At 35.8% G+C, this 144179-nt stretch overlaps 2 protein-coding genes across 8 annotated transcripts; one reads left to right on the top strand and one right to left on the bottom strand.

Moving 5' to 3' along the window:
- Positions 1-36110: 36110 nt before the first annotated feature.
- DNAJC19 (DnaJ heat shock protein family (Hsp40) member C19) lies at positions 36111-42070 on the top strand. Its single transcript, XM_047787198.1, has 6 exons — positions 36111-36268; positions 37094-37145; positions 37225-37298; positions 38686-38765; positions 39856-39926; positions 41469-42070. The coding sequence occupies exons 1-6, from the start codon at positions 36266-36268 to the stop codon at positions 41537-41539; spliced, it is 351 nt and encodes a 116-aa protein (XP_047643154.1). The 5' UTR covers positions 36111-36265; the 3' UTR covers positions 41540-42070.
- Positions 42071-50322: 8252 nt separating this feature from the next.
- Positions 50323-109274, bottom strand: FXR1 (FMR1 autosomal homolog 1). Of its 7 annotated transcripts, XM_047787160.1 has the most exons (18): positions 109055-109274; positions 91976-92028; positions 90020-90113; positions 78927-78998; positions 78365-78513; positions 78047-78140; positions 77298-77414; positions 75844-76014; positions 74368-74446; positions 70609-70718; positions 65323-65409; positions 63782-63839; positions 63632-63694; positions 58456-58659; positions 56094-56294; positions 55271-55351; positions 51499-51590; positions 50323-50747 (listed from the first exon to the last, which is right to left on the bottom strand). In XM_047787160.1, the coding sequence occupies exons 1-18, from the start codon at positions 109103-109105 to the stop codon at positions 50577-50579; spliced, it is 1947 nt and encodes a 648-aa protein (XP_047643116.1). In that variant the 5' UTR covers positions 109106-109274; the 3' UTR covers positions 50323-50576. The 7 variants fall into 7 exon arrangements, with proteins under 7 accessions (XP_047643116.1, XP_047643099.1, XP_047643125.1 ...); XM_047787143.1 differs by having other exon boundaries at positions 63632-63839; XM_047787169.1 differs by lacking the exon at positions 55271-55351.
- Positions 109275-144179: the final 34905 nt, after the last annotated feature.

Below are 144179 nucleotides of genomic sequence, written 5' to 3'. Positions count from 1 at the left end.
CCCCCAGACCCATAACCCCAGTCTAATCATGAAAAAACATCAGACAAATCAAAAGTGAAGGACAATCTACAAAATACCTGACCACTGATCTTCAAAACCATTAAGGTCATGAGAACAAGGAAAGACTGAGAAGCCATTACAGGTCAAAGGAAACTAAGGAAGTATATTAACTAAAAGAATTATGGTATCCTGATTGGATCCTAGAACAGGAAAAAAAAAATTAGTGGAAAACCTAGTTATAAGCAAATAAAGTCTCTAATTTAGTTAATAACAATGTTCCAAAGTAATTTCTCAGCTTTGACAATTATACTCATGTAAGATGCTAACATTAGGGGAAATTGGATAAGAAGTATATGGAAATTATCTTTATACTATATTTGCAATTTTTCTGTATACTTAAATTATTCCAAAATTAAAAGATAATTTACTAAAAAAACTGATGACACAAAGAATGCAAGAATGCAAGAGTGCATACTGATAGTAAACATAAATGAATGAAAGAGTTGAATAAAGGAATGAGAAAGAAGGAAAAAGCTCATTCTAACTGCAGAATATCAACTAATAAATGTAAAAGGAACAGTGTAGTTAGAAAATTCCATTGCAGAACCATGAAAGGAATAATCAATTCAAGCAACCATTAGAAAAAAATGCTATAATTACTGGGTGATACTTTAAGGAGAAAAGGACACTTACACAGTGTCAGAGAATCTTCCCATTTTACTTACTAATTTCCAAGGGGAAAATAATCGAACTGATATCATGTACCCTCTAACATGATGCATTGAAAAGGACACAGCTTTCCTATCAAGAATTCCTAACCTGCATTTACTCATAAGAAAACAGGCAAACATTCTGTAAAACAAAACTGGCAAGTGTTTTCCAAAATTTATTGATGGTATGAAAGAAAAAGAAATATTAAGGAACTCTTACAAGTTAAAGGAGACTACAGAAGCATAACAACTAAATGCATAATTGTGGATTGAATCTTGGGTTGGAAAGAAAAAATATTGTATTATCACTGGTTCATGCTAGTATTCAATATATATCCATTTGTAATTCAGGAAGTTCTGCCATACATGATGCATAAAACAGAACCAGAAAATAATGCCCAAGAAATAACATGACTTTTACCTCTAGAAATTAACACTAAAGAAATAAAGATACTCCAAAGAGTTAATAGTGTAAGCCTACTCATTGTAACATTATTTATATCAGCCAAAATTCTGAAAATAACCTAAACACCTGTATTTAGGGTTCTTTAGGTTGGAAGTAACCAAGAACTCAACAAGCATTTAAACAAAATGAAACTGTTTTGGCTCTTGTGACTGAAAAGCTTGTGACCGAGAATGTCATCAGAATCCATCCTTTGAGTCTGCTAATTCACAGGATCAATTCATCTTCTAATGGTCTGATTAAGGGTCATAATTTGAACACCACCAAATCCAGACCATGAAAATCTTCTTTCTCCCAGAAGGTCTGACAAATGATTTCTTGCTAACTCTAATTTGTTACACATCCACCTTGACCCTCATCATATGGCTTTGCTAGAGCAATCTCACCCAAAACAAATGGTTAGTAAGTGTTTACAAAAGAAATGTGGGATACAATTACCACTAATAGAGACAATTGACATTATGCAAAAGGCAAGGGTTTACTATTCATCGATGTCTAGCAATAAGTCATTGCTTAAATATATTACAATACATCCATTAAAAGTATGTTGAAGAATATTTTTCGTGAAAAATTGCCACAATATATTATTGAGATAGTGTACAAGCACTAACTAAAAGAGAAAATATTTATAACAAAATATTAATATTTGCTATCTCTGAGTAGTGAGATTTCTTAAATCCTCTGAATTCATAAGTAAAATTCTGTGTGTATAAGCTATTTCATATGGATAGGTTTGTTTTATAGGATTCATCTAATTCTCAAAGAGTTAGAGCTTCCCCCCTGAAAAAAAAAGTTTAGAATAAGTGATTAGGGCACCCTTGCAATTTTGAAGGTGAGGAAACTGGGGTTCAGAGAGGTTAAATGTCTTACTCAAGGTCATGACAGTTTGCTAAATGACATCATATGGCAAAAGTCCCAATCATCACATACCTGAACAGTTGTTCTTTACATTTTGCCATGATGCCTTAACTTAGCTCACTGGGCAATATGGCCCAGGTTGCAACTCCTTTCAAATTAAAATTCTACTAAAAGTTGTGAACCAGATAAACTATTATATTTTCAAGTGTACTGCAAAAGTTACAAAGTTCATAATACAAAAGAAAGAAACAAAAGAGCAAGCTTTCTCAACTTTGGATCCAAAGATCTCTTAGAAATGTGCCACAGACTTTTTCCCAAGGGTAAATAAGTTCTTTATAGGAATATTTTTATTTCCATTTTTATTTTATAATAATCTATTAATATTCTAAATCATCCTGATGACTCTTAGTAGAATATAAGCTCTGTAAGAGCAGAGCCTTTTTTCATTTTTATTCATTGCTGTATCCCCAATGCCTAGAACAGGGCCTGGCACATAGAAGTATCTGGGATATGAATTATTAAAGAACAAATAAATAACTAATTCACATAACTTCAGTGCTCAAATTTTTGTTAAATTTATACTGACACTAAGTTGCACTGCTTTAACTGTTAAAAGCTAAAGAGAAACAGGGAAGGTCGATTAAGTAAATGATATGTTTGCACTTAGTTCAGGCCAAATAACATCCCAGTTTGCTACACAAATAAATAAGAGAAATTGTTTAAACAGCTGAGTCATGATATGGCATTATTATTTAGGTATGTCAAATTCAAAGAAACCCATTCCAACACAGACAGGATCAATCACAACACTCAATAAATGATTTGGCTTCAACAAAACATCTTCCAGCTTATTAAACTAAATTAGATTTTTAGATGTTTTATGTTTAATTTATTGATTTCTTTTAATTTTGTAGGAGCTACAAGCATAAAAAATGTATGCCTAATTTTATGTTCTTAACTGTTTACATAATTTACAAAAAAAAAAATTTGTCACATCAGGAGCCTAAAATATTTGTCCTCAAAAAGTTGTCTTTGTATTATTCATGTTTTAAAACCAAGAGTTGTTAGCAATGAATCAAGAATTAGTAATTCAAATCAGTTTCATAATACTCACTGTATAACCTTGAGTTTTAATACCATTGTGGTTCCATTTTTATTCATAAAAGTCAGATTAACTTGAAAAGTATTCAGCAGAATAATTTTATTAATCATAAATTTAAGAATCTGAAGTATCCTGGAAAAAAATCCAGTCTAACACCTCGTTTTACAAATTTTTACAAATGAGGAAGCTCGGAGGCCTTAGGATGACTGGCCCAAGGTCACCTAATAAGTCACGGTAGGAGTGGGCTAAGACTCTAGATCTAATCATTGCATCCACTAAAAAATGCTAAGCATTGTAAAAATACCTCTTAATGATAATATGCTTTAACTCAACAGCCTATTGTTCTTAAATTGATTCCTGGGCACTGTTCTTGTTACATTCTTTAAGTACAAAGAAAAGCAGCGTACTGTTCTGGATTTATACAATCAGATTTGAGGGCTGACATTATTGTAATTGCCTAGTCCTTGAGTCAACTGGCAGTGCATCAACCATTAAAATCAAAAGCATGTAAGGAAGCAGGAAGATCTTGGCACTGCATAAATGCACTTAGAAAGAAAAGTCAAATTTGAACCTATCAACCTTGGCAGTTTTCCTTTAAGAGAACACAGGAAAGCCACAGTGGCCCTGGAAATTAAAACTGTGTTCTAAATGAATGAGAGATGCTGCAAAAATGAGGAGCTGAGGAAAGAATAATAAGCAGCTGAAGCCTCTATGTACCAATCAGGGTTTTTAAGATACATTTGGGATTCTATGTAATAGATGAAGCATTGGAGTGAATAATAAGACCAAACTATAAGAATAATTCTCTTCGTCTTATCTTAGACTCAGACCAATCAGTGCGATAGTGCACAATTTATATTTAAATGTAAATTCTAAAACTAATTATGATTTCCAAATAGCAGATGGTTATTCAGTTAGAAACACAATCAAAAGAAAGATTCATTTAGTTTGCTTAAAATGTTTTAGCAAACAGCATGAAAAACAAAGTTCATACTGGTCATCAGTTTCAAAAGCTACACTGGAAGTGTGGACTTCTATGAATATTCTAATTAATTCAATTTAATCAAGGTCCCAGTTGAACCAGAATCCTGTGGTTTCTCATTATTCTGAAGACTTACAAAATACCCAGTGTCAACCCACTGCCATAAGAGTTCCTCACCAGAAACAGTTCTACTAGCAGACAATACCCTGGCTTTCTTTGTCATATACCTTAGGGCTGTCCTTATAGCTACCATATATTACATCATATAACCTCGACTGCTGGAGTCTTCTCAATTTTTTACTTCATTGTCAGAATCATAAGTCCCAATACTTTAGCTAGAAAAATATGATTTCCAAAACACGGAAGAAAAAAGTGAACCAACAAGGCTTGCTGAGGAGGCTCCCGAATACTTGAAGCAGGCCTAGAATTTGCCATTAAAGATAAGTTCCTGGTTAGCATCACATGGAAGCTAGTTTCATGGAAAGAGGACCAATGGACAGTGAGGTAGCAAGCTATTATCAGTTTAGCAACCATGAACTGGTGAGTCAAGAATACGCTCCCATTCTAAAAACACTGTACTTGGCTAGCTTTACTCTAAAGCTACATATATCTGCTACAGCATGATACTTTTGACAACACTCTGAAATATCTGTGTTCAAAGAACATTCTCCAACTAAGGCATTACGTGCATCCAGAAAAACCATCTAAAAGGAAATTATGATATTTATAGAACAATTTCATTTCTCTCTGTAAAATAACTCCTAAGCATTCTGAATTCCTCATTGCTAACAGCACCTGTATTTATTCTACTGAGGGAGAGAGAAAAACAAAATCTATAAACTTTAACTTTTGATATCACTTCTTTGCTTTTAAAGGGAACTAATAATTAGTTGGAAAGATTCAGCTGATTGCTTCCATACGACAAGTTTTGTTTTCACTAGCAGAAAAACAAAACCAAGGAACGCTCTAGTATACAATTGTCACTCGGCCAACTAGAAGCTTCCAGTGACACTCACAATTCAGGTATTTTCTTTGGGAAACTAATTTTTAATTTCACATGCCTGCCTCTCCTTGATCTCAGTTATGTCATGAGACTAAAAAGATGCTGTTCTGGACTGATTTGTGTCCCCAAAATTCACAAATTCATATGTTGTAACCTTAACCCCTAAAGTGACTGCATTTGAAAATAGGACCTTTCAAGAGGTAATTTAGTATAAATGAGGTCATAAGGGTGGGGTCCTAATCCAATGTGACTAGTGTTCTTATAAGAATAGGGAGAAACTCTAGGGGTCTGCTGTGCATGAACAGAGAAAAGGCCATGTGGGGATATAGCAAGAATGTGTCCAACTACAATCCAAGGAGAGAGGCCTCAGGAGAAATTAAACATGCCAACATCCTGATCTTGGATTTCCGGCCTTTGGAACTGTGAGAAATAAATTTCTGTTGTTTAACCACCCATTCTGTGGTATTTTATTATTGCAAACATAAAAGACTAATACATATGCCAAATACTCAGTATAACTTCCCTGACTAGATGGTGCCTGAAGCCTCCCTTTAAGTACCCCTCTTAAATTATTTAGAAAGCAAAGAACTGAGCTCAAGTACATGACATTTGGGACATCAAAAACTAGATAGAAGCACACAGTCTTACTGGCTGGACATATTAAAGAAAGGTTCCAAGGTAACCACAACATCTAGAAAGAAAGGACATACCAGAAAGAAGAAAGCCAGAGAGGAATGTCCCAAATTCTGTGTATAAATTCTGCCCAAATCTCTGGCTAACTCTTGAACAATGTTTGCACAGGGCAAATTCCAGTTAGCCCAGATAAGGCTAGAAGAAATGAACTGAAGTTTCAGCTATTGCTCTCTACAGGAAAGACAAAATTTTAATCTGAGCTGAGCCAAACTGATAAAACAAAATAAATATATTCAAAAAATAAATCATAGGAGTGATTTTATCAAAAACGGCAGATCAGAAAGCTCCAAAACTCCATCCTGCTATTAAAGCAATGATTAAGTTTTTCAGAAAGTCATAATCAACTTTTTCAAAACTCTGGAAACTAATTAAAACCGTACAACATCCAACAGAGCACTTAATGAGGAAAGAAACTAGTGAATTTGGGTAAGAGGGTTGTTGCATTTTATCTTCCCTAAAATCTCCCACCCCCTAGCTCAGGTGGCAACAATGAAGATGGCAGCCAAGACTCTTGGTGTACTTTTATGGTGCCAGAGGGAGTGATATGGACACTGTTCTCAAAGAATCGTGGTAGTGTGTTTGACCTATCCAGTGGCTCTCTCGGGGATCAGCCCAAGGACTTGTTTACTTCCTGCCTACCCCTGCACATCTTGGAGCTTTCTCAGTGCTAAAAAGTGGTGGGAACACACAACCGTATAGATCCTCTGGAAAATGTTTTGAGAGTTGCTCAAAAAAAAGTTAAAGAATTAAGACACAACAAAACAATTCCACTCCTAGGCATATATCCCCTCAAAAATTGAAAACAGGCATTCACACCTATACTTCAATAAAACTTTAAAAAGAAAAAAGAAGACTGTAGTCAAACAAAAACCTGTACATGAATATTTCTAGCAGCATTATTCACAGTAGGCAAAATGTAGAAACACGCCAGGAGTTTCCTAGTGGCTCAGCAGTTAAGTACCTGGAATTGTAACTGCTGCAGCATGAGTTCAAACCTTGTCCTGGAACTTCTGCATGCCAGAGGCATAGCAAAAAAAAAAAGTAGAAACAACCCAAACATCCACCAACCGATGAAAAACAAAATATGGCATAACCATACAATGGAATATTATTCAGATATAAAGAGGAAAGACATATTCATAAAATCTATAACATGGATTAAAGTTAAAACCATAATACTAAGTGAAATAAGTTAGACACAAAAGGCCATATATTGTATTATTCATATATTTATATGAAATATTCAGAGTAGGCAAATCCAGGGAGAAAGAACACATTGGTGATTTCTAGGAGATGGGGTAGGGAGGGATAGGAAATGAGTGATTAACTAGTGCTGGTTTCCTTTTGGGTAATAAAAATGTTTTGAAACAAAATAGTGGTGATAGTTACACAATACTGTGAATGTACTAAATACTAATGAATTTTACACTTTAAAATGGTGAATTTTATGTTTTATGCATTTTATCATGATTTGTTTATGAGAACTAATAGTGTAGTTAAAAATCACATTTACAATTGTATTGAAAAGAATAAAATATCTAGAAATAGATTTAAGCAAGAATCTGAAAGACCTATATACTGAAAAATATTAGACATTAAGGGAAAAGACTGAGGAAGACACAAATTTTAAAATATTCCATTTATGTGGGTCAGAAGAACTAATATTGTTAAAATGTCCATACTCCCAAAGCAACCTACAGATTCAATGCAATCCTATCAAAATTCCAATGGCATTTTTCACAGAAATAGAACAATCTCAAAAATTGTATGAAATCACACACACAAAAAAACACAAATAGCCCAAAGCAATCTTGAGAAAAACAAAGCTCGAAGGATCACATTCTCTGACCTCAAGCTATATTATAAATCTATAATAATTAAAATAGGCATTAGAAATACACAAGATCAAGAGAACAGAATAGAGAGTCCAGAAAGAAACTCATACCTGTATGGTCAATTAATTTACAACAGAGGAGCCAAGAATGTCAATGAGGAAAGAACAGTCTATTCAATAAATAATGTTGGGAAATTTAGACAGCCACTTGCAAAGAATAAAATTGGACCACTGTATTACACTATGCCCATAAATTAGCTCAAAATGAATTAAGAACTTAAGAGCTGAAGCCATAAAAATTCTAGAAGAAAACATAGGCAGTAAACTCCTTGATATAAGTCTTGGAGATGATTTTTTTTTTAATTTGACACTGAAAATAAAAGCAACAAAAACAAAAATAAACAAAGAGGACAATAACACTAAAAAGCTTCACAGTAAAAGGAAACCATCAATGAATTGAAAAGACATCCTACCCAATAGAAAAAGATATTTATAAATGATATAGCCAATAAGGGATAATTATCTAAAATACATGAAGAACTCATTCAACACAATAGCAAAAAATCTGATTTTAAAATGGGTAGAAGATCTGAATAGATATTTTTCCAAAGAAGACATACAGAGGGCTAACAGGCACATGAAAAGATGCTCAACATCATAAATCATCAGGGAAATGCAAATCAAAACCACAATGAGATATCACCTCACATTTGTCATATGGCTATTGTCAAAAAGATAAGAAATTACAAGTAATGGCTAGGATGCCGAGAAAAAGGAACCCTCATGCACAGCTGTGGCTGGGAATATAAACTGGTACAGCCATTATGGAAAGCAGAATGGAGGGTCCATAAAAAATTAAAAATACGGTTACCATATGATTCAGCAATTCCACTTCTGGATATTTATGCAAAGGAAAAAAAAAAAACATTAATTCAAAAAGATATACACACCCCCTTGTCCACTGCAGCACTATTTACCATAGCCAAGATATGGAAATCACTTAAATGCCTAACAATGGATAAATGGATAAAGAAATTATGATATGGGAGTTCCAGCTGAGGCTCAGTGGTTAATGAACCTGACTAGGATCCATGAGGACATGTTTCAATCCCTGGCCTCACTCAATGGGTTAAGGATCAGCATCACCACAAACTGTGGTGTAGGTAGCAGACACGGCTGTGGTTAGGCTCGTGGCTACAGATCCAATTAGACCCCTAGCCTGGGAACTTCCATATGCCCTGGGATCAGCCCTAAAAAGACAAAAAAAAAAAAAAGAAAGAAAGAAATTATGGTATGTATATACAATGGAATATTATTCAGCCATAAAACAGAATGAAATCCTGCAATTTGTGACAACATGGATGGACCTCAAGAGCATTATGCTAAGTTAAATAAGTCAGAAAGAGAAAGGTAAATACTATACATGGACTCCCTCTTATACATGGAATCTATGAATAAGTAAATAAATAAATAAATAAATCCAAGCTCATAGATACAGAGTTGGTTGTCAGAGGTGAGGGTTTGGGAGTGGGAGAAATGAATGAAGGGAGTAAAATGTTAAAAAAATTAAAACATAATGGAATCCAGAATTTCGACAACACATTTTCACAACTGTCAGGGTAAAATCCAAAGTTACCTAAAATATGAAGAAACAGAAATCTGTTTTCTAAAGAAAAAAGACAATAAATGAAGTGTAACCTCAGGATGATCCAGATGTTAGAATTAGTAGACAATGATTTCAAAGCAGTTATAAAACGATGCTTAAGGATATAAAGGAAAATATATAATGAATGCAAATATAAATTTCAGTACAAAAATAAAACTATACGAAAGAAACAAATGGAAAATGTGGAGCTGAAAAAGAAAACACCTGGGAGTTCCCGTCATGGCGCAGTGGTTAATGAATCCGACTAGGAACCATGAGGTTGCGGGTTCGATCCCTGCCCTTGCTCAGTGGGTTAATGATCCAGTGTTATGTGAGCTGTGGTGTAGGTTGCAGATGCGGCTCGGATCCCGCATTGCTGTGGCTCTGGCGTAGGCCAGCAGCTACAGCTCCGATTAGACCCCTAGCCTGGGAAACTCCATATGCCGCGGGAGCGGCCCAAGAAATGGCAAAAAGACAAAAAAAAAAAAAAAAGAAAGAAAGAAAACATCCGGATAGATATTACAATTTTCAAGAATAGGAAAATTCAATATGACTAAGCTTTCAATTCTTCCAAATTTGATCTATAAATCTTATGCTATCGCAATCAAAATACCAGAAAATTATTTTGTGGATATTTACCAACTGAGTTGAAAGTTCATATGGAAACACAAAAGGCCAAGAATAGCTTTACACAATATAAGGTAGAAGAGTAAAGTCAAAGATCAGACACTATCTGATTTCAAGACTTACTAAGAAGTTACAGTATCTAAGACAGCATGATATTGATGAGAGAAAAGACAAGTAGATCAAAGAAGCTGATTAAAGAGCCAATAAACAGATCCACATTTATATAGTCAACTGATCTTTAACAAAGGAGCAAAGGCAATTCAATAGAGAAAGGCTAGTCATTTCAACAAATGGTGTTAGAATAACTATACATCCATATACAAACAAAAAATTAATCTAGACACAGACCTTACATCTTTCAAAAATAAATTCAAAATGGATCATAGACAAAAATGTAAAACACAAAGCTTATAAAGTTTACATATAAAATATAACATAGGAGAATATATTAATAGGAAAAGTGTAGGTGACCATGAGTTTGTATTTAAATACAAAACCAAAAGCACAACTTATGAATGAAAAAAAAAAATGATGCCATTAAAATTTAAAACTTCTGCTTTGTTTAGGACACTATTAAGAGTGTGAAAACAGGGAGTTCCCATTGTGGCTCAGTGGTTAATGAATCAAACTAGCATCCATGAGGACTCAGGTTCAATCCCTAGCCTCACTCAGTGGGTTAAGGATCCAGCTGTTGCCGTGATCTGTGGTGGAGGTTGCAGATGTGGCTCAGATCACTCATTGCTGTGGCTCTGGCTCTGGCATAGGCTGGTGACTTCAGCTATGATTGGGCCCTTAGCCTGGGAACCTCTATATGCCACAGATGTGCCCCCCCCCAAAAAAAAAGAAAAAAAAAAGAGTGTGAAAATATAAGCCCTAGGCTCAGAGAATATATTAACAAAACATATATCTGATATGAGACCTTTACCCAACATATATAACTCTTACAACTTAACAATAAGAAAAAAACAACCCAATTAAAAATGGGAAAAATATCTGAACAGATACCTTACCAAGGAAAATATACAAATGTCAAATAAGCATATAAAAAGATGTTCCACATCATAAAACATCAGAGAAATGCAAATTAAAACAATGAGATACCACTACACACTTATTAGAATGGCCAAAATCCAGAATACCAACAAGACCAAATATAGGCCAGGATGTGAAGCAACAGGAACTCATCTATTGATGCTGGAAATGTTAAGAGCCACTTTGGAAAACAGTTTGGAAGCTAGTTTGGCAGTTTCTAAAAAAATTAAACATACCCTTATCATACGATCCAACAATCATGATCCTTGGTATTTATCCAAATAAAAAAAAAAAAAAAACTTCTGTCTACACAAAAATCTCCACATACCTATACATAGCCACTATTTTTTATAACTGTCAAAACTTAGGAGCTCCTACTGTGGCTCAGCAGGTTAAGAATCCAACAGGGATTCCTGGCCTTGCTCAGTGGGTTAAAGATCTGGCACTGCTGCAAGCTGTGGTATAGGTTGCCAATGCAACTCAGATCTGGTGTTGCTATGGCTGTGGCATAGGCCTGAAGATGCAGCTCTGATTCAACACCTAGCCTGGAAACTTCTATATGCCAAAGGTACAGCCATAAAGAAGAACAATAACAACAAACATACTTGGGAGCAACCAAGATGTCCTTCAGTGAGTGAATGGATTAGTAAACAGCCAAACAAAGGAATGTCATTCAGTCCTAAAAAGAAATGGGCTATCAATACATGAAAAGACAGAGTTCCCATCGTGGTTCAGTGGTTAACGAATCCGACTAGGAACCATGAGGTTGAGGGTTCGATCCCTGGACTCACTCAGTGGTTTAAGTGCTGTGAACTATGGTGTAGGTCACAGACGTGGCTCAGATCTGGCGTTGCTGTGGCTGTGGCATAGGCCGGCAGCTACAGCTCTGAATGGACCCCTAGCCTTCGAACCTCCATATGCTGCAGGTACGGATCTGAAAAGACAAAAGACAAAAAAAAAAAAGACATGAAAAGACATGGAGGAACATTAAATGCATATTAGTTTGTAAAGGAATTTAATCTGAAAAGCTACACACTGTGAAATTCCAATTATTTGACATTCTGGAGAAGGAAAACTATAGAGAGAGTAAAAAGGTCAGTGGATGCCAGGAGTTGATGGGATTGAAAAGATGGGATAAAACATGAAGCACAGAGGATTTTCTTAGAGCAATAAAAATACTCTACAAGATTCCACAATGATGGACACATGTCACAAAATATTTGTCCAAACCCAAACTCACCAAGAATGAGCTGTTATATAAACAATGGACTTTGGGTAATTATGACATCTCATCTGTAGGTTCAGCAATTGTAACAAATGTACCACTGTGGTGGGAGATGTTGATAATAGCAGAGGCTATGCATGCGTGGAGACAGGGAGTATATGGAAAATCTCTTGGCTATTATAAATAATGCCACAATAAACATGGGAATTCAGATATATCTATTTGAAACCTTTGCAGGGAAAGACTTAAGAAAATAGCTTAAGCGTAGTACTCGCTATAATTATGTAAGCCTTGGTGGAATGCTACCTATAGTTTGGAGTAGAATAAGAGGCTTGATGGAATGCTGTCAAGCCTCTTGCAGAGAATGCTCTGCTTGATAGGATACAGATCCTTCCCTGCTTGTCTCGATGGCAAGATGCCCAAGTTGCCTCTCTTTAAGCTGTGACCAGCTCCACGCAGGACATGGAGAACAGCATTGCTGGGGACGTACCCTGACAGACCTTGATTTCATTTCCTCTAGATACATACTCAGAAGTGGGATTGATGGATCACATGACAGTTCAATTTTTATTTTTTGAGCAACTTCCATACTATTTTTCATAATGCTTGTACCAATTTACATTCCCACAAATATTGTACAGGAAGTCCCTTTTCTCCATATCCTCACCAACATTTATTACCTCTTTCTTTTTGATAATAGACCTCCTAAAAGGTGTGAGGTGATATTTTATTTTGATTTTGATTTGCATTTCCATGATGATTAATGATGTTATGCACTTCTTCATACACCTGTTGGCCACCTGTATGTCTTCTCTGGAAAAAAATGTCTTTTCAGGTCCTTTACACATTTATTTTTATTTATTTATTTATTTTGGTCTTTTTAGAGCCACACCTGCAGCATATGGAAGTTCCCAGGCTAGGGGACAAATCGGAACTGTAGGCGCCGGCCTATGCCACAGCTACACAATGCAGGATCCATGTGACCTATACCACAGCTCACAGCAATGCTGGATCCCCAACCCACTGAGCAAGGCCAGGGATCAAACCCGCAACCTCATGGTTACTAGCTGGGTTCGTTAACCACTGAGCCACAATGGGAATTCCTCTTTACACATTGTAAATCAGACTATTTATTTCTTGTTTTTGTTTTTGCTACTGAGTTGTATGAGCTCTTTATATATTTTATATATTAACCCCTTATCAGATGCATAGATTGCAAATATTTCCTTCTATAGGCTGCCTTTTCAACAACCAGTGGAAGGTGAATCTCAAATAAGCATATGAAAAAGCAAGGGTTTTGACTTGAGATCTTTCATTTTTCTTCATTTAAGTGTTCATCACTAAGAATTTCCCTCTTAGAACTGCTTTTGCTGCATCCCATAAGTTTTGGTATGTTATATTTCCATTTTAATTTGTCTCAAGATACTTTTTAATTTCCTTTTTGATACCTTCTTTGATTCATTAATTGTTTAGGAAAGTGTTGTTTAATTTTCACGTATTTGAGAACTTGCCAGTTTTTTCCCTATTATTAATTTCTAGTTTCATATCCTTATGGTTGGAAAGGACACTTGACATTATTTCAGTCTTCTTAAATTGGTTGAGGCTTGCCTTGTGATCCAAAATATGCTCTACTCTAGAGAATGTTCAGTATACATTTGAGTAAAATGTGTATTCTCACATTTTCTATTGTTGGATGGGATGTTCTATATATTATGTCTGCTAGGTCTATTTGATCTAAAGCATAGTTCAAGTCCAATCTTACCTTATTGATTTTCTATCTGGATGATTGATCCACTGTTGAAAGTGGGTTATTGAAGTCCCTTACTATTATTGCATTGCTGCCTATTTCTCCTTTCAGATCTGGTAATATTTGCTAAATATTTAGGTGTCTTGATGTTGGGTGCATATAAATTCACAATTGTTGGAGTTCCCATCGTGGCTCAGTGGTTAATGAATCCAACTAGGAACCATGAGGTTGCAGGTTCAATCCCTGGCCTTGTTCAGTGGGTTAAGGATCTGGTGTTGCCACGAGCTGTGGTGTAGGTTGCAGATGCAGCTCGGATCCTGCATTGCTGTGGCTCTGGAGTAGACTGGCAGCTACAGCTCCGATTAGACCCCTAGCCTGGGAACCTCCATATGCCACAGAAGTGGCCCTAGAAATGGCAAAAAGACAAAAATAAATAAATAAGTAAATTCACAATTGTTAAACCTTCTTGGCAAACTGAATCCCTTACCATTATACCATAATAAAATTCATCTTGAGAAAATACAAAAAGGAAGAGCAAAGAAAACACAAGTAGAAGGGAATAGATACTATAAATAAAAGCAGAAATTAATAAAACAGAAAAATAACAGTAAAGTAAAATCAATGAAAGTAAAGATGGTTTTTTGAAAATATTATGAAATTGATTTTAAAAGAGAGAGAAAATATGTATATTAATGACATTGGATACAAAAGAGTAGAGATCCCAAGATTTATCTCAGCTATTGAAACAATATTAAGGAGATACTATGAACAACATAGGCCAACAAGTTGACACTTAGTTGAAATGGATAAAACCTGCAACCAAGAACATTCTACCTAGTAAGACTAATTCATATTTGATGGAGAGATCAAATGCTTTATAGACAAGCAAAAGCTAAGAGTTCAGCACCACCAAACAGCACTTATAAGAAATGTTAAAGGGACATGTATAAGTGAAAAATAAAAAGCCACAACTAGAAACCTAAAAACTATGAAAAGAAAAAAAAGGCCACTGGTAAAGTCAAATATATAACAAAGTTTTAAATCAACTAAATACAAAGCTATTAATAAGGCTAAAAAATTAAAATAGTAAAATCACCAATAGCCACAATAAGTAATTAATGGATACACACAACAAAAAGATGTAATACATGCTGTCGAAAACAGCAACTAAAGAAAAGGGAAAGCAAAAATGCAGGGTTGTTAAAATGCATTTGAAATTAGGAGATTAGCAACTCAAAATAATCAGGTATATATAGATAGTTTGCTATGTATAAACCTCACGGTAACAACAAACTAGAAGAGAATGACATTTCGCTACCTGCAACTACATAGATGGACTTGGACAGCATTATGTTAAGTGAAACAAGTCACACAAAGAAAGACAAACATTTTATGGTATCACTTATATGTGGAATACAAAAAATAAAACAAACTAGTGAACCTAAGAAAACAGAAATAGATGCACAAATATACAGAACTAACTAGTCATTACTAGTGGAGGAGAGGGAAGGAAGGCACGGCAAGACAGGGGCAAGGGATAATCAAGTACAAACTACTATGTATAAAGTAAGTCAGCTGCAAGGATATCTTGTACAGCACAAGGAATACAGTCAATATTTTATAGTAATTTTAAATGGAGTATAATTATAAAAATTTTGAATTGCTATGTTATATACCTGAAACTAATACATTATAAACCAACTATACCTCAAAAAAAATCAGATTAAAAAAAAAGTTTACAGCAATTCAAGGAAATTTTAGTTAAGAAAAACTCCTGAATCTTGGTAAGAACAGTAGGTTTCATGGCATTTCATTTTACCCTAATCCCATCTCCTGCTTCCTAGCAGCCCAGAAAATACAACAATCCACATACTAGTACTGGAGGGGACAAAACAGAGTTGGAGCTCTTTCAGAAGTTCATTCCCAAAGAAGAGTCATTATTTGATCTCTTTCATTGTTCCCTGCCCCCCAAGAGTCTACTCAAAAGGTTTATTATAAGCAATGAAAAAGAAAGTGACTCATCACATATAAGTGATTCTTAATAAGATTAACAGCTAATTCCCTATCAGAAATCATGGAGGCTGGAAGGCAGTGACATATGTGACATATTCGAAGTGTTTAAAAAATTAAACTATCAATCAAGAATTTTATATTCAGGGAGTTCCCATCATGGCTCAGTGGAAATGAACCCAACAAGTATCCATGAGGACTTGGGTTCAATCCCTAGCTTCGCTCAATGGGTTAAGGATCCAGCATTGCTGTGGCTGTGATGTAGGCCCGCAGCTATAGCTCCGATTTGACCCCTAGCCCTCTAGCCTGGGAACTTCCATATGCCACAGGTGCGGCCCTAAAAGACAAAAAAAAAAAAAAAAAAAGAATTTTATATTCAGAAAAACTAATCCTCAAAAATGAAGGAGAAATTAAAACATTGCCAGAAACTAAAAAACTGGAAAAGTTTGTCTCCATCTAGATCTGCCCTATAATAAATACTTAAGAGAGTTTTTCAGACTGAAGTGAAAGGACATTAGATAGTAACATTTAAAAAGAAGAAATATCCCAAATCAATAACCTAAATTTCCACCTTAAGAAACTAGAAAAAAAGCCAATTAAACCCAAAGCAAACAGCAGAAGAAAATAATAAAAATTAGACTGTAGATAAATAAAATAGAGACAAGAAAAACAAAGAGAAAATCAATAAAACATAAAATAGGCTCTTTGAAAAGACCAAAAAAAAAATCGACAAACTTTTTTTTTTTTGGATTTTTAGGGTTAAATCCAAGGCATATGGAGGTTCCTTGGCTAGGGGTCGAATCTGAGCTGTAGCTGATAGCCTACACCAGTCATAGCAATACCAGATCCAAGCCACATCTGAAACCTACACCACAGCCCCAGCAATGCCAGACCCTTAACCTGCTGAGCAAGGCCAGGGATGGAACTTGCGTCCTCATGGATGCTAGTCAGATTCATTTCCACTCAGCTATGATGGGAACTCCAAAATTGACACACTTTTATCTAAACTGGCCAAAGAAAAAATAAGAGAGAATGCATAAAATTTTAAAAACATGAATGAAAAAGAGGACATTAATGCCAACTTTACAGAAATAAAAAAGGATAAGGCAATACTGTGAACAGTTATATGTAAAAATTTTAAATAACCTAGTAGAGAAGGACAAATTTCTAGAAAGAAATAAACTACTGAAACTGTCTGAACAGTGACCTAAGGAGAGAAAGAAAGTGAAGTCTGCAGAAATCACTCAACTCTAAATTTATTCCTATTTCATCCAATGAATACTTTCTGGTATTGAGACTGAGCCCATATGTCTAACTACTGCAGTTAATTTACTATAAACCACATTCCAGTTTATGAAGAATGAATGGTTCAGTTCTTAATTCTTTTTTTGATTGTTATTTCCCCAATACAACTTTTTTCCTACTGTACAGCATGATGACCCAGTTACACATACATGTATACATTCTTTTTTCTCCTAGTATCATGCTCCATCATAAGCAACTAGACATAGTTCTCGCACTACACAGCAGGATCTCATTGCTAAACCTTTCCAAAGGCAGCAGTCTGCATCCATTAACCCCAAGCTCCCAATCCATCCCATTTTTCTCCCTCTCCCCCCAGGCAACCACAAGTCTATTCTCCAAGTCCATGACTTCCTTTTCTGTGGAAAGATTCATTTGTGCTGTATATTAGGTACCAGATATAAGCGATATTACATGATATTTGTCTTTCTCTTTCCAACTTACTTCACTCAGTATGAGAGTCTCTAGTTCCATCAATGTTGCTGCAAATGGCATTATTTTGTTCTTTTTTATGGCTGACTAGTATTGCATTGTGTATATATACCACATCTTCCTAATCCATTCATCTGTTGATGGACATTTAGGTTGTTTCCATGTCTTGGCTATTGTGAATAGAGCTGCAATGAACATGTGGGTGCATGTGTCTTTTTTAAGGAAAGTTTTGTCCAGACATATGCCCAAGAGTGGGGTTACTGGGTCATATGGTAGTTCTATGTATAGTTTCCTAAGGTACCTCCATACTGTTCTCTATAGTGGTTGTACCAGCTTACACTCCAATCAACAGTATAGGAGGGTTCCCTTTTCTCCACACCCTTGCCAGCATCTGTTATTTGTGGACTTATTAATGATGGCCATTCTGACTGGTGTGAGGTGGTATCTCATGGTAGTTGTGATTTGCATTTCTCTAATAATCAGTGATGTTGAGCATTTTTTCATGTGCTTGTTGGCCATCTGTATATCTTCCTTGGAGAAATGTCTATTCAGGTCTTTTGCCCATTTTTCCATTGGGTTGTTGGTTTTTTTGCTGTTAGGTTGTATAAGTTGTTTGCATATTTTAGAGATTAAGCCCTTGTCAGTCACATCACTTGAAACTGTTTTCTCCCATTCTGTAAGTTGTCTGTTTTTTTTTGTTTTTTTATGGCTTTCCTTTGCTGTGCAAAAGCTTGTCAGTTTGATTAGATCCCATTGGCTTATTTTTGTTTTTCTTTCTGTTGTTTTGGGAAACTGACCTGAGAAAACATTTGTAAGGCTGATATCAGAGAACGTTTTGCCTATGTTCTCTTCCAGGAGTTTGATGGTGTCTTGTCTTATATTTAAGTCTTTCAGCCATTTTGAGTTTATTTTTGTGCATGGTGTGAGGGTGTGTTCTACTTTCAATTCTTGCTGAATGAACATAATCAAAGCTATTTATGACAAACCCACAGTAAATATAATACTCAATGGAGAAAAGCTGAGAGCCTTTACACTAAAATCTGGAACAAGACAGGGATGCCCACTCTCACCACTGTTATTTAACATAGTACTGGAAGTCCTAGCTACAGCAATGAGAAAAACAAAAGAAATAAAAGGCATTCAAATAGGAAGAGAAGAGGTAAAACTGTCACTGTATGCAGATGACACGATACTATATATAGAAAACCCTAAGGACTCAACCCAAAAACTACTTGAACTGATCAACAAATTCAGAAAAGTAGCAGGATATAACATTAATATTTAGAAATCAGTTACATTTCTGTATACTAACAATGAAATATTAGAAAAGGAATAAAAATACAATACCCTTTAAAATTGCTCCCCCAAAAATCAAATACCTGGGTTGAAACCTGACCAAAGAGGTGAAAGATCTGTATGCTGAGACCTATAAAACATTAATCAAGGAAATTAAAGAAGATCTAAAGAAATGGAAAGATATTCCATGTTCCTGGGTTGGAAAAATTAATATTGTAAAAATGGCCATACTACCCAAAGCAATCTATAGATTCCTCTATCAAATTACCCATGACATTTTTCACAGAACTAGAACAAACAATCCAAAAATTTATATGGAACCACAAAAGACCCAGAGTTGCCAAAGCAATTCTAAGGAACAAAAACGAAGGAGGCGGCGTAACTCTCCCAGACTTCAAAAAATATTACAAAGCCACAGTCATCAAGACTGTGTGTGTGGTACTGGTACCAAAACAGACATACAGACCAATGAAACAGAACAGAGAACCCAGAAATAAACCCAGACACCTACAATTAACCTTTGACAAAGGAGGCTAGTTCTTAATTCTTAATTCTGTTTTTCTTTTCATTTACTAACCCTCAGCAAACTCATCACGTGCAAGCTAATCCTACTCTGCTACCTGATAGATTCCTTTCAGTTTTACTATTCTTTATATTCCATCTACAAAACCTTTCAATTTTGAATGATCCAAGCTATCTCAGATGAGGGATATGGCCAAGAATTTTAAAAATGAAAGCATAAATTAATTATGTTTTTAAAATGATAGAACTTTCTATTTGTAGTTTATACAGAATCACTGTTTTTAACAGAATCTTTCTTTCTGAGGGCATTCATCTCACCCCCAGAATGATGACCACAAAATATGAATTTTCCATACTCAATTGTAACCATACCATAATTCTAGCTGCCTATTGTGCTCTCATTGTATGTCTCACTGTCACAGCACCAAATTAATGAAATAGCAGTTGATTCCCCCAGAGTTCCTAGTGGCAAACCCTTGTGCCCTTTCTACGTCTCAGTAATTGCTGGGAATTAAAACAGTTTTGCCAGTCTCTAATTTCAAAAAGCCCATCATTAAAGAAACTCCTTCAACTTCTGTCTGAAGTTTTTCTCTACACAGGACTCAACCAAAAATCCAAAGTATCAAATTCTCCTCCTACCTACAGTAACATCCAGTCACAACTTCCAAGTAATTAATCCCCATGACAGTTCATCCCACAGGTCTATATACAAGTCTGTTTAGCCGTGCAGTCAGTAAAATCACAACAAATTAGTTTTCTATTGTTCCCATTATCTCTCTCTCCTTCTCACTCTCCCCCACCCCCGCCTCTCTCTCTCCCTCTTTCTCCTTCCCCTTATCACTAAATTTTAAAAATGGAGTTCCCTGGTGGTCTACCAGGTTAAACATCAAGTCATATCATTGCTGTGGCTCAGGTCACTGTTGTCGGGTAGGTTAGATCCCTGGCCTGGAAAGTTATGCATGCCATGGGTGGAGTAAAAAAAAAAAAAAAAAAAAAAAAAAAAGCAAAAAGCAAAAAAGCCACATAAGCTTGTCCATCCATTTAAATTATATAAGGAATTTCCAAAGAAACTTATAACCACAAGGCCAGAGATCTCTACCATACAACTAATATTCTTCTCAACTAGAAGTAAGAATGGCTATTATTTGTGCTCTTAAGCAAAATATGTCCATTACCAGAATATGAGCAATATTTTTCTATGTCCATTACCAGAATATGAGCAATATTTTTGCTACAAAAGAAAAGAACAGGTATTTTCTGCACATTCTTTATTAAAAACCCTTCTTTCTTTGTAATCATATCTTGCTAGTTTTTTTAGATTTATTTTTATCACGGTAACATTAGCTTATGACATTATATGTTGCATGTGTACAATATTATATTTCTACTTCTGTACACCCACTTACTCACTTCAAGTAAATAAAATATGTCAGAAGTAAGTGTATGATTTCCAAGACTAGGTCACAGAAGACACTGCAGTCTCTTCTTTGCATTCTCTCTCTTTTCATTTAATCTGCGGAGAGCCAGATTAAATAAAAGTATCATGAAGATACTCAAGCAGCCTTTTTGAGTAATCCACATGAGAAAAGAAGCTTCCTTTCAACAGCTGTGCGAATGAACCATCTTGAAAGATTTCCCTTCAATCCCCTTCAAACCTTTAGATGTCTGGCTGACATCTAGTCTGCAACCTTATGAGAGAGCTTAAGGCATAACGATGGCTGCTCCTTAATTCCTGATCTAGAGAAACTAAGATAACTAATGTTTGCTTTATGCCATAAATTTTGAGGTAATTTGTTACTCAGTCACAGATAACTAATTCACAGAGCAAAAGAAAGCAGTTACAGTAAGAAGTTTTTACACGTATTTAATTTAAGTTTTAGAAAGAGAGAAAAAAAAAGATGTTGAAACAATACTTGAAGAAATATGACTGGGAATTTGTCAAAATGAAAAAACCATAGGTTTATGAAGAAAAATTGTCCCCAAGAAGTGAAAATTTAAAAAAATCCACATACAGGTATATTAAAATTGCTAAAAAAAAAAAAAAGATTTTAAAAACTTAAAAGCTCCCAAAGAAAAATGATAAAGATGAAAAATTAGACAGACTGAGATCTTACTTTTCACCAGAATACAATGGGAACCAGAGATAATGAAATGTTTTTATCTAAAGTGATGGAAAAAAATAGGTATTAATCTACAATTGTATACATAGTGAATATGCTTTTAATAAAGAAAACAAAATAAGATATTTCCAAGCAAAGAGTAACTGTAGGTCACTGACAGATGTGTAATAAAATAAATACTAAAGTATTTCTTTGGGTAGAGGGACTACGATCACACACGGAATCATGGAAATGAAGAAAAGGAAAACAAAAAGAATAAGTGACAATAAAAAGACAAATATCCCAGTAAATCTTAATGAATATTGCCTGCATAAAATAAAAATAAAGTTTCTGGTATTTAAAATACACGTAAATGTACTCTTATGTTCATAGCAGCACTATTTACAATAGCCAAGACATGTAAACAACCTAAATGTCCATCAATAGATGAATTGATTAAAAAGATGTGGTACATATACGCAATGGAATATTACTCAGCCATTAAAAAGAATGAAATAAAAAGAATGAAATATTGGCATTTGCAGCAACAAGGATGCAATGAGAGATTCTCATACTAAGTGAAGTAGGTCAGAAAGAGAAAGACAAATAATATATGATATCACTTATATGTGGAATCTAAAGTATGACACAGATGAACCTATCTACAAAACAGAAACAGATCCACAGACATAGAGAACAGACTTGTGGTTGTCAAGTGAGAGTGGGAGGGAGAGGGATAGACAGGGAGTTTGGGGTTAGCAAATACAAACCATTACATTTAGAAAGGATGAATAGGAGTTCCCGTCGTGGCGCAGTGGTTAACGAATCCGACTAGGAACCATGAGGTTGCGGGCTCGATCCCTGGCCTTGCTCAGTGGGTTAACGATCTGGCGTTGCCGTGAGCTGTGGTGTAGGTTGCAGACACAGCTCGGATCCTGCGTTGCTGTGGCTCTGGCGTAGGCCGGTAGCTACAGCTCCGATTCAACCCCTAGCCTGGGAACCTCCATATGCCGCGGGAGCGGCCCAAGAAATGGCAATAACAACAACAATAACAACAACAACAAAAAAGACAAAAAAAAAAAAGAAAGGATGAATAACAAGGTCCTACTATATATATATATCATATATATATAGCACAGGCAATTATATCTGGTCACCTGAGATAGACCATGATGAAAAAGAATATAAAAAAGGATGTATACATATAACTGAGTCACTTTTCTGTGCAGCAGAAATTGGCACAACATTCTATATCACCTACATGTTAATAAAAATATATATCTATACATTAAAAAGAAAAATGCAAATAAATATGCCAAATAAATCAAAAGCTATAAATTTAAAAAATAAAATACATACATAATTAAAATACATGACAACAATAACACAAAAGGCAGAAAAGGTAAAGTCTTTTAGGAAACAGCAAACTATTAACTTAGTTTTTTTTTTTTTTGTCTTTTTGCCATTCTAGGGCCGCTCCCACAGTAGATGGAGGTTCCCAGGCTAGGGGTCCAAAGAGAGCTGTAGCCACCAGCCTATGCCAGAGCCACAGCAACACGAGATCCGAGCTGTGTCTGCAACCTACACCACAGCTCACGGCAACACCAGATCCTTAACCCACTGAGCAAGGCCAGGGATCGAACCCACAACCTTACGGTTCCTAGTCGGATTCATTAACCACTGCACCATTACGGGAACTCCCAAATTAGATTTTAATAAATTAAAGATCCATGCTGTACTATCAGAGTAGCAACTAGAAGAATTGTAAGAGTGCATAACCAATTAGTAATAGAGGACCAAAAATGGAATTTTAAAACGAAACAAAACATTTGACTAACCCCGAAGAATACAAGAAGGGAAAACAAAGAGAACACAAAGTAGGAGGTTAAATAGAAAACAAATAATATACCATTAGTTATACTCAATATAAACAGATGAAATAGACAAATTAAAAGACTAAAATTATCAGATTGGAAATTTTTAAATCCTCAATCATATACTGCTTACAAAAATACACTAAATATAAAGAAATAGGGCTGAGGCTCCTCTCACCTTCTGAGAGGGTGGCATTCTGCCTATGGAGTATATATCTCTGCTACACCCTACTATGGCTTGCTCTAGAGTTCTTTCCTGCATGGAACTAAGGACCCTCATTTGGCAGTCTGTCCCAGGAACTCGCCTGAGACCTGGGACATGACCATCCTCTCATGCCCCATTTTCCTGCATCCCCTTTACAAAACATATTAATAAAACTACTTCTCACCTATCAAAACAAACAAACAAAAAAGAAGTAAGGATGAGAGAAACAGGTAAGTGATATTAAGAGGTACAAACAACCAGAGCCGAATTAATTAGTCACAGGTATGAAGTGTACAGTGTGGGGAATTTAGTCAATAATAATGTAGTATCTTTGTATGGTAACAGATGGTAAGTAGATCAATTGTGGTGATCATCTTGTAAAGTATAAAAACACCAAATCACTATGTCATGTACCAAGAACTAACTTAATATTAAAGATCAATTATATTTAAAAATCAAATTCATAGCAAAAGAGATTAGATTTGAGGTTCTAGAAGTGGAGCTAGAGAATGGGGGATTGGACGAATGCAGTTAAAAAGTACAAACTTCCAGTTACAAAATAACTACTAGGGATATATTATACAATATAACACAATTAACACTGCTGTATGATATACATGAAAGTCATTAAGAGAGTAATCCTAAAAGTTCTCATCACAATGAAAAAAAAATTTCCCTTTATTTTGCTTTTTATCCATATGAGAAGAATTGGATATTCACTAAACTTTTTGTGATAATCATTTCATGATGTATGTAAGTCAAATCACTACTCGGTATACCTTACATTTATACAATGCTATATGTCAATTACATCTCAATAAAACTGGAAGAAAATAAAAAGAAAAAAGAAACAGTTGAAAATGAAATTCTGTGAAAAAATACAGCTTACAAAGGATAACCAAAAGAAAATTGGTATTGATATACCAATATTAAAAAAAATAAAACTTTAAGGTAAGAAACATTACTGGATATAAAAATAACGTGAATATACAATAATTCTCAATTTCTGTGCATGTTAAATAGCCTCCAAACATGTAAAGCAAAAATCAAAAAAACTAAAAGTGGAAATGGAGAGATGCTTAATTATAGTAGAATATTTTAACATATCTCTTTCAGAATATGTTAGGACAAATAATCAACAAAATATAGAAGATTTAAACACTATTAGCAAACAAAATAAAAATACCTATTGAACGATGGCAGAATGCGTATCTCTTTCAAAGACACATGAAATATTTATTAGAAGTGCCCATATCCTGAGCCATAAAGCAAATCTCAGGAAATCTCAAACTAATCAAACAATGTAGAATATTTTCTGACCCACTGTAATTAAACAAGAAGTTATTTTTAAGAGTAACTTAAAGATCCCACAAGTTTGAAAATAAGTAAACTCACTTCTATATAACTAGTGAATCAAAGACAAAATCTCAATACAAATCAGGAAAATCTGGATTTGAATGATTATGAAAATACTGCATATCAAAATTTGTGGGAAATAGCAAAAGCAGTGCTTAGTGGGGAGTTCATAGTCTTAAAATACATGTATCAGAAAAGAGGAAAGGCTGAAAATTAATAAGTTAAGCAAACATCAGAAGTTAGAATATGAAGAGGAAAATAAACTCAAAATAAATAACAGAAAGAAAATAGTAAAAATATGGCCAGAAATTAATCAAGTCAAAACCAAATATATAATATTGAAGATAAAGTTAAATTTGGGCTCTCCAGAAAACCAGTTAAATTGATAAATATTTAATGAGACTGATGAAGAAATAAAACAGCATAGCTATCCCAAGAAGACATCATTATGGATAATACAGACACTACAAAGATATTAAGAGGATATTTTAAATTATTTTATGTCATTAAATTTAGAAATTTAGATTAAAGGGTAAATTCCTAAAAATATATAACTTACTACAGAGACAGAAAATATATAACTATAAAAGGAATTAAATCTATAATTAAAACCTACCCCCAAAATCCTCAGTTCAAAAGTGTTTACTCGTGACTTCTATCAAACATTTTATAAAGATATTATAATAACATTTTTGTCACTACATAGGGCCACACCTGTGGCATATGGAAGTTTCTAGGCTATGGGTCGAGTCAGGGCTGCAGCTGTTGGCCTATGCCACGGCTGTGGCAAGGCAGGATCCAAGCCGCATTTGCAACCTACACTGCAGCTCACAGCAACACTGGATCCCTAACCCACTGAACAAGGCCAGGGATCAAACTCACATCTGCCTGGACACTAGTCAGGTTATTAACCCGCTGAGCCACAATGGGAACTCCCAAAAAATTGTAACAATTTTTCACTTTCTCCAAAGAATTTAAAAATAATAATAATAAATAAGGAACACTATACATACATTAGTTGCCTGTGACTGCCGCCCGTGGCTGCTGTAACAAATTACTACACACTGGCCTAAAACAAGAGAGATTTATGTTCTCACAGTTCTGGAGGACAGAAGTTTAATATCAGTTTCACCGGGCCAAAGTCAAGGTGTCAACAGGGTCATACTCCCTCTGAAGCTTCAAGGAAAGAATTTGTTCTTTGCCTTTTCCAGCTTCTGGGGGCTGCCGACATTCCTTGGCTTGTCCAGTCTCTGCCTCCATCTTCGTTGTCTTCTTTTCTTCTTTGTATAATCTCTGTCTGCCTTACTCTTATAAGGACCCATACAATGGCATCTAGGGCCAACCTGGATAATCTTCCCACAAGAATCTTAACTTAATCTTATCTGCAAAGACTCTTTCCAAATAAGGTCACATTAATAGATTCTAGGGATTGGGTCATGCATGTCACTGGGGAGAGGGAGTATTTTTCTAGCCTACCACCCATCCCAATTCATTTTATGAGGTCAGCAGAACTTTGACATCAATACCTGAAATGACATTATGAGAAAGGAAAACTATAGGCCAATGTCTTAAGTAAACATAGGTACAGACCTTAAATGAAAGATTAGCAAATCAAATCCAGCAATACCTAAAAAGAATAAATATACCATGATCCAACTAAGGAATGCAAAACTGTCCTAACATTAAAAAATCAATGTAATTCTCTGCATGAACATTGACGGAAAAAAAAAGATGAAAAAATAGGGGGAAACGAGAATGAGGAGCTGTGTTAGATGTTACCAAAGTCTACTATTTCTTCCCTGAACAAATTTCACGCAAGAAACCATAATGCCTCTACCACTTCCACCAACACCTCTCTCCAACAAACCACTGGGTATGTGGATGCTTGCAGTTATCTTCTTTACCAAGTACCCATAATTACCAAGAGAGCCATAACAACTTTCCTAGAAGCCCATAACTGACTTGATGATTAAAGAATCCCATCTTTAGGGAGGAAGCAGAGGATAGGTTATATCTAGACAATGTTTAGCACTGGGTTTATCATGAAGAGGGGGCATATGAAAACTCTCACTGGCTTCTGACTCTGAAATCAAATAAAGTCAACGTGTGATTTAGGCCAGAGATGGGTAGCAGATCCAGTTTTAAAAATCTTTAAAATAATATTTTTTTCAGAGTTCCCATTGTGGTTCAGTGGGTTAAGAACACAACATAGTGTCCATGAGGATGCAGGTTCGATCCCTGGCCTCACTCAGTGTGTTAAGGATCTGGCATTGCTGCAAGCTGCAATGTAGGTCACAGATGCAACTGGGATCTGGCATTGCTATGGCCTATGGCATAGGTCAGCAGCTGCAGCTCCAATGCAACTCATAGCCAGGGAAACTCCATATGCTGCAGGTGCTGCTATTAAAAAAAAAAAAGGCATATATATATTGCAGTAGATCTCAGCCCAAAGCATATGCATATCCCACCTTCCAGGGGGTTTTGACAAACTACACAAACCTTAGACTCACCCGTGGAAATTTATAGGTAGAGGGAGCCACTATTGTGATAGAAAGATACCACATTCTTCTGGTGTGTTGTTTCACTATATCGTATTTATTTATTATATTGTGATCTATTGCATTTTGCTGGGGAAAACAGATTAGAACTAGAATAATGGTGTAAGAACATAAAAATATAAATGTATGAACCAAAGTATAAATACGCTTCTTTCCCTTTCCTCTGATATTTCTGGACCTTATCACAGATACCAATCTAATGTACATGTATCTATTTCATATTGCTGTCATAAATCACCACAAACATACTGGCTTACAATAACATTTATTACCTCACTAGGTCAGAAGTCTGGGCACACTGCAGCTAAGTTCTCTGCTCAGGATCTCACAAGGCTGAAATCAAGGTGCGAGCCAGGGTTGCAATCTCATCTGAGGCTTGGGGGTCTCATCTAAGCTCAATGAGGTTGTTGGCAGAATTCAGTTCCTGTAGTCACAGAACCAAAGCCCCACTTTCTTACTGCTATCAGCTCCTAGAGGTTGATGAGCTCCTAGAGGCCACCTTTAGGTACTAGCCACAAAGCCTTTTAAAACACAATAGCTTACTTATTCAAAGCAAGCAAGAGAATCTCACTCCAGTCTGCTACAATGGTGTCTTACATAAAGTAGTGTAACAACAGAAGTGACTATCTCATCACCTTTGCTGTAATCACACTTTGAAGTAATCAATCAAGAGGGCCATGTTCCCACCATGCTTACAGGTCCAGCTCATACCCAAGGGCAGAGAATCATACAGGGGGTTTACACCAGTGACTAGGAATCTCAAGGGCTATCTTAGAATCTGACCAGGAAAAATATGCATTGCAGAAAGGTAGAAAATATTTTAAAATGGGGAGTAAGTGGAAGCAGAAAATAAAATTGTTTGAGGAGTAGTGGCAAGAGGAGAAAGAGTTGAGCAAACAGCATTGGGGGAGAATTGGGAGAGTTAAGTTTTGTCTGGCAATGGACTTTATGTGAAGCAGACAGTAAGAAAGATAAAATAAGGAAAGAGGACCTCAAAGAAATTCTTGTGACTACTAACAACTTACTCCCTTTTCTGATATTTTCTTTAGATTTTCTTTTAGAAAATATCTTATGTTCTTTCAACTAATTGCACTTGTAGTTATTTTTCTTTTTTTTTTTTTTGCTTCACTGTCATTCATTTCAATGTAAATCCGTGCTCAGAATGAAACTTAACATGATCCAATGATATTTTGATTACATTGTAAAAATGAGGCTTAGGATTCAAACAGACCTTAAATCAAACCTCCACACCTTTACTTACTAAGTAAGCTATTTTAAAACCACCACCAATTATTAAGCATGATATGCCTATTCTAAATGAATATGTTTTATTTAGCTTGAGGATCAGGATGATCAGGATGTTGCCTCCAGTTGACTGGCTTATCTCCTGTTATCTGGTTAAGTGACAGCAGTGATCACATTTATTCACATTGACAACAAAATAAATAAATGAAGTTAATTGCTTCATTAAACTCCTTATGTGGTTGTAGATATTAAAAATGATATCTGGATGGCTCAGTGGAAACGAACCCGACTAGTATCCGTGAGGACATGGGTTTGATCCCTAACCCTGCTCAGTAGTTAAGGATCTGGCATTGCAGTGCGCTCTGGTGTAGACTGCAGATGCATCTCAGATCTGGCATTGCTGTGGCTGTGGCATACACCCACAGCTGCAGTTCCACTTAGACCCGTAGCCCAGGAACTTCTATATGCCGCAGGTGAGGACCTAAAAAGACAAAATAAATAGGAGTTCCCGTCGTGGCACAGCAGAAACGAATCTGACTAGGAACCATGAGGTTGTAGGTTTGATCCCTGGCCTTGCACAGTGTTGCCCTGAGCTGTGGTGTAGGTCACAGATGCGGCTCAGACATGGCGTGGCTGTGGCTGTGGCGTAGGCCGGTGGCTACAGCTCCAATTTGACCCCTATCCTGGGAACCTCCATATGCCATGGGTGTGGCGCTAAAAAGATGGAAAAGACAAAATAAGTAAATAAAATAAAAAGTATACCTATGACTATATAAGGTATACGATAAGTATCAACTTCTACTATTACAGTTTTATTATTATTTCTTGCACCCTGGCAAACCAAGTGGCAAATAATATTAAGTCAATGATCTGGAAAAATAGGAAAGTGAAGTTGATACATACCAGGAGGAGAGCTCATATTATGACCACTATTCCCAGCCTGGACTGCAAAACACCACAGGTGCTGAAGTTTCTATCTTGTCTATTGATGTTTTCTCAGAGATTTGCATATAATAAGTGCTCAATTAATTCAATATTTAATAAATGAAAATAATTTTCTATGTCTAATTACCAGCTGCATTTATGGTGCCCATGGCCTTATTAAGGGGTCCAGGGTCAGAGTAAAGATGAAAGATCTACCTATCAGAAAATTAAGGGCTTAGAGGAATTGGGAAATAAATTATGTTCTTACTGAAAGATAATTTATTCATTCATTTAAAAAATATCCTTTGAGGATTCTCTGTGTTCAGATACCATAATAGACATAGGGAGTAAATAAAGTATACAAGAAATGATTTCTACTCTCAAGGATCTTTGGTCCAATAGAAAAAAATGTTTGTATACCAATAATTTCTATACAAGGCTAGATGTGATAAGTGGCATGTATAACATGAACGAAATTATACAGGAGTTCAGAGAAAGAAGAGATTACTTTAGACCCTGGATTGGCTAACTACAGTCTATGAGCCTAATTTACCCTGTGTTCTGTTTTTGAATGGACTGCAAGCTAAGGATAGTCTAAATTTCAATAAAACAAAGAAGAATATAGGCCTATGGCAAAGCCTAAAATTGTACTATCTTTTACTTTACATAAAAAGTTTGTAGACATTTGTTCCAGACAAACGAACAAAGAAGGCTTCACAAAAGGCACATTTGATCTGGGCCTTTAACTGATAAACAGAGCTGGGACAGAATAAGGCACTTGGAATGGAGAGAATTACTTTTACTCAAGCCAAGGCACAGTGGACCAGGACACAACTGGAGAATAATGATGACAAATCCCTTTTGGCAGGACCATGAGGTTTATGAAAGCGGAAGCAGAGAGAACTGGAAGGGTTGTCTGTGGTGGGTGGGCTAAGGAAGTGGATGATAACATAACTGAGGCTTTACAGTTGCCAGAAAGAGTTTCATGAAGTTTTTGCAATGTCCTCTCTTGAAGATTTCTAATGCTGAAAATGACCATGAGTTTTCTTAGCAGAACACTATAGTAATGTAATTTTTATGATAATTATCCAGAGATGAATCCTATGCTTCACTCTGGCCACCAAAAGACTCATGAGAGCAGTGTATATTCTCTTAACTTCAGCCTAGGTCAGATTGAAACTCCCAAATGGATGCTTAAAGACACTTTGCTTTATTATTTCTCATACCTTCCACCAGCTAGCTCCCTGGAAATGCGATTTAAAATGGGATTTCAAACCCTCCAATGTAGCTTTGATTCACATGACACTATGTTATTAATGCATGACACTATATTATTAATAATATTCACCAACAAGTCTCAGACCCACTATTTCACCCTCATTTAGTGGCAATCTCCGGCAATCAAATAATTGCACTTGTCTGTCTGGCCCACGCACAAGATGCACTTACATAGACTGTTCTGTTGGTCAGTTTCATTTGCTGACAGCTCAGCAGGGAGGGCTTGATTTAGTCAACGCATAAAGCTGCTGTATACAGTGGAACTGTGGCTAGGCAAGGTGGAAAAGGACTGAGGAACTCAATGGAAAAAGACATGCAAAGATGGGATAAAATGGGGGTTGGTTAGGAAATCGTTTGGAAAAAGATGCCGAGGCTATTCCAATTTCCAAGTTTCCCCTGAAATACTGAGTGCCTCAATTTTCCTTCCTCAGAGTCTGAGAAGACAGCGGAGCCTTTTTCCAGAAATACATGCCTCCTGAGTACACTCACTCTGGTCAAACACATTGCAATTCTCTGACTGGCCCTCCATTCAAATGCTATGGACTAAATAAGGATGACAGTTCTTGTAATTAGAAAGGCAAGTAGGAAGTCAGACTAAAACAGATGCAGTAAGGGGAAAATAAAACAAGTTGAGGAAAGGGGAGATAAAATCATAAGAGAAATAATGATAAATTATTTAATAATAACCACAAGGTAGAGTGAGATCACCTTACTTGTATGCAGATGAGGCTAATAGGAAGAAAGGCTGGTTGGACTAATGCAGATGATGCAGATGAGGCTAACATGAAGAAAGCCTTCCCTTCTGGCTTTCCAGCATCCCCTCCACTTCCCCACTGCTCTAGGCCCTCATATTTCTACCCAAACTGTCTTCCATTCCTCTGGCTCTAAGTTTCTCCTTTCTTTCTTCCATTCTGCACCCCAATCAGAAGGTTTCTTCTACTAGTTAAAACATCAAAAGGATCCTTAAAACAGAAAGAGTCTGTTGATCATAGCTCGGTATGATCATTTATCAGGAATATTAATATCCAAACAGAAGATAACAGGATAGATTCTTAATGGTAGATTGTCAGGTCATGGTAGGATCAATGCAGATAAGAAAGAAAAGAAGAGAATAAAAGGGGTGAAATGAAGGAGAAGGGAAGTGAAATTAAATGTTTGTTTATTGAGTGCTATTTAGCCTTACATATTGCATTGTGTGAGGAGCTACCAACAAGAGATTCTGTGGGCTAAATGGCTGCTAGTCAGGAGCTTAAACTCCATTAATCAACATGTGAGCAAATTCCTAAAAAGTATGGTAAGGAAATACAGAGAAAAGTAATCTATGTCCCTCTCATGACTCTAACACAATATACAACTGGAAAGTGGACAGTAAAGGTAAACAATTATTGGACCCTGTCAGGACTTTAGAAAAGTCAGTATAACCACTTTAGGACTCAGTTTCCTCATATGAAAAAGCTGTTTGGGGGGCTGGGTGGAAACAATCTCTACATTTTCTTCTCATTCTTTTTTTCTTTTAACATTTATTTATTTATTTTCTTTTTAGGGCCACATCTGTGGCGTATGGAAGTTCCCAGGCTAGGGGTCGAATAGCAGCTATAGCTGCTGGCCTATGCCACAGCCATAGCAATGCAGGACCTAAGCTGCATCTGTGACCTACACCAAAGCTTGCAGCAATGCCGGATCCTTAACACACTGAGCAAGGCCAGTATCCTCATGGATACTATTCAGGTTCATTTTGGCTGAGTCACAATGGGAACTCCTTTCCATTCTTAAGTTATATAATTCAATGAATTTTCTCAAATGTTCCCCTCTATAAGATCATTCCTATAGCAGATAAACATGCTTTTATTTCTTCCACCTCAAAAACAAACAAACAAAAAACTCTCCTTACACTGCTTCTCCCTCTGGTTACTACCTTATTTGTCTAATTCTGTTTTCAGGAAAATTCCTTGAAAGAGGTATCTTATAAATCATATCTCCACCCTTTCTCTTCCCATCCACTCTTGAATGTACTTCAATCTGATTTTGTTCCCATTATTTTGCATAAACTCTTCTCATAAATATTACCGATGATCTCTAGTAGTCAATTCTCAGCTTTTCTTTCATTTGACTATTAGCAGCATTTTAAAGAGTACCTTTAAATGAACACTTTCTTCATTTGGCTTCTGGGACACTCACCTAGTTTCTGGTCACCCCCTTTCAGTCTAATCTTCCTCATCTCCCCAGATTCTAAATATGAAAGACACAATCCTTCTTCCTCTTCTTTACCTCTCCACTTATGCATTGGATGATTTCATCTGCTCCATGGCCTTGAAAACCATCTATGGGCTGATGATTCTCAGACCTCTCTCTTGACACCAGAATTATATATCCAAATGCCTATGTGAAACTTCTTAATATCCAGTTGATATTTCGAATTTAACACACAAAAACTCCCACCCCCAGCTCACTCTTCCTGAAGTCCTTCCAGTTCCATGAAGTGGCAACTCCAGCCTTCCAGCTACTAAAACCTACTGCTTGGGAGTCATTCATTAATCCTTTGTTTCTTTCACATACTACATCTCATCCATTAGCAAATTCTATCAGCTCTTCCTTCAGAGTATAAGCAGGAATCCAGCCACTTCTACCTCTATTGCTGTAACCAACTCCTACTTGATTGCAGTAGCCTCTCACAATAATTACCATTCATGCTGGAAACAAAGGGCATATCTGAATGGAGTAACTGAAGAAATTTTAACTGGGGACTGTTCACAAAGTTGTGGACAGGATTGAGGAAAATTAGCAAATGACGGTCAAGTATTCAGTGTCTAGCCCAGCTTCAAGGGGCAATGAACGCCTTACCACCCTTAGACATGAAATAACAAGGAGTGAGAGTAATTACCTGAACACACACACAACAGGAACTGTATTCTTCAGTGGAAAAACTCAGCTAGCCTTCAGCAACCACCAGAAATGAAAATGGAAAAATGAAGACCATGAACTCACTCTCCTCCTGTCTTCTTATCTATTTTGATCGCAGATGTAACTGAACCCCAAGCTGGAAGACAAGGAAGACCATTGATTCAGTCCATTAAGGTCAGCCTCCTAGCCTCCTGTGTTCCTCTGGACACAGAACAGAATGTAAAAGAGTAGAGAAGGGATCTGGAGGGGGAAAATAAATATATTTGGCAAAATATCATCATCTGCAAAACAGAAATAAGTATTACTGTCATGAAGTGACGTGAAATCATCAACATAAAGCATTTAGCACAATGTCTGACATACAGTTTTTAGGGGAAAAAACCTTTTATTTGCCTGGCATCTTATTTCCAAGGGTGGATTTTCCTGGAGTGATGCTTTCCAAACCCCAGATCATGACTAGTTAGTGAGCTGTGAACTTAATGGGTTTTGGGGTTTTGTTTTGTTTTTGTTTGTTTATTTTTTCAAGAAATAGAAAGACCAGCATGCATCTCTTGAAGCAAGTACAAGCACTGTCTCAAAAACATTAATTTCCATTAAATTCAATTTAAGTTCACATTAAATTCAATGTGAATTTGTGTGTGTTCAAGTATGTATTTATTTCCTAAGGTCACAAGGTAAAATACATTTCTTACTAGGAATCATGGTAAAAAAAAAAAAAAATGTTTGAAAGCTACAAAGTAAAAATACTTCTAGCTGTTCCTTCTCACCTCTCATTTATTCCTCCCTAAGAAGTGATTTACCTGCTTACAAAAATTTGGCAAGGTAACCATCATTACCCTTGTTTTTACAAATGAGAAAACTCAAGAGTCAGAAATAACTTGTCCAAAGTCAAACAATTAACAAGTCACAGAGACAGGCTAGCTTGATTTGCCTCCAAAAACAGAGCTATTTTTAACTTCAAGTGTTTGCTTGTGTTGTCCACCCCTAGTTTCCTAAGACTGGCCTCCTATACCATGAGCAGGCTGCATGTCATAGTTTGTACATGACAAAACTACACATAACAGAAAGTTTTGGAGGGAGCAGTCTAGCTTTTTGCTGATCAGTTTGCTCCCAAGGTCTTATGTCCCAGTTGACATAAGAAAAGTTACTTCTTTTGTAGTTGTTGGGTAAAAGCTAGATAAAAGAGAAGCAAAAGAGAAAGATGTAGACGTCAACACTAGGGTCTTAGTGCTGGATCATTTGTGGACAATAAATTACAGTATGAAAATCTTAGGGCTATTAAAGCTCTTGGAGCTCCAAACACAGAATCTTTTTATAGATGAGAAAAGCAAAGCCAACAAATTCACATATTTGTCTAATCAACAAGCTCTTCAAAGCAGAATTTCATTGCAATGTGAATAGATTTCCCAAATACTTTGTAAATTCTAAGTGGGAAGTAATTCCAAATTTATTTTGATCAAACATCATGTTGGAAAATTTCCACTATTGTCTCCATTATTTTTCCCTTCTCAAGCATGTATGTAGGGATATATGAAACTGATGCCCTGTAAGGGCAAAACCAAATCTTACTTTTTATTTTAAGGAGAGGGGGAGAAATTTTAAAAGGTATGGTGATTTTGAGATCTCATGATCAGAATGTTAATTGTCTTTGAAGTAGTAATTCTTTTCCACAAAATCGACCCCCAAACATTCACATAAGTTCCTGTCAAGTCACGTATTTAAATAAAACTTTTTTAAACAATGCAAAAAATAAAGATACCAAACAACACCTCGAACACACTGTGGTTTGCTCATTTGGTTTTCTCCTTGCTATATTGGGTTGATACGTATTTACCTGGCTTCAGGGTGGACTTGTTATGGCATATTTATGTATATTCATTACACCTAACAGTTTAAAAAAACAAAACAAATGAAAAATGGAAGTGCTAAACGGTAAGTAAAGAAAAATGTTCTGAGTGAAGTTACACAGTGAGTGCTCCTGCCCTCCTACAGCAGTATTCTTCCCCCGCAGGAATTTCCAACTACCCTAAGGCCGGGAGCAAAGGACAAAACACACAGGAGCCCCACCTTTTAACCCAGTAAGGAGGCGATCCGCCCACCCATCAACCAATCCAAAGTCGCGTTCTCCACCTGCCTACTTCTTGAGCGACCTTTTCCTTCTGTTAGCCGTCCCCTTTTACGACAGTTTTCCGGCCTAGTTTACGGCTGCCACTGCCGTATTTCCTGGGACGCCCGTGTCTGAGCGTTTTGTACTTGCTGGTGGTGGCTCGCCGCTTTGTGCTAGGGACTTGGGCTGTGATGAACCGCGATCCCGGTGGAGGTAGGGGAGCTGAACAGGAGCCATGGTGAGTGCGGCCATTTGGCCTCCTAAGCAATCTCCGGCCCAGGCCTCGACCTCAGCTCACGGTCTCGGAGAGGAACTTCAGTTGTCACCCTAATGCGACTTTGGGCTAGGGGTGTAGCTCCCTGGGGAGTCACCCTCTCTAGAACACAGAGCTGTTGGCTCACCCTTGTTTTCGGGCCTTTGTGCCCGCCGTACTTGGGGTTCGGAGATTGGTAGAAACGCAGTGGATTATGCCTGCCATTCCCCTAAAACATCCTCACAGTCCTTTGTGTAGTTTGCTCTCTCTTTCCCCTTGGCTCTTGCTGATACACCTCTTCTCCATTCCAGGACATATTTGGCGTTCTTTTTTGTTCTGTAATCGTGAGGCAGGTTGGTCCCGAAAGGGCTATCTATGAAAAGCCAGCCTAGTTAAGCCCATGTTTAACTTTGAAAATGCGTTATCAGAATTTTTTAGGAATCCTCTGTAAACATTTCTTCCTTCTCTAGTAGAAACTTTATTTCCATTGCTCTTGATTGAATTTTAATGTGACTTCACTTACCCAAAGGTGAAAGAGAGGTTTTCTCAAGGGGAGGGAAATGATCCGTTTCACTCTTGTAAAAGTAAATAAGCAAATCTATTTTCCTTTTTCTTCCGTAGTGAAAATCCCATTCCTTCACAGTGCATTGGATATAAAATTTTCAGGATCATTGGGCAGAATATTTTTCACCCTAAAAGTTGTTTCTCCCATTGAAATAAAACTTGTAATGAGTTGGAATGGAGAAATGGGTGTGATAGGGAAGGGTGAGAATCAGAGAAATAAATGCTTACTCTGTTTCCCCTTACCAGGCTAGTACAGTGGTAGCAGTTGGACTGACCATTGCTGCTGCAGGATTTGCAGGTTCGTTCATGGTTTGGGTGTGGAAGTGAAGTAGGGGAGGTTGGAGATTTCTTAATTATTTTATTGCTTTTGTTTTTAGGCCGTTACGCTTTACAAGCCATGAAGCATATGGAACCTCAAGTAAAACAAGTTTTTCAAAGTCTACCAAAATCTGTAAGACTAAACATTTTTGTTAATTCTTTGCTATCTGTGTATGAGGCCTAGAGCCACACTTGAAGAGGGTGAAATCTCCAGACATCCATGAAGTTCTGAGTGATAGCTTTGGACCCCTTTTCTTGCCTTCCACAAGGAAGGTTTAGAAGTTCTGAGCTTTGTAGTGGTGCTGCCCTAAAAAAATTAAATGTTATGTGTAATGGATTTGGGGAAGAAGTATTAACAGTTTTAGCATCATGAAAGTTAATATCACTTTATTGTTTACATATGGTTATCTTTATCATTTGTCCACATTTTTGCCATCCTTAAACTGCTCTACATCACAAACATAGGGATCAAAGAATCTGAAGTGATCCATCCTTACTGTGTGGTCTGGCACTCCCTGACGTGATACTTGAGTAACACTGCAGTTACCTAGGCTCTAAAGTATGACTGGATGTAATGATGATACCTTCTGTGGTCAAAATTCAGAATGAATTTGAATGTGACACAGATGGTAGGCTTTACTAATACGAGTTTTGACATACCAAGGTCAGTGAACGTAATAGCCTGATTTTCTCAATACATATCTTAAAATCTTATTTGAGTAGTTGCCTTGAACCTCAAAATATCTTAGACTTACTTGTCTCAAAGACATCTAAATTTTCTTCTTAAAGAACTTGTTCTAAAACAGTCATATTCTGACTCAGCAGGTTAAGGATCTGGCTGTCACCACAGCAGCTCAGGTGGCTGATGTGACTTGGGTTTGATCCCTGGCCCGGGAACTTTAACATGCTGCAGGTGCAGCCAACAAAAAAGTCATATTCTGAGATCAAATTTTTATCTATAATATGGCTAACTTGAAATAATCTTCCCGGAGTTCCTGTCGTGGCGCAGTGGTTAACGAATCTGACTAGGAACCATGAGGTTGCAGGTTTGATCCCTGGCCTTGCTCAGTGGGTTAAGGATCCGTCATTGCCATGAGCTGTGGTGTAGGTCACAGAGGTGTCTCAGATCCCGCATTGCTGTGGCTGTGGTGTAGGCCAGCGGCTACAGCTCTGATTCGACCCCTAGCCTGGGAACCTTGATATGCCACAGGAGCAGCCCAAGAAATGGCAAAAAAAAAAAAAGAAAAGAAATAATCCTCCCTTCACTCCCAGAAGAACTGGCTTTGAGGCACTGTTGTTTTGTATCTTTAAGACAGCTTAGGTTTTCGCAGGGAGGTGGGAGGTGGATCTATAATGATCATTAAAATATTTGTTTCTACTAATAAAGCTAAAATACCATGGTAATTGCACTTAAAGTTCTCTGAAATGTCTTCAGTTTTCTGCTGGTTCTATAAATATTTACACTTTAAAAATAATTTTCATCTTATTTTAATAATCTTAAAATGCATTTACTCTTTCAGGCCTTCAGTGGTGGCTATTACAGAGGTGGGTTTGAACCCAAAATGACAAAACGGGAAGCAGCATTGATACTAGGTGTAAGGTAAAATAATTTCTTATATTTTCAATATTTTCCTTCAACTTTAGAGCTATAAGCAAATGTAAGAAAAACCTTTCATTAGGAAGGAGTTATTGTATCATGTACATTTTTAAGATTTGAACATTTCCAGAGTTCCTGTCTTGGCGCAGTGGAAAGAATCTGACTAGGAACCATGAGGTTGCAGGTTTGATCCCTGGTCTTGCTTAGTGGGTTAAGGATCCGGTGTCTCTGTGACCTGTGGTGTAGCTCGAAGACTTGGCTCGAATCTGGTGTTGCTGTGGCTCTGGCTGGTCCAGTGGCTACAGCTCTGATTTGACCCCTAGCCTGGGAACCTCCATATGCCTCAGGTGTGGCCCAAAAAAAAAGGACAAAAGACAAAAGACAAAAAAAAAGAAAAGAAAATCTGAACATTTCCTACAATGTCCAACAAGAAGGTACATTGACACATAGTATTTTAACTCAGTGAAGGTAGATTTTTCAACAGATAGTCACAGTGTTCAGTATTATTCTCTGAGTAACACGTTTTTTGTGGTGAAATTCTGCCTTCATTTCCAAATACTTAAACATGCTTTCCTTTTCAATAAAAGGATAATGGTAGTGAATAGTTTCAGGTTCAACTGAGTATTTGAGATTTCCCTATTTATTTTTCTAAGGAGCTCTCTTTAGTTCTGTGATTCAGAATGTTCATCTTCCTTATGTTAGAAAAGAGTTTCCTAAATAGTTTTTTTTTCAGGGCCACGCCCACAGCATATGGAAGTTCCCAGGTTAGGGGTCCAATTGGAGCTGTAGCCCCCAGCCTACACCACAGCCCCAGCAAGGCCAGATCCGAGCTGCATCTGCAACCTATACAGCAGGTCACAGCAATACCTGATCCTTAACCCACTGAGCTAGGCCAGGGATTGAACCTGAGTCCTCATGGACCCTAGTCATTCATTTCCACTGAGCCATGATGGGAACTCTCTAAATGGCTTTTCATACTGTTATGTTCATTTACTCGTTTCACAGTATCTTCAGTTGACCTTTTAAAGTACCATTTTATAATGTGACCCAGAATTAGTCTGAAGTAAGCAATACTTTTTCTTTTTTAAATTAGCCCTACTGCCAATAAAGGAAAAATAAGAGATGCTCATCGACGAATTATGCTTTTAAATCACCCAGACAAGGGTAAGTAGTCATTAAACTATTGCTAATAGTGCCTATGGGAGTGACTAATTGTTATTGGTGGGATAATTTTATATCCAATTCTCGATTATTATAAGAGAAATGCCTACATCTCTTTGTGAGCACTATCTCCCAAGCTGTATCCATTTGTTTTGTTATCTCAAAAGAATTAATTTTGAGTGAAAAATTTATAGACTAATGAGCAATTTAATAACTCCTTTAATTTGGAAACAGTGATAAGCATAAACCATGTTTTGAGATATGCAGTTGTGATGTGACTTCCAATAGCAAGTCTTAAATACTGCTAATACTCCTGAGGGTTGGGGGGGCTACATTCGTAAAGAAAATGTTGAATTTCAGTTGCTCTAACTCAGAGTTTAAGTTTTTTTTTCTCTCCTTTGAGACCTTAACCAGAGGCTAACCTATTTGGAAACTTAAAGGAAATACTTGTTTCTAATAAACTAAGCAGCCTCGGCTGTGTTCAAAGACCAAATGGAGTACCAAAATATAGACCACAGTATCCATGTTCCAGTGTTCAAGTACTTTTACTTTCATAGGAGTAGGCCTGTCATTAAGAATTTTGAGTTCAAACAGGGTTTTAATTGCTTGGTATCTGACTACAGTAACCCCTTTTACAAAATTTAGCTTGTATTAATTGATTCAGGTCTAGAATGAAACCCATAAATTTGCATCTCTAGTAAGCTATCTTCTTACTGATTGCTGATACTTGCTGGTCTGGGGGCTACACTTTTTTGAGAATCACTGCTCCAGGAGTTTAGCAAAAAGTAGTTGTAGGTGACATTGTGAACGGACCACTAATAGCAGGAAAAGAGAATCTTTGAAGAACAGAAAAAGGATCTAAAGCAAACTGGGGTCTTTCCAAAAAAGCTCAGAACCCTCTGAAAGTTTCATGGTTTTAAAATAACTCAGCATAATACATTGGTGTTTATTTATGTCTTGTAATCTTCATGAAAAAGTTAACTATTTCAAAGCCACATAAGAACTTTTTTTGATCTATTAATTTAAGCTTTTTTCAAAAGGTGGCAGTTTTTTGTGGAACTCTCCTTTCATGTGAATTACCTCATTTTCCCATTGGTCAAATTTTTTTTTTTTTTTAAAGGGCTGTACCCGTGGCATCTGGAGGTTCCCTGGCTAGGGGTTGAATTAGAGCTACAGCTGCCAGCGTACACTACAGCCACAGCAGCACAGGATCCAAGTGGCATCTGCGACCTACAACACAGCTCTCGGCAACACCAGATCCTTAACCCACTGAGCAAGGCCAGGTATCGAACCGAATCCTCATGGATCCTAATTGGTTCGTTAACTGCTGAGCTGTGAAGGCAACTTCCCAATTGGTCAAATTTATTAACCATGTATTTTTTATCCAGTTCCAGTGTCATGGTTACTTTAAAAAATCAAAATGCCATTTCTGCTCATTTCACCTCTTAGATAAGCATAATGATCCTTGAAACGAGAGAATAGCTTTTCACCAAGCGGAAGTTGAGAATCCATATATAACTATTCCTTGTTTCTTTCTTCCTGTAGGAGGATCTCCTTATATAGCGGCCAAAATCAATGAAGCTAAAGATTTACTAGAAGGTCAAGCTAAAAAATGAAGTAAATGTATGATGAATTTTTAAGTTCTTGATTATATATGTGAGTACTAGCTTTTTATAATAAAATGCCTCAAAGCTACAAATTCTTTAAGTGATTTAGGACAAGCTAAATCAAAGCTTTGGTTTAAATTTGAGGATATTAAATTAATTATAGAATATTTGTGGGTTAATACATGATACAGATAAAACATACTATTCAAATACAATTTTTCGTTACTCATTTGGCAAGTAATCCAGTACCTATTTCAAGGCAAAGTGAACAAGAGTCCCTGCTCTCAAGGAGTCTCCAATCTGATGGGAGATTGATAAACTGATAAATAAAATACAGTGTGATAAATATTATGATGGAATTAGCAAAAGTTTTTAGAGTAGGAACTCATCTAACTAGGAAGGAAGGCTGTTCAAAGAACAGAGGATTCCCCTAGCCAATTCAAAGTGAAATTTAGCCACAACTTTAACCTAAAAAATTGATCTAGGTATGTATTTATCTCTGGTTTCATACATTAAAAACTGTAACAATATGATAAAAGATTTGTGTGTACCAGTCTTGTTTTTAAATCGAGAAAATACTACATTTAGCTAACTCCTTAAAGACTGACCATTGATAAAATTTTTAGTTATTTTATGTAATCATTTACATTTGTTAAAAACACAATTAGTGAAAGTGAAAACGGAGATGCCTTTAGTTATCAAAATAAAACTAAAGACTTGAGAATTCATACACTGATGTATTTAAGTGACATTTGAGGGTAAATGGCTTTTGACTTACATAAAATATCTGAGGTTAAGATAACTAATTTGTAGTTACCCAGAATACTTTCAGTTCTGAGGTAAATTATACTACCTGCCATTCCTAAACTTTCTTAAATCATTCCAAAGTTCTTAATGGAGAACACAAAGACTTTCAAGATCAAAATAAGAGGTCATTGGAATCTGTTTAACGACATTTCCGGGGGGGAGGGTGTATCTGCTCTTTTGGTTTTACTTTCCATCCTATTTCCTTGTCTAAAATCTGATCAAGTCCATTAGCTATGATTTAAGAGTATGACCTTCAGCAACTCACTATTTCCAGGGACAAGGGGGTGTGAAGGTATAGTTGGTTTTTGTTATATAAAATAGTGTTCTGTAGCCACTGAGAATACTAAATTAGTGAATACCAAACCCTGTTCTTAGAATAAGTACAGGTTTCCTGTGAGCCTCTGGTCACATTTTTGCTAACCAGTCAATATATAACCTTTTTTTCCCCTGCGTTTCTGTGTAAGGCACCGTATTTTATACTGTTGATTTATTAACATTTCAGTGCACAGCCAACAATGCTGTAACTCATGCTAACATAGCACAGCCTTCCTGCATTTAGGAACTCTAGGCAGCAGTAGTTCACCAAGCTTGGGGGCCATCAGGGACAAGGCAATCAATGGTAAAAAGTACAGAAATGTGAAAAGCATGGCACAAAATGGACCACAAAAAGGATGCTTATTTATAGAAGGAAAACTAAAATAAGCCCAGACATTACTTTGTGGCTATCAGGTGATTAAAATTTTTCACATTGCTTGTCCACCTATGACCAGGAAAGCACTTCCCTCAATTGTTGACTTTGGGAGTATGATTTTAGCAGATAGGTGAATTTGCAAGTAAGGAATCTGCTAATAATGAAGATCAACTGTTTACTAACCTTTTATTTCAGTCCTTTAGACTAATCAAATGTTTCTATGAAGAGTTTTAAGAGATAGCATAAACTAAAAAAGCAATTTTTTCAAATAGAAAATAATGCCCACAGGAAATCAAGCATTAGTTTTAAAAAGGAAAATTTCATGTAGTAGGACTTTTGAGTGTTTAATGCAAAAATAGCGTACTTGTTTTAAGATGAGTATTAAGACAATGGAAACCATTTTAAAAGAATACTAAGGAGCACAGCAGAGCACATTTTTCTTTCATGGTAGTCAGTTTTATTTTCTCTGCGCTTACCTTTCTCAAGTAGAAGAATCCATATTTCGAAGGGTACTAGAAAAACCCACCATTTTTCTTGGGGGAAAAAAGTTATCTATTTGGGGGCTCCAGATCATAATTGATGCAAGTATGATCACCTATACAAGAGCTTTCATCTTTGAATGGTATTTTCTTACAAAATACTTGTGTATTGTTAACATTTATTGATGACTTACAATGTGCTTAGCAAAGTGCTAAGTATCTATCTCCCCTATATCATAACACTGAAGTTCAGTGAGGTGAAGAAACTTGCCCAAAGCAACATTGCTGAATGAGAAGGCTGATCTTTCACAAACCCAAAGTGCTGCTAACCTCTACACTGTGATCCCTTCTGCAAATCTAATAACCCAGGGATGTTTTCCTTGGTGGTACTGAGATGCGAGGTTGGTACTTTTCATTAAACTTCTGCCTTGAGGCCCGTTTTATCAGTTGGTCGGTTCAGATAAAGACTTTTTTGAAAAAAGAGCAAGATATAGTTGATTACAGCACCAGGGATCAGAAGGTGCATGTTTCACATCGAACTTCTGCAATAATAGCCAGGCAACCTTGAGCAAAGCACACATGTGCTTAGGCTCTGCTTCCTCATGTAAGAATGGGAAAAAAAAATTATAGCCAACTTAAGATTATTAAGATTCCTCCACCTTTTATGGATAGCAAGATGAAAAACTAGAGCAAATGCTAATGTTAGACAGCTAGTGAAATTATAAGCCCTGAGTATCTTCAGTTTACTATGCTCACTTGTAATTTGTTTGTATTAGTCCTTAGTAGATGTTTGGGGGTGGGTGGGACATGCCTAGCCACAGCCTTAACATTTAGAACTGGCATACTACACATTGTTTCCTTACTTACCCTTTTCCCTCTTGCCTTCACTGGGCCCTGGATTAACATTAAGGAGTCCTACACTACTTTATAAAGCTGCTTTGCTGGTGATGAAAAGGGGCTGTAATGAGTTATCCTGAAGTTAAATCTTTTCCCACCCTTAGAATTTTAAGCAAATTACCTTGCCTTCAAATATTTTACAAATGATGTGAATATCTACAGAAGCATTTAAACAAGTCATGCCGGTCAGTATCCCAGCAGACGCACCAAACTAATTGAGAACTTGTGTGAAAGTAGATGGAACACAAGCCCATTATCTATACATAATGATTCTAGAAGCTTGGTTTTATAGTTTTCTCTGCTATCCTTAATTTCCTCTGCTCTAAATTAAAATAAGATGGGTAGAAGGCAGATGTAAAACCACTGAGAAGTGAAAAACTGGATAACCAGCATCTTAACACAAGGGTAAAAACCTAAACATGTGGGACAATACCATACTGAAAAGCTATATTGTATCCAGCATCCTGAAAATCTACACCCTACCTAAAGAAAACCTTCCATTAGAAGTAATTTTTTAAATTAACAGAGGCAGAGTGCTTCATTTAAGAGTTAACCTTAAGTTTAAACACTTTAGGCTAAAATACTGAATTGTTTGAGAATTTGTAAGACATTATTTCTGTTGATAATGACCTTTAAAACATTGCTTTGCACAAGTTTGTGATGGGGTCATATTTTATTCAGAAATGATCCCCTACACACATGAATTCCAGTAAAAATTTAGAAATTGTCTTCAAATCTTCAAAGAACAGGAAAGAAAAATCTGTAAATCTGAGGTAAAGTTAAAAAAAAAAAAACCCACTTAATGCTACAGTAGGTTTTTAGAGAGTAAATTTGAGTACCAGGAAACTTAAATGGTCTAAGCTCTGCTTTTTGTTGCTGGCACTGTTCAGTGCTGTGTATGTATCTGCTTAGAGCCAGCTGTTGCCTTAGCAACAGGATATAGGATGAGCTTCTATCCAGTGTTAACCTATTATTTGACAATATAGTATTAACATATAATCTGGAATATGTCAACACTTGCTGTGACCTTAGTGCCGCTTCAATTAATGGAGTTTCAAGTGAAATGTTTACAATTTTTTTTACAACCTGAAAACAGCCACTTGGAAAATCAAACTCAAAGAGGTTAAGGTATGAGCACTAGACTAGGCCAACAATTATGTATAAATTAGTTCATCTAGGAAAACTGAGAAATTTTTTGTAATGAAGTCTCTAGCCTAGAAAATGAGTAGCAATTGATCAAATAAAAAGGGTACAAAACATTAAGGAAATATGCCTATAATTCTGCCCTCCACCCCTTAAAAATACCACTCACTGAAACACAAATTTGAGAAATTACTAACTAGTATACTTAATCATGGGGCTTTGAGACTGAGAATGCTAGTGAAAAATAATTGTGCCTTTATCTTTAGATTGCATCCAACATAGTTGGAAATGTCTGGGATGAATACATGTATAAAACATCATTTTAATTCAGCATACTCCTTGAGTACATGTGATGGTGCATACAGCTAAGTGTCACACAGGGTCTAACATGATTAGACACAAGTTATTGGAAGAGCCCTTATGGGATCACCTAGTCTAGCCCTCTCTAGTTGGATGAAATGGAATATGGAATGTAAAAAGCTAGTAGAACTTAGGATAGTAACTCCCAATTTTGTACTTTTACCTACAACATCTTTTTGAATTATGAAAGGAAGAAACAGGCAAGAAAATAATGGAAATCCTCTTACAAAACTGCATTATAGTTTATCCAGGGTCATTTCTATGCACCTTATTTTGTACTTGTAATAATAGCAATACAGAAGATACAGAGGAATCAGTCTAAAGTGAACCACTGATAAGCCACTTTAAAAAAGCAAAATTAGGGAGTTCCTGTCCTGGCTCAGTGGTTAACGAATCCGACTAGGAACTATTGGGTTTCGGGTTCGATCCCTGGCCTTGCTCAGTGGGTTAAGGATCCGGCATTGCCATGAGCTGTGGTGTGGGTTGCAGACACGGCTCGGATCCTGCGTTGCTGTGGCTGTGGTGTAGGTCAGCGGCTACAGCTCGGATTGGACCCCTAGCCTGGGAATTTCTGCTGCGGGAGCGGACACACACACACACACACACCACACCCACACCCCCCCCCCGCCCCCCCACACACACACCACACCCACACACCACACACACCACACCCACACACACCAAAATTAGGAGTTCCCATCGTGGCTCAGTGGTTAATGATCCCAACTAGTATCCATGAGGACTCTGGTCCAACCTCTGGCCTTGCTCAGTGGGTTAAGGATCTGGTGTTGCCACAAGTTGTGGTGCAGGTCACAGAGGTGGCTCAGATCTGGCATTGCTGTGGTTTAGGCTGGCAGCTGCAGCTCCAATTCAACTCCTAGCCTGGGTACCTCCATATGCCACGGGTGCAGCCCTAAAAAGACCAAAAAAAAAAACCCCAAAAAACAAAATTAATGTTTTCCTTTCCTTATAGACTATGTACGTCCTTTATCCAGTAATAAGGAGTTTTCTGGATGATTAGACCCTTGCTTGGATTTCTAGAGTAAACGATTATACTTAAAAATGTATTATTAGGTTGAACCATAAGAACTGTCACTTTGGTGAGTCAAAACTGGTCAGGTTCCGGCCGTTTCCTATGGTTCAGCATAACCAACATTTTCAACTGTAGTTGAGTGCAGTTTCAAATTACCACCACTTGCCAAGTTTTAACTACAGCAGATTGCAAATTATTGCTTTACTGCAACAATTCCCTGAAATAAAACCCAAATTCTATCAAAGGTTAATCATAGGTTATAAGTGATATATCTATTCAAACATCCTAATAACTAACTAAAACTTTTTAAGTAAGGGGTCAGCACATTCACTGTTACCGGATTCCTTCTAAAGGGTACAGGGAATCCAAACCATAGAGCAAAGATAAAATTTTGTAACTAAGATCCTACTTCCTGCCTTTTGGAATTTTGCTAATAAATCCATAGATCCAATTCAAATCTAAGTTTCTTGAAGCTTCTAGAAAAGTATAAAGTTCTCCTTTACTCATTTCCAGTAACCACTAATCATCTAACATAGGACTTACTGCATTACAATCAGTTTCCATTCATCTGTCTTTAGCAGACAAGCTCATTATAGCCACTACCTGTGAGACTACTAACTAGTTGGTTTCAACCTCAGAGAAGTCAATCTGCCTGCAGAAGACACAGATCTAAAGGCAACATTCAGTTAACCAACTTTGCAGACCCTCCTCGCGCTGAACACTAGACTCAGCAAACAGCTACAAAAATACCTGACTTAGCATAAAGGTGAGGGATCCCAGCCCAAAAGAATGGCTAACATGAATGGAGATCCAGAAAAAAGGGTAAAACATTGCCTTGGTGTTTTCCTCTTCTTTGGTTATTTTGCTTGCCCATATATACCTGTATTTTCTTTTTAAAGAATACTAAGCAACTTCCCTCAGCCTGGTCCTAAGCAGTGTCTCAGGTAAGTTTTCTTGAACTCACTGGTTTGATATGCTTTCTCTTAACTCCACATTAAAGTACAGTGACTACTTAAAATTAAGACTTTCAAATATCCCTACTATAATTTTACCAATAGTGATGATCAAGAGACCCATACCATTTTGCACGGTTTTAGGCCCATGGAAGGCTTAAAAAAGGTGGCGACAAACCCAAGAATCCTAGGCCTCCCAAGGTTTCAGAAGATCATTTTTACCCCCATGTAATCTCAGCTCTTACTTCATTAGTTCAGATATCATATACAATATCACAAGTGTATGCTTAAATATTTTAAGCTGCACAAAACCTATTTTAGGTTTGTTGTTGTTGTTGTTTTTGCTCAGGTTCTCCCAAAGTAACATCTTATGCACTAGTAGCCAAAAAAGATGCACCCCTCTCAAAATAAGCATAGGCTACTCATGTCAAGAATGGTTATTATCTTTGGGGAGTGGGCTTTTAACTTCTGAATCTGAGCATGTGCTATTAAGAAAGGAGTGGGGGTCTATGATAATTCTGCAGTATAATATTTTTTAAAGGACACTGGGTTTAGTCATTTGTAAATGAAATCTTATTTCCTAGAATGTGGTTATTAGTTCTAAAGAACTCTTTGGGCTACACCCACTTTTTAAGATAGTTTTTAGTTTCTTCCTTTCCCATTGAAACAGTATTTACAGATTTTAGACCATCTATTCTACATGGAAGAAAATGAACAATCTTATTTTTTTATGCCACATTTACCAATTTAGGGATTAATGAAAATTCTTCTCACACCTTATAATCTGTAACTCTACTATTGAGAAGAATAAAAAGGCCAACAATTTTAACTTTGAAAGATAAGACATTCGTAATTTTTTAAATTAGGGTATAAAGTTACTTGATAATATTTGTCAAAGTTCAAGGATTGTACTATTCACAGTACATGTTAAAATTTTTCAGTTATCAGGGTCTTAGGAAAAAGCATTTAGTATCACGTCTTAACCTCAATAATAATAAATTCGAGGGCTAGGGTCATAAATTATGTGTGTGTGTGTGTATATACCAGAGTGTATATGTATACACACACACACAGATGTGGCAAATATGTTTAACTATACCCTGAATTGTCCTTTAGTCATAAATTAAAATCACTTAGCATTTTTATGCACATAACAAATTAACACAAAGTATGCACATAAAAAACACTTTACAGATGCCAAGTAAAAGAAGGGCCATCTTCTTGCTCAGTATTTATATAATATTGTGGAGCAAAACCCTCCCATAAATCCACAATTGTCATCATTTTGCAAAATACTTCATGTGAAAGTCTGTAGTCTTCCTAAAATTAAGCCACTGGCTAAAATATTTACAAAAAATCCAATTATTATAAGAACCTTTAACATTATTTCCTTGAGAACCAAAAATCAAATTACATTCCTTATTTAAAAACTGCTCAGTATACTTCTTTATAAAAATATCTTTAATAAAGAATCAAAGGCAAAAGTAAAATTCTAGATTTTACCCCATTGCCTTCCAAAAGTTGCCTATGATTAGAATTGTTACAAAGACTTTCCTAATATCAAATCTGTGATCAATGCCCTAAATCATTCTAACAAACTAAATTTTAAATACTAAGATTTCAGAGGATTTATTACAAAATGATTAACTGACCAACTATTATTTTAAAACTATGAGCAAGAATAAATGCATCTTAAAAAGCAATTACTATTCTAGGCCTTTAAGTAGATCCAACTACTTTTCAACAGTTGGTATAAAAAGTAGAAAGTTAAAAATCGGCAAATGGAAGATCAAAGTTTATTTACTACCTGCATACAAAAACATATTGCACATCAAACAACCAAAATCAAAAAAAAAAAAAAATAATAACAAAAAGAAAAAGAAAAAAGGAGGAAAAATAAGAAAAGGAAAAGATAACTACTGAAGACTAACATGTAGTTTATACAGAATAAACCTTCTGGAAATTGATCTTTTCAGTCAGTAGTTCAGGTTATGTCTGAATGGACATGACTAATTCAGCTTAGTGTTTTAACTAAAGCTATGTTTGATTTTTTAAATACTGTACACTTTAATAAATAAACCAAACAAAGCCTCAATGCAGAACAGTCACTGCCAATATCACCCAGTGTCCCTGCAGATGAGAATTTAACAAATGTATTCCAGTGGTCTGCAGATTTGCCTCTACATAACACAGCATTTTAAAAACATTAAAACAGACCAGTTTCCAGACTAAACTAATGAAGAAATTACAATTCAGTGCAAAATATCTTAGACTGCATTTCATTCTAGTTTTCCTCAGGTGAAGAAGTGGTTGCATATTAAAAATGTAACAAAAGCAGCTAATGCTTTCATAAAGAATATTACGTTAGGGATCCCACCCCACCCACCTCCCCCATCTCTGCCATATTTTGAAAACAAAATAACATTTCCTATAGCCAGCAACTTTTTTAATGTTACATATACTATTCTCAAGGCACATCTGATGATATATTTTTAACACAGTAGGTGTCAAAGTATGTTTAACATATGATTTCTTCAGGATCCCTCCCCTTTCTGAATTCCAAATGGAGGAACTGAAAGTGCGATGTAAAGACTGGCGATCCATATTCTATCTTTGGCAAGCTTGTACAAGCACTATTGTAAAATGTAATGTAAAAGAACTGTAAACTAGGAACTTCTTCAGTTTATGAAACACCATTCAGGACTGCTGCTTCTTGATTATTTTCTTCTTTTAAGGTATTAATCTTTTCTTCTCCTGGAGTACGCTGTAGCTTAGAAATTTCATCGCCAGAAGCACTAGTTGGGCCATTTATTGCCTTTTCTGAAGGACCATGCTCTTCAATCACATCTTTTGCCTGCCAAAGGGAGACAACTTTTTCAACTTCTTAATAAATAAAATCTATAGCTGAGGAGGAAAATAGCTACATAAACATTAATTAGCTAATAAATAATTTTAGTTTCATATACCACATTGGATCAAAGAATTAAGACGTTCATAAAACTCAAAACAAATACCAATGTACTGCACACTACCTCTCTGGGTCTTTCAACTCATTTATTTCTAGAACCTAGCGGTGCATAAACCACAGGAAGAATTTGTACCTGTTTACTGAAAAGTTGCACCTAATTTCTTTTTAACCTCTGAAATGCTTACCATGTAAAAGGTATAAACAGTTAATACCCTAAGTAAAGCAAAAAACCACCTACTTTTACTCACCTTTTTTTAACTCACACTTACATATCAAACCCCTTAAAATATCTAAAAGAAGTGAAACTTAAAAGATCTTTATCCATCACTGAGAAGAGGTATATACAGCCTATTGCTCCCCAAATTAAGGCAGCAGTCTCTATGCCCAATATTTTTGGGCAGACTGAATTTTACAAATGCTATTTAATAGAGTTCTAGCTAAAAAGTATTTCAGGCTCAAGCATGCATATCTTTAGTTACCTGAGGCCAAGAACAAAATCAAGAGTAGTCTTTTAAAATTTTACTTGGCTAGTTGGGGGAACAAGTGATCATACAGTAAGTTAAGTAAAAATAAAACTAAACCATACCAAAACCAAAAACAACAAAAAAACAAAACCTACAGGTTAAATTCTCCTTACCATTTCTTTCTTGTTTTTAGCCAAAGTTTCCCTTGGGAGGTTTCTTTGTCTGCTCTGAGACTCAGCTCTAGAAATATAATCTGCAACTGTGACTGTTGAAGATGAGAAAAAAATTACAGGTGTTGAAAAAATATTTCTAAAGTTTATTTATGGATAAAGAATAATCTTACTTTTAAAATAAACTAATGGTGGGTTACCCAATTTCAAAATTTTCTTAAGCTGGGTACCACCTCCAACCAAAAACAAAGCTTGAAAAATGTGCCTGTGATTTACTGCTGACTACAGAAAATTTTAAGCTGGAGATCGAGGAAGCCTAGATTAAAGTCCTCTTTCACAAGAATCCAGCCATTTGCTTCTGGTTAGTTTATAGTTGTGGAGGTAAGCTTGATACAGAAATCCACAACCAAGAAAAGGAAATGCAGCATTCTAAGCACAGATAGTGTTTGTACTTACTGATGGGGAAAAAAATGGGGCAAACTGAGTGCAAATCATGGTATAGCATGCTTCAATTTGCAATTTTCATCAAAGATGTAAAAGCTTTACTCAACATACATAGTAAGAAAATTTCCAAGTGTGGTATTTTATAGTTCCTTTTTAATATTTCTCATTAAACCATTCTGAGTGATCTAAAAAAAGCTGCAAGCAAACTAAACATGACAGGACACCAACCTAAAAATATTGAAATATGGACACTGATCATGGTGGGGAAAGTGCCACCAAGTATTCAGTAACCACTCCTTTTCCCCATTTGGCCAGTCTTTCAATGGACAGGATGAAAAAGCCTAACCCAAACTAACACCCTGCTGTCAACCCAACTGCAACAAACAACCTCTAGTCTGCAGGTACTCTGTACTGGCCTCATGTTATACCTTAATCCCTTCTCTTCAAGGATTTGCAACTAGGATTCACTGATTTGATTAAGTATCAAAATAATCAACCTCCTCCTTTCAACGAACTTATTTTCTCTAGAGATGAAAAATCCCCGATTATGTGAAATATAGTGTTGTTGGGTTTTGTTTTGATTTTGGCTGCAACCGCAGCATGTGGAAGTTCCCTGGCCAGGGACAGAACCCGTGTCACAACTGCAGCCTGCACAACAGCTGCATCCTTAACCTGCTGTGCCACACTAGAACCTCCAGTGTATTTTAAATTACGGAAACAAGTTAATTATGTAAGAATAAAAACTCAAGTAAATTTAAAATTATTTAAAGTCACTATGTATGGGGAGAAGTAGTCCATCAGGTTCAAATTATATGAAAATAAACTATTTTGATATAATAAAAAGCTGGACTGTATTTACAATTCATTGTTTCTTAATCATGAACATGCTAACACCTTTATAAGATCCAAGAATTCTTCCAGAACTATGAAATGAATCTTAAGGAAACAACTTAGAACTAATACACATCTTTAGAAACACCTCTAAATAAGGATGTTTTGTGTCTTCAAACTGCCTCTTCTCCACATTATAAGAAACTCAATGTACTCACTTAGGAGCTTTATAAACTGTCAAATTCACTGTAAATGAATTTATAAATACATTTAACAGTAGTTTCCAAAATTGGAGCGAGAGGGATACTATAAGATCAACTTCAATATTATATCTACACACCCAGAAGCAAAAGTATCCTAGGAAGTATTCTAGTTTGGAGAGCACCTTAATGAATTCATTCTGTTTCCATGGTTCAGCCCTCAGTGACACCTGGAAGGACTCAGCTACTTGGAAACCCTGCTCCATAAACACACATACTGCCAAATTTGAACACCTGACAATTCTTAGAACTCTTCATCCACTATGTACAGACACCAAATAATATACTTTATGGTTTATCAACTAATTAATAGGCACAGATGGACAGGTAAAAACTTACCAATGCCCCTCCCCCACCAAAGGGAGGTAAAACTAAAAATAAACTCAGTTGATCAAAGAAAAACCTTTTTATAGCCAATCTTCATAATACAACCCACTTCAAAGTTCAAAACAGATTAATAATAAATATTTACAGTATCTTCCAAAAACATGGCAAACTGTGTAGCATAATTTGGACTCTAGAATTTCCTCTAAGGGGTCCAAAGTTAATCAACTGCACACCAGTATACTGTCACATTCTAAGAAGAGTAAACCAATATTCACTGCTTAATTTATATTAAGGGCAACAAGAAATTTTGGGCAAATAAGAACAAAGTATGTAATTGTTTATTTCAGACAATGTTGATATTAACTTCAGATGGAAGCCTCCTTCCTAGAACTGCTGCCAGAGTCAAGGAGAAAATGTGTGTGTTCTACCTATTCTACCTTCGGTTTTGTGTGTATGTATGTACGTGTGTGGGGAGAGTGTGCGTGCGTGCGTGCGTGCGTGCGTGCGTGCGTGCGTGCGTGTGTGTGTGTGTGTGTGTTGTGGTTGGGGAGGAGCAGGCTGAGAGAGGCAAAGAATTCTGAAAGGGAAAAGCAGTACTTCCAAAGAACACAGTAAAATAGGAATAAATTTCAAGAGAGAACACAAATGGTCGTTATTAAAAATTCCAAATTACTCAAGTTTTAATACCATGTAGAAATCTCTCAACCCTTATTTCCTTTGTTAGTCCTTTCATACCCTTTGACTTCATAATGAACCACCATCCACCTAGTTAATTATGCTGTAATTTATCCAATGTCAAGACCATACTGACAGCTTAAATTTGAAAATATGGCGAGAAACCATTCACTGCTATGCCAGAGCTTCAAAATAAAAAATAAACACAATCTCTTTATCTAACAGATATTTCTAACACTAAAGAGAGAGAAAACAGTAAGAAACATTTCCTGGAAACCTATTTTGACAATATTTAATTCATTTTAAATTTACAACTACCTTTAAAACATGAACCTTTTTTTCAAGAATGATAACTACTAATATACCCTTAAACCAGTTTTCTCAAATGTCTCTACAACCACTAAACTTAAAATACTGAAGATACTGGAATTTACATTCTTTATTTGGGGAAAACACAAGAATTTGCTTTGGAAAGAATGCAAAATTGATTAGTTTAAAAGGGGTTTATTTCTGGTGCACACAATTTCTTCATTGTGAATATACATGTAATTCTCTGTACACAGGAAATGGAATTATGTTCAAAATAGTATATACACAGCAAACAAGTTTCTTTTAAGTTACTAATAATTTTATCTACTTAAATTAACATTCTAAAACTAAGTAAGTACTATTAATTTGAATAGTTAGTAGGTGTAAGGGAAAAGGCATTACACTACAATAAACGAAAACGTAACATGCATTCCTCTCATTAGAAAAAAGACACTTTCAAGTATTTTTCTCATTTATACTTTTTTAAACTGTGGGTATTAGAACTCCCATAAAAATGAGGTGCTGAATCCAGATATAATAAGCAGGCACCATGCAAAAGCTTTCCAGATTTGCCAATCAACCTCAATCACAATCTACAACAGAGTCCCTGGGATGGCAGGCCCCAACTCAATTGTGCAGAATCTGCCAAGTGGCCAAAATAATGGTCTTCTCAACAGTATTTCCATGTAAAAAATTGAGACACAACATTAGTTTAATTAGACAGGTTACTAAACATTTATGGTGTGAAGGAAGAATGCATTTTCTTAAGAATAGTAGTCTTATTAGTTGAGTAAACAATTTATGCAATGCACATCTTGAATGTATATGCACACATGTGTACATGTAAGTATAATATATTTAGAAAGCAGACACATGACATTTTTTTCATGCTTGTGACCTGGTGTTGTCAACAGGTCCACTCAAGTTACCTGGCTGTCTATCTTCTGCCTGACCCCTGAAACGACGCCTGCGGCTACGATTGCGTCGCTGGGGTTTTTTTTCACTATCATCTGTAATTGCAAAGTTCACCATGAACTATACTGACAAAAACATAGCAAGAAACAAAGCAAAAACAAAACAAAACAAAAAAACCCCCAAATTTTCTCTTCCTTCAAAGATTTAAGAAAGGGCAAGACAAACTTTTAATTAAAGAGGAAAGATAATACATATTACCCACTTAGAAAAATGCTTTTGTTTTAAACATTCCTACTAGATTAAAAATCAAATTATCAATCTAGAAATTAAGAGGGTTTTAATTCTTGATTAAATGATCTATAAGACGTAATATAAATTATCACCATTCAGGAATGAAATTTTCCTCTCTTAATAGTTTAGTTTTTACCAAAGCTAATAACATTTTAGCCTGAATTTTGCTGAATTAATGCCATTTCAGTACACACACCTCTTAGCAGTATCATTTATAATAATATTTAATGAGGCAAGCTGAAAGCCCAATTTTGGTTTAGGAACATTAAGAGTATTAAGTGCCTTGCAGCTGAAATATTTGTACTGTTTTAATGGCATCAAAAGGGCACTTTAATAAACCCTCCCAGTTTCAAATAATTTGGCTATACAAATCTGAGAACTAGACATGTAAAAAGAGACACAAAGCCATCTACCTCATTTGAAGTAAACACTAAGAAAAATTCAATTTGTGAATTGCATATGTCTGGGAATTTCTTTTTGAAAAAAGCATCATACATTTTCAATATTATACAATAATATATATCTTTTCCCTAAGTGCTTACATACCTAGCCCATTTTCATTAACAGAAGCTGTATCAGATTCAGTCATCCCATCCATCAGAACAGCATCTTCATCAGTCCTTCGTCTACGAGACCGCCTACGACGGTTAGTACTGTGATGAGATTCGCTGGCATCAGTGTCTGCAGTCTGATCTGATTCTGTATTATCAAGTAAGCTGTATGGATTGCTGTCTGGATCTTTGAGCACTATATGCATGTCAGAGGCAAGAAATATTTGTTTAAGAGAGCTGCAGTTATTCGGAATGTTTTGATCTACATTGAACTATGTTAATGATAAAGAAACTTCAATTTCCCCCCAATAAAAATACACTGTCTTCAGATAAAATGTTTTCTGTATTACTATTTTACCTGAAAAATAACAAATATGAAAAAACTTTAAATGGCTATGAAAAATTAAAGTAGAAGATGAGTGGACACCTTGGCTTTTCTACCACTTACTTTGACTTGTTTTGAAAACATATTAGGAAACAATATATTATTACATGCTATTTTACATTCACATTCCTAGCTAACCTTGTCCAGAGGCTAGAGAAATAAAAAGGAAAACAAAATTCAACTAACATGAATTAATTCCAAGAAAGAGCTTTTAGTCTCCATAACTGAATTCAAAGTGGCTGCTACTTCTCTGTGCCAATGTTAATGAATTATTTCCAAATAAGACTCAACACCCCTACTCCATGACATAATAGAAGTCTATTACTACAAACTAAAGCAAGCAAAACAAGTCTACACAAAAAGGCACACTAAAAAGTTTAAAATTCTAACTGGTTATAGGCAAACATGGAAATGAATGTTGACTAGGACTCCCATCTCCAGAAACAAAGAGTGAAAGTGGGGTGAGGTGGGGTGAGGGTAGGAAAGGAAAGGTTTTAAGATATAAGTCATAAGAAAAAAATACCCATCTTACCTATGTGCATTTATTGCCTCCACCAAATTATAGAAGAAATTCACCTAATCACGATTTTTTCTTTCTAAGTTTCCTTTGGTAACAGCTAGCAAGCTAGCATCTTTGCAAAAGACACTAAGTTTATCCATTAATCAGAAACACTAGGTAAAGTACATATATGTTGTAATTCAGCATACTATAATTTTATAAACCTTGATAATGGTGAGCAATGTACTTGGGAAAAAAAAAAAATTCCCTGAAACCCTGTAAACTGAGCTTAGGGCCAAAGCATACTACCAGATCTACTACAGAATATCTTTTTCAAAGTCCGTAAGCAGTATGATTTGATCCAGTTGCCTTTTTTTTTTTCTTTTTAGGACTTCACACACAGCACATGGAGGTTCCCAGGCTAGGGGTCAAGCCAGAGCTACAGCCGCCGGCCTACACCACAGACACAGCAATGCAGGATCTGAGCCACATGTGTGACCTACACCACAGCACACGGCAATGCCAGATCCCTGACCCAATGAGCAAGGCCAGGGATCAAACCTGCATCCTCATGGATACTAGTCAGATTCATTTCTGCTGAACCACAACAGGAACTCTATTTTCTTTTTATTTGTAAGCATGTCTGGTATGTATGTAATTATATGTACATGTGTGTTCTGTAATATTTAAAATACTATATAAATTGTCACAGGGCATGTAACATTAAGAATGGTTTTCTTAAAAATTCCATACAGCAATATGTTAAGGTTATATCCCTGATATACTCTAGGTCCGTGTCTCCCTGACGATTTTTCCCCAGCCCATTATGCTAAAGCAACAACATTCTGGCAACTAACTCCTACAACTCCACTAAGTTACAGCATATGAATTTTCAAAAAGACAGGAGTAAAAAGTTGCTTATACACCTCAAATCTCAGTCTTCTAAACACTCCTCTTTACAGGTCAATTCCTCAAACAATAAAAATTTTTTAAAGGTGTTGATTTCACAATTTTTCCCTATTCCCAAAGTGTTACATAGTGTAGCCAAGAATGCATTTCAGTTAATTTTCAATATTAAGTATATAAAGGCATTTAGATCTCTCTGCGCATTAGAATCCCTGGATTTGTCTGGCTAACAGAAATACGTAACCTGAAAAATTCTAGGGGGATTAAAAAAAAAATGTTCTAATTTACCTAAGCCCCGAAAAACTGAATGGATAAAACATCTGACCAATAAAACAGAGAAATGAGCCAACAAATTGCTCTGACCTGAATATTCTAGCTAAACCTTCACTGAGAAACACTTAATAGGGCTTTTCCTTATTTTGCTATGTATATAATTGTTCTACTATTTTCCTCAGTTTAAAAAGAGAAACTTGCAAAAATGGGTGGCCCTGAAAAATGAATATATAACTTGCATAAAATTACACTGTTTACAAAGAAAGGATGCTGACATAGTATATAAAAGACTACCAGAACTGATGGAAGATTTGCCACCACGTGGTCCACCACGACCTCGACCCCCTGAAACGCTTCTGCCTCTTCCTCCTGGGCGTCTCCTGCTGTCACGCTGATGCCGGCTCTCTCGATCATCTTCTCCTGCCAACGACCAATCACTCAGCTCATCTTTACGCTCAGATTCAGTTTCAGATGGGTTAGACAGCTCAGAGTTTGTACCTTGGGAAAGAAGAAAACACAAGCCAATTAGATTTCTATTAAAAAAGGAGTGAAATTTTTCAAAATTATTTTCTGCAAATCACTACTTAAATCACTCTGGCTGCTCCAAAGATAAGTAAAAATTGTCTGAAATTAACTAAGAAATAATCAAATGTTAATATGATATACTAATAATTTACTAGTCAGATTAAAAATTTAATTGTTTGGATATGCAGAAACATAGCCAATTAGAATATTACAGAAAACATTCAAAACGTCACACAAACATTTAACAGCAAAATGCATTTAGGAAAATAAAAAATTTTTGCCCTTTTTTATAAGTTTTTAATAAATTATTGGTGTAATAAAAATAACCACTATCCATGACATTTAACATCTCTGAAATCAGAGTATTTTTTTGTCTCATAAACTGGGGGTGTATTTTTAATGGCTGTACATAAAATAAGAGTATGTTTTACATGCAATAATGTCTTAAAGTTAGAAGAATACAGTATTTGAAATCAATGAATGCATTTTGGATTACTCTAAGAAAAGACAACTTCAACATGACAATCAATAGATCTGAAGCCATTATCAGTTAGACAAAAATTCTGCACGATTTTAAACGTTTACAGAGACTAACATCCCAATGACCTAACAGTAACCTTTGAAAACTGTAAACATTGCAAAGATTCTATAAAAGTCTAAAGTATCATTATATCACAACTAAAGTGTCAGATTCATATGACCCAATCAGTATCATACTCATTCCCACTGCTATTCTTTTGTTAGTTCTAGGATAACCCTTCTTTCACCATTCTGTTTTATGGTGGAGGTAGCCTGCACTTTTCAAATGTTCATTTTACACCATTTTGTTTTTACAAAAGACCTATACTAGTACCTGTTTTCACTATCCAAAAGAAATTCAAAAAGGATTTTCAAGTTTAAGAAAAAAAAAATTACAAAGAGAAAATAAAATAGCCTTCAGCATGTTTTACAGCAAGCCATTACGAGGCAGCAAGCACCCAAGCAGTGAGAACAGCGTGCCTTAGCAACACCTTCCTTAGGAAGTAACTCAGCATCAGATCACCAAAGCTTTGAACTGTGTCTGTAAGCATCTGTGCTTTATCTTAATTTACTTTGTGCATCTATTAGCAAGATGTGTCCTAAGGTAAATGCACCTTCACTTTATGCCATTTCAGCTTAGAAAAGGTTTCGTAGGAACACTCTACTTTCTGATAGCATGGGAAACTTACATATGCAAATATATCTATATACGCAAATACATCTCCTTCAGAACCCAATTCAATTTCTAAAGTTTCAGACCAATTTAAAACAGACCTCTCCCCTTATTTCCTTAAAAATAATGTTTATCATGAAGTACTGTCATGTGTTGTTTTCTATTTATTTGCCTTTGGATTTACTTCCCATTTGGTCTACAAGATATTTAAAAGGGTAGAGCTAAGTTATGCATATCAACTTTCTATTGATAAATTAATTTGAACAATTCTCAAGTTCCTATACTAAACTCCCAAATAAGAATGATTCTAAGATAATACCCTTTAATAACTCCACAGTCATTTGATAATGAAAACAAAACAGAAGAGCTCTTCAGATGCAAATTTTTAAACACTAAAGTATAGGGAATAAGGCCTAAGTTTAACAAAGATGCCTAAGTCCTTTCTCCTTTAAAAATAACTCTCTTGGAGTTCCTGTCGTGGCACAGTGGTTAACCAATCCGACTAGGAACCATGAGGTTGCGGGTTCGGTCCCTGCCCTTGCTCAGTGGGTTAACGATCCGGCGTTGCCGTGAGCTGTGGTGTAGGTTGCAAACACGGCTCGGATCCTGCGTTGCTGTGGCTCTGGTGTAGGCCGGCAGCTACAGCTCCGATTAGACCCCTAGCCTGGGAACCTCCATATGCCGCAGGAGCGGCCCAAGAAATAGCAAAAAAAGACAAAAAAAAACCTCTCAATCCAGCTTTTTTCTCCATATGCCAAAAAATATGGATATAGCTAGCCAATTACATAAGAATGGATTAAGTAATAATTAGAAGTACATTTTAGGAAAAATATAGCAAGCTTCTAGTATTCACATTTGAGTCTTTGTTAAGAAATTTTGTCTCATAATAGAGAATGTATCTCCCAAACAGTTCTTTTTCTAAATGACAAAAAAGAACTCTATAGACTGACAACATGGTTTGGTGGAATAAGGGCAATGTATCACTCCATGAGTAGTTAAAATATGTGTGTGTGTACACACACACACACACACATATATATACATCTCCATCCTTGGAATGTGTAAGAATTTTTGATTTACAAACCTATATACCTTGCCTAAAAAATTAGCAAAATCTGAAAGCAGATGTTTTTAAAAGGACAAAAGTTCCTATTGAATTCTCTTTAGAAATAGAGTAGTATTTATTTAACTCAGTATGATAAGGAAAGAAGTTTTCTTAAGTTTAACCAAATACAGTATTCAAGATACTTAAAGAGGGTGTCTAAACCAAAGACTTCACTAGATAAAGATGACTATAAAGATAAAGAAAAAAAGAGGTAACAAACTGGCTACTGCTCCACTTTCTTCATATTAAACAACCCTTAACCATTTCTGAGATGTCAAAAGGAATTTTGCAGATGTAATTAAGGTTAAAGATACTGAGGTGGGGAATTACCCTGGATTATCTAGGTGAAGCCAAACCAATTACACGGGTCTTTAAAAGTAGAGAACCATTCTCAGCCACAGAGAACCAAAGAGATGGCAGTATAAAGACTCACTGTTACTACTGGCTTTATAAGATGGAGGAAGGGGGGGGGGCATAAACCAAAGGAGTTAATCTTTAGAAGCAGGAAATGTTAAGGGAACAGATTTTTCCCTAGAGCCTCCAAAAAGGAATACAGATAAGCGGACACTAAGATTTTAACTCAGTGAGTCTTATGTCAGATTTCTGACCTACAGAACTGTAAGATAATAAATTTGTATTGTTCAAGCCTCTGAATTTATAATTTGTTACACAGTCAACAGAAAACTAATACCCATTAGTTTTCTAGTCATTGCAATCATTCCACTCTCAATTTTGTAAAATATAAGTTCGTAAATCCAAAAATTGGGGAGTCCCCCCTGGAGGGTGAGGAAAAAGTGTTAAAAATGATTCATGAGACTGATTCAATCTGTAATGGCTCCACAAATAAAAAGACATTTTAAACAGATTTTTTAAATCAGATTTCCCCCTAAACCTCTAAGATCAATTTATGAAGATGGTTCACATCCTTTCAATGAACACGTATGCTGAACTTAATAAAGTCCCACACTTTATGAAATTCAATATGGCATCCATTTTAAGTCATAAAATTTTGTGTGCCATTATAGAAAATGCAGCCAACTGATGTTGTAAGCCTATCCCTTGTAAGACAGATAACTCAGGAGATGTTAAACTGAGCAAATATTTCTTATACAGCTTATATATATTTACCAACTAAAAATTTTTCTCCTATTAAGTGAACAAGAACATCTATAACCAAACTCAATGATTATTGAGTCTATGGAGCCGGCTTGCTCAACAGCTTTTTCAAGAAATACAACTGTTACTAGTCTCCAAAGATTCAGAGGTAAGAGTGCCACCTACTGAACAATTTGCATAGCTTTCTTCAATCCAAATGATATTCCTCTACCATTCTCATTTAAATTGTATATACTGTCAACAAAAGCATTTGCCAAAGGGTAACTTCTCATCAGTAAGTGGACTTCCCAGAGGCTTATAAAATTCTTCATGAATTCATCAACCAAATATCCAAATCTGATTATTAATCAGAAACTAATAACTTGTATCTCTAAAATCATTCAGTATACTTAATTTCTATTTAATTACTAACTGCTATTTGTATTACATGAGTTTTCAAGATTCTAATATTAGTTTGCAATTCTTAATCCTTCACATACTAAATGTATTAACTGCAATTTCATTTTTAAGCTTCAATACAGGGTTAACTTCAAAACAATGAAAAAAGGGAAGGGGAAATTAATCATCCAACTATACATGAAAGATAGTACAAATTTAATATATTTGGCATCATTAGATGATCCTTCAGGTAAACATGAAATGTGGATGTGGAATCTGCACACTGTAAGCTTTCATGTATTTCTGTTTTCCTGTTCTGGAAAAGGCTTATGAAATAAGTATTTCCCAAAGCAGTTAGGATAGCATAGGGGAGTAGAGAAGAGAAAAGGGAAGAGAGAAAGGGAGGGGAAAAAAAATCAGGTCACTGTTAAGATCCAAGTCCAAATGTAGAGAAATGGAACAACTCCAAAGCTGAAGAAGAATAAGTGAGAAATTTAGGATTAGAGAATTGTTGACCATCACCATCCACTGGCCCCTTCCTACATGGATTAAGCCCCATCCTCACAGTGAAATATATTTTAGAAAAATGTCCACTTATAAAATGTTTCTAAGGTTCTAGCTTTTTAAAACCCTGTTAGTGAAATGTTGTACTTCACAAAGTAATTCCAGATGTGAGATATTAATATTCAAAACTGTCAAATAAACCAATACAGTATATTTTAAAAACTAGTAAAGATTTTCTGTACACAATCTTTGCACAGTGATTAGCTTGTTTTTTCATTTGTACTTCTCTGAGAGGGAGGGCAAAAATAAATCCTAGTAGCATCACCACCATCACTCGGTTTTATTGGAACAATATATATAACTGTACAAGGAAAATATGTGGTAAATAAATTACACATGTATTTAAATATTTACAACATGATCATGAGCTATAAACTTAAAAACATGTTTCATTTTATTACATAGCTGCTTATACTACACACCTTTTACTACCAGTGATATAAAAGTATGCTGTCATTATTATTAAGACATATACCTCAGAACTATCTCCTGCCCTCAGTCAAGATAAAGTGATAAACTAAATAATAAGCAAAATGTATAGGAGCACACCTAAACTATAACTACTACCAAAAAAAGTTTTTTTTTTTTACCATAACCGGAGGTGTAATTAGGGCCCCGACGACCTCTGCCTCTTCCACTATAAGACCTAGAACCTTGTACAGAAGAGACGGTACTTTCATCAGTGGTATATCCTTTCTCTTTTTCAGGCCCTCTGGTGGAAGAAGGTCTGAAACCCATACCAATCTGTCGTAGTTGTTCATCAATCTGTAGGCGTTCCATTCTTAGCTGTTCTACTTCCTATAATCAAAACAAAAAAGGGTACATCTTACATATATTTCTTTTGTCTTCTTAAAGCCTGGAGCTTGAGCTATACTCCCTATCAATGAAAGCTGTAATCCTGAGCAGTTATTTGGAAAAGTGTAACTGTATTCCTAGTGAAAACAATTTACAAGGTCATTTGCTGATTCAATTCACCAAGCCATTTACCAAATGCCTTGGCATGTGCCAACCATGCTAAATGTTACAGTTATACAATATAAAAAAAGACAAGGACTCTCCTCCTTCAAGGGAATGTTTACAAACAACCATTAGAATCATCTTGGGGATGTTTAACAGACAAGTATTGAAATAACCTGTTTATTAAATACCTAATAACTACAAAGAATTATCAGATCTAGTCCTCAGGGAATAGAAACTGTTAAAGTGAAGTACATACCAACTGTGACAGATACTATTAATAATCTACGTTCTTATCAAAATAGTGAAGCTTGAGTTGTGACCTAGATGAACTGATAGATTTGGTCATTCAGAGATTGAGGCCATTACAGGATGTGAAGGAAAAGTATCTAAAAAAGCTCTTGGCTAATAGCAGCAGAGTACTGGAAGATAAAACATGAATGCCAAAATGAATTGAGACTTGCATAAAGACGAGTTTTTTAAAAAAAGAATAACACTATCAGGGTGCTTTCAAAATATTACCATAGCAGCAATGATATGAGGGACCAGAATGAAAACATTTACTAAAGACAGAGAAGTTGAGGTACTATACTCTAAACAAGAAAAAGAAAGCAGGAGTAAGTAGAAAATGACAATTTCAACTTATAATATTTTATAGGGCATTTTTCTAAAACCTTTGCTCTTTATCAACTTAGATAAGACTATATTAAAAACAACGAGTTCCCATCGTGGAGCAGCAGAAATGAATCCAACTAGGAACCATGAGGTTGCGGGTTTGATCTCTGGCCTCGCTCAGTGGGTTAAGGATCTGGCACTGCCATGAGCTGTTGTGTAGGTCACAGATGCGGCTCATATCTGGTGTCGCTGTGGCTTTGGTGTAGGCTGGCAGCAACAGCTCCGATTAGACCCCTAGCCTGGGAATCTCCATATGCCACAGGTGCAGCCCTATAAAAAGACAAAATAAATAAATAAAAATTTTAAAAATGGTTAAGAATAATCAAATGATGTCTACAGGGGTAATGGATGTGATTCAGAGTACTGGTTACCAAGAAAGCCCACCTTCATTCCCGGTTTGCACTCTATCTGCATGAAATAAGAGTGACCATGTCTTAAACAGGAAGGAAAGAAATGTAATAGTTCAGAAGGAAAGAGAAACAATGTGCATGAGTCCAATCATTTTATATAACAGCAAAGGACCTTTTATTTTAAATTCTCACATAGGGAAAAAAAAAGCAAATATGAGGTTGAATTAACAAAAACATTTAAAATTTAGTACAAATAAAAGTTTAATGTGAAGCAACAATGATATGAACAGTATACAAACCTTTAGATAAGCAATGTGATACTCTAAAAGAACTTGCACATTTCCAATGCTTTCTTTAGTGCCAACAAATACAAATGGAACCATGCCCTGTAAGAAAACAAAGTATCCTCAGTTTTTATTTATTTTATTTTTTGTCTTTTTTGGGCCACACCTGCAGCATATGTAAGTTTACAGGCTGGGGGGTTGAATCAGAGCTGTAGCTGCTGGCCTACACCACAGCCAACACCAGATCCAAGCCGGTCTGCAACCTACACCACGGCTCAAGTCAACACAGGATCCTTAACACGCTGAGCAAGGCCAAGGATCGAACCTACGTCATCATGGATACCAGTCAGGTTCGTTACCACTGAGCCACAACAGAACTCTGCATCCTCAGGATTTAATATTTTTTAAAAGTTCTAGCATAAATTTAACATTTCAATATACTAATTCAGAAAGCTTTTCTAAAACACAGTAATTTACATCAAGATTCTGAAACACACTGCTTTTTAAAAAATAAAAATCAATATAATTTAAAATACTATTGATATTTTCAATAAATTGTCATATTTGCATTATAATTCAACATTTACACTAAAAAATTTAAGTATCAGTTTTCTGGTTTCTAATTCAATCTAATTTAATATATAAACTAACTTCTAAAGAAATTTTCCTTCAAACTGGCATGAATTTTTGGAATATAAACACTTTAGTAATGTTTCCCTTAAAAACATAATAAAACATATTAGCCAGATTATCCTTATAATATGTATTCAGATAGCTTAACTTTCAACATGTATATTGGAAGGAGTACTTCATGATGATGAACCGAATTATCCACAGAATCTAAATATTTACACAATGTGAAAATAAAGGAATTACTGATATGGGCAAATACTTAATCACCAGTTATTAAAGCCAATGAAAAGTTTAACTCAGACCTGGTTTACTTCACTGAATTTCAAAAGAAGGTTTTTAAAAAACTGGGAAAAAAGGAATTCTTGTTTTGGCTCAGGAGAAACAAACCCAACTAGTACCCATGAGGATGCAGGTTCAATCCCTGGGTCTGCTCAGTGGGTTAAGGATCTAGCATTGCTGTCAACTGTGGTGTAGGTTGAAGATGAGGCTTGGATCCCACATTGCTGTGGCTGTGGCACAGGCCTTCAGCTGTAGCTCCAATTCAACCCCTTGCCTGAGAATTTCCATATGCCACAAGTCAGCCCAAAATAAAAAATTTTTTTAAGAACTGGAAAAGAAAAGAAATAAGATAGCTTTTTTTTCCTTTAAAGAAATACACTTCCAGCTTCCAAATGGCTAAAGAAATGAGTACACCTACAGTTTCAGTGTCTTTCCTCATTTGATTTTTCAGAAAAGTTCCTAACAGTTACTTCAACAGATTGGCTGAAGAATTTTAGGTTCTAAATATGGAATTAAGTGTGGCTGAACAACGTTTTATCTTACATAAGAAACTACTATGTAACACTTCCTAAATAGCTTTTTAAAAATTTAATTGGTAAATTTTAGCATGGGAAATTAAAAAGAAGAAATGCACAGAGCAGGTACTAAGGCTACTACAGTACAAAAGAAGGTTATCACAGAGCTTAAAGAAAGCTGTAGTGACTGTAAAGAAGTAATTACAACTAGAAATGCATGAAACAAGTGGCTCTAACTTAAGCTCCTCACAGGCAGGTACAGAGGATACAAACTGAAAAAAGACAGGGGAGGAGAAAAAAAGAGATCTAAAAAGTTTTAAGCACATACCATATTTCTAGGACTATATTATTTATGTTCATTAAAAAGTCACTTTAAGAATTATCCTAATTCTACAGCTAAGAAAACAATTTGCCTAAAGTTAACTGCCAGAATCTATGCTTAAGGAATATGTAAAACAAAGTCCCTCTTCTAAAACGTAATCACAATCTCAGAAAAAAATACTAAACATACTTATAAAATCTCAAGGTACAGCATTAGTGTAATAGGTAGAATGTGAATTATGCTATTCCAAATGTGGAAATTTAGGGGAATGTGTAAGATTATTGTCATTTAAACATATAGACATATAGAATTATACCATGTAGATAAAGTTATTCCAAACACCTGATATGTTAAGGATTAAGAGAAACAGAAAAACTTGACGATCCCCCCACCCCAGCAACTGGAGATGTTATCAACAGCAGCTACCTCCAAAGAAAAGGAGCTGGTAAAAAGGCATCCTTAACTGTACATATTTTACAGAATATTTTAATGCCTATTAAAAACCATAAGAAAAAATTTAGGGAGTTCCTGTCATGGCTCAGTGGTTAACGAACCAGACTAGTATCCATAAGTACACGGGTTGGATCCATGGGTCAAAGATCCGGCATTGCTGTGAGGTGTGGTGTAGGTCGCAGACACAGCTCAGATCCCAAGGTGCTGTGGCTGTGGTGTAGGCTTGCAACTACAGCTCTGATTCGACCCCTAGTCTGGGAACCTCTACATGCCATAGATGCAGCTCTTAAAAAAAAAAAAAAAAAAAATTGGAGCAAAGAGTAAATGCTTATTATTGAATATATGAGTTTACATCTAAAAATTATTTCAATGACACTTCTAGATTTAAAAAATATTTTAGGAGTTCCCACTGTGGCACAGTGGATTAAAAACCCAAAGGCAGCAGCCTGAGTCACTGCTGAGGCATGGGTTCAATCCCAGATCTGCTACAGTAGATTAAAGGATTCAGCATTGCCACAGCTGTGGCTTGGGGTCAATCCCTGGCCCAGGAACTTCCAGATGTCTTGGGTACAGCATAAAATTTTTTTTTTAATATTTTTAAACTTATTAACAGTTAATAGATGACATTGAGACAACCAGCACTCAGAAAAAAACAAAGCTGACCCCTGCTCCTGATACATTAGACCAAAAAAACTCCAACTGGAGTGAAAAATTTACACACAAGGAAAAAAAAACTGGAGGGAAAAAAATATGAACGCACTTCTGAACAATTTACAGATAGGGAAGACCTTGCCAAACATGACACAAAAATGCAGAATAAGGCAAAAGTCTAAAATCAAGTGAAATGAAACAAATATTTGCCCCCCCCACACAAAAACCCATAAAAAGTCAAGTTACTTTTTCAAAATGCAAAAAGCTTCTACATTCAGTAATGAAAAAAGACAAAAAAATGGGCAAATGACAGTATGTTTATAGAGAATGTCTTTCAAGGAAATGGGAAGATAACATGTAACACCTGGAATGGCATTAATTAAAATTTGATACAACTCATTATAGGCAGAGTTCCCCTTGTGGCTCAACAGTAATGAAACCCATTAGTATTCATGAGGATGCAGGTTCGATCCCTGGCCTCACTCAGTGGGTTAAGGATCCAGCATTGCCATGAGCTATGGTGCAGGTTGCAGACGCAGTTAATATCCCGCATTGCAATGGCTGTGGCGTAGGCCAGCAGCTACAGCTCCAATTCAACCCCTAGCCTGGGAACTTCTATATGCCATGGGTGCAGCCCTAAAAACAACAACAAAAATATATATATATATAGAAGACATAGCAACACATAATACATGCATTCCCACATGGTAACCCAATTAAACCTGAGCAGCATCTATTTCTTTTACAGAAAGGCATGGTAGTACCCTCCCATTCCTCCCTTGTATATCCCAACCTGCTTGATCATTTACATAAACTGCTTGGTACCTTTCAGTGTTTAAATTTCTTAACTCTGGCACAGAAATGGGGATAACAATGACCAAAAAAACCTTACAAAAACAGAAAGGTACAGTAACTTCTTAATTTATGAAGAAAGACCTGAAAAATTAGCTTGCAGCAAGATGGTAAATACTAGAAAACAACTGGAATAAGTCAAGCTAAGGGGAAGATGAGATATTAGTATCAAGCTAAGAAATTTACAGTTGAGTCATTTAATGACCATGCCCAGTAAACCTCATCTTCAGATCAATTTGAGGCAGTGGTTTAATGTCAAATGGATCACTATTATTTTACATATTAAGTATAAATGTAGGAAGTTCCAATTTTAATCGTATGACACCATTGATTTTAATCCTCATCTTATGCAAAATGGGGACAGTTGTTTGCTTAAGAATAAGTTAAAATTACTTGAGATTTAGAGCAATTTTTGAAGCCCTATAGAATGAAATCAATCCACAAATACTCATTTGTATAACAGTAAGCCATTTGTTTTTCTCATTCGTTTCTAAGTGTATATTTACCTCCACATTTAACCTAATTAAAAGGAATAAAGGAAAATAGCTGGAATTCCTGTAGTGGCTCAGTGGAAACCAATTTGACTAGCATTCATGAGGACACAGGTTTGATCCCTGGCCTCGCTCAGTGCATTAAGGATCCGGCATTGCTGTGAGCTGTGGTTTAGGTCGCAGATGCGGCTGGGATATAGCACAGACATGGCTGTGGCGTAGGTTGGCGGCACAGCTCCGATTGGACCTCTATCCTGGGAACCGCCCAATGCCACGAGAGTGGCCCCAGAAAAGGCAAAAAGACCCCCCCCCCCCCAAAAAAAGAAAGCTGGCATCAGAATTAATAGCAACATATAGGGAGTTCCCACTGTGGCGCAGCAGCAACAAATCTGACTAGTAACAATGAGGATACAGCTTAAATCCCTGGACCTGCTCAGCGGGTGGGAGATTCGGCATTGCCTTGAGCTGTGGATAGATCACAGACGTGGCTGAGATTCCATGCTGCTGTGGCTGTGGCATAGGCTGGCAGCTGCAGAACCAATTTGACCCTAGCCTGGGAACTTCCATGTGCAGCAGGTGCGGCCCTAAAAAGACAGGGGAAAAAAAGAATGAAAAAGAAAGACCAACATAGACCAACATATAAAGCTTAAAGATTTCAATTAAGAAATGGTCAGAACTTTCAAATTCTAAAAATAAAGGTCAAGAAATTGTTATTTATCAAGAATTCCTTCTTAGCAGGCTTTTGTTTATAGAGTATCAATTCCACAGCCTTACACTCTTAAGTACTAAAACAGAACTACTAAGATGATCAAACTGAAGCCTCTTTAGCAAAAGTTGGTTTTACTGAAATACTGAGAAACCAACCATGAGCCCAAGGCCCATGATAGAAAGATGACTTGTTTACTAAGTGAATAAAAGCAGTATTATAAAGAAAAGAATTTTTGAAAAAAGAAAACTCTGCTGCAGAGTGTAAGCAGTTCACTGGGTATAACTTCCCTAATACAATTTTCAAAATATAAAATAACACTGTAAGTCAACCAAGAAAAGAACAGGGGATTAAAAAAAGGGGGGAGGGAGGGGGGCAAATTATGTTTTAAATACTTACATCTTCTCTAGGTAGTTTATTTTCATTGTCTCCTTCAATTCTCACCCGAACCACACCAGATTTGTCCACTATTTCTTGAATTACTTTGCCATTTTTCCCAATTACCTTTCCTTTAATAAGAAAAAACAGATACAATAAGTTAAAAACAGTACTGCTATCATTTCTACCCCAGCCCAAATAATTTGTGACTTGCTATCAGATTATAAAAACCAAGTAAAGCTCCAACTTTTAACTCTCAATTAGCTCATCCTAAAGACTACAGAGGGACTAACCTATGACCTGAAACCTTCTTCTCATCAGTGGGCCTGAGGCTACTACTATTAACTCTGACAAGTGCCACTCACATATAAGATATTTTCAAAGTCTAAATATTTGTTAACATGTTCTACATCATTTTTATATTTTTAAAATATCGAGTCCAACCCATTTCAAAAGCTTATATATATAAATGAAGGCAAAAACTTTTATTTAGGTATAAATCACATCAATGTTTATATTTATATTACATTCATTATCATTCAAACTAACAAATTCATCAATCTTGCTTTTATTTTCAAGTTCCTTTTTGTTCAAAACTACACTATCACTTGAAGACTCTTTTAAAATGAACATACTCTTCACTGAATATGATATTTACATTTAACGAGTATTACATTTTACACACCTATAAGTTTTAAAGGTACTTCAGAGCTATACAACTACATACATGGTTTGCTGTCTTCCTAAAAATGAAATACTGTAAAATGATGTAAAATTCAATTATTTACCTTCTCCACACTTAAGTTCTAAGTCTGTCAAATAGTGAGTCCAACTAGAGAAACTAAAAGGAGGACATGAAGATGCCCTTCTTAGGAACTTACTTGTTATAAAGCCAACATACACTCAATAAAATAACAAAGCAATATCGAGCAGTGCTACCTGGTAACAGAAGTAGATATTCAGGTAACCATCACTTTACAGAATACATGTACCCTAACTTAGTATTAACAGCAAGATCTTATTTGTTACTAAGCCCAAATCCCCAATAAACTAAAATGTTTATACAAAAAAAGTGATGTATTTCCACAATAAATAACTTTAGTTCAAAGAGGCTGAAATGTACATTTTTCCTACTGCATGCTTAAGAGAACAGTTTTCAATAAAGAATAAGTAAGGGAACAAAGGCAACAGTAAGTCACTCAATAGAACAGACACTATCACAGAATTTTCTATTCCTAGTCTCAAACCTCCTTTTACAATAACCCTAAATTTAAAATCAGCAGCAACAGAACAGTAAAAAGAAGAAATAAAATCAAGTAGGATAGGGAATTCACATGATGTATGTCTTCTCTGAGAAGCCCTAGCAGCAGCATATAAAAGCAACCTTCATGTTAACACAGTGAAGCTCAAGCAGCAACTCCATCCTTGACCCTGCTAAAAATAAGCAAATATCTTTTCGAAAAAACAAAAATCAGGTTGATGTATTATAATCCCCACCCCACCCCAAAATATTTGCCCCTTCCTTCTTGTGAACTATACCAGTGGTGAGTGAATATCCATCACCCTTCTGGGGTCCATGGCAAGGACCTACCTGTAAGTTTTATTTAGTCCCACCAGAGACTGCAATATTTTAACTGATCATTTCCACAGTTAAATTCCAAAGCATATTGACAAACTGAAGCAGACCTGTAGTATAATTTGAGCACTGAGCATAAATGCTGAAGGGACAGAGTAGAGAAGTGATTAAGGAAGGCTTCCAGGAGGTGAAAAATTTCAATTCATTTTCAAATCAATGTTCACATAATACTTTTTCTTTTGATTTGGGAGGGGTGGGAATAGCCTAAGTCTAGAACTCTTGGAACCTGAATATGTGCAGGAATCCTCTCTGAAATTTACCAATTAAGTCCTCATTCCCTTTTATTCCTCAGTCCTCTTTTTATCTTTCACTTGGACTAAAAAGGTACTATTTTTCAAAAGACTGCTTCACCCATAAAACATTTTGGAGGAAGACGTAGTATTATTATTCACAACAACCAACTGAAGTCTTTACTCTACTTCTGAGTATTGCACCAATGTCTAATAGTTGCTGCTCATATTTATTTTCTAAATAGTAAACAACCCAAATCACCGAAGTCAACCAGGCCAGGGTAGAGGAAAAGAATAGACATGACAGGTACTCATATCATTTTACAGATAAACAAATAGAATAAAGAACCTGAGAGCTATAAATATATCCAATACCCTTATTTAAGAAATATCAGCAATGTTTACTCAATAGTAACACTACTACAAATTCTCTAAGACCGAGGCTGTCTTCTACAGAACTGTTGGATTAGAATGAATCCTGACTCCTTTGGACACACCTCCAAATCATTTTTACATGTGAAAAAAACCAAAGTTAAATTATGTTCAATAAAAGCAGCAACCAAAATGTTAATACTGATAGCTGTCAATAATGGAGTATGATGAAAACAAAGAGAATCAGTTTCAAAGCCACTTTCTTTTCAAAGGTGATTTCATTTGAGAACAATAAACAGCTGGTAACATTTTGTATTTAACATTTATTAAAATTATACAAAATTCATGAGACATTATCAATTTTAATATCTCAACGCATCTCTCCGGCAATCTGATGTGTAGTGCACAGTGGTTTCCAAGAACAGGTAAAAGTGGAGCTTACTTAACTGGCAGTACATCACACCTACCCAAATGTGGGCAGAAGTAAAAAGCTTTTTATATAACCTAATTAATAGCTGAATATCAAGAAACTGTCCAAATTCTTGTGTTGTAGACTACCATCCTAAATACACCAGTTATTTGCCAAAACTAGCATCTTTTTTTATAGTGGAAGCTATGTTTTATTTAAATTTTCTGCTACTACTGTTTTACAGAATTTGACAGAACATCTATAGAAACTTTTCCTAAAGGTAGAACAGGCATAATTTAGAGCCCAATAAGCTCTTAACTATTTCATTAAGGTCTATTGAGACTCAACAGATAACTCCCCCACCAAAAAAAAAAATTCATTCCCCTAGTTAACTTCACTACTTAATGTGATGTGTTGATGGTTATTTTTATATTAAACTTAGGCTAATAACAGAGTATTTAACATGTGGCCAAAGCTTTCCCATTTATTTGAAACAGCATTTAAAAGGAGAGATGTAGAGGATATCAATAACAAAGCTATTAAACAACTAATCCCAAGCTATAATGCTCATTTAACTACAGCTTCAATTTATAATCCGTGGGTACAGAAGTCTTCATTAATAGTATCAGAAACTTAATAGTGAAACTTCCCTCACAGCATCATCACCATCTTCTCTCCTGCATGTGATTTCTTACCTTATTCAATGACTTTGCAACAACTATTACTTACTCAAAGCCTACTGTGTAGAAGTTTATTACCCTACAGTTAGTCCACTCTTACTTTTTCTTCTGCACTAGATGGATATATGAATGTTAAAAAGACATTAAGTAAATGAACATATTAAGTAATGAGAAGGCTTAAGAAAAGCTATAATGACAAACTTATAAATATCACAGGTCTTATTAGTGGGTTGCCCTACACAGAAGAAAACATTCTTTTTAACATGACAATAATGAGATACAAGTAACATATGCTATTGTTTAAAAAGAGAGAGAAAGAGAAGAAAAAGTACCACTATCCAAATACTCCACATAATTTTAAGCAAAATAAGATATTAGAAAAGGCTAATCTTCAATTAACTCACTGTATGTAATTAAATAACATTTAACTTAACATTTAGTTGAAGTACTTACCAACAAGATTCCTAGGAACCTGAATAAAATCCTCCACAAATTCCAAGAATCCTCTAGCCTTTTTTACTGCATCAGCACTCTGTAAAGGAGTGGAGAGGATGGGGTACAAACATGAAATAAAACCATAAAAAACCCCACAATCCACAATAAAACACAAGCAATGAGGATTAAAAACTGATTTATTAAGCTCTAGTACAAGATTCTGTTCAGACCACCAGAGTGACATTTCAAGGCAATTTCATGAAGTAATTTTCCAAAACAAGTCAGAGTAATCATTAAACAGCTAGGAAAAAAGTCTTTTAGAATCAAAATGTTGGACATGGCTAAGGTACCTTTTAAGCATCTAAGAAAACTGGCAAAAGAGTTTGACTTACTTATGTTAGCCAAATTTTACCCAAATCCTAAATACATTTGGCCCATATTACTGTGCTAGATTTCTCCAGATAAATGTTAAAAACAAATTGTTTATACTGTCTGCATTGTTTTTTCATCCTCAACATAAGAAATGATGTAAAAGATTGTTTTTGCAGAGATGCAATAAAAATAAGATCATTAAAATTCCTTATTTCTAATGGTCACAATTTTAAAAGACTAGAAGACGGCAGAGAAGGGGTTCTTTCTAAAAGGAATTTACAGTTCTCAGTAAGGTAACTTCCACTTTTAATGTTTGTCCTTCAACAACCGTATGTCAAGCATGTTGTGTGACCACTTTATCATACACAACAAATTTTTAGCATCTTATTTAATCCTCAAACTGTAAGGTAAACACTATTATCCTCATTTTACAATGTGGAAAATTACGCAGGGAAGCTGAGTAACTTTCTTCAAGCCCTCTCAAAGTGACAGAATTCCTATTCAAGCAGTATGGCTTCTCCAAAGCCTTTCATCTTAATTACTTTATTATACTGTCCACTTCTAAAGGTTTCAGATGTAGAAATCAGGACTCTACTCGGATTTCCTATATGACTCAAACAGGAAGTCAAGACTTCAAATTATCACCCCTAAGAAACGCATCTATTTATTCTGATGTGAAAAATGGTCTCAAAGAAGAAAAGTCTGGGCTATTTTTCAGATTTATTATTTTCCTGCCCACACAAATGTTACAATTAACCAGTGACAAGATATCATTCAAATTCAAGTTCTACAAAAACTATTCTATTATATGCTATTAACAGCTACCAGTCCCTGACACAGAGTAGGCACGCAAAAATATCTGAATGAATTGTTTATAATGCACATAAAACAGTAAAATTCAGAAGCGGTTAATTAAGGAACTTCTGAAAATAGTACACATTAAATACTCAGGAATTCTTTCAATTCCCCACATAATACAGTATCATCTTTAATCTACCTACATATATGTAATGATTGCTAGGTTGATTAATTTTAAAGTGTTTCACAGGAAATTGGAATTCCAGACAGTAGTTAATATGTTATATAGTAAAAGTCACACAAGGTGAGAAATAAACAGCTTACCTCTCCGTAGATTCTAAATGTTCCAGTATCTTCGTCTAATTCAATAGCTGTAACTCCAGCAACCTTCCTAGCTTGCTGTATGTTACTACCATGTGTTCCTATTGCCAGGCCCATCAAATCTTCTCTCACAACAAATTCCTCATGAAAAGCTGCTGCAAGTTGTTTTGTGCACTAGTAAGAGGCAATTAGTATTTATTATGAGAGAGCAAAAACAAAAATTTTGAACACCCATGTTTATAGCATTATTCACAATTATCAAGAGGTGGAAGCAACCCAAATAGACTGATAAACAAAATTTGATACATGTGTAAAATGCAGAATTACTCAGCCTTAAGAGACTCTGATACATGTTACAACATGGGTAAACACTAAAGACATTATGCTTAGTGAAATAAACCAGTCACAAAAAGACAAATGATTTCACTTACATAAGGTATCTAGAGCAGTTAAATTTATAGAAACAAAGTACAATGATGGTTGCCTGGGCTAGAGGAGAAGGGGAAATGGGAAGTTGTTTAACAAATATAGTTTAGGTTTTTGTAAGAAGAAAAGGTTCTAAAGACTGATCAACAATGTGAATATACTTAACAATATGAACTGGGCACTTAAAAATGGTTAGGATGGTAAACTTTATGTTTATTTCACAAGTTTTTAAAAAAGAAAAGAATTAAAGTAAAAAGGAATGAAGGAAAATCATTTGGGGTGATATGAGGGGGACGTTTGACCAGTCTACTTAATCATGGTCAGAATAAAAACAGTAATTCTAAAACAATTTACCAGAATTACTGATACAGGCAGCTTTCCAATTGAGATGATTCATGTTTCAAAACTCACTCACATATCCCTATTTGGAACTTTCAAATTGGGCATTAGTGCACTTAACCTAAAGATAAACACACTGCCCAATTTATCTAAGTGTGTGTATGTGCACATACAAGTGTGTTTGAGAGAGGGTATTGGAAACAAGTCTCCTAATAGTGTGGCACTGAGAAAAGGAGAAAACAGGAGTAACTTTAGGACAGAATAGAGAAGCAATGGTAGGCTCTTTTTTTTTTTAAGCTACAAGCTATGTGTCCTCCTCTCTTCTTACCCAAGAGATAGCATAGCAAACTAGCTACTAATGAAGTACATGGTGACTGACAGGTGACACGGCAGTAAAAACAGAGCAAAAAGAAGAGCTAGCAATACAGTTCTACAGGAAATCCCTAATGAGTTTCTAAGCTCTTTGGCTCCTGTCATCCAAGTCCTAACAACTCAATAAGCATTTAGCAGATCTAAGGCTATGTTTGACGAAAGCAATAGAAAAAAGCAATAATGACTCCAAGTATTAGCCACAAAACAGGTCCCAAGTTGCCTTACCTAACCATCTAGCAGTCTAAGCCATGAAACTTAAATGTATTCATGCAACTAAAAAGGACACACAAAAAAAACCTTTTAAGAGTAAACCCACTTACTTCTAAATGCTTAGTAGCCTCTTCATTTCTAGACATAAGCATCAATTTTGTACGAATACTTCGCAAATGCATGTCACTCAAAATATTTACTCTCTTCACAGTTGCTTCACTGGCAGACTATAAACAAACAAGTTAATCACTCAAGAATGTAAATCTTTTTTCAACACAACCACTGCCTTTCATATAAAGCCTTCCCTGATTTTTGCCTCCTACTATACTATACCTCTCTCCTAATCTAACATGCTCCCTCCCATAAGTTATCTTACTTTGCTTTCTTACTTCATATTATTTAGATCTGCTCTTCAAATTAAGATGGGAAGGTAGAATCCAGGATCCCACACATTCAAGAATTTTATGATGTTAAGAATATTGTATTTTCTCCTGGAGTTTCTGTTGTGGCTCAGAAGGTTAAGGTCTGTGAGGATACAGGTTTGACCCCTGGCCTTGCTCAGTGGGTTAAGGATCCAGCATTGCCACAAGCTGCTACAAAGGCCAGAGATGTGGCTTGGATCTGGTGTTGCCATGGCTGCTGTGGCAAAGGCCTCAGCTGTAGCTCCAATTCGACCCCTAACCTGGGAACTTCCAAGTACTACAGGTGTGGCCTTTTTAAAAAAAAAAAAAAAAAGTTTTCCCCACACTGGATTTTAATAAATTCACTATGCACCAAGTTAGCTTTTATCTTTTGAAGCATTTAATTAAAAAATATGTGCAATATCCATTAGCTACCTTAAAATATGGAGTTATCTTACCAGTATCATTAGCTGTGTGGTTTCTGGATGGTAAAAAATTCTGCAAGCTCCTACTGCTTTCTTAAAATCTTTATGTGCATTTTCATTAGCACACCTAGGGAGAAATTAATTCATGTGTAAGACCTAAATAACAGGTTAAATTTAGAAGGCAATTATAATGCAAACTTGATATCTCATTTTGACATCACCCATTAAAAGTTTTATTAAAAAGATTTTCTATCAAGTTATTGAGTGGGTGTTTGGGGAAAAAAGACATTTATAGCACTGAAAAATCCTCTTAATTCACAAAGCAATTCAATAGTAAACAAAATTACTCACGCCTCTCTCAAATCCTCAGGAACATCCACTGTGCATTTAAAGAAGGTATTTTTTTTGACAGTTTTATTTTGATTGACAGGCCGAAGTCGTTCAAATGTGACTATTTCATTGTAAGTGGCATCACAAGCAGCATATTCAATGACATAAAACTAAAAAACATCAAAATACTTTAAAAATTCCATCTGAACAAAAATAATGAGCTTTAAATGAAGTTCTAATTACCGTGCTCGGCTTAAATAGCAGGTCCTCCCCCTTGTGGCACAAATGCTAAGCACAGCTTAGTTATATCAATCTGATTTGCCTAAACTAGATTATAGGTTCAATCATGAACCGTGGTGATCCTCACATGCTTGTGGTCTACCTCGAAGAGCAGCTTTGGTGTTTGCAAATACAGAACACAAATAAAAATTAGTGGCCTTATGAATTTTCGAGATGTGTGATTAACTATTTTTGAAGCAGGCTTTTAGAAACAAAACTAAGATTTGGAGTGACTTTTACAGAAACCAAGCATCCATATATTTCCTTGGAAACTGGTCACAAACCAAGTGTTAAAATGACTTACTTCTCCTTTCATCATTCGAACTTTAGCCAACCACCATCCACATGGTTCTTGATCATTTGCTCTTGAATACACCTGATAAGAAAAAAAAAATGCCCTTATTCATTCCAAAAAGAATCAAAAATGTTACTGTACTGCTGTACAGCAGAGGGAACTATATCCAGTCTCTTGGGTAAGAATCTGATGGAAAATGAAAAAAGGGGGGGAGGGTACATGTGGCTGGGTCACTTTGAAGTACAGCAGAAATTGAAGGAACACTGTAAATCAATTATACTTTAATAATAATTTTAAAAGTTATTGTATGGAGGCGTTCCCGTCGTGGCTCAGTGGTTAATGAATCCGACTAGGAACCATGAGGTTGTGGGTTCAGTCCCTGGCCTTGATCAGTGGGTTAATGATCTGGCATTGCCGTGAGCTGTGGTGTAGGTCGCAGATGCGGCTCAGATCCCTCGTTCTGTGGCTCTGGCAAAGGCCAGCAGCTACAGCTCTGATTGGACCCCTAGCCTGGGAACCTCCATATGCCATGGGAGCAGCTCAAGAAAAGGCAAAAAGACCAAAAAAAAAAAAAAAAGTTATTGTATGGAAATTATCATACTAAGTGTAATTTAATAGGAGTTATGTATGCTTAAATTTTACTACTGAAAAATAAAACTGAACACTTTTAGGGCAATTTGGCTCCTTTAAAGTCAAATTCCAAATTCTTGAAAGATTACAAAACATAAATATTATTTTTTTTTAAAAAATACTTCCTGCAAGTTCTACATAGTGAAAAAGAGGTCTTTTCAGTTTCTGTCAAAGCTGTTCATCTTCAAGCACTGCATTCTGATGATTCAAGTATCAGAAGTAAGGATAAGCTAGAACTTTAATAAGATATAATTTTATTTATCAGTATTTCTGATGTTGAAATTAAGAATTATTTTTAGAAAGTGATTTAACCCTATTTTAAAATTCCTTCAAGGGTATGACATTTAAATCCCTTGCTCAAAAACTTAAAATGTTCTGAATTTAGCTAATAACACAAAAAATTATACACATTCAGTCCACTAGCAGATTATACATCTTACAAATCCTAACTAAATATTTATATAGTGTATGTCTATAATTATCATGGGAGGCCTAGGGAAAGATGACTAAGAAACACTCCACAAAAATCTTGATTAAACTAACACTGCCTCTACACAGGTGAGTAGAGAAATCTACCAATCAATACATGTTAACAGTCATCTGTGAAATAACGCAAACAACTACTAATAAGGCAAATATTTCTGAGAAGCATGAAGTTTCTATCAAGATGATCTGAAAGTAATGTTAGAACTAAAAATAAACAAGCCAAAACTTCTTGGTCAATGTTACCATATACCAAGATCAGAGAAAAGCTATAAGGAAAAAAACTATACATACATACCAATCAGGTTCCAATGAACTAAATTTTAGCATTTCTTACATGAGGATTTATCCTTTCTTACAGATATTCCAAAAAATAAGAAACTTTACTTTTTAGAATAGAATAAAATTCACTCTATCTTGCAATTATTGTATGTATCCAGTGAACCCTTTCATAAATCTAAAGCAGAATCCCAACTTTATGTTCCCTATATCCTGAAATACTTTGCTATCTTCATCATCATTCATTAATTATCCACAACTACGTTTTTAAAATTTTTTTAAAGAAAACCAAAGAGGAGTTCTCATTGTGGCTCAGTGGTAATAAATCTGACTAGTATCCATGAGGATGTGGGATTCAATCCTTGGCCTCACTCAGTTTAACCCTCACCGGGTTAAAGGATCTGGTGTTACTGTGAGCTGTGGTGTAGGTCACAGATGCAGCTCAAATCTGGCTTTGCTGTGGCATAGACTGGCAGATGCAGCTCTGATTCGACCCCTAGCCTGGGAACATCCATATGCTGCATGTACAGCCCTAGTTGGCAAAAAAAAAAAAAGAGAGAGAGAGAGAGAAGAAAAGAAAAAAGAAAACAGAAGAAATGAGGGCATTTCCTGGAAGGATACATTGTCCTTTATTGGTGACTACTGGATCTTCCTCACTGCACAGTCTTTCAAAAAAGCATAAGACTGGCTACGCTACTCTTGTAGTCTACTTTTGGCTATCAGTGAACAATTAAGAATTCAGAACTTCTACTTTCCACCCACAATGCAAAGAGAAGAAAATGTACAGAGGAAGAACATTCATAATTACTAAAAGAATCAGACTGATACAAAGAGATAGACAACAGCACTCTAGATTCTAGTGATGAATTGGAAGTTATAAGCAGAATTTCAGACTATGAATTCTTCATGTGATACACTAGATGTATATTCCCAAACAATTTAATTCTAATGAGAGAAAGGAAACTTAGTATTCTCACCCACTTAATCATTCAGCTGTGACTTCTTCACACAAAATCCTGTGACAAGAATCTGAACCATTGGGTTTTCTCTAAAAGGATATCACAGTATTCATTCATCTTTTATGTCTGCATACCAAAATGCACAACTCTTAAGAGAACAAATGCCAAAAGCAGCTGTATATACAAAGGTGACTAGAAATAAACAGTTGAAGAAATGCACAAAATGCAATAGATCAGTCAATCCGATTGGTTAAATATGAAAATGGTGTAAATGCAAAGGTGAAAATGCTCTGTTCAATAAAATCAGAAGCCAACAAAAGCTCCAAAATACCATCGACCCTTGAACAACATGGGGTAAGGATGACGATTCTCCATGAAGTTGAAAAATCAAGTGTAATGTAATAGCTAGCCCTCTGTATATGTGGCTCCACATCTGCAAATTCAACCAATCACTGATCATGTATTACTATAGTATTTGCTATTTGCTATTGAAAATAATCTAAGTGGACCCATGCTGTTCCAACCTATGTTGTTCAAGGGTTAACTATATTCTTAAACTGTGGCATTCTGATAATTCACAAGTGTAAGATGAAACAGAAGAAATGATCAACTAGAACTTATCAGAGATTGACTTTAAACTTGATACTAATATTATAAAATGGATTATGTTCTGGGTTTATACATGATAACTGATAAGCAATAAGCAATATTCAGATAACTACTCATTTAGGTATATGTACTGTCAAAACAATTAAAATATGAAAAAAAATTTGCTCTGTTTACTTATTAAAATATCTAATATAATGCTGATCTTCACCATACTTTTCTTTCTACTTGTTTAAGTTTATATATGTCAAATGACTTAAAAACACAAAAAACAACAATAAAAATGGTTCACTGGACCCAAATGGTAAATGATAACTATTTTCCCTGGTATACTGAGAATTAAAAAAATGAAAAGAAAATCCTGAGAACAGGAAGGAAAGTGCCCTTTCCAAGCACTATCTTAGACATTTCAGCTAAACAGATTGGCTTATCTCTAGGTGATTTATAATGGATGGGTGCCTCAAGCTTGAATGATGAAAAATAGGTCTTAAAACTATCTGTTCTAATTCTATTTTCACCAAAGAATAACCTTCTAGGAATATGGCTTCCTATGTAAGCTTACCTACAAAAAAAGACAATAAACCATTTTTGGACTGCCTTGAAGCTCTATTTCTCAATGAACATTAAAATGATGGATTCCATTTTATACTTATATTCATCTCTGTAAACTTCATTAATAACTGTACCCCTGAAAGATGAAGCCACTCTCACAAAGCCAAACTAATCTAAGTCCTTGGCCTGAATCAAAATGCTAAAACTTTGGCTCCACTTTTGTGCTGCGGATCAAATCACATTCTTTACAAAATGAAGTGTTATCTCAACACAATAAAAAATCGTTTTTTTAGGGTGTTCCCTTTGATCGTATTCAGCGGTAACGAATCTGACTAGTATCCATGAGTATGCTGATTCAATCCCTGGCCTTGTTCAGAGGGTTAAGGATCTGGCATTGCTGTGAGCTGTGGTATAGGTCACAGATGCGGCTCAGATCTGGCATTGTTGTGGCTGTGCTGTAGGCCAGCAGCTGTGGCTTCAATTAGACCTCTAGCCTGGGAACTTACATATGCCTCAGGTGCAGCCCTAAAAAACAAAAGAAAAAAAAATCATTACCCAGCATTAAAACTGCGCCCTAGTGTACTATATCCAAGCTGTTGATTACTGAATTTATTTATGACTATTATCATTGGAGAGAGCACCTCACAGAAATTCCCTTACTTCAGATTTCACTTAAATCTCCAAACTATTCCAAGGGAGCAATACACACTAAGGCAATGGCCCTCACTGCTCTAACATTCTACGTTTCAAATCCAATAAAGAGCTTTAAAAAAGCAGAAGACTAAAGAGTGCCTATGAGGGATTTAAAAACACGGAATACTCAGATTGAAAAAGGCTAGCTATAGTTTCATGGAGTAGAGAACAGAATTCGAAAAATCAAATTCCAAAAGCCTATTTCAAGAGTCTTTCTACCAAATGAATCCAAGTCAAATCTTATTACAAAATGGTCTCCAAATTCTAGCCCATAACCATGACTTAAATGGAATTCTAGTCTGGATTCTAATGTTATCAACTTTCCATTCAAGTTAATAAAGTTCAGCTATGCCTTCCAAAGTTATAACAAAATAGAGATAACGTGAACACCAGAAGTAGAGAATTTTTATCAAATTTTACCAAATTCTAAATATGTTAAGCATTAAACTAAACACTTAATCATAATGACCTATTTTTCAACTACATGAAATACATTTATTGCATATTGTTCCCCTTATCTACTTCATCTCATCAGTCTACGAAGAAGTAGAAAAAGTACATTAGGAAAGCAAGTTTAACATCTAGAACACACTAATGTAATTTATCTGCTAAACAACAGTATTATCTCATTAGTACTTGTGGCTGATACTTTAACAAATGAGTTTCACAAATCTTAGAAATCAGGCACTCCCCCAAAAAGATGTAAGTAATAGGTTTTCCTATTCTCTAATATGAGGATTTCAAAGCACTAAGGCTAACAATGGACTTATGGTATTATGAGAAAGACTGACTACAGACAGCTAAAATTTTCAGACTAGTTGCAAGAATCAAACAAACATTTTTAAAGTTAAGATGTAAACTATACACCTATATTGTATTTTTATGATATTAAAAATTGTAAGGTAAGGGAGTATCCTATCACAAACTATTCTTATTCCCTTTATCTAATTTCTCTCAAGGGACTCGTATCCCAAGGTTATAACTAAAATATGAAGATGTTTAACCATAACATCTGTCATAAAAGATGGAAGAAAAGGCATATGTCGCAAAAACTTGGTAATCCATATTTCAACCAGAGAAAAACTTTTCTACTGCCCTTCCAATATCTTAGAACATTATATTATACATTCAGCTTAGGAGTATCTAAATAATTCTTCAATTTTCCATTACCTCCAACTTTACAAGCTGAGCACTATTTTCTTTGGTTATTAGCAAAATCAACTGTTAAGCAAAGAGTTAATCAAAAAAAAATTAATTACATTAAATTTAAGCTACAAAGATTTTAAAACATGCTACTTCTTAAGAAATCAAATCCAAAGCCACTAATTAGGTTTAAAAATAAACCTTTGAATTTTGGATTTTTCAAAACCAACTTTCTATTATAAACCATATAGTGTGTTCTTCAGGCCATTAGTAGCCAAACATGCTTGTAAAGTAATAAAATTTTAGAGTAAACTAGATGAAACTGTCAGTACTCAAACATTCCTGACCAACAGGAGTGGAAAGTTCATATAGTTGAATTTTTTAATTTTCATTTTTTTAATTGAAGTATAGGTGATTTACAATATTGGTTTCTGGTATACAGTAAAGTGATTCAGCTATACATATATGTATTCTTTTTCAGATTCTTTTCCATTATAGGTTACTACAAGATACTGAATATAGTTTCCCATGCTATACAGTTAAGTCTTTGTTGATTATCTATTTCACAATAATAGATACTGCGTATCTATTAATCCCAAACTCCTAATTTATCTCTCCCTGCCTTTCCCCTTTGGTAATTATAAGTTTTTCTTCATCTGTATTTCTGTTTTGTAAATAAGTCCATCTGTACTTTTTTAGATTCCACTATCATGTAATATTTGTCTTTGGCTTACTTCATGCAGTATGATAATCTCTAGGTCCATCCATATCGCTGCAAATGACAATATTCCATTATTTTTATGGCTGAGTAATACTCAATTGTGTGTGTGTGTGTATATACATATATATTCCATAGCTTCTTTATCCATTCATCTGTTGATGGACACTTACACTGCTTCCGTGTCTTGGCTACTGTAAACAGCCCTGCTATAAATGAACACTGCAGTGCATGTACCTCTACGAATTAGTTTTTGTTTCCTGGATCATATATTAACTATTTTTAGCTTTTTAAGGAACCTCCATACTGTTCTCCAATCACTATACCAATTTACATTGCCATCAACAATGTAAGAAAGTTCCCTTTTCCCCACACCCTCTCTAGCATTTATTATTTGTAGACTTTTCTATATTAATTTTATTGATACATAGCTGACTTACAAAGTTGTGTTAGCTTCAGGTGTAAAATTAATTAGTTACACATATACATACACCCATTCCTTTTCAGATTCTTTTCCCGTAAAGATTATTACACAGTATTGAGTAGGCTACCCTATGCTTTATAATAGGTCCTTGTTACCTATCCATTTTACATATAGTACTGTGCATATGTCAATCCAAACTCCCTAATTTATCCACATTTTCCCTTTGAATGGTAACCATAAATTTGCTTTCAAAATCTTTGAATCTGTTTCTGTTTTGTAAGTTCTTTTGTATCATTTTTCATTAGATTCCACATGTAAGTGATATCATATGGTATTTGCCTCTGACTTCACTTTATATGATAATCTCTAGGTTCATCTATGTTATTGCAAATGGTATTATTTCATTCTTTCTATGGCTGAGTAATATTCCACTGTATGTGTGTATACAAACACATACACATATATTTTATATATATATATATATATATATATATATATACACATATATATACATCTTTATCCATTCATCTGTCAATGGACACTTAGGTTGCTTCCATGCCTAGGCTATTGTAAATAGTGCTGCAACGAACATTGGGGTGCATGTATCTTTTCAAATCACAGTTTTCTCCAGATGTATGCCCAGGAAGTAGAACTGCTGGATCATATGGTAGATCTATATTTAGTTTTTTAAGGAACCTCCGTACTGTTCTCCACAGGGGTTGCACCAGCTTACATTCCCACCAGTAGTATAGGAAGGTTCCTTTTTCTCTACACTCTCTCCAGCATTTACTGTTTGTAGACTTTTTAACGATGGCCATTCTGACCAGTGTGAGGTAATACCTCACCGTAGTTTTGATTTGCATTTCTCTAATAATTAGCCATGGTGAGCATCTTTTCATGTGCCTGTTAGTCATATGTGCATCTTCTTTGGAGAAATGTCTATTTAGGTTTTCTGTCATATGGCTGAACTTTAGATAACTGCTTGAATAGCTTAATGAAAAGCTCTCTCCTGGATTATTTCTGTTCTAAATCAATTACTAATAGCCATATCAAAGTCACCTTTTCCTTCTTCAAAGAGGAAGGATTCCTAGAGCTGCAAAAGAGCAAGAGCTGGAGTCTGGCACAAAACTGACGACACTGCGAATACAGCATGACATATGTAAGAGAGTAACATTCAGGACAAAAACTTAAAACTGGTTATCAGCTTTCTAACCTTCCGGCTATACAAACCTTGGAAAGGCTAATAAAGTATTCATACAATTTAGAAGAAGCTCTCAAGAGACTGTTATGTCAAACTGAAATTATGTTTTAAAAAGCCAATTAGTTACATATTTATACAGAGTCAGCTATTAGTGCTATTATAGTATTTATACTAGCAGAAAGAGAACAGTGACCAAAGCAATAAATTACCCTAAGAAAAGACTCAAGTTAGATTAAAAATCTAAATACTGTTAGTAAAAAAGGGCCACATATGTAGAAATACTACAATGTGTTATCTTGGAGGACACACTGAAACACTGGCAGATCTGAATAAGTAAAACTGTAACTTCTTAATGTCAAAGCCATAAGCACAGTTTTTTGTTTTTAAAAAGACTGCCTGGAAGAAAACACAATATATATATAAAACAGATAAAACTTACCCAATGAATGTAAACATTTCCTACACCAAAAACTACATGGATGAAAAGTAAAAACAGACAATAAGCAGAACAAGGAGCTAAGAGCCAAGAAACTGATTTAAAAGGCACTCCATAATACCAGTGACCAAGGTTCCGAAGTTCTAAAAGACAAAAGCTTCCTTCTATCATGATTATGAAATCCTACAGATTAGCCAAATTATAAAATGCTAATTCAAAAAGTATTTCTGGAGGACAAAACGGTACATTTTGGTACTATCAGAATTTTAAATAAACACACTTTTTGATTCAGCAATTGAGCCACCCACTGAGATCTATACAACCAGAAGGTAATTTACTCTGGCCTTTTTTTATTTTGGTAATAGCAAAAACAATGTCAATAATGTCAATGCCTTTTATTATGATATATCTGTACTAAGGAATATCACAAAGTGGTGAGAAAAAATGAAGTTAAATCTATATATGCAAACACGAAACCATCTATAATATCCTAATTAACTGAATATAAAAATCACAAATGAAATGAATTCCCAATTTTTCTAAGATAAAAAAGCATACATAGTCTTCATAAATGCAAAGAAAAAAATTTAAATAGACCCTCAACTTTGGTCGGTGAGATTTAAGATTTAAGCTGTGATGGGCAGACAAGCACATATTAATAATATTCCAGTACTAAGAGAAAAGAAACACTTTTTACTTTATGTAATTTGTATCATTTCACTTTTTATATTAAGCTTTATTACTCTAAATTTAAGGGGTGAGCTTATATAACTTGGCTCAAAATATAAAGCACTTTAAAAACCGTAATTCCTAAGCATTCCATGTCATATGGATGAACTCCTAACTAATGGCGGCAAAAAAGCCCAATAAACCCACAAGTGGCAAAATTAACTTTATACTTCTTCTCTATGTATATTTTCAAAAACTTCAAAAGTACTAAGAAATGACAATAACATCTTAATTCCCATAATTCTCACAATTTTAAAGAACCAACCAAGACTGAACCAATAAAACGAAGTAAAATAAATCCTCGGTAATCATCAATTTCCACACTATTCAATCAAGTTTTGTATGCAGTTGGGGAGGCAAGTCACAAAAATAGTCCAGGAACTGGAAAGGACCTTCCTAGACTGAGACTGAGGAAAACACTAACAACACTGTCAGCCCTCCACAGTGTTTTTCCTTTAATCTGAGCCTTTACACTACCAATAACTGTCTGAGTAACAATTTTTAAAATATGCAAAGCACTACTCTCAGAATTGACCACCACGAATTTCTAATTCCAGAACACTTTCAGAATTAAGTCATTCCTTGTCTGATCAGACTCATCATCAGAATTTCAAAAGAAAAAACTTCTAGAACAGGAATAAATTTTGAAAAATGAAAACAAATCAAGCTCTTCTATTCATCTTCACAGTAAAGATGCTGATTAATATTGAGAAAATATTTTTCACTGGAGTCTAAAGCCCAAATGAATATGGCATAGTAATCAGCAGCATCACTGCTACAATTCATAGCACCCAAGTACCCTACTTTAAATTAAATCCCTTAATTTTCAGTAGTTACTTTGATACTTAATTCCCCCAGTCTTCCTATATCCCTCCCTGACATTTCCCTTAAGGACACAAATACACACGCACCTGGACTACAGTTCTAGGTCTGCTCACAAAAAAAGTTCTTAGTAACCACTTTTGGTGGAAGTCAACTATAAAAGAAAAAAGTAAACTGAAAGCTATTAATAGTAGGGAGTGGGCTCATAGTGCCCTGACACAAATGAGTCATAATCTGCAAAAGCACAAGAATGCAGTAAACTTAGAGCAAAGTATAATTAAAATCTAGGCAGAGTTTCAGAATGTGAGTTCAGGTTGTTAGGGGTTAAAGTTCTACAATTTGGCTTCCCAGTGTAACATCTGCAAATAAAGGAAAACTTACCATTAAAAAAATTATGAAGAATAAAAGTGGCAAGTAACTGAGTTCATTTGCAAAGCACTTAGAACAGTGCCTTGCACAGTATATACCATTAAGTGTTTATAAAAGCATCTATTTAGGATAGCTGTTTCATCATTAAAGACTGTCCTATGGCCCCAGACCTCTTACCTCAACCTACATAATAAACTAGGTACATATGAGATGTGAAAATCTCTTTTAGTAGTATCAAGACAACTCTTCGTGAGAAAATACAGTTAAAATACTTGGAGGTAATAATTTTTTGAAAATTGAAAATCAAACTTTCTATCTCCAACAAACTCATTACACTTCTATATGACAATTATTTCCAAGTTTCTTTTTACATAACATCAAGCATATTAACCAAAAATATTAATACATTTAAGACAGGCATCCAAGATCTACTAAATGCAAAAAAAGCAAGATACAAAGAAGAAGCAGAATTTTTATTTTTAAATAGAGGGGGAAGGGATAGTCTGGGAATAATATATAAACCATGAAATGTGGCTTTTCTCTATGGGCACTGATTTTTGTTTTCCTTTTCGTTTCTTCTTTGAAAATTTTCTCAGCATTTCTAGAATATTCAACAAAGCGAGGATGCTAATTATAATATTTCACACTGTTAAACTATATTGATCACTATAATAATGATAATAACTAATATTTTACAAAGCTACTGAGAGAAAACACAAGACAAAATAATTAGCAAAAAGAAGGAAAATAGTAACTGTCAGAAAGTTTTCTGCCAGATTCAATGCAAAACACCTCAAATGCACTATCATCTTTAACTCTCAAATTATTTTCATTTTAGTGGTAAAGAAACTTGACAGGGCTTCAAAGGTAAAAACGGTAATAGCCCTGAGACAAATATCCCAGTTCTGACTCTTAAAACAAGCATCACGGTATTACAAAGTTACTCAACAGAAAGAGCAGAAAAAGAATTAGATTTATTCTCTATCAGCCAAACGTATTTTCCTACAAGAATATGAGACAACAAAAATAGGCATATAAGAAAATAAACTTATACATACCTCTACTTCATCCCCTTCACTGATTTCTTTTTTTATATCAGGTGGTGGTGGTAATCTAACTTCATTAAATGGAACCTGGCGTTCTGGTTGCCAACTGAAGGATTAAAAAATTAACAATTTAAAAATATAATATTCCAATAACCCCTAGTATAGAAGCTGTATAGTCTATGCTTAATGCTGTGTATTTTTCAAATCAGTAATTTAGCTTTCCCCAAAGAAAAAGAACTTCCATTTTAAAACTTTTTCCAAGTAATTTATTTGCTGAGGTACAGTAGATTATGCAAGACTCCTGATGAAGTTTATAAACAATTAACATCACTGATAACAACTACATATTACCTTCCAAACTACTCATCTTAAGGTAACAGTACATACAATATTCTGCAAATGAAATAGGCCAAGTTGATAATAACAACTTAGATTCAAAACAATGTTATTTCTATACTGCTGCAGTAGAATGAACTTATTGCAAACACTAAAGTGTCTAAGGAACACAATATCAGAGACTATAGAACAATATAAACTGCGTAATTCCATTTTAGTGTACATGTTCGCAGAAATATAGAACACTACAATTATTCTGAATTATTCCTTACACGGAATTTCTTTGCTATAATGAACATATAAATAAAACCTAGAAAAAGCTTACTTTTAATCTTTGTAGCAAATATGAATGTATTAAAGTTACTAATTTCGCTATTGCTTAATTTTTATATGTGTATCTTATAAGCTAAGTTATAAAATTAAAATGTTTTCCTACTTTAAATACTAATAGGTCATTCATATGCCTGGGAGGTACACCAGCATATAAAATATTCCTATAGCTTCTATGTGCCAATGCTGGACAAAACAGGAGACAAATAAAAAATGTTTGAGTGCTTTCTTTTCTATTTTTTAATTGAAATACAATTGATTAACAATGTTGTGTTAATTGCTGTACAGCAAAGTGATTCCATTGTACATACACACTTTTTTTTTTTTTTTGCTTTTTAGGGCTGCCACACCCACAGCATGTGGAGGTTCCCAGGCTAGGGGTCGAATCCAAGTACAGCTGCCTGCCCACACCAAAGCCACAACAACGCAGAATCCAAGCCACGTCTGCAACCTACACCACAGCTCACAGCAACACTGGATCCTTAAGCCACTGAGCGAGGCCAGGGATCAAACCCGCATCCACATGGATACTAGTCAGATTTGTTTCCACTGCACCACAAAGGGAATTCCACATTCTTTTTTTTTAATATTCCATTGTGGTTTATCATAGGACACTGAATACAGTTCTCTGTGCTATACAGTAGGACCTTGTTTATCTTAGTACTTCCTTTTCGTCTTCACTGTCTAAAGGGCAGCTGCTCAAAGATAGAACACATCTCAACACTTGTTTCTACATGAAACAGCTGCTGGGAAAATATCTTTTCAGGCAGTTCCAGAAGCAGACTGAAAATAAAAGTGGATTAGTCCTTTTCTGACCCATACAATGCTTTATAACCCTTCCTAACCAACTCAGCACACCTTCCTTAGCACTTTTAGTACAACTTTACCTAATCTTTACAGTCCATAAAACTGGTACTATTCCTCATTAATAAACAAGCGACTGCAGCCTAATACTTATCCTATCAGTGATCATTTGGAAGGCCTTTCACATCATTCAAAATTCTGGATTTGTAAGAAGTAGACATATTATAATCACATTCGTGCCATCTATTTTTTACAAAAACTATTGATTCTTAGCTACATGTGATTTGGCAAAGAAAAAGGTCATGAAAAAGACGAATGAATTGTGAGCACAAAAACAGGTGAAGTCATCAAAACTAAAATTATTTGACCTTAGAAGATGATTAAATCAAATAACCCTCCACCCAAAAGCAATCATTTTCCACTGGCAATAGGAAGAGCCAAAAGTTTGGCACTGCAAACTTCAAAATTAAGATCTCTACCAATAAAAAAATAACTTACTTGTTCTCAAAAACAACTGTGAGGGAGTCTTCATGAACATCTTTGATAAATCCCTGTAAAAAAATTATTAAAACAATATAAATACTCAATTAAATGTTACATTAACTCTGAACAGCTATATTACAGACACAAATACAATATGGAGTACTTATAATAACCCAGAGCTTGGAGTTAGGCTGATCTGGGTCTGATTTCCATCTCTACCATTTATAAGATGTATGGCATTAGAAGTTACTTCTCTTTCATGATTACAACTGTCATTAAATGACACCTCATATTACTGTCAATGAGAACTGCATACTTCTCAACCCTAGCCAAATGCTTACATACCCTGAACCCCTAGGTACTTAGTAAATACTTTTCTAAAACATCTTTATCACACTGGACTCCATAATGTATACTAAAAACCAGCTAAAGAAATACACAACATGGAGTTCCCATCGTGGCTCAGTGGTTAACGAATCCGACTAGGAACCATGAGGTTGCAGGTTCGATTCATGGCCTTGCTCAGTGGGTTAAGGATCTGGCGTTGCCGTGAGCTGTGGTGTAGGTAGCAGATGCGGCTCGGATCTGGCGTTGCTGTGGCTCTGGTGTAGGCCAGCTGCTACAGTTCGGATTAGACCTCTAGCCTGGGAACCTCCATATGCTGAGGGAGCGGCCCTAGAAATGGCAAAAAAAAATACGCATTTGCGGTACTTAGTTTAAAAACACAAAAATGAATACATCTGTTTATCTCATCTACCTTCCAAAATTCTATTAAACACTACTAAAGGAATTTCAAGGTAAAACCCACAAGAAGAAAAACAAAAAAGAGAGGAAAAAAAAGTTGCAACAAAATTTGGGAAATTTCACAAAGCAGAAAAGGAGTAACAGTAATTTAAACAGCAACAATTAGGAGTTCCCATTGTGGCTCAGCGGGATTCAACTACTGGAGATAGTGTCCGTGAGGATGTGGTTTGATTACTGGCCTCACTCAGTGGGTTAAGAGTCTGGCGTTGCCACAAGCTGTAGTGTAGGTCACAGATGCAGCTCGGATCCAGTGTTGGCATGGCTGCGGCGTGGGCCTCAGTTGCAGTTCTGATTTGACCCCTAGTCTGGGAACTTCATATGCCACAGGTGAAGCCGTAAAAAGGAAGAGAAAGGGGGAAAAAGGCAACAATTACTAATATTTAAATGTGTGAGACATTATTTTAAGCAAATCAGCAAACCAAAGACTAAGAAACAAAATGACAGTGGAAAACCCAAAAAGCAAGCATATCAATAATACCATTTCAGAAAATCATTGGAACTGAAGATAGAAAGTCTTAAGAAGGTAACAGATAAGGCTGAAAATAAAATCATTTTATTTTCTTTAATAATGTAGGATTGCCAATCACAGAATATATATAACCCGTAAATCTAATCTCTCAGTGCCCTCCTCCCACATTTGCTCCTCAATTTCAAGATTCTGTAATTTGGCCTTGATATCTCTCCAGCTCCAAATGCCTGTTATCAATTTAATTGTGTGCTACAGGGACATTTCAATGCAAATATCTTCATGTGAGGCCTAAAACTCAAGATCCTTTCAAGAGTGCTATAGTAGCTCCTGGCTTGCAATTATGAAAACATTTTTCATTCTTTCTCTTCCCAAAGCTAAAAATTAAGAGCTGCCACCCAATTAATGCTGTGATTATCTGATCATACTAGAACAATGACTTCTTGGCCAGTTTCTCTACTTCTACTAGTTCATCTGCACATCTACTTTTCAACAATCATTTTGGTCAACACTTTTATAGTTACATTACCAGCAAATCTATTTTACCCCTGCCATTTATAAACTGAGAATTACCGAGTTCACGAATATTAGAGTAAAACATCTTTCCATCAGAGGTTAGTCATATTTAAACTTACAGTAACATTTTCTAGTCCTTCACAACCTTCAGTTTGGAATGTTTCCTTAATCTTTATCATTTCTGTATACCTTGCACAGTGGATAAGTTCAAATAAGAGCACCAAACCACTGGGAAATTCTGCTCATTACAGTAAGAACCTTTTTTTCTCCAACAAAAAAATCAGTGCTTATATCTCTCCCCACCCCCACTTTACTTCCACCACAAACATTAGGATCAGCTTTGCTGAAATAAACTGAAAACTTGACACCCAAATAAAATGTGCTTGGACGGTAGCAAACAATCAGAAAACATATTTTAATCTCCAAACCCTAGATTCTAGGAATAAGGGGCTTCTAATGGCCAGATCTCTATAAAACAGATGCTTCTGATAGAGGACACAACACTTTTCAAGTCACCACAATGATGACTGGTCCTATATACTATTTAAAAGACGAAAAATGGCAAGGTTAGGCCTTTGCCAAAACATATGAGAATCAGGAGACATCAAATGATAACAGCAACATTTTCTTGCACGTGGCATGGGGGAAGGGGCCTTTATGACTTTAAGTTGCCATAACTTCTCAGTAGTCCAACCTTTGGAGATTTGGTCTCTCTTCCTATTCATATTTATCTGGCCTAGAACCCCTATTTTTCAGAATACTTGACATTGCTTTTTCTTCTCCCCATACATATGCAAACATAGAAGATTCCAAGCCACCATAAAATGGTCCCTTAATTTGTTCATTAACACAGCCTGGTATATATTTACATTTGAAACACTTAACCGTAATTTAAAATAATCATCAATAAGTAACACGACACTTTAACATATTCAAAGTGTAATCAAAATATTTTAGAATGCTATCCCTGACAAAATATCAAATACAGCATCTTACAGTAAAAATCTGGGCTTGCCAAAAATAACATGTAAATTAGGAGTAAAGAAGGGATGGAGGGAATATCAGGACTCTCTTGAGCACTGGAAGCACTAACTGAATTTTTTTTTTTTTTCAAAACCTATCTAGCCTAAAATAAAAATTTAAAAGACAACTCAGAGTCAGTAAGGTGGCAAGTTAACCAATATCAATTAGCCTTTCTAGCTAAATACAAGTAGCTGGAAAATAAAACACACAAAAAAGTAAAGTCCTAGAAATGCCCTTAACCAAAACAAACAAAAACACTGCACGACCTAAGTGCAAACATCTTTGAAACCTGACTAATAAATATAAATAGAACATTGAGAAAAATGTAAACCACATCATATTTTAGGTCTATGTAAAAATTGCCATATGCCCCTAAATAAGATTCCACTAAAATACCAAGTGTCTAATTCTGCTGAGGGACTAAGGAATTAGTCTTAATAAAATTACACCAAAGTGTATCTTAAAAACAAAAAAGGCGGCACTCAAAAAAAAGAAACTTTCAAATGGAGATAGGGAATAATGAGAAAACATTATCCATACTGAATACTAAAAAAATGCTTTTCCTTTTTAGGACCACACCTAAGGCATATGGAAGTTTCAGGGCTAAGGGTCAAATCAGAGCTGCAGCTGCCACCATGCAAGACTGGATCCAAGCTGCATCCACGACCTACATGGCAGTTTGCAGGCAATGCTGGATCCTTATACCACTGATCTAGAGAAGGGGCTCAAACCTACATCCTCATGGACACTAGGTCAGGTTCTTAACTCTCTAAGACACAACAGGAACTCCTAAATTTTAAAGTTACAATAATCAGGACAAAAAAGACATTTAAAAAAAAAACACAGATCCTAAAAATAGGTTAAATCTTTTAAGAATTACAAATGGGGGAGAAATGAATTATTTTTAAATGGTACTGGGAAATTTAGATAATTATTTGGGAAAATGAAATTGGATGTCTTCATGAGCATTAAAACCCAACTGATGAAAGATCCAAACTTTCTTAAATCGATAAAGATTCCAGGAGAAACCATAAGCAAATTACTTATTGCCTTGAATTAAGGAAGGCTTCTCTAACCAAAAAAACAAAAAACTCAAAGCCACAAGCCAAAGTTTGATAAATTCATACTACCTAAAATCTGGAATATGACAAACACTGTCACATACCAAGAAGGAAGGGAGAAAGAGGGAACAACACACAACAGAGTTAATTTCTCAATTTATAATATTCTCATATTCTCAGGTGAGTTAGTAAAAACAAGCTGAACAAACTGATAAGAGAGGGTAACAATGGGTCTAAATTATGTAATGAGTAATTCACAAAAAAATAAATTGTAGGAGCTCCCTGGTGACCTAGTGGCTAGAATTCAGTATTTTCAAGTTGCAGTCCAGGTTCAATCCCTGGTCTGGGAATCGAGATCCCACATCAAGCCACTGCACGCTGTGGCAAAAAAAAAGTAAAGTAAAATAAACAAACTGTAATAACATATAAATCCTCTTTAAAATGTTGTATGTTTACTGCAATTTGGTCTGAACTCTGCTTTTCTCCTCACACTATATATTTCTTGTAGACTCTTCCGTATCGGAATACAAATATCAACTTCATTTTTATTTATTTATTTTTGGTCTTTTTGCCTTTTCTAGGGCCGCTCTCTCGGCATATGGAGGTTCCCAGGCTATGGGTCTAATTGGAGCTGCAGCCGCCGGCCTATGCCAGAGCCACAGCAACTCGAGATCCAAGCCACGTCTGCGACCTACACCACAGCTCACGGCAACGCCAGATCCTTAACCCACTGAGCAAGGCCAGGGATCAAACCTGCAACCGCATGGTTCCTAGTCAGATTCGTTAACCACTATACCATGATGGGAACTCCTCAACCTCATTTTTAAAAACATTTTTATAAGGTGTTTGGCAATTTTGAGTTGGGAGCTTAAATGGCCTGTGGAAAGAACAGGTGTACTTCAAGATATCTGCCTAACTTAAACATACACTTCTGAAGTTACAGAACAATACAGCTGAAAAACAGAAACCTGATGAGGGTAGTCATGAAGGGAAAAAAATCCTATTGCTTAAGGAGAAAGAAACATGGTATGAATTAAATTCAGGAATTGAAAGATTGAGATTATATAGTCAAAAATCAGAAAAGGTGAATTATGGACCCTGGCTGTAGTAAAGCCGCTCCGAAGATAAACACACTTTCTTCTACAGACCTTCCAGATCCATCCTTTTTGAGAAAGGGAAACTGAAAATATATATATCCATATAGCCCCAAAGTTTTACTCCCTAGGAGGTTATAAATGCTAAATTTAAAACCTCCTCTTCTGTCTGCAACTCTCTGCATTAAATCATGGTTAGAAAACAAAATGCCTTTAGTAATTCAGTTCATAGTTTTAAACTCTTGAAAGGTTAAGTCTAGTAACAATACTATTTTGAAGAAATAAGGCGCCTTTCCTAACACACCTATTTAAAGCAAAGTCCCAGAACAAAACATCAAAATCTAACTCATTCTGTTTTGAGAACACTCCAACTTTTGAACTCATTAACAACACAGCATCTTAGTCTAAAAAAATTACTTGGTCTACAAAGTTCATTTCAAAATCACCTGCTACTTTAGATTTTTCAAAAAACCCCTAATGACCTTTTATTACTGCAATTCATTACAACGCTAAATGTACATTCCTTATAAAGAAGGAAAAAGAAACTTCAAAAACCTTAATACTTAAGAAACTAGTACAAGAAGCTGGATCCAAGATTTACACCCTAAAGCTTTAACTTTTTTCTTATACTGCCCAGGCCCATGTCATGCACAAGTTCTGGGGCCAGAAATCAGACCGGAGCCCTAACAGTGGTAACACCAGATCCTTAACCCACTGTATCACCAGGGAGCTCCCTATAGCTCTTAACTCTTTTTTAAACTTCAAAATTCTTGTTAGAAGAGTTTACTCGTTGCCGTTGCCGAAAGACTGAGCAAAAAAGGCCGTCAAGAATCAGAATAATCTTCCTAATTGGAGGCTATGTTTTTAATGACTCTAATCTTAAGAGATAAAAGCCAGGATTCATCAGCCATCAAACCTCTAGGTCACACTTATTCTTTTAAAAGCAAGCAAGAAGTTCCCACAAGTCTTTCCTAAGATCACTGGAGTGAAAGTTAAAGACTTTATTTTTATATTTATTTGGCACAACAAACATCTACATTTTAGTTTTCTTTCTAATGAGTTAAGACATTAGAGTTGATGACTTAATTACTGCAGCAACTCTGTGATAAAATTCTGTATTTCTAAAACTAAATAATTAAATTCATCATATATTAAGAGGCACTGGGATCAGTTGTGAGATCCTGTAGGGCCTTTAAACTGGGTTAACTCTCCATTTTCCCCAACCCAATCAGTTAAAGTTTACTGCTGTGGATAAATGTAATTACAAAAATAAAACCCACGAAAAAGGAAACAGCAGAATTCATGCAAAATTCACCTCAGGTTTTTGTTTTTCCAAGAACAAAATAGATGATCACTTGTTATTCTTTGGTCAGTTATCAGTTTCTCTAGTGATTCATTCTTTGGCCCCAGTCTACTGTTTCAATCTGTCAATTCTAACAACTTTACATCCCTGAATGAGGGTGCTCCTTACAATTGATGGCTTCTTAGAACAACCAATAGCCAAACAGCTGTCAAGTAGTGTCACTGTAAAGCATGCTCAAACTTGGTTTGCCTGCAATTCTCTGTGACATTACTGCAACCCCTTGATAGTTCACTCAGCAAACCAATTAAGTACCATTTTAGGAAGGATTTAGTTTCTTACCAGAAGGTTGTTCTGTGGACACCTTCTGATAAAATCAAGAAAGCACCAGCATCAAAACTTGCAGAGTAGGTGAAAATTCTTGGAAGAAAATCCTAGAGATAATAGAGGAGAGCTCTTTTAAAGTATGCTTGCAACATCAATGCTCTCCTGGCACTGAGGAAGATATCGTGAAAAGAGACACAATCATCTGAACATGAAAATGTTTTAATCACTTAATTCTGCTTATGTTTTCCATTTTATTTACCCAAGTGTTTAAAAATAATCTTTCGGGGTTCCCGTCGTGGCTCAGTGGTTAACGAATCCGACTAGGAACCATGAGGTTGCGGGTTTGATCCCTGGCCTTGCTCAGTGGGTTAAGGATCTGGCGTTGCCGTGAGCTGTGGTGTAGGTCACAGACGCAGCTCAGATCCCGCGTTGCTGTGGCTCTGGTGTAGGCCAGTGGCTACAGCTCCAATTAGACCCCTAACCTGGGAACCTCCATATGCCAAGAGAGCGGCCCTCAAAAGGCAAAAAGACAAAAAATAAAAATAATCTTTCAATAAGTAACAAGAATCCTGAAAGGTAAACTACCACTCATAGATCCACTAGCAATATTTCCTCTTTCCTAGTGCCTCTTACAAACTAATGCTATTTTAGATAAAATGAAATTGCATATATCTTCCACCAATTTCCCAAATCTACATATGGAAAAATGACCTGTTTCCTGAACTCAAACCCAACTTCCAACTATATATACACTTCTATCTGTGGCTTATTTTTATACCCCAAATCAACATGTCAACAGTCAGAATCATCTGCTGTCCTACTTTTGCACTCCACACATATATGAAGCATTTTACAGGATTAAAAAAAGAAAAACATGAGTGAATACAGCAAGTTATTTCTTAATCAGGGTTCGAAGAGAGTACAGTCCAGTCACTAAGGCATTCATTGTGTGTAACGACCTAACTTCTCCGTGTATCTAAAAATGTACTAGCTATGCACAATCCTTGGAAGAATTGAGAATGTGGTGTTTCTGAATTTTCTAATTCAGATGAGAAACTCTATGCGATTGAGAAAACTGACTTTTGGGACCTAGGTGGTCATCTTTACCTCTGTAATTTTACATATTATGAGTCTCAATTTGCAAAATGAAGTTGAAGCTTCTTAAACTAAGGTACTCCTAGGCACTCAAAGGTGTGCCAAAGGTACTTAAAGGTACTCATTCCTTTCCCCCCCAAAATACTATGGTTACTCTTCCTGGAGCTTTTATGATCCATAACTTAAAAGAATTCACAAGAAAACAAACACTGCCCAAAGCAGTAAGGTAAGGGAAATAAGACTCTTTTAACCGGCTTTATTTCCCCAAAAACAAGTCACAATGTCAACCTTCTGTAACTCTCTATGGTCTTCCCAGAGCACCTTAGAGACTTTGCAGCAATTCTCAGGTGGTTTTATCAACCCTGAATGGGACACGGCTTGCCTAGATGATGGATATCCTTCTCCCATCCCAATCCCAGAAATGAGGAAGATCTGGCTAAAGAGAACAAGTACCTTATTTCATGTGGCCCCCTCAAAAAAACAAAAAAATAAACAAAAAAAAAACCACCCTAAAACAGAGGTTTTAGAGGGAGTTCCCGTTGTGGCTCAGCAGTAAGGAACCTGACTAGTATCCATGAGGATAAAGGTTCAATCCCTGGCCTTGCTCAGTGGGTTAAGGATCGGGCATTGCCCTGAGCTGTGGTGTAAGTCACAGCCGTGGCTCCAATTCAATCCCTAACCTGGGAACTTCCATATGCCTCAGGTAAAAGCATTTTTTTTTTTAATGTGCCGCACCCACAGCATATGGAAGTTCCTTGGGCTAGGGGTTGAACAGAAGCTGCAGCTGCTGGCCTAAGCCACAGCAAGGCCAGATCTGAGCTGCATCTGCAACCTATGTCTCAGCTTGCTTGTGGCAACAGCAGATCCTTAACCCACGGAGCAAGGCCAGGAATGAACTATCATCCACACATACACTAGGTCAGCTTCTTAACCCACTGAGCCACAACAAGGACTCTAGGATTATTTAACACGTGCTGCTAGTACAACTGCCTATTAATATTCAAAATAAGTTTTGATGTAGAAAACATGAAATAAATGAATAAATAAAACACTACAAGAAAATCTAAGAGATTATATGTATAGTCTGGATAAAGGCTGCCTTAACCAGGACTGGAAACCCTGAAGCCATAACAAGTGGAGATTTACATCAAAGTCACAATGAGATAACCCTTTACATACAATAGAAAGCAAAAAATCAAAGACTTTAAAACCCATTTCTGACAAGAATGTAGAGAAAAGAGATACCATTCAAATGCAAAAAATACAATGTGTTAAACTTTTTGGAATGTAATTTGTTAAAAGATAAAAATTCCCTACCACCTAGCTATCTCACTCTTTGAAACCTGACCAATGGGAACATATTTGGAATGGAAAAAAACTAAAAACATGTCTACTAACCAGGGTATGGATGGATTTCATGGTAGTTCTTACTTCAAATTTACCTTCAAAAACGTAACTATTAAAAAACAAATTACATTCCAAGAGAAAAGAGCCAAGATGTACATTATCTTAATTTTTTCAGAGCAGTACTGAAAAACATATTTGCATCTGAATGTATATCTATGTACATTATATGAGTATGAAGTAAAATCTGGTACCATGTATATTTGGCTATAAAACAGGCTACTTAAATGGAGTGTGGATGAGAAAAGATCAAGTGAAGGGAAGTAAGGAAAAAATTATAATAAAGTAATATGATTACACACGTATAAAATTAAACACACATACATAAATATTTTTGAAGAGTTGAGACATATCTTCAATGCTTTGTCCAACAGCACTTTTTCCAAATAGCACATACATATATTCATTACCACGCCCCACATCATTTTAATTTTTCCATCTCTAATGATCTCAAATCCCACATTCTAAGTAACAGATGCGTTTGTTCGATGTTTACAACACCTAAAAGATCTTAGTTCTAACTTGATTCCATAACAAGCACATTTAAGACTGCTCCTGCAATCAAAAAATTTAACTTCAAAAAATACACACTTAAAAAGGGACCTAGGAGTTTCTTTGTGGTGCAGCGGGTTAAGGGTCCAGGATTGTCACTGCAGTGGCTTGGGTCCCTGCTGCGGTACAGGTTCAATCCCTGGCCTAGGAACTTCCACATGCTGTGGACATGGCCAAAAAAAAAAAAAATAGTAATTTTAAATAAAAAGGACTTACATCTACAAATGGAAATTATTTCAAATCAATTGACACATGTTCTACAAGTAAGTCCACAAATTTACTAATTACATTATGCATTAAAGATATCATTCCAACCTTAAAGAATCAGTTCTGTTAGGGAAAAAAGTCAAGGCAAGGCTTCGGCATCCGTTAGTAATGAACATTTAACTGTTCTGAATTAAGAATTAAAAATTAAACATTAGAATGTGAGAATTACATAAGAATATATAAATATCTACTAATGTTTGCATTAATGTTCTTTGCCTACAAATTTCACAAATTTATATAATATTCAACAGTTTTTGAAATGGAACGACTTAGAGGTTTCAAATGGTCACACAAAACTATAATGACTTTCCTGTTGCAAAGAACTGAATTTCCTATAATTTTTTTGTATGCACAGTTCTGGGACAAATTCTGAACTTGACTAGGATCAAGGCATAACCTCTTAAGAGTTTGAATCAAAATAAGAAATAATTAACTTAGTTTTATATATATGTGTTTATACAAATTTATTAACAAATCAGAGTGTCCAGAACCAAGACTGACTGATTCATTTACTCATTTAACAAATATGTACTAAACTACACAATCTACTAACTACAACAAATCGAGTCAATGGAAAAATTTAAGACTGGAAAAATTATTAAAAGCAAACAGCTATGAAATAAATTTTATTATGATTAATTAGCCAGAATAAAAAAGGCACCCAGTCAGGAGCCTGTAAGATGAGATTCCTGATTCTGAAGAAATTCTGACAGGGAAATGGTCGTGTTCCTTTGCCAACAATAATTATGAATTTCAGAGTTATTACTGAGGGAGACCTCTATTCATGCTCCCAAAAAAGTTAAGCAAGAAATGCTGAGGCTACAGTATGGGAGACAAGTTATAACAATCGATATTTAAATTTGCCATGGCTTGCAGCCTCTTTAACATAATGAAAAATAAACCAAAGAGATTATTATGTGTAAATATAAATGTTCGGATTAACAAAAGCAATGCTTTCCATTGCTTAATTTTGTTTTGCTCAAGTTATTCTTTTTTTTTTGGGGGGGGGGGGGGACATGCCTATAGCATGCAGAAGCTCCTGGGCCAGGGACTGAACCTGCACCACAGCTGTGACCTGGAGCCACAGCAGTTGATAATGCCAGATCCTTAACCATCAAGCTATTCCCCCCAACCTTTATTTTTTTGGTTTTTAGGGCCACACATGGGGCATATGGAAGTTCCCAGGCTAGGAGTCAAATGAGAGATGTAGCTGCCAGCCTACACCATAGCCACAGCAATCCAAGAATCAAGCCACATATGCAACCCACAACACAGGTCCCGGCAACACCAGATCCTTAACCCACTGAGAAGGCCAGGGATCGAACCCGCGTCCTCATGGATACTAGTCAGGTTCATTACCACTGAGCCACAACAGGAACTCCAGTCCTAGAAAATTTAACATAAGCATCGCAACAGAATTTACTACTACTAGCTAAATATCTGCCAAAGAATTTCCTCAAGCCTTTTGATAACTACCATGCTAAGATTACCAAGAGGTGTTACATCTTAAGGAAATCTGAACAGGAAGTTACATATGTATGCACATATAAAAGCATTTCAAACATTTCCCAAAATACCGTACATAGCCAACAATACACAGTTTGAAGACAGTATAAATCATAACTATTCAGCACAAATCATAATTTGAGCCATTTATCTAGTTTAAAAATTTTTAGGTATATTAAGTAAAAAACAAACAGATGAAGCTAATTTTAATAATTTTAACACTACATATCCAAAATATTATTTCAACATGTAATCAACATTTTAAAACTATGGAGTCTTACATTCCTTTTTTTCATACTAAGTCTTTGAAACCTAGTATGACTTTTACAATTAAAGGACATCAATTCATACTAGCACACTTCAACCTCATGGTAGTGACTACCATACTGCAAAGGGCAGGTTTTCGCAAAGTAAAGACATAGCTTAAATTATTTCACCAAGAGTCCTCCCAATTCAGTCTTCTTAACCCCCACTGTATTCATGAGAATTTAAAATAATTTGGTAGCCATATATTTGTACATGAAAAAGTATTACATAATGGTTAGCAATCAGGCTCTTCAGAGTCTGAAAGATCAGTCTGAATCTTGAATAAGCGCATTAATTTTATGGACCTAGATTTTCTTGGCCTCAGTTTCCTCAACTGGTGATGACACTCTCTTTTTCACTGTGATTGAGAGGACTAAATAAGATAAATTCATGTAAAGAACCTGCACACTCTGATAGAGTGCTCAAATAATGTTATTGTTGTTAGAGTTAGATAGCACCTTAGTGAACTAACAACCAAGCAGATTTCACCACTTGATAAACTGTCAAAAGAGATCCAAGTGCCTCATACTGCAATGAAAAACCCAAGGTCTCACAACTAGCTACTACAAGAATTAGGGGTCAATCATAGAACACATATTGTTCTTTCCACGACACAAAAGCAAGTATGCTACATCCTTAACACTCTGATAAACAATTCAGTTCCTGAATTATTATCCAGTCCTGTATCTGCCCCATCTTCCTAGCTCAAACATGAGATTACGAATCCTAAGATTTCCTTAGAACAACTTCTAATGCTATGCTATAATAGGTAATTGAAGTGAGAAACCCTAGAATTAAATTTTATTTCAGCTACAGTATAACTGGGACAAGTTACTTAATCATTATTGTCAGATTCCTAATATGTAAAATAAGGATAAACACACACACCTCATGTAGTCCTAACAAAATGAGGAAATACAGGTATAAGCCTCAAAGAATATATAGTTAATAATATTCATAGTAAACTATTATCTTATAGAAGGCACACAAATACCTGATGATATAAAAAATAGAAAGGTTCATAAAAATAAAAATATGGAAAGAAGTATGTTTTCTTTAAGTAAAGATAAGGTCCTGACAATATTTTCTCTAGGCAGCTAATATTATGCTTTTCTTTTTTTGCTTTTGTGTTTTCAAATTTTTCATTAATTACACATTGCTCTTATAATACAAAAACAAAACTTTACAGCAACAGTATTTAAATTCAGCTTTTTAAAATTAAGTGGCCTTTTCACTCAATCAAATCTTAGGGGTTTTTTTTACGTATTTATAAAAACTGCATTTTAAAACATGTACAACTAAAAATAGCTTCAAAATATATGGAACTATATGTTTTTAACTAATAGAGTGTCCCTAATATAATTAAGACAGCCACCATCTTTTACACAATTAAAAACCTCTATAAAGAAATCAACAACCGTCTACACTACCTTTGAAAAATCAATACATTCTCAAATCACAACTCCTTTACTATAACTCTATAGGTCATCATCATTATCAATAATAAACCTATTGCATAATTACCTCCACATTCCCTTGTAACATCAAATTAATCTAAAGCAAAAAGGAAATTTTGGAAATACAGTACTCTAAAATATGTTTTGTAGTTGATAAATTACATAGTCAAAAACAGAAGTTGCAGAGCTCTAAAAGTACCTTCTACTAAGCAACCCTTGAAAATTCAGTCATCCTAGAGATCACACAGTTCCCTGGAACACCAAGGAAACTTTACAAGAGCCAGAAATTGAGTAACTTACTTTAAACTTTTATTTAAAATTATATTCTGCCTACAGCAATGCAAGCTGCAATGCTATTACAAAGCTTAATATTATATACATCAGTTAAAAGGCATTTTAATGACTCCAAATAGGCACAAGGCTTCTTTGGGGGTAACAAAAAAGTTCTAAAATAAGACTGTAGTAATAGTTACACATTCTATAAATACACTATCACAGAATGTAAATTCTATTTGAAAACTTTTTTAAAAAGAAAAAAAAAAGGTACCTTAAATGACTAAGTAGTATAAACCCACTGATGCTCTGCTCCAGATAAATAAGGCTGTATAAGCAAAATTTTATATAAAATTACATCCCCATCAAGTGCTTAATAAACATTTCCCATTTTTCCCAATCCCCACTGAATTATAGGGCTTTAAGCAGGAGTATGTCATGTTTTTATTTACCTAACAACCACAGATCCACTGTTGTTAGGTAAAAAGAGCAGGATGCAGAACAAAGTATTTAGTGTATCATTTGTGTAAATATTTTGAGGGGGAAAAGACTATCTTAATTTTGGGTGTTTTTCACTGGTTCCAATTATTTTGTGAAATGAAGGTTTAGTTCCACTAAAAATCTTTAATCAATGTCTACAGAGCACTGCTTCAAGCCGATACTGGCTGCTAAACCCATGACTTTGAAATTCTTCAATGGCCATTCACATTCATAGCCAAGTCTGTGGGGGGAGGTTAGAGGGGAGGCAAAGGAGAGAAAAATGAGGAAAATCAGAATCACCTGTACACTGAAAACCACCACTAAAAGTACACCAAAATGTTAACAGCTGTTACCTTAAGGCAACTTCTGTTTTTTTCCGTTAGTTTCCAGAATTCCCTCACTGACCATGTATTATTTTTTAAATTAGAAAAAAATTACTTAAAATCACTTCTATGCTAAGTGAAAAAAGCCAAATTCAAAACTCTACACAGTATTCTGTATAATGCTATGTTTAGGACATTATGGAAAAGGCAAAACTATGAGGACAGAAACCACCAAAGTTCTGGGAGTGAGGACAGAGGCTGACTACAAAGGAGTATGAGAGAAATTTGGGTGGAATGCCTCTTCCTCTTAGTACTGGTGTTACAAAACTGTTAACATGTATCAAAAGCTTATATAATTACATATTAAATAACTTATTTTACTATATGCCAATTAATCTCAATAATTCATGTAGCTAAAAATAAAGTGCTTTTACAATGGGCCAATTTTTTTCCAAGGGGACAGTTTCAAGGGATAAAAAATATTGCAGACTACTGAATTACTTCAAACCCCTCATTTCACAAAAAGAAAATAGGCCCGAGGAGACTGTTCAGCAGTACATTGCTAAATAAGATTAAACTGAAGTAGAAACCTAGAATTCCTATTTGTTTAAATTTAAATGCACAGCTCCTTCCACTTCACCATCTTCACTCTCCCAGAGCTCTGAAGACCACAGTTTTCACATAGTGCATGTATAGATGGATTATGGCAAAACAAAATTCCAAACATCCAAGTGCTCTCTCAATAGATACAACTGTGGTCTTTCCTAACCTCTGCCAACGAAACATCCTACTTTGTTAGGCAAAAACGGGTAGTGGAATCAAAACCTAAGAATCAAACAGAATTGCACAGTATGGACAGGTATCAACAACAAATACTTTAGAGTTCCAAAATGGGGATATTTGATTTGTGAACTGACAAAAACAGAAAAAATAGAAAAAGAAAAAAAAAAAACTATGAGAAACCAAAGTAAGATGGTAATCTTCACTAAAACTTTCAAACTGATGATCTTATTGAAGCTTTTAAAATAAAAAAAAGCATATGCATAACAAGTGATCAACATAAATATAACCATCTTTGCTATAAAGAAATGGTGTTGCATCTATCTACACATGCTGAACATAATTTGTTACGGCAAATATCCCTTTTCTATGTTTCAATATGCCAGGAAAAAAATCATACCTCCATTATACAAGAACTGTACACAAAAACTGAATAGACAATGATGCAAAACTAATGAACCTTATCTACCTGACAAAAAAAGTATGGTAATCCCATTCTATGTGCACTGTGTCACAACACAACTGTGTCTGACTTGCTCAGAGAAGGCAACCATTAGGTTTAAAAACAGCAGTTAAAGTGTCCAATTTTTAGGTAGGCCTTTTGTCTGATACCAAGTTTTAAACAGATACTGATAAGGTATAACTAGTCACGCATTAAAGTACTCTTTCCCACCAAGCAGTCACCGTTTTTACTTTATGTTAACCACGTAAGGAGATTTAAACTCGCAAAAAGCCTAGGGAGATCCTTTTAGACGTCAACTCTGACTCCCCACTATGCTGTTACCACGTGACAGCTAAACCAATTCCACACAGCTAATCAGTAAACTAGGAGAGTAAAAACAATGCTGAAAATAGCAAATTACGACCACCTAATAAAATCAAACTCCGTGGGAGATCAAAGGTACGCTAAAACGAATTCATTCTGCGTACTCACAATACTCCTGTATTAGGAGAAGGCCCTTCATAAAAATAGCCAGGACTCTCAAACATTTGAGATGCTGGCTTAGTGAGGTTGACTGACAGACAACAGCTGGGGAGATTTTGTATTGATCTTGTAACACCGTAACACACTTCAGAAGAAAGGGAGAATAGGGAGAAAGGACCGTTATAACAGCAAAACTAATCTGCAAAGATTTCATTTTCAGTTATGTGACCCCTTCACTATAAGCCCCTACTAAATTCCTCTACTCTCGAATTCTTTTCCGTTTTCCAGCTCGGATCCCATAGTAATGCATCGCCTTCCTTCCAATGAAAACAAACAAAAACCTCGTGGGGCGGGGGGCGCAAAAATCTGTATCTCCTCCTAAATATACTGAGTAACTGATAGTCACCTCCCCACCTGTCTCCTTGATACAGTTCACGTTTTAAACCTTAAAGCCTAGAACCCTCTCCTTTTCTTTCGTTATAAGGAGCTAAGGCGCCGCCCAATTTCCCAGGCCGCAAAAAATATTCCTACCCGCCACATTTCAAGGTTTTCTAGCTTTATCTTCGATCCTAACTCTCAACCCGGTACCCGCTCCCCCTTCAGACACTCAAGTTTATTAGCCCAAAACCCTAGTACAAAGGTGAATTCCTGAGATTCCGCGAGGCGCCCCCCATGGGGGTGGGGAAGGGTCGGAGCAGCGGGCAGAGGCGCTCCCGCTCGGCCCAGTCCGAGGGGCGGGGGAGCCGCTGTGACCACACAATCCCACCACCTCTTTTCACGACCCCCCCCCACCTCCCGGCGCTCGGGCCTGCTCCCAGGGAACTCCCTGCCGCCCTGCAGCCACTCAGCTCCTCCTCACCGGCCAGCCAACGGCCACACTAGCATCCAAGAAGAAGGTTCAGAAGTGGGAATACGCAAGAGATGTCCGAAGTGTTGTTTCAAAACATAACGGAGCCCGGGCCCCCGAGACCGTTAAACCGCGGGTGGAGGGGGGAGAAGCGACGAACCCAGAGGCCTCGGGCTTTGGCCTAGCCGCACTTTTCGACCCCACACCTCACTCTCCCGAACCACCTACCCTCTCCCAAACCTGCCCTAGGCCGCAGAAGACCAGACAAAGCGGCAGAAGGGTTGGTACCTTGTAGAAAGCCCCGTTGGAGCCGCGAACCTCCACCGTCAGCTCCGCCATGTTGGAACCGCAAAGGCCGCTGGGAAGAGATTCTAGAAACTTTCCAACCAGAGGGGAGGAGGAGGGCGGGGCGTGAAGGAGGCAGGGGGAGGGGCGGGGAAGACAGGGCGGGGACTGGGATCCCCCGCCCCACACCCCTGGGGTCTCACCGCGCCGCCCAGACTCTCCCAGTGGGATCCCTCAGTTTCTTACATCACTTGCCCGGGGCTCCGCCCGCCCGCCGCCGAGCCCCGTCCTTCTCCCGACACAATCGCTTGGCCTTTGCTGACCCGCCCCTACGTCCCCGCCCCGTGTCCGCAGTTTGCCCGCCCCAGCCGTCGGTACTTCCAGCTGCAAGAAGTGAACTTCTGGAGCGCCGCCAGCCCCACGCTTTTGCATTCCGTTGGCTTCGGACACCCTGCCCTGCAACTTCCTTGAGTGCTAGTAGCCCTGGAGAGCAACTCTAGGGGCTTCCAGACGCCCACTACCACAAACTTTAAGGGGACGAGGGAGCCTAAAAATGAACATACTATGTCCTCTAAATTCGTCTCGCTCTTAAAAAAGAAATCGGTGGCCTCCTGACTCAAATTCCACAGTTCCACACCTCCTTACATTCATTGTTCGAGCCAGCCCTCTCCCCACCTGTTAGCACTTTAGCTGTTTAAAAAGTCAAACTAAGTAAAGTTCAGCTTAGATGGGCTCACAATCCGCAGTAGAGTTTAGGAGGTAATGCTCATTATTAGAAGTAATCAGAAAAATTCGATAAAGCCGGACACCACATTTTCCCCTACTGCAACGCGTGCGAACTTCCACAAACAGGATCAAAGCCGAATTAACTGTTTTGTCAGAACCTACACCAACACAGTAAGTGATATTATGGAGATACTTTGAGTACCTATCTTATTAATCCTGAAACGTTTTCCCAAAGCAAGACCTTTGGAAATAATACCAGAATTATTCTTTTCCATGTACTGTATTACCATTTTGACAGAAAAACTCTAGAAAAGAATGCTTTGCTTTAAAGGAAATGTCCACTTGCCTAGTCCTAGCCTTTTCTGGGGAAAGCTACTGGAACACTAAGAACCTAAGATTTTGATCAATTTTGTGACACCAAATTTAGTTTGAGTTGTCTTAATAAAATCTGATATGGAAGTATGCTATAATCATTTTAAATAATTTTAGGAAGTTTCCCTCCTGGCGCAGCGGAAACGAATACAACTAGTACATAAGGACTGGGGTTTGATCCATGGCCTCAGTGGGTTAAGGATCCAGGCATTGTGGTGAGCTCAGGTGTAGGTTGCAGACCAGCTCAGATCCTGTGTTGCTGTGGCTGTGGTGTAGGCCTGCAGTTGTAGCTCCAAATTCAGCCCCTAGCCTGGGAACCTCCATATGCCCCAGGTGTGACCCTGAAAAGACAAGAAAAAAGCAAAAGAAAATAATTTTAATTTGACTAAATTGAAACTATAGTTTTTCTTCCTCAAGAGATAGATTTAGAAAGTCTAAAATAACATTTAATATTTCAACCAACAGTTTTTAAAACAGATTGTGCCATATTTTAAATAGCTAATGAAAGACTCAGGAGTCATAAAATATTTCAGCTTTTGTTCCATAGGATCTTTGATTTATCACAATACATTATCAGACATTGAGTATAAGAATTAATATAAAAGAAAACTGCATTAAACCAAACTGTTGAGTTCAGTTATCTTATGTTGTAGTGTACCTTAATTTATTTCTTAAGATATAGGCAACCCAGGATGACCGAAGAAGGAAACCATACTGGTATTACTCTGCAAATCACAAACAGAGAGCCTCATTCCACCCTAGGCCATTACCTAATGTAAAGTTGAAGCACAAAGGACTAAATTACATCCCCACTTGAAGAATAATTAATAATAGTTAAGAGCATGGGCTCTGAATATGGATTGCCCATTTGAAATCCAAACGAAGTCTGTCATTTTCTAGTTTGGACTCTGTATGGGAGAGAAAAATTTTTATTAATGTTTTGCCACAAAGATTTTAGGTTGTTTAGAATAGCAGTTAGCATTAATTAATCTGATAAATGGGAGTTCCTGCTCTGTCTTGGGAGCGCTGGGACCCATGTTGGATGCCTATCCAAGCACAGTGGATTGGATGGCATGCTGCAGTTGAGGCTTAGGTCTCCATTGCCACTAGGATCTGATCCCTGGCCCAGGAACTCCATATGCCTTGGGGCAACCAAAATAAAAAAAAAACAAAAAAAACAGCAACAAATCTGACAAATGCATATCCCTACTTTAGTACTTATATCAAAATAAATTCTAGTTGGAACAAAGATTTAACAGCAAAAATAATCGTTAAAATAGTACAGGTAAATATGGGTAAATTTTAAACTATTATTTAATTGTTTCTGCCATAATAAAATGCCCAGAAACCAATGGGGAAAGACTTGTAAATTTGAATCCAAAAACACCTAAAACTAATCAAAGAAAAAAAAATTACCATAAACAAAATCAAAAGTTAGCCATGAGTAAAAATTACTAAATTCCTTACTAAATAAAGATCTTTTACAAATCAAATCATAAGAAAGCACAAATAATCCCACAGAAAAATGGACAAAGAAGATGAACAGTTGACATAAAATTAATAAATTAAAACAGTAAAAATGCTCACAGCTAAAACTATCAACAAAAACATACATATTAAAACATCATTTAGATAACAATTTTTACCTCCTTGAATGATAAAGGTTTAAAAGTTTCATGAAACAAGTGTTAGAAAAAATTTGGAAAATGGCCATGTTGATACACGAATATGTAAATTGGTTAAACCTCTATGGAGACATTTTTTTTTTTAAAGGTATCAACATTTAAATTAATCATACCACTTAAGGTAGCAATTCAATTTACGCAAATTTATCCTACAGATACACTCAATAAATTTACAGGATTGTTTATAAGGAATTTTCATGGATGGAAGGAACTCACAATCACAATAAAGGAAAAAACAAATGAAAGAGAAAAGGAAATAAAAGCCAGCAAGAGCCTAAGTTAATCCTTAATAGAGTAGTAATTAAGACAAGTTTACCCATAAAATGGATTAATATGCATTCATTAAAAGGAATGGGAGAGGGCCAGAGTTCCCAGATAGTGCAACAGGCACTAGGACATGGCAGTAAATTCACAGGAGTGCCTCAAGATATTTTACATTTTTTAGGTAAACACAGTGATGCTTGACACCTGTTGGACATTGTGCACGCTGCTATCTCAAGGTAGTTCAGTTTCAATATTATATCATGCTACATCAATTGGTGATTTCACATCTCTGCAAGCATGGGTTTTCAGCAATTAATGTAACAATAAAACAAGAATCAATTTGGAATAGGAAATGAGGCAATGTCCACTGTGATTCCAAGAAAGGTGTGTAGTGACCATGGGTAGCACATCCCATTAGCAAGAAATTGGATTAAGAATGAAATTAAAATATTTTTTCTATTAGTTTAGACATTTATTTTCACATGTTTATTAAATTGTTATGACATGGAGTTCCCTTTGTGGCACAGCAGAAATGAATCCAACTAGTATCCACAAGGATGTGGGTTGTATCCATGGCCTCTCTCAGTGGGTCAGGGATCCAGCATTGCCATGAGCTGTGGTGAAGGTCGCAGACTGGGCTTGGATCTCAAGTTGCTGTGGCTGTGGCTTTCTCAGGCAACTGTAGCTCCAATTTGACCCCTAGCCTGGAAGCTTCCATTTGCCACGGTACAGCCCTAAAAATATAAATAAATAAACTGTTATAACATAAATGCTTCATAAATTTTAACATCTAACCACTTAATAAACAGAATCATTGGGTATTTATTTGGGTAAGGTACTAAGAATACTATAAAGCAAGAAAGTTTGGGAACCTTGAAAGTAAGTACAGTCAGGATTTTCCACTGTGCTGTGACAGAGTGAGCAGCATCTCCGGAGTGCCAAGATGCAGGTTCGGAAGCAGGTTCAATTAGACCCCAGTAGAATGGGTTAAGTATCTGGGGTTGCTGTTGCAACAACAGCATAGGTCTCACTAGCCGCTTGGGTATTATCGCTGGCCATGTAACTCCATATGCCAAGAGGCAGCCAAAAAAAGAAGTACATTCATATGTGCAAATATGGAAAACTCTTCCACATGTATTATTAAGAGAAATAAGCTGCAGCACAGTTTATTTATGCGAGGGGGGAGAATTGGTTTTTCATGCATTTTTTTGTTACTTTTTTCTTTCATGTGCATGTATTAACTTTTATAATTTTTTTAAAAAGTGAATTTTTTAAAATAAAATGCCGTGTCCCTCAAAAAACAATAATCAAGAGTTCTCTTGTGACGCAGCAGGTTAAGGATCCAGCATTGTCACTTCAGCACCTTGGGTCCCCGCCCAGGGAACTAACTTCCACATGCCTAGGGTCCAACCAAAAACAAACTAACAAAAATCCTAATAATCAAATATCGAATGCCAAGGTTCTTACTTGTGTATGGTAAGGTATTTAAAATTTATGTGATTTTTTATCTTGCTTCATGAAAAACAAATTGCCTCTAAATTTAAGATTTAGAGGCTTAAAACACCATATGTTATCTTTTGAAAATGTATGTTATACCACATCTTTAATGCGGGTGGGTCTCATGCAGTCAGTTGAAGCCTTAAAAGACTGAGGCTTCCCCAAAAGGAGAGAATTCTGTCTCTGGGCTGTCTTCACACTCAAGACTGCCACATCAACCACTGCCAGAATTTCCAGCCTGAGTGATGGGAGTGTCTTTTGTTATTCTTAAGGAAACACCAAAGTATAAGCTAAGGATGCTACTTAGGGTGGGGGCCCCTAGATAGCCTCAGAATGGAGCTGGTCCAGAAAGACCAAGGGATCAGAACAGAGCATTGGAATTTTTGGCCCACCCCTAACCTCTGGGAAGGAGAAAGGAGGGTCTGGGAGGCTGGAAATTAACTCTGTAAAAACTCTTGAACAGGGGCATTTGATGATCATCCTCGTTGATGAACACATCCACATGAAAGGAGGGTGGTGCACCCTAGTTTCCTTAGGAAAGAAGCTCCTGCAATTCAGACCTCTCTAGACCCCACACTTGGTACCTCTTCATGTAGCTATTCATCTGTATCCTAAATGTCCTTTGTAATAAACTGATAAATGTATGTAAATGTTTCTGGGAGCTGCTCTAGCAAATTAGTCAAAATTGAGGGCATTGTGGTAATCTCCAATGTATGGGTTAGTCAGATGCACAGCCAGCCTAAACTGTGGAGATTGGCATGTGAATTGAGGGCAGTCTTGTGGGACTCAGCCCTTAATCGGTGGGATCCAATGCTATCTATAGGTAGATAGTGTCAGAATTGAGTTAAATTCGTGGGACACCTGGTCACTGTCCACTGGATATAGGAGAATTGTTGGTGTTGGAAAAAACACATCAGGGAGAGTAATCTGCTTTACTCAAAATCTACTAAATTAAATGTTAATCACATCTTTTTAATATCTTCACAGCAACAACTAGACTGGTTTTAACTACATAACTGGGCACCATAGACTTGCCAAGGTGACAAAATTAACAGATGTGGAGGCTTGAATCAGGTGTCGCCAGCTGTGGTGTAAGCCGGCAGCTGCAACTCTGATTTGGCCCCTAGCCTGGGAACTTCCATATGCTGCAGGTGCAGCTGTTAAAAAAAAAAAAAAAAAAAGTATATATATATGTATATATGGGAGAGGAGAGAGAGAGAGAGAGCACTTAGAGAAGCAAAGACTGTCTATCACAAGATAGCTGACTTGCCTGGCCATAGCTGACCTTTAGGAAAATTCTTAACTTCTCTAAGTATGAAACACTGAAAGTGGATGATCTCAAATCCTTATCCTCTGGGTGTTGTGATCAGTCTCTAAAAATGTGCTCACTTCCACATTTCTCTGAATATTTTCCAGAATTTACACAGAAAATCCTTATTCTAAAGTTCTTTGTCTTTGGTTATTTACTAATGTTATTGCTATTAAATTGTATTTATTTTTAAATAATTTTTTAAAATTTTGAAATAATTTAAAATTTGCAGAAAAGTTATAAGATTAGTATAGAGAGTTCCCATATACACTTTACCTAGTTTCCCCTAGCATCTTACATTATCATTATACATTTGTTAAAACCAAGAAACTGACATTGGTATATTGCTATTAAGTAAACTACATGCTTTATTCAAAGTCCACCAAACTTTTCTACTAATATCCTTTCACTGCTCCAAATTTGATCTAGTGTACCAAATTACACATAGTTGCTATTGTCACCCTTTGTCTCTTCTGTTCTGTGACAGTTTCTCAGTCTTTCATGGCATTGACAGTTTTAAGAATTATTGATCAGATAATTTTTTTAGAAAGTTCCTCAATTCAGCTTTGTCTGATAGTTTTCTCATGATTAGATTGGAGTTATGGACTTGGGGGAAGAATACTATAGAGGTGAAATGCCTTGATCATGTCATATCCAGAAGTAAAATGTCATTAACATGACTTATTACTGATGAAATTAACCTTGATCACTTGGTTTAAGGTAGTGTTTTCCAGATTTCTCCACTGTGATTGTTCCCTATCCATGTTATACTCTTGAAAGTCAATAAATCCAGCTCACATTGATGGCGAGGGTTAGAGGGAAAGTAGAGTGGAGGGAGCGGGACTAAGCTCCACTTCCAGGAGGAGAGAGTATCTATGTATTATTTGAAACTCTTCTGTAAGGAAAATTTCTCTCTTCACTCCTATTTATTTATTTATTTTTTCAATCAATCACTTATTTGTAAGTATGGACTCATGGTTATTTCCTTTACACTTTGGGTAAATCTAATACTAGTTTATTAATTTTTTTTGTTCAAATTATTCCAGCTTTGACCACTGGAAGGTTTTTTCAGGTTGGCTCCTTTGTCTTTTTTTTTTTTTTTTCTTTTGGTGCTGAAACCGGAGAATGAACCAGGGACAGTCTTTTGATAAACTTCAGTCATTTTAATTTTTGAGCATATACTTGCTTTCTATTACTGTAATATGCTCCAGGCTCATTTTATATTTTCCATACCTCAGACTAAAAATAATAATATTTTCCAAATATTCCTTTTGATTCTCAGTGTGTCCCAGATGTAGCCGGTGGCTGCCTCTTCAAACTGGTTTGTGAGGGGTTTTTTGTTTTTGTTTTTTTTAATGGCCACACCTGAGGCATATGGAAGTTCCTGGGCTAGAGGTCGAATCAGAGCTGCAGCTGCCAGCCTATGCCACAGCCACAGCCACAGCCACACCAAGCCGCATCCGCCACCTATGATACAGCTAATGGTAACACCAGATGCTTAACCCACTGAGCAAGTCCAGGGATAGAACCCACATCCTCAGGGAGACTATATCAGCTTCTCAACCCACTGAGCCACAATGGGAACTCTTGCTTGTGAGTTCTTTTAATGTGGCTCATCAATATTTGAGCAGTATGTACTTTTTTGCATGAGTTGTTCTAGGTTCATCCTATACTTTCCATCCCCTGTTATAGGCTCAGCCATTTCTCCAAGTAGCCCTGGTTCCTTTTACCAGGGAATTGTATTTAAAAACCGAGGTCTGGGTGATATATATCTGCTTCTTTTAAAATATAAAATTTTTGTCAAAGACTTTTTTTGTCAAAGACATTTTTTTGTTTTGTTTTTGGCCACATATGTGGCTTGCAGAAGTTCCTGAGCCAGAGATCAATCCTGCACCACAGCAGTGACCCATGCCATTGCACTGACAATGCTGGATCCTTACTCCTGTGAGCCACACAGGAACTCCTTAAAGACATTTTTATAAACTGAACTTGGGAGTTCCCTTTGTGGCTCAGTGGCAATGAACCCAACTAGAATATATGAGTATGTGGGTTCAATCCCTGGCCCTGCTTATTGGGTTAAGGATCCAGCATTGCCCCAAGCTGTGGTGTAGGTCACAGATGCAGCTCAGATCCTGCTTTGATGTGGCTGTGGCTATGGCCAGCAGCAGCAGCTCCAATTCAAACCGTAGCCTGGGAACTTCCATATGCCACACGAGTGCCCTAAAAAGCAAATAAGTAAATAAAATAAACTTGTTTTTTTAATACTTCAGGATTTTATTCTTAGATATAAAAGATGAGCTAGGATGCAGTGGACTCGGAAAAGTTTCTTTTTGGACTTTTGTAGTCCTGAAAACTTGGAGTTCACTTATTATAAACATGGACTTGACCTTAGACCTTCATTATAATTTATTATTGCAGCCAAGAATTTGAGAGAAACACGAATAATTAATTTTATCATCTTTAATCTGTTTTTACATAACTGTTCTTTTACTTGAAAGGACCACTACTACCTTCAAATAGTATGCTTCCCTCCTTCCAACACTTAGACCAATGTTTCTCAAGCATTCAAATAAATCCTAATTAGTACAAAGTACTCTGGTCTATTCCTTATTACTTTGTTTTATAGTTTGTAAAGTATTAGTAATAAATCACCAAATTGATTCCATGATCCAATGATCAGAATTAGCAGTTTAAAAGGAAAAAATTCCCCATATGTTTCAAAAAGATGCTTCTCAAAATTAATTAAAATATTGTTTCCAATAGTAATACTCTTCTATAATTTATTAATAATAACTGAGTAGTTATTACATGCCAGACACTGTACCAAGCATCTTTATATATATTTCTTTGTTTAGTCCTCTCATTGGCCTTTAGAGGTGGCCATTATTAGCTTTCATTTCACAAAAGAGAGAACTAGATCTCAGGGGTGTTAACTAACTCGCCAAAGACTACATAAAAAGTAAAAGAACAAGTTAAAATTCAAACTCAGTTTTACTGATTCTAAAGTTTATTCCCTTAACTGCTGTGTTACATCTTAATATCATTAGCAACCTAATGGAATGGGCATAAGACTCTATGATAAGAGTTGCCTAAATAGATTGGTGAAGGAAGTCAGCTTAAGAGTGGAAAAATGATCTGATAATGTGAGACTGAAATAGGAATCTAAACTTGAGAACCAACTCTTGTCTATTAACCCTCTGAATATCCTTCCACTTCTCTCAGTCACCACTAGCGCTGCTAGACCTCAGACTTTCAGTCTTAGATTCGCTGAAGAGCACACAGGATACACTTTCTTTCTGTTTTTTATTTTATTTTTAGGGCTGCATCTGCAGCATGTGGAGGTTCTCAGGCTAGGGGTTGAATCAGAGCTGCATCTGCAACCTATGCCTCAGCTCATGGCAATGCCAGATCCTCAACCCACTGAGTGAGGCCAGGGATCAAACTTGTATCTTCATGGATACTAGTTGGGTTCTTAACCTGCTGAGTCACAGTGGGAACTCCATCTTTTAAAAAAATTATGTATCTCCTCTTAAGCTTTTAAAATTATACCTAGGTTAAAGAATCATTTAGTTGTCAAGGAATTTTAGAAACTATGGTGCGTTACTACTATCTACAAGCATTTCCCCTTTCTCAGAGACAATCACTTTTAAATTTCTAGCTTATTATTTTGCTATCTTTAATACTTCTAAACTGTACATGGGCATTATCTATTGACTTCTCACTACAGTAGAGGAGGACTTGGGTCTCTTCTTTTTCCTATCTCCCCTACAATATGCACACTTTCTATTACTTTCCTCCAATTTAGTAGTATTGAAATTTAGGTTCAATCAATCATATGTATATATATGCACACATATATGTGTGTGTGTATTCAGAGATGAGTTATAAGATAAATGAGCATTATTTTTCAGGGATGACACTATATTATTCTTAGAGTTTCAATTATTTTTAACTTAATGTTCTAACTGCTTATCAATAATTCTATTCCAAAGTCTCTCCCAGAGATGCTTTTACTTCCTCTAAATTGGACTGGTTATACCCTTCACTAGATACACAGCTATCATCCTGAGCTCTCCTATCACAAACATCCTGGGAATTCATTTCACCTCTCTCCTGTATTAGTGTCCCCTGTTTACCTCAGTTGCTTCCTTAAAATGTGGAGAAGTAAATTTACCTATATCTTAGAGTATTTTTTATTCTACTTCATAGTTGATAGTTTGGCTGGCTATAAAATTCTAAGTTGGAAATTTATTCAGACATTTGAAGTGCTTTGCTCAAGTATCTTCTTGTTTCCAATGTTGCTATTGAAAAATCTAAAGCAATTCTAACCCTTTATTTTGTTGGTATGGGATCATTCTTTTGTTTGTGGAGGATTATAATATCTTATTTTGTCTCAAGTATTCTGGAATTTCATGATGATGTGCTTTGGTATGGGTCTATTTATATCTATGTGTTGGGCATAAGTTAGACTGTTTCAATCTGGAACCAAATGTCTTTCTTTTTGGGCCATGTTTCTGAATTATTTCATTGACTCTTTCTCCTCTTTTTCCTTTGTTCTTGCTTTTTAGAATGCCTCCTATTTTGATGTAGTATCTTTTCTCTCCTAGTGTTCATTTCTTAATATTTTGCTTAATATTTTCTCAAAGATTTCCCCAACCTTCCTCTCTATAGACTTTTTGTTGTGTGTGTGTGTGTGTGTGAGTGTGTGTGTGTGTGTGTGTGTGTGTGTGTGTGTGTGTGTATTGCTTTCTTGGGCCACACTTGTGGCATATGGAAGTTCCCTGGCTAGGGTCTATAATATTTTAATTTCCAGTGGCTCCTTCTAATTTTCTAAAATAAATAAATATATAATTATCTTATCCATTAGGGCTTCTATAACAAAATACCACAGACTGGGTGGTTTATAAACAACAGAAATTTATTTATCACAGTTCTGGAGGCTAGGAAGTCCAAGATCATTGTGCAGGCAAATTTGGTGTCTGGTGAGGGCCCACTTCCTCACAGATAATTGTTTTTTCACTGTGACTTCATGTGGTGGAAGGGGCATGTGCCCTCTCTGGCACCTCTATTATAAGGGCATCAATCCCATTCGTGGGGACTTAACTCTCAGACCTAATCACTTCCCATTGCAGGTATGCAATGTTTGCAAAATATAGTGTGTGTGTTTGTGTGTGTGTGTGTGTGTGTGTACTTCAGACAAATATATATACACATATATATATGAATATATATATCTTCTCTTTATGTTTTTGCTCTATTGATATTAAGTAATGATCTTTTATAAGTTTGTCCACCTTGCATTGTCTCTTTATCTCCCAAGTTGACCTACATTACAGTCCTGACAGATGTTTTCCCTCTTCACTTATGGCCTTGCTCACTAGTTTCTTAAAAAAGGGCTGATTTACACCCTCAGGGAAGCCGAAACAAGATTATAACATACAAACCCTGTTCAGTTTCTATTCTCCTTGAAAGGTGTAAATAACAGTGGCAATATAGCCCCTTCTGTATACATTAAGGTTTGGAGTTGTTACTGAGGTTTACAAAACTAAACAAGAAACATAAGTGCTTAGGCATGGGTGATACAAACTATTAATGAAAGCAAGGAGACGTTTAGCAGAGAGGTCAGAATAGCAGTTACCTCTTGGACTGGAGAAAGAAAAATTTTTAACCTGGGAGGGACATGAAAAAAGCTTCTGCGGTAATAGTAATGTTCTATATTCTAGGCTAATGAATTTATCAGTGTTCATTGTATTGTTATTTTTATTCTCTTGTATTGTTATTTTTATTCTCTAGCTTAACAATTTTTATATGCTCTTGTGACTCTATAATACACTTAATATTTTAAGATGATTTGCAAACTTAAACAATGATACACATTTTCAGTTTTACCATAAAATTCCATGTATTTTGGACTTAACTAATTTTGCTAATTTTGACTATACCATTTCTAAAGAGGCATTTTAAAAGACAACTGCAGAAGTGCTTCATAATAATTCAAAAATATTTTGGATAAATAAAACTACTTTGAAACACATGTGAAATTTAATAATGTTTTCTCCAATTTGCAATATAAAGGAAATTTCAAAGCCAAAAAGATGGAAATACATACATTTCAAAAATTTTACTGTTCAATACTCTCAAGACTTAATATGATTAGAGAAGGAATTGGTTTTATAAAACATTTTTAAACAGGCCGTATCATTTCATAATGATATGTGCATCAATGACAATTATTCTAAAACTCTATAAAACACGGCAGTACCACAGTTCTCGTCAATTATGATAAGCAGAATTGACTGGAGCCCATGTAATCTTCATGTGAATTTGATTAAAATTGTTTTGCTTTAAATCTATACTTGGTGATGTTAAAAGGAAGATACTTCTAACTAAAGAACATTAAATCACGTAGATGCAATTGGGCAAAAATTGGGAGGAAGGCATCTATTTAATTGAGTGTAGATAGAAATTTTGGGGGGTTTTCATGGGTTTGATGAATCTTTTGACCTAGTTTAACTGTTCTGTTTTCTTGTTTTTCTTCTGTGAGTTTTTCATTCTGTTCCCTGTGGATAAGTTAATGATTTTTAAAAAGGAGTTTTAGTAATATTAATGACACACTGCTTTTAAGAAGTGTTAAGAGCAGGGGATATAGACAGTGTATTAGATTCAGTTCACTGAATAAAGCTACGTTTTTATCCATAAACAAGATTTTTTCCTCTGACAGACATTATTAGATGTATTGATTAACATAGTTAATGTAACCAAAAATACATTTGTATGGAGTATGATGATTTTTGAAAATTGTGTGTGATATTAAGAAAAACTGATTCTTATGAAGACAATATTTTGCAGTTCCCTCTGTGGCGCAGTGGGTTAAGAGTCCAACTACAGCAGCTTGGGTTGCTGTGGAGTCATGGATTCAGTCCCAGGCCCGTCACAGTGGGTTAAAAACCTGGTATTGCCACAGTTGTGGCATAGATCACGGCTGTGACTTGGATTCAATCCCTGGCCTGGGAACTTCCATATGCCTTAGGTGTAGACAATAAAAATTCTTTTTTATTTGTTCATCAATTATATACAACATGTCAAGCATTTGCTAAGTGCTAAATTTGCAAAGAGCAAAAGACATGGTCCATTTCTTTCAATCTCCTGTTCTTTTGATGGGTATATGTTCAGCAAAATCTTTCAAATTATACGAATTCCCCGTCCCCTCCCCAGGGAGTAAAGAGAGAGAGAAAAGAGAAGAAAAAGAGGAGAAAATTCCTAGAGCCTCAATTTCTTTTGAATTATCTGATTTGCTAGTTATATTGTACATAAGCTTTAATATCAAGACAGTAACCATAATATTCTTAATCATAGGTCATATTGTTGCTAAGAGTGGCTTAGCATTCATCATGAAAAAGACTAAATAAGGTATAATTTTGTCTAGAAAATAGCTTTAGAATTTGACAAAATTGTTAATGCACCCAAGCAGTCTTTATATTTTATTACAATTTTGTTTTCTGAAAGTCACTTATAGATTTATTTTATTTCTTTTTCTGATCTTGCTTTGCAAATTATTTCTCTACCAAGGCAGAAAAATAGAAACTTTTTTTTTCTTTACGAAGAAATATCTTCCTAAAGAAAAGGATGTCCTTGATAAGATGACATTTCTAGAGAATAATACATAATTAACTCACAGCAATTCAACAAGTATGATAACTCTGAATTTCATCTTTTTGATGATCTTTCATTCAAACACCTTGGTTTTCAAGGCAAATATACTGTGAAGGCATTTTAATGATACAGTTTTATTATTATTATTACTATTATATTTTCCATGCAAAAATATTCATATTAATGGCTTAGAAGGAGGACAGAGTGATCAGAACCTTAGGGGATTGCATTACTAATGAATTATTTTTGAAAGTAATGACTTTCAATACTGAAAATAAAATCTTATGAAATGGAGAAAAACTCCAACTATGACTTTTCATTCATTCTAGAAGTATTTGTTCAAGTTTTACTATGTCAAATACTATGCTAGCACACATCATTGTGAGAAAGATGAACAGAGTTCTTGTTCCCTAAGAGCTTTCAGTTTATCAGGCAAGAAAGATGACTGAACAAGCAATTATTATAATAAAACAAGGCAGGTTCCAGATGGGGAAATGGTTCTATTAGAGTCCAGAGCAGAGTATCATAACATAATCATGGAGAGGAGTCAATACTTGGAGGTTTAAACTGAGATCTTCAGTCAATGCCTTGGATGTTTAAACTGAGATCTTCAGAAATTACACTATGGATCTATAGTAGGAATATATGAAAATTATAATATAATACTTTGACACATTCATAAACTTTCATAAATTAGACATTTACCAAGTAATTTTCTAAAATAGTTTACAAATAGATGATCATTAAGTGGGCAACTTTATCCCCACCTTAAAGATGAGGAAACATGTTCAAGATATTAAGGTATACTTGGGATTCTAATCCCTTGAATCCAGGTATATGAAGCTTAGGCATATCGAAAAAGGTGTAAACATATAAAAGTTAACATGAAAAGTTTAAGTTTTCCCTACATGTCACTTAAAATCAATTTCAATAATGTCAATCAAAACAAAGAACAGGAGTTCCCAGAGTTCCTGTTGTGGCTCAGTAGGTTATGAACCAACTAGTATCCATGAGGATGTGTGTTTGATCCCTGGCCTCACTCAGTGGGTTAAGGATCCACGCCTTGAGCTGCTGTGTTGGCAACAGATGTGGCTGGGATCCCATGTGCTATGCCTATGGCATAGGCTGGGAACTTCCGGGATCCCTAGCTCGGGAACTTCCACATGTCGCAGGTGTGGCCCTAAAAAGGAAAAAAAAAAAAAAAAATGAAGGGAAAGAAAGGGGAGAGAGAAGAGAGTTACCTAGTAGCCCAGCAGGTTAAGATTCCAGCATTGTCACTGCTGTGGCTTGGGCCACTGCTGTGACACAGGTTCAATCCCTGGCGCTAGAACTGTATGCTGTGGGTGAGGCAAAAAAAAAAAAAAATTGAGAACCAAGAATGTACAATGTTCAGTTACTCAGGAAATCTCAAAGCATACTAGGTAAGACAGTGAAAAAGTATTAACATATTTCACCATCACCAATCATATATATTATCATTATTATTTTTGGCTGCACCCAGTAATAAGTTTAATAAGTATATTAATAACTATTAATATTATTAGTCAGTAATATTATTTGTTAATAATAATAATAATGTGGCATGTGGGAGTTCCCAGGCTAGGGATCAAATCCACACCACAGTTGTGACCTGTACCACAGGTGTGGCAATGCTGGATACTTAACCCACTGCATCACAAGGTAATTCCCAAATGTGTTATTATTCTGACATAAAAGGCAAGGGATTTTTTTGGTTTTGTCAAGGAATAGTGTATTTAAAAATCTTTTTATCTTTTTAGGGCAGTACCCACAGCATGTGGAATGTCCTGGGCTAAGGGTGAAATCAGAGCTGCAGCTGTTGTCCTACACCATAGCCACAGCAACTTGGGATCAGAGACATATCCTTGATCTACTCCCCAGCTTGCGGCAACACTGGATCCTTAACCCACTGAGCGAGGCCAGGAATCAAAGCTGCGTCCTCATGGATACTAGTCAAGTTCTTAACCCGCTAGCCACAATAGGAACTCCTAAATTATTTTGATTATAACATTATTTTAAGAATACTTATAAAGCCACTTTATAAGTGGCTTTATAAAAATAATAGGTTGGAGTTCCACAATCCACAATCTTGGCCAAGTTGTCTAAAATTTCTGTTGTAACCTACTATACAAGATTATTGAGAGAAAATGAAATATAACAATATGCTTTGTAAACTCCTAAAGGCTGTTTAACTTTCTTCCAACTTTCTCGTGTTTCCTGAGGGTTGACACCAGTGCCCAGTAAATAATAAAATAATCGAGGAATATCTGTTATATGAATTGTTTCTAATCACATAACAGTTGGACACTGTTGGGTAAGGAAGGGGTTTGCTCTGCATCACCACTCTTCTGTCCATAATCAGCTCAATTTTTATTTGATCTACATTTTATTTATTTATTTATTTTAGGGGCACACCCTTGGCATATGGAGGTTCCTGGCCTACGGGTCAAATTGGGGCAGCCACCGATGGCCTATACCACAGCCATAGCAATGGCCAGATCCAAGCCATGTCTGTGACCTACACCACAGCTCACAGCAATGCCAGATCCTTTACCCACTGATCAAGGTCAGGGATTGAACCTGCGTCCTCGTGGATATTAGTCAAATTCGTTCCCACTAAGCCACGAGAACTCTTCATCTATGTTTTAAACTTCATTATAAACTTCCTGCCACAGAGGAAACCATTAGTTTTATAAAAATATGAAGACTATTGCAGTAAAACATAATTACTTGGTGCTGATATTCACTCAATGGGTTTAGGCCACCAATTTTGGCCCAAACTTACATGTTTAAAGTTGATGGGGGCTACAGCAGTGGGGGGGCATATAAACAGTGTTTCTTAGGGCTATTCCAATTTTGTGTTATGATGTGGGAGCCAGAATTTCTTTCCTTTTTTGCTTACAGCCAAAGCAATGCAGGATCTGAGCAGTATCTGCGACTTACACCACAACTCATGGTAATAAATACTGGATACTTAACCTACTGAGCCAGGCCAGGGATTGAATCTATGTCCTCGTGGTTACTAGTTGGGTTCATTACCGCTGAAGCACGATGGGAATTCTGGAAGTCAAGTCAGGATTTCTTTGAAATATTTTTTTAACCAAAACTAAGTTGAACTGATCTTCTATTTGACTTCTGTAGTGCCTTTTTTTTTTCCTTTTTAGGGCTGTACCCATGGCATATAGATAAGGAAGTTCCCAGATTAGGGGTCGAATCAGAGCTACAGCTGCCAGTCAACCCCACAGCCACAGCAATGCCAGATCCCAAGCTGCATTTGCAACCTACACCACAGCTCACAGCAATACCAGATCCTTAATCTACTGAGCGAGGCCAAGGATCAAACCCGCATCCTCATGGATACTAGTGAGCTTCATTTCCACTGCGCCACAGTAGGAACTCCTGTAGTGGTTTTTATAAACTCATTTCTCTGGCAATCATTTTTTTCCAAACTTATAGACTTCCTTGAATTCAGTGGTTAATTTTTGTCCCAAATTTTTGTATGTTTATCTTCTTTCTAAACATAAACATCAGTAGACACTCGAAAATAATTATTGATTAGTTGATAAATGTGAATGTTACCGTCTTTTGCCTCTCCTTATTCTAGGATTTGGCAAAGTAAGCTACATGTAAATCTTGGTCCTAATATAGTAGAAGTATATAGAGGTAGAAGTAGAAATAGAAATAATATAGAATAAAACAGAAGAAAGATCACAGGCTTTGAATTCAGAGGGATTGAAATCCCAGTAAAATTTTTCATCTCTAAACACGTTTCCTCTTCTTTTTTAAAAAATAAACTAAGGTGTATTTAAAAATTTAAGAGTTTATTTGAGGAATTCCCGTCGTGGTGCAGTGGTTAGCGAATCTGACTAGGAATCATGAGGTTGCAGGTTCGATCCCTGGCCTTGCTCAGTGGGTTAAGGATCCTGTGTTGCCGTGAGCTGTGGTGTAGGTCACAGATGCGTCTCGGGTCCCGCGTTGCAGTGGCTCTGGCGTAGGCCGGCGGCTACAGCTCTGATTGGACCCCTAGCCTGAGAACCTCCAGATACTGTGGGAGCAGCCCTAGAAAAGACAAAAAAAAAAAAAAAGAAAAAAAGAGCAAAAATCAGTTCTAATTGGGCAGTGTCAACCCAGTTAGGAGTACTAATCCTCTTCTTTAAAGTAGGAATAATGATGTCCACTTAAATAGAATATTGTGAGACAAAAGCAGTTGATACTCCATACTTATAATTCACCCCTTCCTCATCAAAACACATATCCTTTATAGATCATGAACTCTTTGGGAGCAGGGACTGTATATCAATCACATGTCTATCTTAAACACTTAGCAACATGCCTGGCCTGCCATATAGTATATAGCCAATTCTTTCATTTAATAGAATGATATTAACAAATGGATCTTTTATAAGAAACAGGATAAATTGGAGACCTATTATAATTGGATGTTTCATTGACACACTTATTTTCAGCTATCACTGCCTTCATTTATCTTTGATTGCATAGATGTCAAGGTGACCAGTATTTGCTGGATACTTAGTGTATTGTATGTTTCAGGCTTTCAATAATGTGGGTTCAATTGCATTGTGGAGCTGTTATACAAAAGGTAAGTAAGAATGAGTACCTTCCTGCAAGCAAGTTACAATCTAATTGAAAATGTATAAATGTCCTTATAAAAAGGACTAATAGAATTTTAAAACCAATAAACAAATAAATATGAAATATTAGAGGGCTTTTAAAATTTTTGTATCTTGAGCCAGAATAAGAAATGCATTTTACATGATGACCAAGCATATACATATAAATAACTAAAACATATTCCATAAAATAGTAAATAACTTCCTAGTTCGATTCTGATTTTTTTATTTCATCATAGTTCATTGTATTTTGTTTAGTTTTAAAAATTCTGTAATCTGCCAACTAAATGTAGTTTATGACCTATAATAGCTCACAGCCTACAATTTGAAAAACATTGAGCTTGTTAGATTACCACTAATAATTTTTCATTATCTATGATAACATGTCTTTTATGCTTTCGGTTTTTTGATCCACAAAATTGTGGATATTACATAAAATGAGTACACAAAGATAATCATTTTGTATGAGGCAGAAATTGACAGGAATAAAATTGATAAAGCTACAGGCTTCTGGAGAGAATAATCCAGGACCCTGAGTGTGAACTAGGCAAAATTAACTAGAGAATTGTGGAAACAAGAATAGTGAAAAAAAGCATTGTCTTTAGATGCAGGGGAAATAAAGTAGAATTAAATGAAACAAGGGCAGAGCTGGAGATGCAGAGAGGGAAAGTGGCTGAATCAAGATATTTGAGAAATGGGATCAGCTAAGTGAAGCTTGGGGGAAAACAATTTGACCTAAGCTTGTGGTCACTTAGAATGACCCTAAAATACTGGGTAAAGTATTTTAGAATGAGAGAAATATAATAGTCAACCTAAACATTTAGCAGATTAGATGTAAGACCCCATACTATAAAGTTGGTTTCTGAGATTCTGTTTTTGGCCTGGAAATTGGTCATTTAGATGTGTTTTGTACACTAATGGTTCTTTATGTGGTCTCTAAGTCACTTTGAGTTTCTTTTCTTAATTGTAAGTTTATTAATCTATATTTACATAGTCTCCTTATAATCAACCAATTTGTGTTACACCAAAAAAAATTAATTTTTGAGATAATAATAAAAGCTAACATTTGTTCGGTGTTTACTACGTCAGGCATTGCTGTATCACTTTGCACATGTTAATTCATCTAACCTTGGAACAACCTTTTGAAGTAAATAATATCATTCCCCCATGTTTTACAGATAGGTAAAATAGGCAGAAATAATTTATGCAATATCATACGGCTAGCTAGTAGCAGAGTCTGGCTTCAGAGCTCGTATTCTTAAGCTTTGAGTGATACAAGCTGCCTGAGGCTAATACCGTTTGGAAAACATGGCTACTTCCAGCATTGTGTTTTGTAGTACCAGGACCTAGCCATCTGACCTAAGAAGCCCCAGTGGCCCAATTCTGATTCAGTAGTAGCATACATAACATATATACATTACAAAAACTTAGAAACGATGATATGTGAGAAAGAAATGATAAACTAATCAGGCACAGATTAAAATATTTAATATCATTGCAATTTCTACAAAGAAATTATATGAATACTGATGGGATTCATCGTGGAAAGCTATTTCTGATATCAGAAAAAATGAAAGCTTTTGGAAGACAAGAAAATGCCCTCAGCTGGAGTAGCTGCACTGCTTTTTTCACCACAACTGGGACCTCATGCTGAATATCTTCAGTTTGCTGCTCTAGGCCCTCTCTCCAATCTTCTTCAGCCTACTCTATGCCTTGGAAGGCTGACCTGCATAGACTTCATCACAGGCTTTTCTGCCTTTCAACTTTAGGTGGATGCCACCAATGGAAAGCCCCAGTAGAAGATGGTAAGAGGGGAAGAGCTATGGGAATCCATTCCATCATCTTGCACCTGTTTGCATCCATTGTCTAAAGATCAGAGTGCCTGTCAGATGGCTCTTTTCACAGAGCTTTCTGAGTCTCCAGGTTCAGGAAGCCACAAATCCTCCCCCTTCCCCTGTCCTCCTCCCCTACAGGCCTAGGAGGAGCAAGGGAGCCCAATTCCTACTGCACCATCTCATCTAGCTTCCCTACATCCTGATCATTCTTTTAAATAGTGTCTTTTTAAAAAAATCTCAAATTATTAAGTTTGAGTGTGCCATCTATTCTCTAAATGATAAAAACTTTTAGGATTGCTGTGTTTACCCTTCTCTGAAGACTTTGAAAAAAAAATAAGGTAAAATATTTAGGATATCCTTGTATTTTGCCAAATACAATGAAGCAATATTTGTTGTTTACTTGTCTTTCTCCATTTGTCTTGAAAAAGGAAGGAAAGAAGGGAAATGGGGGAAAATTAAAAGAAGCAGCATGAAAATAGGGAATTAACAGTAAAGGAGAATAAAGAAAATGAAGACCAATTAGATGGGCAGCAGAGTATACTCACTAAGAACTGAATTGTGAAGTCACTGATTTTGGCTAAACCACACAGCCACGTACTAATCCAGGGACATGGGCAAAGTTACTTTCCTTCATCTCTAAATTGTTGAATAACATTTTCTACTTCATAATATTGTTGTAAGGATTAAGAAAAAACATTTGTATCAATTCCTGGCAAACTTAGTTCTTCAGTAATTGTTACATATTTCCCTTTTCCTTTCCCTTAGCCTTTATCGAATTCTGCTAAAATAATGTGACTCTTTCGTGTGTGTTTCTATTGACATGAAATTTAGAATTTGAAAGAGAATCAAAACCTACTCTTTCAAATTCCTAACACCCAAGCAAAATTGTTCATTCCAACCTGTCCAATTAACTTGCTTTTAGTAAATTCAGAGTTTTAGGCATGAGTTCAGGATTTTCAGTATCAATTTAGTTCATATTCCATAAGATAGAACTTCTGCTTTGAGAAGATAAAAACAAAAATATAACTTAACAATAAAAGATAGAGAATTAAAAATATGTCTACCAATTCTTGGATGACTTTTCGATTTCACCTTGAAACTTTTAGAAAAATTGTAAAATAAATACAAATTAAAAAAAAAAAAGTGGAGTTCCTGTCGTGGCTCAGTGGTCCAATTAGGAACCATGAGGTTGTGGGTTGGATCCCTGGCCTCACTCAGTGGGTTAAGGATCCGGCGTTGCTGTGAGCTGTGGTGTAGGTTGCAGACGTGGCTCAGATCCTGCATTGCTGTGGTTCTGCCATTGGCTGGTGGCTACAGCTCCAACAGACCCCTAGCCTAGGAACTTCCATATGCTGTGGGTGCGGTCCTAGAAAAGACAAAAAAAAGAAAGAAAAGAAAAGTTGTGTGTAAAAGAGTCAAGAGTATTTTGATTCACTTTAAATATATAATTCACCTCATTCCCAGGAAAATGCGACTTAAAAAATGTGGGATGCTTGGAATTCCCTTGTGGTACAGTGGATTAAGGATCTGGCATTGTCACTGCTATGGTCCAGGTTCGATCCCTGGCCCAGGAACTTGCCATGTGAGGATGTGGCCAAAAATTTGTGGGATGCTTAACTGGAAAGTATTAAAATGTGAAAAATAACAATATTAAATACATCAAGAATATTCATGCTTTCTTCTAATTATTAAGAAATCATTCTCCATTGGTATTATTTTGATTGTTTTCTTATCCACTAGTTAAAAAAATAAAGAAAAAAGCATATGTACAATATACAAAGAACATGTGCAATATGTAATATATGTAATATCTTTCAACATATTATATATAAATATATACAAATATATATATTTCAAAATCTAAGATTAACAGAATGAAAATTGAATGAGTGTATGATACAGAATTTACCTTCATAAAAGTGAAATAGCTCTTTATATCATAATTTATTGTATTCTATAGAAAGATAGCTATGGGTAAGTACTTGGAAATAGCGTTTTTTTGTTTTTTTTTCAGTATGACTGATAAAGTAAAACACATATATAGCATTTTGAAAACTTTGTTGTAGCATCCAAAAGCATGTATCATGCAGCAAAGAAAATCTTCAAGTATAAATTTAAGAACATTTAAAAATTAAACGTGATTGAAACCACACCATGAATAATATAGTGTTCTTGTGTATGTCTGAAAGACATTTGAAAAGTATACATGTGTTCATAAGTAAAAATTAGTGCCTTCTAAGTATGGAACAATATAAGCCACTTTTTTTTAAAGGACCTCACCCACTGTGGCACATGGAAGTTCCCAGGTTGGGGGTCTAATTGGAGCTGCTGCTGCCCGCCTATGTCACAACCACAGCAACAACAGATCCAAGCTGCATCTGCAACCTACACCACAGCTCGTGGCAACGCCAGATCCTTAACCCACTGAGTGGAGCTGGGGATCAAACCTCATGGATACTAGTCAGGTTCATTACTGCTGAGCCATGATGGTAACTCCTAAGCCACTTCTTTGGTAATAGAAAATATTAAGTCAGAAATATGAATCAACCTTGTAAGAAGGACATCAAATTTTTAATTAAAGATTTTGAAGCAATCACTTGGCCCTTTGGTTTATTTAGCTTCAGTGTAGTAAATGTCCCTGCTCTGGAATACCTTGTTCAACATTAACTAAACAGTTTGGTCTAAGATTCAAAGCCCTGATTCGGACTGTATTTTGTTATACTTTCATTTTCTTCATTGATTTCTTCCTCCTTCTGTCATCTGACACCTGTTATAAAAAATAAAAGATCTCAAATACGCTACAGAGACAATATTCTACTACAAATATAAACACTAACCCATATTCTTGGATTAATTTAAGTTTTGAGATTTATGCTTTAGGTATTTTTTTTGAAATCATACAATATGGCTGGTATTGGAGACAATTTACATATTGCAAAATTATCTATCTCCAAAGTCTGTTTTTAATTTTTTGATTTGTTACTTTTTCCATGTTCACATAGGTTTTTGGTTTTTTTTTTTGTTTCCTAGTCATTAAAAACGACTAGCACCCAAAGGATGAGGGTTCGATCCCTGGCCTCACTCAGTGGGTTAAGGATCCAGCGTTGCTGTGAGCCGTGGTGTAGATCACAAAAGAGGCTTGGATCCCACGTTGCTGTGGGTGTGGTGTAGGCCTGCCGGCTATGACTCCGATTGGACCCCTAGCCTGGGAATCTCCATGTGCCGTGGGTTCGGCCCTAAAGAGACAAAAAAGGCAAAAACCAAGCAAACAAACATCCACCTCAGTGTAACTCATGTTGCTTGAGAAAGTAGTTCTCCCTGTTAAGTTTTTTTGCTGTAGTTGTGTGAATTACACTTAAATGTGCCTCAGCTCTCTTTTGAACTACAATAGGAATTTTTGTTCTGTTCATTGATATATTCCAAATAACAGTGCTATAGAAGTTCAATAAATATTTGTTGGCTAACATATATTTTGGTTGTAACAAATACAAGCAATACCATAATGTTTAAATTTAAAAATAAAAGTCTTTCCTTCCACAATCCTGCTTTCCCAAAGTAACTGTTAAGTGGTGTGTGTTCTGGCAGAGTTTTTCCCATGTATATCTATTTTTGTTTTTGGCTCTTAGTGAGGATACATATTTTTATATGTTAATTAGCTATTTATATTTCTTATTCTGTTTATATACTTTGTTATTTTCTTTTCCTCTTAGGGAAAATGTTAAAAATAACAAGTTTCTTCAGTATTGCTTTATGGGATTAAGATTATTTGGTAGGTTAAGTCACATCTTGCAATTTCCAGGAGGCTAATTCTGATTTGTTATTAAAATGCTATGTGAGCTTGGGAAAGTTATTCAATATCTCTATGCCTTTTACTCTTTATCTATAAAATGAAAGCAAGCCATTGGGTTCGTGGTGAAATCTGGCAACTTTGGTAATGGAAAATGAATAATGAATGGAACTTCCCCCTCTCACAATCCAATTCCATGTCATCACTGAGGAGGAATCAAATAAATTGCACATGCTGCAACATTAAGAGCCAATAGTAGTCACTTTTTTTCCTGTGCGATTAATAAAACCATGTTAAATTCACACTTCAAAAATCTGAATAATATTAGAACGCTATCATCATACAATCAAAATTTGAGAAAGCATGTATGATTTATGAATCACAAATTATATGAAAATACTTGTGACAGTTACCTAAGACTTACATGGAATCAGAATTAGAATAAAAATCTCTTCTGGATTTATTAATCCATTTTTAAAATTCTTCCTAATGTTAAACGCTATGCAGATATAAATGCAAACCTGACTCTAACTCATTACATTTTAAAACAGAGTATGAAGAAATTGCTCTGGATGCAAAATGCTGAGAAAGTATAATTAAGATTTTTTTAAAAGATTCAACTGAGAGACTTAAGCCAGCTTTATAGCCTTCTAAGAAATCTATTTGCAAAGTCTCTGAACATTTTCTTTCTTGAGCATGGTTAAATTAAATTCAACCTGACTGGAGGTTTTATTTAACAAAAGTTCCTTATATATACAAGGAATGTTATCTATTGCTGCACTTAACAGTATCTAACCTGGCCTTTGTGCTAATTGGAATAACTTAGTGTTCCTTTCTGGGCTCTGGTACTGCCAAATCACAGAAGCCTTTTACAACTAGCTGCCTGAAAAGACCTAGGGCACAGCAGTAAACAAGTTGAAGAACTACTGAAAACAATATTGGAATTAAAATTAAAATGTATCATTTGTTACTGTTTGGGCCCCTAAGTAATTTTTCATTATGCATTTTGTCTTAAGGGCTTTATGACGTTGGGAAAACTAGTTATTGAATTTTAATACATGAAATCCACACCTAAAAAGAGCAGACCATGACCCCATGGAAGTCTAAAAATACCCTCTGATGCCTTCAGACTTTGATTCTGTTACAATATTCTTCTTAGGTTGCTAACCTAAGAATTACTGCTAATGCAGACTGTAATATGTAAGGGACATTTGGTGTCATCGTTGGGTTTGTTGACCCATGAACCACAGGAATATTTGATCCCTTATGTCAAACTTATCAAATTTCTCCTTCCTTTCTGCTGAATGAGAAAATCTATTTATAGACTACATGATAACATGAAAAGCATGGCAGGGGTTTCTTTCAGGCAATAAAAATGTAATACAAGTTTTCGCTTATAATAAAAAAAAGCAAACAGCTGGGCACGCGTAATTCTGTAACTGCTTTAAAAAGGACCACTTTTCAGAAACTGATCTTTTAGTCTTCTGATTCTGAAAATTAGAAACACCTCTTAGTAGTTGTCCTTATGTAATAATTATTACACAAATATACCTCAGTGAGTAATGGAAGTACAAGAATGTGAAAGGTGTGTTCTAACATGTTTAATACATGATTACTGATATCTACAAGTATGAGAAGGAAGCAAGATAGGAAGGGAGGGAGGGAAGAAAGGAAGGAAAGAAATTTGGTCTAATAGACCATGGCCAAAGTCAGCTTGCATTCCCAATTAGATTAGTCAGCTCATAAACTTGTCTGTTGCAGTTCCATTTTGAGACATGAGACATTTATTAAGTATACTATTTTAGGTAATGTCCATGCATGCAGTGATCTCTTTGTTCAAATGATAGATTATTACAAGCTGTTTTAGACAATTCCCTACATGTAATTGAAGCCAAAACTTTAAGCAAGCATATGGGATTGATTTAAAGGGTATTTTATTGTTCCAGGTATATACTGTCTCAATTTTTAAAAATGCTACAGAAAATATGAATAAAGAAAGGTTTATGGTTCATTGCAACAGTGTTTGTAATAACTGAAAACTGGAAGGAACCTAAATATCTGTTACTAGATATAGTTAAATAAATTATATGTACTCCATTATTGAATGAATATTATGCTGTTGTTAAAATGAGCTCTGTATACTGACTTGGAAAATCCTTCAAAACAAATTATTAAGTAAAAATGCAAGCCACAGAACAATATATTTATGATAACTACATTTATGTAAAATATTTAAAGTTATATGTGTGTATGTATGCAAATACTTATAAAAAGGAAAAGAACTTGGAGACTGTTTGAATCTTTCATAATAGAATATATTCATGTGTTACTTATGAAATTAAACAGACATCTGAAAATAGCAGTTATATTTGGGTTCAAATTGGTTCATTGTGTATTTAGCATGCAGCTGGGTGCAAAATTAGTGCTCTTGTTCTAGTTCTTTTGGTTTCTTGTCAGTTTTTAAGGCAAATATATTACAGTTACTGCTTAAAACACATGGGCATTTCATCTAATTTTCAAAACACTGTGAAAATAAAATCTGTAAATCTTAGAAAAAACTCACTTAAGGAGGTTTAAGAATAAAAATCTGAGAACCCTGCCCTTTGTTTTGGAATAAGATTCTCAAAACTTTTAAAAATAATTCATTATTATAATTTTATCCATAATCATAATCAATTCATTAGTAGTTTTCTGATAGTCTCTGAGGCCTGAAGGCACTAAGCTTAGAGATTCCAAAGCAGGACCATTGACATTTCTTAAAGAGAAATCAAACATACAATCAACAACACCTTTCATATAAAATAATACCAGGAAGAGAAAAATAAAAGTTAATGTCTATTACCAATCAGTAAAAGGAACTTTGGTTGCACTTAACCTAAAACTATGACTCCATTAACTTAAACAATAAGGAAAATTTATAATTTCACAAGGCAGGAAATTTTTCTAAGAAGATTGCCTGGGATGGTGATGGGTCTCCAACAGAAAATCTGCTAAGTAGGCTGCTATTTCTAGTAGCAGCTAGGGGTGGATCAGTAGCTATCAGTACAGAAAGAAAGGCCTGTGTCATGGGCATTGCAAGTGGAAAGGTCTATCAGGTGAGGCTCCAAAGAATCCATAAAGCCATCTTTAAATGATTCGCTATAGATATCTGCCAAACTAGAGTATGCAGACATCTTAAAATAGTACCAATCCTAAGAAATTTTCTGCCTCCCTTCCCTCTCCTTCTTCCTAGTGCTCCAACTTAGAGGAATCAGCAACAGTAGCTGAGAATATGGGAGGAGGGGAACAAACAAGAAGCCTACCATGTTCCTTTTTGCTGAGGCAGGTGGCCTGCCTGCAATTTCGTCCTTTCTGGAGAGGGTGAGTGGAGAGAATCCTATCATTAATGAACACTGAAGGGCTGATTAATGTAATGGCCTGGGTACTGGACGGCACAATGTGATTCAAAGTGGTTATTCCACTTTGTATGATTTAAGCATGAAGAAGGTTAAGGAAGAGCCTGGGTCATCTTCCAAGGATCCAAGAAAATTTCTTTCTTTCTTTTTTTTTTTGTCTTTTGTCTTTTTAGGGCCATACCCATGGCATATGGAGGTCTCCAGGCTAGGGGTCAAATCAGAGCTGCAACCCCTGGCCTACACCAGGCAATGCAAGATCTGAGCAGCGTCTGCAGCCTACACCACAGCTCTCAGCAATGCCAGATCCTTTAAACCACTGAGCGAGGTCAGGGATCAAACCCTAGTCCTCATGGATACTAGTCAGGTTTGTTAACCACTGAGCTACAATGGGAACTCCAGAAATTTCTTTACTGAATGTATTTTCTAAGGGATAGCTGGAAATAATTATCTCTATAGGTTTATTGATTAGCTTCCATTTCTTTTGTATCTTTAAATGCTCACTAGGGGCCACTATGCACATGCACTTAAGCGTAGTCAAGTCACTTTTTTTTTTTTTCTGAGACAAATAGGAAATTTATTCTATACTTTATCCCATTTTGTATGGCTTTCATCTTTACTATTTTTGTATTATCTACTACATTTCAACTTTTCTTTAAATATTAGCATTATATTAAAATTGTGTATATTATGCAACTAAAGTTTATAAAGAAAGCCTTATATACCATCAAATATTTTATACAGCATAATAACAAGAATAACTTAACTGGTAAGAATAACAAAAATAATACACCCTCTGAAAATAAGTAAAATATAAAATGCATAAATTGGTTAAAAAACAGTGTAACTATATAAATATGTCCTCAATTTGTTACATCTTATTGATTCTTCAATATAGGCATTACACCATTCTAGGTGATGTGATAAACAAGACATTATAGACCTTACATTGTACCATGGAGAGAAATGGTTATTAATAATACAATTGTAGAACTACATTATTTAATTGTACAGTTGCATTATTTAATTATAATTATCACAAATTCTTTGATGGAGAGGAAATCAGAATCAGTTCTAAGAAGACTTCAGCATTCCAAGAATGATGTCAAATGACCCCCTTCATGGTGGATTATGCACTTATTTACTATGAGATATATTTCTTCTTCAGAGATTCCTTGTTTGTGTATCAATTGTAGATTTTTGGTTTGCAGTTATTCTGAAGTTTTGACATGAGTCTATATGTTTTAAGTTGTTGTTCTCTTAATTGCAAGTTCATCTCCATTGTCCTGCATTTGTACCCACTTCTCATGATTCCTGATTTTCGTGGTATAATTGTGCATGGATGATTTTGTATCTTTACTTATATATACCTTTACTGGTGAGCCTTGTCATTTGTGGAATTTTTGTTTCCTGCTGCTGTCTTTTCTTTTCTGCCTAGAGAAGTTCCTTTAGTATTTGTTGTAAGGCTGGTTTAGTGTTGCTGAATTCTCTCAGCTTTTGCTTATCTGTGAAGGTTTTGATTTCTCCTTCAAATCTAAATGAGAGCCTTGCTGGGTAGATTAATCTTGTTGGAGGTTTTTTCCTTTCATCACGTTAAGTATATCATGCCACTCCCTTCTGGCCTGTAGAGTTTCTGCTGAAAAATCTGCTGATAACCTTATTGGGGTTCCCTTGTATGTTACTTGTCTTTTCCCTAGCTGCTTTCAAGATTTTCTCTTTGTCTTTAATTTCGGTCAGTTTGATTAATATGTGTCTCGGTGTATTCCTTTTTTGGGTTTATTTTATATGGAACTCGTTGTGCTTCCTGGATTTGAGTGAGTGGTTCCTTCCCCATGTTAGGAAAGTTTTCGGCTATTACCTCTTGTAATATTTTTTCTGTTCCCTTCTCTCTCTCTTCTCCTTCTGGTACCCCTATAATACAGATGCTGGTGCGTTTCACGTTGTCCCAGAGTTCTCTGAGACTCTCTTCATTTGTTTTCAATCTTTTTTCTCTTTTCTGTTCTGTCTCCGTAATTTCCACTAATCTGTCCTCCACCTTGCTTATTCGTTCTTCTGCCTCCTGTATTCTGCTGTTAGCTGCTTCTAGTGAATTTTTTATTTCAGTTATTGTATTTTGCATCTCTTCTTGCTTAAATTTTATATCTTGTATCTCTTTGGTCAGTGTTTCCTGTAAGTTATCCATCTTTGCCTCCAGTTTATTTCCAATGTCTTGCATCATCTTCAGCATCAACAATCTAAAGCTTGCTGTAGGCTTCCTGATGGGAGGAGCTGATGCCTACCCACTGGTAGGTGGAGCTGATTCTAATCCCTCTGGTGGGTGGGGCTTAGTCTCTGGATGGGATTAGAGGCAGCTGTGTGCCTGAGGGGTCTTTAGGTAGCCTGTTTACTGAGGGGCAGGGCTGTGATCCCACTTAGATTGTTGTTTGCCCTGGGGCTTCTCAGCACTGACTGAGGGTAGGGCCAGATTTTCCCAAAATGGCCACCTCCAGAGAAAGGCAGCTGCTGAATATTCCCTAGAGCTTTGCCTTCAATGTTTCTCCCTCACAACAAGCCACATTCACCCCTGTTTTCTCAGGATGTCCTCCAAGAACTGCAGTCAGGTTTGACCTAGATTCCTATGGAGAACTTGCTCTGCCCTGGGACCCAGTGCAAGTGAAAATCTGTGTGCGCCTTTTAAGAATGGGGTCTCTGTTTCTCCCAGTCCTGTGGAGCGCCTGCACACAAGCCCCACTGGCCTTCAATGCCAGATGCTCCAGGGGCTCTTTCTCCCAGTGCCGGACCCCTGCACGTGAGGGTTTGATGTGGGGCTCAGAACTCTCACTCCTGTAGGTGAGTCTCTCTCTGTGAACCAGTTAGTTTTCAGTCTGTGGAGCTTCCCACCCGGGAGGTATGGGGTTGTTTATGTGGTGAAATTGCCCCTCCTACCTCTTGATGTGGCCTCCTCTTTTTCTTCTGGAGTAGGGAAGTCACTTCTGTTCTAAAAAATCTCACCTCCACATTTCACTTTAGCTCTATTAACCTCTCTATTCCTTTTCAAGGTCAGACCATCAGACAAAAATGTTTGATATAGTTGAAATCTGTTATTCTTATCTGCCTAGCATTTGGGGCTGTGTGCATGGGAATTGCTGCTCACCCACTCTGTGTGTGTAGGTGTCAGAATTGTCAGTCCCAGGACTCTGAATTCCTCACCTCAACAGTGGGTACCTGATTCTGGTCCCCTAAATCACAGTAATCCATCACTGTGGAAACTATGATTTATCTAATGTTTCGTTCATAGAATGATCTTGGCAACCTAGTAAAAAACAACTAACTATAAATATAAGGGCTTATTTCTGCACTCTCAATTATATTCCATTAATGTATATGTCTATCCTTGTTTGAGTATCACACTGGTTTTATTTCTATAGCCAGAAAAGTGAGCCCTTCAACTTCACTCTTTTTTTCCCAAGATTATTTTGGTTATTCTGGTCACTGGAATTTCCACATTAATTTTAAGATCAGCCTGTCAGTTTCTGCAAAAACTCCACTTGGGATTTTGATATGGATTGTGCTAAATCTGTAGATCAATTTGGGGAATATCGCCATCTTAATTATATTAAGCCTTCCAATCCACACTTTACTGTACAACAGAAATTAAAGAGACATTGTAAATCAACTATAATTTTAAGAAGTCTTCTAATCCACAAACATGGGATGTGTCTCCATTTATTTAGCTCTTGTTTAATCTCTTTCAGTAATGTTTTGCAGTTTTCAGTATACAAATCTTTGACTTTTTTGTTGCTGTTAAATTTATACTTTATTATTTTATTCTTTTTTGATGCCATTATAAATGGGATTGTTAATAGTTTGCTTTAGATTGTTAATTGTTAATGTATACAATTGATTTTTGTATATTGATCTTGGATTTTGCAAACTTGCAGAACTTGTTTATTAGTTCTTATAGTTTTTTTGTGGATTCCTTAGGATTTTCTACATACAAGAGTATATCATCTTCAAATAGAGTTTTACTCTTCTTTTCTAATCTTGACTTCTTTTATTCCTTTTTCTTGCCTAATTGCCATGACTAGGACCTCCAGTATGTTCAATGTTGAATATAATACCACATATAGGGAAAAGCAGCTGGTCTTTCACCCTTAAGCTGTTGTTAGCTCTAGGGTTTTTTGGTAGACGTTCTTTTTATGGTTGAGGAAGTTTCTTCCTGCTTCTGCTCCTCCTCCCCCTCCCCCTTCTTCCTCTTCTTCCTCTCCTTCTTCTCCTTCTCCTTTTCCTTCTTCTCTTCTCTTTTCTCCATCTTTGTCATCGTCTATTTCTTCTTCTCCTTCATCTTTCTCCTCCTTCTCCTCCTCCTTCTTCTTGCCATGCCCACAACATATGGAAGTTCCCAGGCCAGGGATCAAACCCATGCCATAGAAGTAACCCAAGCTGCTTCAGTGACAACGCCAGATCCTTTACCTACTGTGTCACAAACACAGTTCCTCAGAACTCTGAGGAAGTTCTCTTCCGTTTTAGTTTGTTGAGTATTTTTGCAATGACAGTGTGCTTGATTTTGTCAAATGCTTTTTCTGCATCTATTTGGTGCATCCCTTCTTCATCATACATGCATTTTAAACTTTGATAGGTAATGCTAAATTGCTCTTCTCAAGCTATAGCAATTTATATTCCCAAAAGAAAGTATGAAGCTTTTTGTTTCTTCATTGTCAAGCAATGATTAAGTTCTTTTATTTTTGTTGGTCTAATGAGTGAAAAATGCTGTATCATTACTTTACTTTGCATGTTTTTGATAACTAGTGAAGTTGAAGACATTTTAATACTTTTAAATTTATGGACATTTGTCATTTTTCTTGTGTATTGTCATAATATCAATATCCTTTGATCATTTCTATACAGCTTCATTTATTTTTCTTGTTAATTTCCAGAAGCCTCTTATATGTTATAGATACTTATTTAATGTCAGTTGTGAATATTATATATATTTTATCCAAATTAATAAAAATACAATTCTGGAGAACATAAAAATCCTTAATTTTGCCTTAATCACTGCATTATCATACTTTTTACATAAGATTGTATATTAAAAGTATATGAAATAGTGACTCCTTTATCTTTAGGCCTTAAGAAAGACAAAAGCTTTCCATCACATCTTTGACACATTTAAAATTGTATTTTTAGCTTCTCCTGATGCTTTTTTACTAAAGAAATGCTCATAAAGGAACTAAAATTTTCTGGGTGTTAAAAACTGTCATTATAACTGCCCCATAATTTTCCATGCTTGCTTCTCTTCTCTCAGTTGTATACTAACCTGCTTTGGCCTAACTGAGCAGAATTGAAATTTCCAAAGTAAATTAGTAGTTTGTATCTTTCAAAAAATTTTTAATATTTCATCTAAATAGTTGAATTTAATGGCATAAGGTTGTTCATAATATTTCCTCATTATACTTTTAGTATCTGTATATCTGTAGAATCTGCTGTAGAATCTGAAGTTAATTCACCTCCCTTATTCTTTTTTTTTTTTTTTTTTGGCCATTCCCATCCACAGCATGTTGAAATTCTTGGGCTAGGGATTGAGCTTGTGCCACAGCAGTAATCAGAGCCACATCAGCCACATCCTTAACCTGCTGAGCCACCAGAAAACTCTCACTTCTTTCATTCTTGATCTTTCATCTGTGTCTTTCTCATTTTTCCTGATCAGTCTTATTACAGCTTTACCAAGTTTATCCATCTTCTCACATAATCAATCAGCTTTTGTTTTTATTGACAGTTTTCTAATGTTTTCTATTTCTTATTATGTTGATTTCTGCTTCGGTCTTATTATTTCCTTTATTCTGCTTACTTTGGGTTTCATTTGCACTTGTTTTCCTAGTTTCTAATGATTGAAACTAAGATCATTTATTTGAAACCCCTATTCTTTTCTATGGCAGGTGTTTAATGCTATAAATACCTTTTTAAATATTGCTTCATGTATATTTCATAAATTTTGCAATATTATATTTATGTGATTTCATTTGCAAAGACTTTATAATTTCCCTATTGATTTCTTTGACCCATTTGTTATTTAGAAGTGTGTTTTTTAGTTTCCAAATTTTAGAGTGTTTTCCAGATGTCTTTCTGTTCTTGATACCTGAAATAATTGTATTCAGAGAAAATATTTTGAGTGATATGTATATATTTTTGGTCTTTTTAGGGTTGCATCTGCGGCGTATAGGATTTCTCAGGCTATGGGTCAAATTGGAGCTATAGCTGCTGGCCTACACCACAGCCATAGCAACACAGGATCTGAGCAGCATCTGTGACCTACACCACAGCTCATGGCAATGCCAGATCCTTAACCCACTGAGTGAGGCCAGGGATCAAACCGGTGTCCTCATGGGTGCTAATCAGATTTGTTTCTACTGAGCCATGCAGGAACTCCTGAATGATATTAATTCATTCAAAATTTTAAGTTGTGTTTTATGACCTAGAATAGATGACCTAGTTTTGTTAGTGTTCTAGTTTAGTTGAAGAGAATGTGTATTCTGCTGTTGTTGAGTGGTTTGTTCTATAAATGTCAATTAGGTCGAGTTAGTTGATAGTGTTTAATTTTCCCATACCCTCACTGATTTTTTGTCTACTTGTCAATTATTGAGAGGGGTAAATTGAAATCTCTGATTCTAATGGTAAGTTTATTTCGCCTTGAATTCATCAACTTTTGCTTCGTGTATTTTAAAGCTCTGTTATTAGGCGCATAAATATTTAGGATTATTATGTCTTCTTGATGAATTAACCCTTAATCATTATAAAATGATCCCCTTTATCCCTGGAAACATTCTTTGCTCTGAAATTTATTTTGTCTGATATTAATATACTCTCTACAGCTTTATTTTTGTTAGTGTTAGCATGGTGTATTTTTCCTGTTCTTTAATATTAAACCTATTTATATCTTTATATTTGAAGTGAGTTTTGAATATTGTTGTGTCTTATTATTTTATCCAGTCTAACAATCTCTGCCTTTTAGTTGGGGTTTTAAAATCATTTGCATTAAATGTGAGTACTGAATATTTGTGTTTAAATCTACCATCTACACATACTTGTCGTCTGTTTGTACCAACTGTTCTTTGTTTGCTTTTTTCTCTTTTTCTGCCTTATTTTGGATGAATTGAATATGTTTATAATTTCACTCCTTTTGTTGGCTTATTTTCCATAACTCTTTAATGGAATATAGTGATTGCTTTAGAGTTTGCAACATACATCTTTCAGTCATTACAATCTGTCTTCAAGTGATATTACATCACTTCTCATATAGCATACTAAACTTATGACAGTACCTTGCATTTGTTTCCTCCCAGTCTTTGAACTATTGTTGTCATACATTTTACTTCTACATATTTTATATGCCCCCAAACATATTATTATTTTGCTTTAGTCAATTATTTTTCAAAAATTTAAATAATAAAAGAAAATATCTGTATAATTACTTGCATAGTTACCATTTCTGATATGCTTCCTTCCTTTGTGTGGTTCTAGGTTTCCATCTGTTATCATTTTTATCCTGATTGAAGGATTTCATTTAACATTTGTTTATAGTGCAGTTCTTGATGGTGATGAATTCTTTCAGCTTTTGTATATCTGAAAGAGTTTTTATTTTTACTTTCATTTTTGGCAGATAATTTTGCTGAGTATAGAAGTCTAGGTAAACAGTTTATTAACTTTCAGTATTTTAAAGATGTTACTGCCTTCCAGCTTCCATTTTTTCCAATGAAAAGTCTGTAGTCTTTATTCCTCTACACCTAATGTATCTTTTTCTTCTGGCTGCTTTAAAGATTTTCTTTTTATTAATGATTTTAAGCAATTTGTTTATGATGTGCTTTGCTAAATCTTTCTTGGTATTTCCTGTTCTTGTGGTTTATTGAGACTCTTAGATTCATGGGTTTATAACATTGATCAAAATTGGGAAAATTTTAGCCATTATTTCTCCTAATTTTT

This window comes from Phacochoerus africanus, chromosome 1 (genome assembly GCF_016906955.1).
Source record: "Phacochoerus africanus isolate WHEZ1 chromosome 1, ROS_Pafr_v1, whole genome shotgun sequence".
Classification (NCBI taxonomy): Eukaryota; Metazoa; Chordata; class Mammalia; order Artiodactyla; family Suidae; genus Phacochoerus; species Phacochoerus africanus.
Note: the sequence above shows the minus strand (reverse complement) of the source record. Positions and strands in the feature narration are given on the sequence as shown.

Coding starts and splice junctions, on each gene's coding strand:
- DNAJC19 (XM_047787198.1), top strand. Junction 37,299..38,685: donor TTCAAAGTCTACCAAAATCT/GTAAGACTAAAC, acceptor TTACTCTTTCAG/GCCTTCAGTGGTGGCTATTA. Junction 38,766..39,855: donor GCATTGATACTAGGTGTAAG/GTAAAATAATTT, acceptor TTTTTAAATTAG/CCCTACTGCCAATAAAGGAA.
- FXR1 (XM_047787143.1), bottom strand. CDS start 109,105: ATGGCGGAGCTGACGGTGGAGGTTCGCGGCTCCAACGGGGCTTTCTAC. Junction 78,999..90,019: donor GTGAAGGGGATGAAGTAGAG/GTATGTATAAGT, acceptor TTTTCTTATCAG/GTGTATTCAAGAGCAAATGA. Junction 78,514..78,926: donor TTCGAATGATGAAAGGAGAA/GTAAGTCATTTT, acceptor GATGTTTTTTAG/TTTTATGTCATTGAATATGC.